Source organism: Mustela lutreola, chromosome 11, assembly GCF_030435805.1.
Source record: "Mustela lutreola isolate mMusLut2 chromosome 11, mMusLut2.pri, whole genome shotgun sequence".
Classification (NCBI taxonomy): domain Eukaryota; kingdom Metazoa; phylum Chordata; class Mammalia; order Carnivora; family Mustelidae; genus Mustela; species Mustela lutreola.
In genome coordinates, this window is record NC_081300.1 from 39,969,257 (window position 1) to 40,113,435 (window position 144,179).

At 37.8% G+C, this 144,179-nt stretch overlaps 1 protein-coding gene and 1 pseudogene across 2 annotated transcripts; both read left to right on the plus strand.

The window, feature by feature from the left end:
- Window positions 1–13,220: 13,220 nt before the first annotated feature.
- Window positions 13,221–88,390, plus strand: TRAPPC8 (trafficking protein particle complex subunit 8). 2 transcript variants are annotated; one of them, XM_059140804.1, is made up of 29 exons: window positions 13,221–13,750; window positions 21,276–21,470; window positions 26,910–26,999; window positions 27,832–28,006; window positions 30,302–30,455; window positions 32,519–32,612; window positions 33,235–33,494; window positions 33,850–33,965; window positions 34,674–34,824; window positions 38,827–38,927; window positions 40,179–40,284; window positions 49,388–49,519; window positions 53,343–53,567; window positions 54,539–54,647; window positions 56,468–56,662; window positions 57,242–57,372; window positions 59,556–59,630; window positions 60,113–60,239; window positions 60,647–60,801; window positions 63,313–63,755; window positions 67,277–67,424; window positions 69,126–69,222; window positions 70,507–70,575; window positions 70,664–70,722; window positions 72,765–72,938; window positions 76,212–76,313; window positions 79,655–79,800; window positions 86,322–86,411; window positions 87,343–88,390. In XM_059140804.1, the coding sequence occupies exons 1-29, from the start codon at window positions 13,594–13,596 to the stop codon at window positions 87,575–87,577; spliced, it is 4,311 nt and encodes a 1,436-aa protein (XP_058996787.1). In that variant the 5' UTR covers window positions 13,221–13,593; the 3' UTR covers window positions 87,578–88,390. The 2 variants fall into 2 exon arrangements, with proteins under 2 accessions (XP_058996787.1, XP_058996788.1); XM_059140805.1 differs by having other exon boundaries at window positions 33,238–33,494.
- Window positions 44,904–45,055, plus strand: LOC131812013 (U2 spliceosomal RNA; annotated as a pseudogene).
- Window positions 88,391–144,179: the final 55,789 nt, after the last annotated feature.

Genomic DNA, 144,179 nt, shown 5'->3' on the forward strand with positions numbered 1-144,179 from the left:
CATTTTATTAGTTATTAAGTTTCCTTGCTATTGAGTTGTGAGACATGTTAGATATATGGTTCGCAAATATGCTCACCCATCTCATATGTTGTCTTTTTATTCTATTGGTTCCCTTGCAGTGATTCCTTTACAGTGGAATTTTGCAGCTGAAACTATTTGAAAATCTCAAAATAAATCTCCTTCTTCTAATCTATCTCTAAGTGATTATGCCTTTGTAACAACCTCTCTTCATCTGTATTTTACATTTCTTTCTTATTACCTCTCTTTCCTACTCTGCTTCACATCTGGGGAAAGATTACACAGGAGTGAACACAAGTGAACTTGTGTCTAGATGGTGAAGTAGAGTTCAGAACCACGGAGAGCAGCCTATATGGTTCAAACTTGAGTAGTCATGCTATGATTACAGAAGGACTCTTGGCCTTATTCTAAATCAATCTGTGCAGGACTATGAACACTTTTTCCATAGTTCTTGATACATGCCACTAAATTGCTTTTCAAAAGTGGGATTTACAGATTTCAAAAGTTAATTTACAGAGCTGCCAAGTAAAACTTCCATGATTTCTCTCTTTATATCCGTCTCTTGTTTATCTTACATGGGTGATGAAATGAGTGCCTACTATGTACTTGCTCTCAAAAAACTAAAAATTTAGATGGGGGAACAAATAAGAAAACAAATGATTATATTATAATGAGATAGATTCTATACTAAAGTATGCTATGAAACTTGTAGAAGTACGCGTTACTGCTAAACTTTAAAGTCAGAATTTTATCTCATGAGAAGGTAAATTTGAGCAGAATGTATTTGGGGGGCAAGAGACTGGTAGGAGGACAAAGGTGAGGTGAATATATATCCTAATGTGTCATGGGGAGCCACTGAAAATTCAGACAATGGACATTTAGTTTATTTCCATATCTTGGCTAATATGAATAGAGCTATGTGGGACATTAGTGGATTATGGGGAGCCACTGAAAATTTTTATGGAAGTGAATCACATGTTTAGATACACATTTTAGAGAGTGCACTCTAGAGAATGTAACTGAAGCTGGGTAAGACTGGAGGCTGAAAGTGAAATTAAGGGCTTTTGAAAAATTGAGGTCATATATACTATGGAGTACTATGCCTCCATCAGAAAGGATGAATACCCAACTTTTGTATCAACATGGACAGGACTGGAAGAGATTATGCTAAGTGAAATAAGTCAAGCAGAGAGAGTCAATTCTCATATGGTTTCGCTTATTTGTGGAGCATAAGGAATAGCATGGAGGACATGGGAGATGGAGAGGAGAAGGGAGATGGGGGAACTTGGAAGGGGAGATGAACCATGAAAGACTTCGGACTCTGAGGAACTAACTGAGGGTTTTGGAGGGGAGCAGGGTGGGAGGTTGGATGAACCTGGTGGTGGGTATTGTGGAGGGCATGTATTGCACAGAGCACTGGGTGTGGTGCATAAACAATGAATTCTGGAACACTGAAAAGAAATTTAAAAAATAAAAAATTTAAAAAATAAATAAAAAAGTTATGGATAGGAAAAAAAAAAAGAACAATTGAGGTGAGGTATAATAAAACAGGAAAGTGAGGCAATAACTGAGAATGGAAAGAAGTGAGACTGATTTGAGAGATGCATAAGAACAAAAAGATAGGGGCACCTGGGTGGCTCAGCGGGTTAAAGCCTCTGCCTTTGGCTCAGGTCATGATCCTGGGGTCCTGGGATCGAGCCCCGCATCGGGCTCTCTGCTCGGCGGGGAGCCTGCTTCCCTCTCTTTCTCTGCCTGCTTCTCTGCCTGCTTGTGATCTGTCAAGTAAATAAATAAAATCTTAAAAAAAAAAGAACAAAAAGATAGGAGGGAAGATTTATCATTAATATAACAAAAAGCATATATGTTTCTCATAGAAAGGTTTTATTGAAACTCCATATGAGAAACATGATTTTTTTTTTTAAGATTTATTTATTTATTTTAGAGAAAGGTGGGGGCAGAGGGAGAAGGGGAGAGAGAAGCCCAAGCTAACTCTGCACTCAGTGTGGAGCCTGACATGGGGCTCAATTCCACAACTAATGCAATCATGACCTAAGCCAAAAGTCTGACGTTGAACAGGCACCCCGAAACATATTTGCTTTACATATATGTGTGTGTGTATATATATTTTAAAATTCTAATTAGGTTATTCTTATTCATTTCTATGATTTTATGAACTTAGGAGTTGAATACTTTTATTCTCAAGGGTTTTTTTTTTCTTTCAGTAAAATTGTCTGGGTTTTCTGAGTATATAACAACCTGATTTTCTTTCCCAATATTTATACTACTTATTTTTATTTCATTTGCCAAAATTTTCAGAACAATACTAAATATTAGTAGTAATTAACAGTGCTTTGTTCCTGATTTACACCAGAATGCCTCTGATGTTTATCAGCTGTGATCTTAAAAGTTAAGAACCATTGTTTAGAATCATGAGTTATTAGCATTCATACAATCCTTAATCTACAGGAGATGATTCTTGAGATCATAAAGGTTAAGTGACTAGTATTCCAAGATCTTAGAACTAAACAGTGGAAGAACCATGACTAGAATTTCTTTCCATTTATGGTTTTATTGTTACCAAACTTTACAACACAACTTGTAATGGTTTTCCTCATCTCTAATCTTTTAACTGCAAATTATTGCAATTGCACTTTAAGTAACAAGTATATTGAGATCTAATTCATATAACATACAATTCATTCACTTAAATCATACAATACAGTGGATTTTTAGCACATTCACAGAGTTATGCATCCTACTGACAACTATTTTAGAATATTTTTATCACCCCCCAAAAGAAGCCTGGCAGTCCATAGCCATAACCTTCCAACTCTTCAACTCCTCCCCACCACTTCTGCCCCCCAGCCCTAACCTATTTTCTATCTTTATAGATGTACCTATTCTGGATATTTCATATAAGTGGAATCATATGTGGTCCTTTATGACTGGCTTCTTCCATGTAGCATGTTTTTAAGGTTCATTCATGTTGTAGCCTGTATCAGTAATATTAATAATAATATTCTGTTGCATGTTATATACTTACTCATCAGTTGGTGAACATTGGGACTGTTTCTATTTTTTGGCTATTGCAAATAATACCATTATGAATGTTTATATATAAGTTTTTATGTGGGCATAAATTTTCATTTCTCCTAGATGGAAAAGTACTGCATCATATGGTAGCTCTATGTTTAGTAGCTGAGAAACTCGATGTTTGAGGAGCTGTTTTCCAGACCACGGCACCACTTCAACCTTCCCACTGGCAGTATAGGAAGTCTCAAATTTCTCCACACCCTTGTCTCACTTGTTATTCTTTGTTCTTTGATATAGCCATCCTAGTGGGTGTGAGGTGGCATTTTAGTATGGCTTTGATTTTCATTTTGCTGATGATTAATGATGTTGGACATCCTTTCATGTGCTTATTGACTATTATCTTTCTTTGGAGAACTCTATTCATATCCTTTGCCCCCCCCCCACCTTTTTTTAGAGATTTTGTTTATTTATTTACTTGAAAGAGAGAGAATGAAAGAGATAGAGGGAGAGCGTTAGAGCATGAGATGGTGGAAGGGCAGAGGGAGAAGCTGACTCTCCCCTGAGCAGGGAGACCAATGCCAGACTCGATTCTGGAACTCCAGGACCATGACCTGAGCTGAAAGCAGTTGCTTAACCAGCTGAGCCACCCACGTGCCCCTTTGCCCATTTTTTTTTTAACCTTGAGAATATTTAAATATTTATTGACAGTTCAAGTTTTCTCTTTTGTGAAATGACTTTCTGTCACTTGTCTATTTTTCCATTGTATGGTTTCCTTTTTTTTCTTATTAATCATAGTTCTTTAGTGTAGATATGTATCTTTCACATTTGTAGCTTGTATTTTTGCTATCTTTGTGGTCTTTTGATGAAAAAAAGGTCTTAAATTCAATTATTAATCTTTTCTGTTAGGATAAGCACTTTTGGAATCTTGTTTAAGAAATCTGTCCCTCTTAGGGGCATCTGGGTGACTCAGTCAGTTAAGCATCCAATTCTTTTTTTTTTTTTTTTAAGATTTTATTTATTTGACACAAAGAAACACAACGAGAGAGGGAACCTAAGAGAGGGGGAGGGGGAGAGGGAGAAGCAGGCTTCCCATTGAGCAGGGAGATTGATGTAGGGCTCTGGATCTGAGCTTTTGGCAGACACTTAATGACTTGAGCCACCCATGTGCCCCAAGCATCCAACTCTTGATTTTGGCTCAGGTTATGATCTTGGGTCTTGAGACAGAGTCCTGCATGGGGCTCCATGCTTGGCGCAGAGTTTGCTTGCAATTCTCTCTCTCCCTTTCCTATTGCCTTTCCCTCAATTCTCTTCTAATTAAAGAAATAAAATCTAAAAAAAAAAAAAGATGTGTGAAAGGAAGGCAGTATAGTGTATCAGTGTATACCATATTAAAACAGATTGAAGAGGCAGGTTACCTAAGTTCAAACCACAGCTCTTCTACTTAGGGCTCTGAGACAATTTAACTAACCTCTTTTCCTTCAATTTCCTCATTTATGAAATGAGATGATATTAACAGTACCTACTACATAGGGCTCTTAGGAGGAATAAGAGCTGGTATATGTAAAATGTTTAAAACTATAGCAGGTATGTAAGAGGCATTGGGTAAGTGTTTGCTATTATTATTTGCATCTTTATTCTACCTGATCTGATTTTTTAAAATGAATTAGGTTTTTGTTTCAAAGAGATAACCAATTATTAAAGCACCATTTATTGAATAATTCATCCTTCCTGCATTGTCTTGTTCATGTTTCAGGTTGGTCTATCCTGCATCTCTCTATTATATTTCATTGATCTACTCATCCACATCTGTCTTTTAATAACTGTGTTATAACCTTAGTGTGTCTGGCTTCCTGGTAGAATAAATCCCTCGACATTTGCCTTCAAAATTATCTAACTATTCTTCGAACTTTGGTTTTAAATATGGATTTTAGGATTAGTTTGTCAAATTCCATAAAATCTCTATGGGTATTTTGATTGAAATTGCATTGAACCTATGGTTTAATTCTGGTAGAATTGACTTCTTTATGGTACCTCTACCACTACCAATGAGAGCATAAATTAAAGTTCTCCAAAAACACGTTTTCTCATACGACACACTTTCGGATAGGATTCTTATGAGCTATGTCTAGCTGACCAAAACCAAGTCAAATGATGATGCCTTAAGTCTAAGACCTAAAAATATGAGTTGGGCTTTCTACTTCTGGGAGACAAATGAAGAAATGAATAGCCACATATATATGATGAAGGTGCCTGTATATTTAGTTCACTGCGCCATTCCCAAGTGAGTATATTTTTTTGAAGAGACATTATTTATTTATTTACGAGGGGGTGGAGCACAAGCAGAGGGAAGGGCAGTGGGAGAGGGAGAAGCAGACTTCCTACCGAGCAGGGAGCCGAAGCAGGGCTTGATCCCAGGACTCTGGGATCATGACCTGAGCCAAACTGAGACTCTAAACCATTTAAGCCATTCAAGCACCCCTAAAATGAGTACAATTTTGTTTCTTCCTTTTCTTTTTTTGCTTTGTTATGTTTTAAGGTTTATTTATTTATTTTAGAGAGAGAGAGCTAGCACAGGGAAGGGCAGAGGGAGAGGGAGAGAGAAAATTTAGCTACACCTCACTGAACCTGGATCCTGACATGGGGCTCGATATTATAACCCTGAGATCATGAACTGAGACAAAACCAAGAGTCGGAAGCTTTACTGATTGCACTACCCAGGTGCCCCTTGTTTCTTCCTTTTGAAATCCTATAAGTTTTGCTTATTTTTTTCTTCCTTAGCTGCTCTTATAGAAAGCTAGAAAAGTACTGAATAGAAACAGTGATAATGGATATCTTTGTTTTATCCTGATTTTAAAGTAAATGATTCTTATATTTCACCATTGAGTATAATATGGACTATTGCTACATTTTTACCCAGTTATGGGAAGTAAAAATATGTAATTTAAAAGCAAATAGTAAAAAAAGCAAGCATTAATATTATCTCTTATTTTAGAAGTGTAAGGGAGAAAAATAATTATAAAAGATTTTTACCTACAGATTTAATTAAAGAAGATGTATATGGAGCTTAAATACTTATAATAAGTATAAAATAGAATTATGGGCATCTGATTCAGCAAAGAAGTCAAACTCTCACTCTTTGAAGATGATGATACTTTATGTGGAAAACCCAAAAGACTCCACCCCAAAACTGCTAGAACTAATAAAGGAATTCAGTAAAGTGGCAGGATATAAAACCAATGCACAGAAGTCAGTTGCATTTCTATACATCAACAAGACAGAAGAAAGAGAAATAAAGGAGTCAATTCCATTTACAATTGCACCCCAAACCACAAGATACCTAGGAATAAATCTAACCAAAGAGACAAAGAATCTGTACTCAGTAAACTGGAGAATACTCATGAAAGAAACTGAGGAAGACACAAAGAAATGGAAAAACATTCCATGCTCAGGGATTGGAAGAACAAATATTGTGAAAATGTCCATGCTACCCAGAGTGATCTATACATTTAATACAATCCCTATCAAAATACCATCAACAGAAATGGAATAAATAATCCTAAAATTTATATGTTATCAGAAAAGACCTTGAAAAGCCAGAGGAATGTTGAAAAGAGAAGCAAAGCTGGTGGCATCAAAATTCCAAACTTCAAGCTCTATTACAAAGGTGTAATCATCAAGACAGTATGGTACTGGCACAAAGACAGACATATAGATCAATGGAACAGAATAGAGAGCCCAGAAGTGGACCCTCAACTCCATAATCAACTAATCTTTGACAGTGGAAAAAAATACAGTCTCTTCAACAAATGGTGTTGGGGAAATTGGACAGCCACATGCAGAAGAATGAAACTGGACCGTTTCCTTATACCACACACAAAAATAGACTCAAAGTGGAAGAAAGACCTGAATGTGACACAGGAACCCATCAATATCTTTGAGGAGAACACAGGCAGCAACCTCTTCAATCCGCAGCAACTTCTTCCTAGAAACATCCTCAAAGGCAAGGGGAACAAGGGCAAAATTGAGCTATTGGGACTTCATCAAGATAAAAAGCTTTTGCACAGAAAAGGAAACAATCAACAAAACCAAAAGACAATGGACAGAATGGAAGGTATTTGCACATGACATATCAGATAAAGGGCTAGTACTCAAAATCTATAAAGAATTTATCAAACTCAACACCCAAAGAACAAATAATCCAAAAAAGAAATGGTCAGAAGACATGAACAGACTTTTCTGTAAAGACGACATCCAAATGGCCAACAGACACATGAAAAAGTGCTCAACATCACTCGGCATCAAGGAAATACAAATCAAAACCTCAATGAGATACCACCTCATACCAGTCAGAATGGATAATAATTGACAAGTCAGCAATTGACAGATGTTGATGAGGATGTGGAGAAAGGGGAGCTCTCTTACACTGTTGGTGGGAATGCAAGCCAGTGCCGTCACTCTGGAGAACAGTCTGGAGGTTCCTCAAAAAGGTGAAAGGAGAGCTACCGTACTACCCAGCAATTGCATTACTGGGTATTTACCCCAAAGATACAAATGTCATGATCTGAAGGGGCATGTGTGCCCCAATGTTTAATAGCAGCAATGTCCACAATAGCCAAACTGTGGAAGGAGCCTAGATGTCCATTGACAGATGAATGGATAAATGGTGTATATATATAATGGAATACTATGCAACCATCAAAATTGAAATCTTGCCATTTGCAATGAGGTGGATGGAACTAGAGAGTATTATGCTAAGCGAAATAAGTCAACCAGAGAAAGACAATTATCATATGATCTCGCTGATATGTGGAATTTGAGAAAGCAGGCAGAGAGAAAGCAGGAAGAGAGGAAAAAATCAAATGGGATGAAACCAGAGAGGGAGACAAACCATAAGAGACTCTTAATCTCAGGAAACAAACCGAGGGTTGCTGGAGAGGAGGTGGGTGGGAGAATTGGGTTGGGGGGTGCTGATGGATATTGGGGAGGACATGTGCGATGGTGAGTGCTGTGAATTGTGTAAGACTGATGAATCACAGACCTGTGTCCCTGAAACAAATAATATATGTTAATAAAAATAAATAAATGAAAAAAATAGAATTATGGGCTTTGGAGTGCAAAACTGTAGCTATGATTCACCCTTAAAATAATAAGGAAATGGATGTCATGTTAATTTTAGAACATTAATAAAAAATTTTAAAACATTCCAGTGCAGTAAATACAATTAAAAAGGGGGGCCAATATATGGATTATATATTTAAGTCATTTTTTCCTCCTAGAGTTTTTTAAAAATTTTTGTTAAAAAAATTTATTTATTTATTGGACAGAGATCACAAGTAGGCAGAGAGGCAGGCAGAGAGAGAGGAGGAAGCCGGCTCCCTGCTGAGATTCTGGGATCATGACCTGAGCTGAAGGCAGAGGCTTTAACCCCCTGAGCCACCCAGGCACCCCCTTCCTCGAGTTTTCTTTAATTTATTTTATTTGACAGACAGAGATCACAAGTAGGCAGAGGCAGGCACAGAGAGAGGAAGGGAAGCAGGTGAGCCAAAGGCAGAGGCTTTAAGCCACTGAGCCACCCAGGCACCCCCATAATGTAAAAGCTTTGAGCTTAAAAAACTTTTAATGTATAAATATGCTGGGTATCTCCTGACCTCCCACGCTCTGATATACAGGTAGCTATTACCTATGTGATATTATTATTACCTATGTGATAACTATGCAACTATTGTAATCAGGTTTTAAAGCCACAGTCTCTTCAATAAATGGTGCTGGGAAAACTGGACAGCTATATGTAGAAGAATGAAACTCGACCATTCTCTTACACCGTACACAAAGATAAACTCAAAATGGATAAAAGACCTCAATGTGAGACAGGAATCCATCAGAATCCTAGAGGAGAACATAGGCAGTAATCTCTTCGATATCAGCCACAGCAACTTCTTTTAAGATATGTCTCCAAAGGCAAAGGAAACAAAAGCGAAAATAAACTTTTGGGACTTCATCAAAATCAAAAGCTTCTGCACAGCAAAGGAAACAGTCAAAAAAAACAAAGAGGCAACTCATGGAATGGGAGAAGATAGTTGCAAGTGACAGTACAGACAAAAGGTTGATATCCAGGATCTATAATGAACTCCTCAAACTCAACACACACGAAACAGGCAAACATATCAAAAAATGGGCAGAAGATATGAACAGACACTTCTCCAATCAAGACATACAAATGGCTATCAGACACATGAAAAAATGTTCATCATCATTAGCCCTCAGGGAGATTCAAATTAGAACCACATTGAGATATCACCTTACACCAGTTAGAACGGCCAAAATTAACAAAACAGGAAACAACATGTGTTGGAGAGGATGTGGAGAAGGGGGAACCCTCTTACACTGTTGGTGGGAATGCAAGTTGGTGCAGCCTCTTTGAAGAACAGTGTGGAGATTCCTCAAGAAATTAAAAATAGAGCTTCCCTATGACCCTGCAATTGCACTCCTGGGTATTTACCCCAAGGACACAGATGTCGTGAAAAGAAGGGCCATCTGTACCCCAATGTTTATAGCAGCAATAGCCACAGTCGCCAAACTATGGAAGGAACCAAGATGCCCTTCAACAGACTAATGGATAAGGAAGATGTGGTCCATATACACTATGGAGTATTATGCCTCCATCAGAAAGGATGAATACCCAACTTTTGTAGCAACATGGGCGGGACTGGAAGAGATAATGCTGAGTGAAATAAGTCAAGCAGAGAAAGTCAATTATCATATGGTTTCACTTATTTGTGGAGCATAACAAATATCATGGAGGACAAGGGGTGTTAGAAAGGAGAAGGGAGTTGGGGTAAATTGGAAGGGGAGGTGAATCACGAGACTATGGACTCTGAAAAACAATCTGAGGGGTTTGAAGTGGTGGGGGGGGTGGGAGGTTGGGGTACCAGGTGGTGGGTATTATAGAGGGCACGGATTGCATGGAGCACTGGGTGTGGTGAAAAAATAAGGAATACTGTTTTTCTGAAAATAAATACATTGAAAAAAAAAAAAAGAAAGAAAGAAAGCCTATACTCAATAGCGCCATCTACCATTGACACAATGAAATTTAATAATAATGGAAAGAATAACAGATTTTCAGATCTTCACATTGAAATGAATACAAGAAATCTTCTAGCCCCAACTTTCTAAACTTACAGGTAAAGAATGTGAGGCTCAGAAAAGATAAGGGATTTGTCAAATCCCCAGATTTCTTGCTACATTTCTGGAGGTGCTTTCAAAGGAAGAAAACATGGATAAACAATTTATCCTAGTGATCACATCTCTAGGGTTAAACTGTGCTGGTTCTCTTCCTGGCTCCAGGGCTGATTATCTTTGGAGAAATTAATTAACTGTTCTGTGCTTCAGTTTTTACATCTGAGAATTGGCAGTGCTTGTACTTCTCAGGGTTTATGTGAGAAGCAGAAGCAGCAGAGAATATAAAAAATTATGCTTGGTAGATAGTGACCAATAATGGTGATACTATTTCTATCCACAAGTGGTAGCACTATTTTTGGACCCCTCTCTGACTTCAGTGTCTGTGTTCTTTAAACTTGACTTCACCAGCCATCAGAAGAGACCAGCAATACCATACACACAAAATAAAACAATTGATGAATGTTTGATAACACAATATAGATATAAATATAAGCCCATTGACTTAACATAAATTTTATGGCATTCTTTTATATTGGGGAGAGAAGGAAGCTGGTTCTCATATTTAATATCGAAAAAGGGGTCCTTAGTTGTTTGTGTTATTGTTAACTCTTTTGTCCAACAAGTTGCCTCTCTTTTAGTGATAGACCCTATCCTCTTGACTTTGAGGTGGGGCAAATGGCCAAAGCCTGGACAACCATAGCATCTCACTTTTCCTGGACACAGTGAATAGTCCAGACGACATGTGATGAAAATGGGACAGTGTCCAGAGGAATTAGAGAAATGAGAGATGTGTGGTATCCTGGACCCCATACAAATACATTCTGCAGGATACCTCATTCCTAATAAAGTGTGGTGGACACCTTTGAATTTTTAAATAATATTCCCTCTCCTCTTCGTTTAATAAGAGAAGCCTATGTTTTGGAGTCTCTGTTGGAGATATGTGTGATCATGAGATTCACTGAGGCCAGTGGGATGTGCGTGAAATTATTGAATGCCATTAATACAATTTGATCCTAAACCATTAACCATGTGATTTTCCATTCTCTTTTTTCCATTCTTGCAGCCTGGAAAGCAGATGTGGCAGTGACTCAGCATTAACCTTTAGTCGAGGACATTTTAGAAGATGAACACCTTAGAAGACCAGGAGAGATTAGGGAAGAAATAGATTTTTACAGTGTGTTACTCACTGGAAACACTATGTGTGAATGTGGTGTTAGACTGTAAAGTCAATGCATAAGACAAAAATCCATTTAGGGTCAGCCACAAAAAGGAATGAAATAGTGATACCTGCTGAAACATGGATGAACCTTCAAAACATTATGCTAAATGAAGGAAGCCAGACACAAGTCACATATTGTATGATTCCATTTATATGTAAGTTCAGTATAAGTAAATCTATAAAGACAGAAAGTAGATTAGTGAGTTCCAGGGGTGGAAGGGTGAGGGGTATACAGTCACTGCTAATGTGTACCAAGCTTCTTTTTAGGGTGATGACAATGTCCTGGAATTAGATAGAAGCAATGGTTGTTCCACTTCAAAAATACTAGAAGCCACTGAAATGTCCACTTTAAAGGGATGAATTTTATTGAATGTGACTATCTCAAAAAAATTCATTTGGGCTAAATTACTCTTGAAAGTCCTTCTCAGAGAGGCTAATACAACGAGTTTTATCTTTAGTGGGAAAAGTATGTTGCCTTTGTAACTCTTACTTTGAGCTGAGTGCTGTATGCGTGCACTGAGGAGCCCTCTTAACCAGAAAAATATGTAACTTGAGTCATACTCACTTGTACGGATTCTCACGTAAGGAATGGAGATCTGAGGTATTCAAAAGGTATCCTCCTGAGGATACAAGAAGAATTTCCAAGAGGCGCTCAGACACACATAGTTTTAAAACGAATTTCCAAATCCTCAACTTGCCCGTTATCTTTTCTACACTGGTTTGTGGCTAAACTGACAAGTCACTACGTCCTTTTGTCCTTTCCTACCTCCCATCTCCATTTACAGGAGGAAGGATACCTCTTGCCTGTCGTTAAGTTCTTACTACGGTAAAAACCTCAAGGCGCCAAACGACCCGACGATTTGAGATACTCGCGTTGGGGAAGCCTCCTTTAAATCAAGGTACCATAAAACTGCGATAGAGCGTTGTGTTTTTCCGTGCTTGATGTTTTTGGCAAACAACTCAGAAGGAATTCGAGCCAATTCCGTGACACGATGGTAGAATCCCTTTCACTCACTTCTATTTATGTAAAGGAACCAGCTCTGAAAGGGAACGCTAAGCACCGAAGCCAGTTTGGTAAGGAATTCCTGGCTTCCCACACCTCCATTGGCTCCGAAGAAAACCTGCCAGCATCGTGAAATAAAGGAGACGCGGCTGCGGACGAAAGACGCGGACGTTTGCAAGTCCGCAGCCGCGCGAGCTTCCCTTCACACTCGCGTTAACTGCAGCACCCACAAGAGCACACAGCTCTGCTCACTGGTGGCGTCCACGTTCGTCCGTGGCAGGCCGTTTCTCGAAGCACGGCTGCGTTCAAGCGATAGCCGCTCTGTTCAGGCCGGCGCCACGGGAACCACTCTTCCGTGAGCCGGTGCCCCTTGCTCTTCTACCCGGAGCTCGGAAGCAGAGCGAACAGCCACATTATTTGCCTCTTGTTTTTAGGGAGAGCCTTTTGGGGCTCCAAACTGACCCGGCTCGCGCGTAAAGCGAGCGAGAGCCCCCACCACTGTGACAGCACGGATCTCGAACGCTGACCTGTACGCTCGCCCCTGGCACCTCCCTTGGCTTTGCCAAGAGCCAGTGTGAGAACCAGGCCTAGAGTGGCTCGTCTCCTCTGTGGCTCCGCCCATCGCGCTGGTAGCCCCACCCCTCCCCGTAGAGGCCCACCCAGCGCACCATTTCCGGCGCCAGCCAGCCTTCCTACCGGCCTCGGTCGCTCTTCACTTCCCTCTCCTCGGCTCTTCCCCACGCCCCCATCGCCTCCTTTAATACCGTCACGTGAGGGCCGAGCGCAGGGCCTGCCGGGACGGGTACTGCCGGTGGGTCAGGGTTCGGCCTCAATATGGCGGTTCCGGTCGGGCAGTGACCAAGGTTTTGCCGTCGGGAGGATTAACTGGCGACTGTCGGCGTCTCCACCTATCCGGGTGTAATGCGAGGACGCCGGGGCGAGCCTTGAGCAGCGGCGGTGCCGGGGAGGGGTCGGTGCTGTGTGGCCGGGAGCCGAGGGAGCGGCGTCTGTTCCTTCTGTGGGTCTCAAGGCTTCAGTGTGGGGCCCCGCCCGGCCGGGTTAGGCCGGCGGGCGGCGGCAGTAGCTGCTGCAGCCGCAGGATCAGCCTCTGAGAGTGGGCCGGAGGGCGGGCGCCGCCGCGATGGCCCAGTGTGTGCAATCGGTGCAGGAGCTAATCCCGGACTCCTTCGTCCCCTGTGTCGCCGCTCTGTGCAGCGACGAAGCCGAGCGGCTCACTCGTCTCAATCACCTTAGCTTCGCGGAGTTGCTTAAGCCCTTCTCTCGCCTCACTTCGGAGGGTATGTGGTCTCCTCCCTTTTTCACTGTGCTCCCTCAAACAGGGCCGGGAGAAGGAAGTTGGGAGCGGGCAGGGAAAAAAAGGGCGATGTTTACATCTGGGAGCCGGTAGAGTGGCGTCTGGGGCTGGGGCCCCGCGGTGTCTCCGGCGGCGGCTGGGGGAGGGGCCATGAGCGAGGTTGTCAAGACTGCGCGGTCCTAACCTCCGGTTACTCTGGGCACTTTCCTTCTTCCCGGGACAAGCCGGGCTGCTCGGTAATTAGTCTAAAGAAAAACATGAGCCCCGGAGAAGGGCGTTGATACGGTTTCCAACAGCCACAGGGAGGGAATTAGGAAGTTGCAAGGCGAGTGGGAAGATGCTGCCTCTTAGACCGATGAGGTCTTAGTAAAGAAGACGAATCCTCTTCCTCCGGTGCTAAACTGGACTTTCAAAGTTGTCTTGAATATCACATTCTTCGGGTAATGGGGCCTTACTCTTTCTAAGCTTCTCATCAGTTATTTTATGTATTTTCTTTGAAAATATAAACATTTTAGTAGGTATGTAATACTTAACCTCTTCCGAAAAAAAAATTACGAAAATAACTTGTAATAGCCTTGATGGACTATTGGAGACTTGATGGACTTGATGGAGAAAGTAAGGACAAGTTGTGATTAATCTAGGTAGTTGGTGTTGAATAGGTTTATAGGAATGGAAAAGTCCTAAAATTTAGTTTTTCAGATAAAAGTTTAGTCAACAAGAGAAACGTGTCTTTTATTTAAGAGTTACCTGTTTCCTCCACCTTTAGTTTCTTTATTAGGGAGAAATAAGCATAATAAAACTCCTGAGTATTTAACCAATAATATATCTTTCTTTGTGAACAGAGCATAAAGTATAGGTGAAGTTCTTTGTTAAGGTCTGTATAAAATGAAGTGTTCTGTAACAAGGCTCTGTTAGTGGAACGATTATGATTATTATTTGGTTATGATGATTTTTCCACAAAATATGCTGTGCCATAAATTTATGTATTTACATGCCACAGGTGTGTATTCTTTGGGAGAATAGCTCCGTAAGTTCACTTTATTATTTAAAGGAGAGCAGGAGCTGTCCAAAAAAAGTTTGGGAACCCATGGATTTCTTCAGCTTGTACCTTAGCCATCAGTCTCAGCTTCTCCAGTGTTGCTAAATCAACAAGAACAACAAAGTGCCCTACATTCTTAAAGTCTTTAAAAAAATGTGAGAATCTGTTTGACTTTGATGTGTATGCCCTTTCCTGCTTTGTTAATAAAGAATAATAATGCTAATACTTGATACCTGCTGTATTTAGCTTTTCTCTTTTAGTTCTCATTGAATCCTGTAAGGTAGCTAACTTATCACCATATTAAATTTGGGAACACTGAAGCATAAAGATGTTAACTTGTCCACAGTATTCAACGTAGGAAAGATTTAAAAACAGGCAGTGTGACTCAAGGGGTTCTTAAGTCATCTTATCTCCTGGCAATAGGATCGTTTATTCACACTAGAGAACAGTGCTGTCCAGTAGAAATACAATGGTATTCACATACACAATTTTAAATTATTTAGTAGTCACACTGTGAAAAAAGTAGAAAATCAGGTGAAATTAGTTTTAATATTTCCAAAATTCTAGCAATTCAACTTGTAATCAGTTTAAAACATCTTTGTATTTTACATTTTTTCTGTTGCCAAGTCTGAACTTTGGTATGCATGTAAACATTTTTATTATTTATATTTTAGTTTGGACTAGACATTTCAGTTGCCCAATGGCCACATCTGGCTTCTGCCTTCTGCAGTGAATAAGGGCTCACTTCAGTATTCTGATTTCCTTCTGAAAACTGCAAAAGATTTAGGGAAGAAATACAATGAATTGGACTTTCATGGTTAAGTAGAAAGTTGATGGAAAGGAAAAGTGCCAGCATTCCCTGTTGAGGAGGGGAATGAAGTTAGAACAGCATGGGCAAAAGGTATAAATTATGATTGAGTGGTTGGGGAGCAGTGAGGAAATTGTCCCTATCAGAGTGTAAGGATAGTAAGGGAAGATGCCTAGATAAGGGAGGGTCTTGAATTCTAGGAAAGAGATTTTGGATTTTATATTTAATTGTTAAGTGTATGACAGTCATAGATTCTTGAGCAAGGGTAGCAAATTGGGGAGATTGGAATTGTTATGTATTTAAGGGTAAGTAGGAGTTGATAGCCATTTCAAAGTTTAAAATGATTAGACATAGACTTTGTTGGTGGTGTTAGCAATCCAGTGAAAAGGACTTAATTTTTCTGTGGTTTAATTTTTTGCTGGTGAATAAATTTAGGGGTTCTTTGCCATCCAGAAAAGGCTACTTTTTTTTTTTTTTTTTTTTGGTCTCAAGTGTGGGGACTCCTCTAAGCTTATCTTTAGGCAATGAGGCAATGAGAATATAACTTCAGCACATAATTTAAGAATACAACTAACCACAACAGCTAAAATTTCCTTAGAGGGAGAAAGGAATGTTAAAAAAAATTGGACTCCATTTCTGGCCTGCAGGTATTTGAGGTCAAAACTTGCTTTGACTGCACAAGAATACAACTAACCACAACAGCTAAAATTTCCTTAGAGGGAGAAAGGAATGTTAAAAAAAATTGGACTCCATTTCTGGCCTGCAGGTATTTGAGGTCAAAACTTGCTTTGACTACTGAGGTAGCCATGTACACTGTTGAGTATTTCCAGGGGACTTTTTTTGGTCTTTTTTCTTTTTTAAGATGTCAGTAGAAAAACATGGTGTAAAGCTGTAATGGGAGGGTTGAGAAAACAAATTTGAATGCTGTGCATGTGTAGCACCTCAAATACACCTTGAGGTATTAGGCGGTGGAGAACCATTTTAGATTCCTTGGATAAATATTTTTAAACCCAGCAAGTGTTTTCTTTATATTAAATAATAGTGTTATAATTTTACGATCATTATGATAGATCTCATTTAAGTCTCATTATATTTGAGACTTAAAGAGTTTGTGTCATTTCAACACAAAGTTTGTAACCTTAATGCTGCTTGAGAAATTTCCACTGGCCATCCATTTCAACGAATAATGGTGATAGTATTACTTAACCAAACCTCGCTGTTTTTGCTGTCATAGTGATAGTTCTTCAATAATTCTGAGCGGTTTTCAGCACATCATTCAGACATTTATAAGGAAATTTCACTTAAACACCAGCTTTTGAAAGTATTTGGTTTTTGCTTTCAAAAGGTATATATTATTATTTTAAATTGACTAAATTTATTTAAGGGTTTAAAAATAATAGAATGTAGTTTTTATGTAAATCTTGAATATTTTTTGAAGGACCTTTGAAGGATACTCACTGTCTCTAGTTTTCTTAAGTTTCTTTTAAAAGGTTATTAATTCATCAAAAAAAATTTCATCAGTCTTAACTATTTCAAGTGCCAAATGATAAATTCAAGCCAAGTTTTCATATTTTGATACATATATATATATATATATTGTTTGTGTCCTTTTTTGTACAAGTTAGGATTTTTTTTCCCCCAGCAATTGAGATAAAACAGGTGAAGTTTCTTGTGCTAGGTAAAAACATAAAAGATATCATTATTTCATTTTTAAAATATATTCCATAGAACACCCGATGTGTTACAGATTCTCTGGAAATGAATTTTGTGATCAAATAAGTTTCCTTGTAATAGATGTGTTTGGGAGAATTATAGTGTCATTTAACATATTAAAAGCTCTGGGAAGACCTGGTATAAAGAGACATTTTAAAAACTTAATTCTATACTTCTCAAATTTATATGGAATTGATTTTTCTAAAACAGCTCTTAACAAGCTTGAGGAAAGAGTATTCCATGGAACTGCACATACTGGGAAATGTTACTTTATAATAACAGTATTCAAGAAATTATATGGTAACATAAAAATAAGACAGTAATAGAGCTGAATTTTATTTTGAAATTGAGGTGTTATGTGATCTATAAAGTCCGCTTTTGTGATCCTGTACTGTTAATGAAGCCAAGCTTTTGAATTTTTTTGTATGTGATTTTTTAAGAGCTTTTCTCTTAATCATTCTTAGCTCTTATCTTCCTTTTTATTAGGTTAGTTTTGTGATATTCCCATGTTCTACTTATCTATTGTTGTATAACAAATCACTCCAAAATTTAGCACCTTGGTGGGGAAAAAAGCATTTATTATCTCCCAGTTTCTCAGGCATCTTGAAGTGGCTTAGCTGGGTGGCTCTGGCTCAGGGTCTTTCTTAAGGTTGTAGTGGAACTATTGGCCGAGACGATAGTCATCAGGGGCTGGAGGATCTGCTTCCAAGCTCACTCACGTGATTGTTGGCAAGTCTCATTTCCTCACTAGATGTTGTCCTGAGACCTCTGTTCTGTGCCCTGTGGGACTCTCCACAGGCTCCCTGAGTGTCCTCATGGTGAGGCAGCTAGATTCTCTCAAAGGGAGTGATGAGAGAACCCGTGATAGGAGCGTACTCTTGTAACCGTATTTCAGAAGTAATATGCCCTTGTTTTTGCTGTGTTCTTTGGTCACATATGTCAACCATGGGATGTGGGAAGGGACTACACAAGAGTATGTGTAACACAAAGTATGGATTCATTGGGGACCATTTCAGAAGCTGGCTGCCACATCTGTTAACTCATTTCTGGATTTATTAGTAGGATACCTAATAAATTACCTCTGAACAAAGGGCAAAACTAGAATGCTTTTTTTTTTTTGTAATCTTTACCTTCACTGTGCAGCTCTAACTCACAACCCCCCCCCCCCCCCCCACGGACCAAAAGTCAGGTGCTCAATGGACTGAGCCAGGCAGGTACCACTAGAATGTCTTTTTTGGGGTTAACACTTAGGAATACTAAAAAATAATTAACCAATTTAAAATTTTGAGAGATATTTAATACACACATAGCTACTTATATTATTTGACAATTATAGACCAACTTTGGGGAGAATACTTACACAATAGCTTCTTAAAATATCAGAAATACAACATGGTATTTTCGTATTTTTCATTTTTTTCTATTTCATAGTTGGACTGTCTTTGAAGTTTAATTAGGGAGAGAGTCTTGCATGTGTTTAAACTAGAAAACAAACAATGAAGAATTGAGAGAAGTGAATTTTCTACTACCCAGATCCCTACTATGCAGAACCAACTAATATTAATCTTCATGTCATATTTACATTGTAATTTTTCCTTTCCTTTAACAAGAAATCAAACATACAATTGAAGTTTCTTTCATCGTGGGCAATCATTATAATGGAATTTGCATGTATACTTTCCATATATGTATTCTTACAAGTGCACATATTTATACCTATATATTTTTATTTTTTTTTTTTTTGAAGATTTTATTTTATTTATTTGACAGAGAGAGATCACAAGTAGACAGAGAGGCAGGCAGAGAGAGAGAGAGAGGGAAGCCGGCTCCCTGCTGAGCAGAGAGCCCAATGTGGGACTCCATCCCCTGACCCTGAGATCATGACCTGAGCCAAAGGCAGCGGCTCAACCCACTGAGCCACCCAGGTGCCCCACTATTTTTATTTTTAATTTATTTTTAAGAGATTTTATTCATTTGACAGCCAGCAAGAGAGGGAACACAAGCAGGGGGAGTAAAAGAGGGAGAAGCAGGCTTCCTGCTGAGCAGGGAGCCCAATGCTGGGCTCAATCTCAGGACTCTGGGATCATGACGTGAAGTGAACACAGATGCTTAACCACTGAGCCACTGAGATGTACCCATATATACTATTTTAAAGATTATGTTTGTTAATTTAAAAATTAGATGTCAACAGAGAAGACATCTAGGAAATTGAGGAAGACATTTGATGTAACTTTATTTAAAATATAGGCAGGCTTGAACTTAAAAGCTTGATATAAAGATTCTCCCCTGAGGAAAAAGTGTTGGTTTTTTATGGGTAGGTACCCAGAGCCAGTTTTCCAAGTCACCTTTTATTTGTATAGAATGATCCATGCCATACTTGAAATAGTATTTGTTGATACTTGCTGCTTTCATCAGTTCTTGAGTGCCTATCTGTAGAGTTATGTATGTGGCGTGTGTGGTACTCATTGCTTTATACTTACCGTCTCATCTAAAAATAGCTCATCTAAATTCTTAAAAAATAAACGTGTGAAGGAAGCATGAATTTACATGTGAGAGATGAGGAAATTGAAGCATGGACAAGTTAAAAAGTTGTTTAGGATAACCCAGTTAACATGTGGTGGGTTAGGATTAAAGAAAGTCTGACTCTGAAAGTTGAGTCCTTAATATGATGGACTGCTTTTAATATTATTGTGGAAACTAATCTTCTTGTCTGATTATATTTATGTGAAAAAATATGCTCGCATTTTCTACTGTGCACTGTGGACACTGTCTTCTTGCTACAGTCTCCTGCAGATCCGTTCTCTCAAAAGTTTTGAACCACTGGTTATAAATCCTATAGGCTAAGGCAAGGCCTATAGCAGTTGGAGGAATCAGGAGGTATTGGGGTGGGAGAAGGGATCTGCATGTTGTGGTTTGTTTTGTTTTGTTTTGAGCAGTTTTAGGTTCATAGTGAAATTGAGCAGAGAATACAGAGTTTCCGTATACCTCATGTTCTAGCACATGCACAACCTCCCCACTATCAACATCCTGGACCAGGGTGGTCACTGACTTTCTGATTGTGGAATAGGGCTGGGAATGCAGGCAATATGCTAGGAGAAGCAGAGGAAGCCCACAGGCAGCACTTAATTTCCCTTTCTTCTCCTTTACTGCTTTTAGCATTGGTATCATAGATCTCACAGGTCACACTGCCCTGCACTGGCCTGAGGGTGAGGTGAGAATTAGGGGTTTGGTATTGATGGGGATTGGTCCCTGGTGATTCCAAACATAGGAGGAAGGGAAGAACCCACAAATCAGAAAGTTGTGAGCAGTAAGCATTGTGGGAGGTTAGACTGTCTTGCTAGTCCTTTTGGTATATAAGGAAGTGTTCTAAGTCAGTTGTATTTGTGGAAGACTGTTCAGCTGTTCCATTTGGAATTTCTTGTTTCTTTTTTTTTTTTAAACGATTTTATTTATTTGACAGAGAGCACAAGCAGGGGGAGCATCAGGCAGAGGGGGAGGGAGAAGCAGGTTTCCCGCTGAGCAGAGAGCCTGACATGGGACTGAATTCCAGGACCTTGGGATCTTGACCTGAGCTGAAGGCAGATGATCAGCCAACTGAGCTATCCAAGTGCTGCCTGCCTTTTTAAAGAATTTTTTTTTTTTTTTTTTAATTTGACAGAGAGAGAGAGAGAGAGAGAGAGAGAAGAACCATGGGGCGGGGGGGAGGCTGAGGGAGAAGGAACTCCCCACTAAGCAGGGAGCCAGATGCAGGACTTGATCCCAGGACCCTGGGATCATGACCTGAACCAAAGGCAAATGCTTAACTGACTGAACCACTCAGGTGTCCCCTCTGGTTTCTGATTTGAGCCTTCTTTTTGTGAAGTATTAACTCAATTGTTGATTGTTGTTATACTTGGGTTGTTATGCACTGCATAGAATTAATTTCAAGTTTTTTCCTTTTTTTTTAAGTTCATATGAGAGATCCTAATAATCAGCTCCATGTAATAAAAAATCTGAAGATAGCAGTAAGCAACATTATCACCCAGCCACCTCAGCCTGGAGCCATTCGGAAGCTTTTGAATGATGTTGTTTCTGGCAGTCAACCTGCGGAAGGATTAGTAGCTAATGTGATTACAGCAGGAGATTATGACCTCAACATCAGTGGTATGTAATAAGTTTTTTTATTATTATTTAAGTGAAGTTTTCTTTTGTTAGAAAAGCAGTTCTGTATCTTAGAAATCATTCAACAAACACTTATATGCCTACTGGGTGCTAGAGGCTGGGAATACAGTTGTGGAAAAAAATAGTACTTGCTTTTACGGAGGTTATAGTCAAGTAGGCAGCCAACTGTGAATTACATGATTTCATTTTTTTTTTTTTTTTATAATGAGAAGGTTTTTATAGTTCTCCTTGAAAAGTTAATAGAAGGCTCCATGAGGGCGGGGACTTTGGCTCTTTATTTTCTTTCTGGGGCTTAAAATAATGTCTAAAACATATGCATAATAAATATCTCTTGAATGAAAGAACTAGCAGTAGACAAAAAAGTTTTTTTTTATGATGTAAGCAATACTAAAGCATTAAGTTTATTTTATTCTTTATCCAGCTGTTGAAGAAATTTTTATAATATATGAATAAATACTTAATCGTTTAAAAGTGTTTATTAATCTGATTTAAATGGTGTTTTCTTAGTAAGATTGGTAGGTGAAATATATTAATATGTAAAATGAGTTGGCAGTGTTTGGTGTGACTCTTCTCGAATGTAAAAGACTAGAAACATGGAATAGATCTTTAGCGGGAAAAGATTAAAAGTACATCATCTAATCAGGATATTTCAGCAACTTAATAAAATAACCTTTTTAGGTTGGTATAATTTATAATCTAATATTTTAACACCTAATTGCATATTTAAAGATTTCCTTAAACATTCAAAGAGAATTTAAGTGATATCTTTTAGGTCACAAAGTTAATTGGTCTCACTTATATAGTTAGACATGTTTGTAGAATTATTTTGTTTAGATGTCTTTCTATGTTATTAGCTTTAATTCCAGCAAATGTTAATTCGAGTATTTCAAGTTTACAATACTATGGTTATCTTTTACGCATTAAAAGAATCTGAATTTTAACTTAACCTATTTTGAGCAGTTCCTGGCATAATATATTTTAACACAAGACAAATTTTGGATACTTCTGGGAGTATGTGTTGGAATTTGACCTGTTGTTTCCCTGTTACCATGGGAAATTCATGTTGAAATGTGAAGGACAATAAATGCCAGAATGTTCAAGTTTTTATACTACTGTAGTCATTAGTTAATTGGATAATTTGGATAAGTCACTTATTAAGACTTGGTTTCAAATTCAAGAGAATTTGTTTACATTCTTTCTTAAGGGCTTTCCTAGAAATTTAATCCTGTGATTCTGTTTCCCAGGGTCTTTAGCACTTATGTGATTCATACAACAAATACTGATTTCCTTTTATGTACCTTGCATCACAATAATAAAAATGAGTAAGACATTATGTGAGTTCATAATCTGGTGGGGAGATAAACATCTAAATCAGTAGTCATAATACATTCTAATTTATAATACCTTGTAATCATAATGCATTATGACAGAGATGTGGCATTATCTGATATGCTGGAATGCTAAGGGGTACAGAGTGGATTTAGCTATCATATTTAAAAAACAAAAAATGTCTCTTTTTATACTGCAAATGTCTCTTTTTTATACTGCAAATATCTTCCTAATCTCCGAAATCCATAGTACCTTTTACTTTTAAAAAAATTATCAAAATGATATGTGTGCACATAGATCAAATGCTGAAAAGACCAGAAAAAACTGTGATGTGCTCTCTGAGTCTATGCCCCACCAGTTCCTTTTTTTCTTTTAAGATTTTATTTATTTGTTAGAGCACAAGCTGGAGGAGCTGGCTCTCCACTGAGAGAGAGCCAGACTTGGAGCTCAGTTTCAGGACCCTGGGATCATGACCTGAGCCAAAGGCAGATGCTTAACTGACTGGGCCACCCACGTGCCCCTCCCCCACCAGTTCCTGTGGTTTTGTTTTTAAGATTTATTTATTTATTTTAGAGAGAGGGTGAAAGAGCAAGAGAGTGCGAGCATGGGGAGGGAGAGAGAGAATCTCAAGCAGGTTCCACACCCAGTGCAGAGCCCAGTGTGGTCCTTAGTGCAGGGCTTGATCTTATAACCCCGAGAGCATGACTTGAGCCGAAATCAAGAGTTGGATGCTTAACTGACTGAACCACCTAAGTGTCCCTTGATTTAGTGTTTTTTGGGTTTTATTTTAGATTTTTAAAAAATTTTATTTACTTATTTATTAGAGAGAGAGAGCAAGTTGAGCAAGAGAGCACAAGCGGGGGGAGCGGCAGGCAGAGAGAGAAGCAGACTTCCTGCTGAACAGGGAGCCTGATGCGGTGGGTACTGGATCCCAATACCCTGGGATCGTGACCAGAGCCGAATGCAGATGCTTAATCGACTGAGCCACCCAGGTGTCCCTGATTTAGTGTTTTTAGGTAATATCTGTATGTGGCTATCTATGGCTTAATCAGTTTTAAATTTTATTGATTGATTTCTCAATATAGATGATTTTTTTTGAAGTTTCTTTTTTTTTTTTTTTCAAAGATTTTATTTATTTGATTGAGAGAGAGAAGGAGAGAGGATTAAGGGAGAAGCAGACTCCCTGCTGAGTAGGAAGCTCCAGGTGCCCTGTAATTGATGAAGAGTTAGCTTAATTATTCCCTCTTCTTCTTTCCCCATCTTCCTAGTGTAGTTTTCAAAATTTTTGGTTAATAGTCACTCTTTACAGTATTAAGGTTAAATATTATTCACTTCTTCATTTCAAAGCCAAATATTGGGCTTAGTTTGTTTTTATCATTTTGTTTTTTTAGGACTTAGTAATTGTCTTTTTTTTTGTTTGTTTGTTTTTTAAAGTAAGCTCTAGGCCCAGTGTGGGGCTTGAACTTAGACACTGAGATCAAGAGTCACATGCTCTACAGACTGAGTCAGCCAGGTACCTGTAATTATTATTTATTAGAGAGAGAGAGAGCGAGCACGTGCATAAGCAGGGATAGCAGCAGATAGAGGGAGAGGAAGAAACAGGCTCCTGCTGAGCAGGGAGTCCGATGCAGGGCTCAATCCCAGGATCCTAGGATCATGACCTGAGCCGAAGGCAGACGCTTAACTGACTGAGCATCCAGGTGCCTCGTTTATTCATTTAAGATTTTCTCCTAAGTTTTTACTTAAAAGCAAAAAGCATAAAGAGCACTCTAAAATAGTGGCAATTATTTAAAAAATGACTAGTAGAAAATAGGAACTTAGTGTTCTAGTTTCTCCAATATTTTGAACTCCTTTACTGTTTTTCATCGTCCTAGGAATTATTTATCAATTACGCCAAGCTACAAGAAAGTAGAATAGTGAAATTGTATAGAAAGATGTTGCATTGGTGAAATAGTCACTGTTATTTTATCATCCTTTAGTAATTTCACATTGACCAAAATACTGTATTTTCCTTTAAGAAGATATAAAAGAAGTCTGGAACATACCATCTTTGTAATCTGTCTTTGTCTTCATTTATTTTTCTTTCATTGAGTATAGTTGAGAATTTTTCATTTTTAGTCCACATTGGCAACAGAAAGAAAATAGACAATGGAAAACACCTTTTTTCATTTATAGATAAATCAGAAGGTGAATACAGTGAAACAGCAGTATTCTAGACTAATGCTGCCCAGTAGAAATATATGAGCCACTTAAGTCATTTTCAGTGTTTTGTAAATACAATAAAATATGTAAAAAGAAGGATACCTGGCTGGCTCAGTGGAAGAGCACTGGACTTTTGGTCCCGGGGTTGTGGGTTTAAGCTCCATGTTGGAAATAGAGGTTACTAAGAAAATTAAATAAACCAGAAAAAAAATGCAAAAAGAAACAGGTGAAATTAATTTGAATGTATTTTATTTGACCCAGTATGTACAAAATATTACTTCAACATGTAATCCTTGTAAAATTCTTCTTTTGATACTATCTGAAATCATATGTGTATTTTATATCTGCAACACATCTTAGTTCAGAAAAGCCACATTTCAGGTGTCATATGTGGCTAATGACTGCTGACTTTAGTGTTAAACTCTAGTGACAATGATGGAATTAATCAGGATTTTGAAAATATACTGAAATCCTAATCAGTGAGTCTTCAGATGACAGTATCCAATACAGATTTTTCTCAAGCTCAAGAATAAGTGAGCCATGTATGTGTAAGAACAAAAAAGAAATACAGCATTTTCATCCTAACTAGTCAGTAATTTAACTGGTCAGTAATTCACACAGTATTTTGAGACAAGAACTTAGACCATTCTCTTTTGTTAAAGGACATGTGACAGGTATTTTTTCATGCTGTATGGTGTTTGTATAACAAAATTAATACAGTTCATACGTGGACAAATGCTGAAGCAGATAGGCAGGTAGGTGCGTGTATGAAGGGGATTGGAAGGGATTAGATGACGTAGAAATGAAAAATTCACTGGGTTTATTGATCTTCTGTTTGTTATTTAGAGGTCTAAAAATGAAGATGTTTTGTAGTGATGGAGCAAATAAAATGAACTTTTTCTCTTCAGCAAATTATTAGCCATCAAAGTTTTCAAGATGCGAGTGCAAGAAGGAACAGAAGTAATGATAAACTAGAACTTAGAGAAGTATTTGAATCTGGAATCAGTGTTTACAAGATGGATGTGTTCCAAGTTAAAGAATGACCGTTGAACAGTTAGTTGTATTCAAGGGACATTGCGTAATTGAGGCATGTATGTCTTTTAAATCAGGGAAAACAAATTTGAGTTTGCTATGTTTAAACTCTTACTAAAATTTCTAATAATGTTTTTTTTTTACTGTGCCTTTATTCCTAATTCTATAAATAAAAGTAAATTAAAAATACAATAAAACATCGAGGATCAGTTAGATTCAATGATAAATGACAATGACTTTTTTCTTGATACACTAAGGGTTAAAAGGAGTATAGTTTAAAAGAGGACAGTTTACTTAAAAAAAAACTTCCATTCTGGTGTTAGAGAAGTTTAAAATTTAAAAATTTAAAAACATTTCTTTAGAATATTTTGATTTTTGCTGATTTTTCTGAAGAGACTTAAATGGAAATAGTCTCCTCAAAATAGTTCTCAAGGGAGTTGTTGAGATAGAAGAAGATAATACTTTTTAATTTTTATATTAAAATTTTTTAATGATTTGAAAAATGATATTTATGAAGAAAGCCATTTGTGACAACGTGACTAGTGGCAGAAGCACAAAACTTTAGTTCCGAAATCTTTTTACTCATATAGGTAATATTTAAAGGATTAATAGGTAAGTAGGTTCTGGGATCATTGTATAAGTTTAGGAGTAGTTGGTTTTATTTTTGCAAATACAGATATATGTAAATCTTAAAGAAGAGGTGAAAAATGTTTTGTATCTTTAAATACAAGTGAAAGTGCTTATTTACCACTGGGAGTTATCTTTCACACCTTCTAGGAGTATGGATTTAAAATACTGTCTGTTGTAAATTGATTTCAATTGAGCAATTTTAACTATTTTATATAATGTTCATTTTAGCTACTACTCCATGGTTTGAATCTTATAGAGAGACCTTTCTTCAGTCGATGCCAGCATCAGATCATGAATTTCTGAACCACTATTTAGCATGTATCCTTTGACCTTTGTGTTTTCTTAAAATGAAATGTTTTCGAAGTTATCAGTCTCAGAAATAGTTCTGTGAAGGCAAAATTATTGAGTGGACATGGAGAATGGAGAAGTTTTTTATTGATGATGCTTCAAGTTTTTGTTAATTTTTTTAAAAATGGCATCCTAGATACAAGACTGGTTAGAATAAATTAATTTTTTAGTACAAAGTAAGAATACTGAAGGCTTGCTTATTGTTTTTCTTTTTTCTCCAGCTCAAATATTCCACATTTAATGAGTTTCTAAGCATTTTACAAAGAGGAAAGGTAAACTGTCAGTGTTAACTGCTTTTGCTGATTGCCTCAAAATTAATTACTTATACAAAAGCTCATATTTAAAGATAGTTTTCCATTTTTCTAGTAACCTGTTTTACAGCTTTTAACCTCTTCTGACCATTATGGCTTTTTAGTTTTCTTAATGAAGTTGCAGAGAGAAGTTGAGAGGTAGTTAGAGTATGAAATTGCAATGAGATGATTCATTGGAGAGGAACAGGATTCAGCAGAGCTGTTGAGGATATTGATGTATAGTTTGATATTGTTTATTTTTATGTTCATGGATTCCCTTATGTATATATGTATGTATGTATGTATGTAAATGACCTAAAAAACTGTTAGCAAAATCTAAGATTTAAAACCTTGAGTTACTTGGTAATGTTGGAGGAATTATTTTGTGTTTGCAGTGAAAATCTAAGATATCAGATTTTTTTAGCTTGAAAAATCTCCTTTAAGTTTTATTTTAATAGGATAGTATTTATCATTTAGTGATAAGTGGTAATTACCTTAATGTGGTTTATAAGGTATGTTGGTAGCATCATCTAGTGAAGCTGAACCTGTGGAACAGTTTTCAAAGTTATCACAAGAACAGCATCGGATTCAGCACAACAGTGACTATTCCTACCCCAAGTGGTTTATACCAAATACACTTAAATATTATGTACTTTTACATGATGTAAGTGCAGGAGATGAACAGAGGTAAGCTTTTTTTTTTTTAATTTAAAATTTTCCCTGTTAAATGATTAAACATTGGTTTGGACTGGCTTGTTTAGATTGTAGATGTATTTTTTATCTAAGAAAGTAAAAGCTTATTAATTAAATATTTAACTCTATCTTTTACTCCAGAGTTATATTTGACAACTAAGTCATTTTATTATAGATTTCATATGGATATCCAGATTTCCCTTTCAATATATATTTCTCTGTTAACTACAATCTTTGTACAAAAGTATCTGCCATTTTATAGGTCTTAGCTGTTATTTCTTACTTTAAATTTCCTATTTTTTTCTTTTCTCCTTCCTAGTTTTATTCTTACTTTTCACTTCTTGACTGTTTTTTAAAGGCACTTCTTTTTTCACTCTTCACCCTCTTGTCACTTTATATTTTTAGCCTTGATATTTTCACAGTCTCAGAAACATCCAGGCATTTCTTTCTTACTTGCCCTTTAATAATAATTATTAGTGAGTTGCCATAGTCCTTTTATCTTTGGAACAAATGATAAACTTGCCTTTAAACATGAGTCTTGAAAAAGGTGCAGTTTTATTTTGGAGTTTATTTTGACTTTTTGATTCAAGATGTAGATCAATTAATCTTGTTTCAAGCTGTTATTGTGATTTCTCAATGCCATTTAGGAAATGCAGTCAAATAATTGTTTCTTGCCCTTGTTCTGAGCACATACAATTTATCTGTTAAATAAATATTACTTTATTTTTATTTTTTATTTTTATTCATTAAAAAAAATATTTTATTTTTATGTAATCTCTATACCCAGTGTGGGGCTTAAACTTACAACTCTGAGATCAAGAGTCCATGCTCTGGGGATCCTGGGTGGCTTGGTCAGTTAAGCTTCTGCCTTACACTCAGGTCATGATCCCAGGGTCCTGGGATCAAGCCCCACATCAGGCTCCCTGCTCAGTGGGGAGCCTACTTCTCCCTCCTCCCTCTGCCAGCTGCTCCCCCTCCTTGTGCTCTCTGTCTCTCTCAAATAAATAAATAAAATCTTAAAAAAAAAAAAAAAGTTGTATGCTGTACTGACTGAACCAGCTGGGTACCCTTAAATTTTCCTTTATAGCCAAAAATTTTTTCTGAGGAATAATTATTATTTAGGATTTTAAAAAAAGTTTCCTGTGTAAATAGAAATAGTTTGAACTATTAAAATTAGCTTCTATCAGTTGAATATGGTATATATCTTTCATATTGAATAGTTGTAACTAGGATATTTAAGTAATTCAGGTGTTAGATAAGTTGTTCAAATGTTTAGCAGTATCATTGGTAAAGTGAACAGTTTATTGTACTTAAGTATATATACATATATACACATATACTTGTATTTGTTTATACAAATTTATAACTTATTCAGTCTTAATTTTATAGTATATGAATATGATTTAATAAGTTTGTCAGGCCTGCTGTTTGTGTAGTACTATCTTCTACATTTGAATATGATATAAGATTTCTGGGTTTGGGTTTTTTTGTTTGTTTGTTTTTTGCACTAGATGGCTAATTGACTAAAAAGATACCATTTGAATTAGATAAGCTGTGTGCACTAAAATTCAGTAGTTTAGGTAAAATATGGGAATAAAAATGCTTTTTGTTGCATCTGAGATGTAACTCATGGAACTGGCTGTTAAAAATTTTGCAAGAAGAAAAGGTGGATTTTATGGAATAAAACCTATGGAATAAAAAAAATCTTCAGCTTTTTCTCCTTTATTCCTTCAAACTGTGTCCCTTTGAGGACAAGTAGGGGAAGGGTAAACTATGGCAGTGAAAGATGTTTTTGAAGTTTTGGGGTGCTATACTCTTCTGTTTAGCACTTAGTTTTTTCGATAAATGTTTGTTATCTAAGATGCAATTTCCAAAAGTTTACTTCCCAAAGCCTGGTTCTCAAAGTTGAAAGAGTTCCTGATCTAGAAATTTGAAGCCATTTTTGGAAAATTCACAGCGCATGTTTTTTGCGAACAGGAGGCTTGGACGTGGTCTCCTGGCTTTGTTTACTGTGGTTCTCTAACTAGTTTGACTACCAGAACCCTCTCTTTGAATAATGTAGGAGTATCTTGCAAAATTTTATTCCATGAAGCACAATTTGGTAACTGTTTTAAGGTTATCCAAGCTAGCTAAATTTCAGTTAGGATCATGATCTTTGTTTTAATATTTTTACTATTTTATCTCTATTTTCTGTTCTGCCTTTTTTGGGGATGATTTTTACATTACTTTATTATTGCCTAAGGTATGCTCTCCATTTACTACAAACCTTTTTTCCATTGTTTACTTTAGAGCTGAATCAATTTATGAAGAAATGAAACAGAAATATGGAACTCAGGGTTGCTATTTACTTAAAATTAATTCTCGAACATCTAATCGAGCATCAGATGAACAGATACCAGATCCTTGGAGTCAGTATCTCCAGAAAAATAGTATTCAAAACCAGGTATATGTAAAAAACAACAATGAAGCAAACCACAAAAGCTGTATTCCAGTTTTATGGCATATTGATATCACTATAGAATTTTTTTATGTCTTCCTTTAACTAGAATTGTTAATATTTATTTTGTGGAATGTGGCTAGTTCTGATCCATCAGCATGTGAGCTCTTAATTCAGTGGTTTAATACTGTTTTAACTAACACATAATCCCTCATGTGTACTCTTTTCAGGTATATAATATCAGTGTTGATAGATCTTTTATTAAAAGGTGAAAAGTGAATTACATAAGAATTGAATTAGATTGGCTAGACTACTGTAGAGAATAGAATTTTTTACTTGCACGTTTAATTCCTCATGAATGCTTACAGTCAATTCTTTATTATCCACATGCTCTGGGGTTGCCTTCCTTCATTTTCAACTTGCTGTTCTTATGGCCACCTTTTGGAGCTCATACTTTTTAGGTGGGTGGGCTTTTTTCCCTAACTTTCCTTTGATTTCCTTTCCTTCTGAATTTTCAGGAAGTGTTATTTCTTCCTAATTTGCTCCTTTCTTAATCTAGAATTCTAGACTAATGTTCATCATCTGTTGGTTGAAGTGGGTAGGTATAAGGTTTCATGATTTGTCAAACTTTTAGATAGAATTGTATGCCACCTGGTAGTAGTCAGAGGCCGATTTCCTATGCTTAGTTCAAGATAATCAAGAGTTCACTGTTTTCTGTGTGGAAGGGGGATTTTGTAAAGAAATGGAAAATTTATATGTATTTTGTACATTTAAACTACGTGTGTATTCTTTGACATTTTTAAAATATCAATTATAGATTAATTTTTGATATCCTAATATAAATATTGTTTAATCTATTTATTTCCCTTATTTTTCTATCCTACATATGAAATTTTTGATCCAGATATAGTGCTATACTGATAGTTACTTTAAGGTAATGATGGGGAAAGTGAGGAAAAAAAGAACAAATTGAATATGGAGGAGTTTTATTTTAAAATATGGCCTTTCCGGGCACACACAGAATGGGAACAATAAATAAAATGGGAATTTAGAGTCCAATCATCCTAAGGAAGGGAAGCACAAGTCAAATTGTCCAATTTGAGAACTTTTAACAGAAAGCAGAGGTATCAGAAATTCTGTAGCGAAGCCCGGGATTGGAGGATAGTTTTAAAGCTCATCAAATCTAATCCCCTAATTTAATCCTTACCTGTGAACAACCTCATCCAGTACTCACTCTTTTCTCAAGTGACCTGTTCCATGTCTTATCAGCTGGAGGATCAACCAAATATCGTCTCCCTTTGCTTTATTCATTGGTCCTTTGGGACCAGTTTTTCATTTAGTCAGCTTTTCAAAATAGGATAGATATAGTTCTCATGTTCCCTTGTATCTTTTTTTCCAGGCTAACTATACCTAATTTTTTTTAAACTTTCTTGAATGCTCGTCCCGATTACTTTTATCTTGTTAAGTTTCAGCTTACATATTTCCCTGAAAGTAAGACATGGAACAATGCCTCAGATTTACTACTCTGATAGAGTAGTCTTTTTTTTTTTTTTCATCTGGGTATTTTTATTTTAAGTTTTTTTGTTGACTGAGAAACCAGCGCCTTTGTACAAATAAACGTCGTATTGGTATTTTTACCCTATGGTGGATTCAGAATTTACTCCAGCCTGTTAATACCATATCCATGACCCAGGAGATTCCACACCATCCCTCTTATTTATCCCTTCCTGACTAGTAGTCCATCTCTCTTTGCATTTATTTCTTATTTCAGACCCTTCTACAGGTACTCATTGAGGCATGTGCTTACCATATATAAACAGGAAAACAGATCATTTAGATTCAGAAGAATTTGGGTAGTAGATTGAATGTGATAGGGAAGTTAGGAATACAGGAGGTGTGGACTGGAATGATAAGATATATGGAAGAAGTTAAGAATTTGGAGGACTGAAAACAAGGTGTCTTGCTAAAACTCATAAGGCTGATAGCAGAAATTGTTGGTGGATTTGGTAGTATCTTAAACATGATTAATAAATTATAACTGCTAATGCTTTTTTATTTTATTTTGATAGGAATCATATGAAGATGGCCCTTGTACTATAACTTCAAATAAGAATTCTGATAGTAACTTGCTTTCATTGGATGGATTAGATAACGAAGTCAAAGGTCTTGCTACTTTCTCTAAGTTTCTCTTTTGATTGAAAATATGCACTGTTCTCAAAGCATGCTAATCCTTACAGATAAAAGATGGGGGAAATTTTCATAATTAAAAAAAGAAAATGGGAGATTAGTTTTTCTTTGAAGAATTTTTTGAATCATTTGAGTTTGACTTTTTTTTGACATTTAAAAATTTATAAGAGTAATGTATTTCTTTTAAACAGTTTGTAGAAAGCAAGGGAGAAGATACAGTGTGCAGCATTAATTATTCCCAAAGTTGACATGATCTTGAGAGCTTTATTTTTGTATTTTAAATTACAGTTTTGATAGAGATATCTTTGAAATTTCTTTTATTAAAAATTTTTATTAGTTGTGTTATTTAAAGTGTTTTATTTTAACACTATTACTATTTTTCTTTAATTTACATGAATCTTTAAATTTCTACTATCTGTAACAAGTGTTAATTCAACTCCTGTAATTTTAGGAGTGAAAATGTTAATGTTACTGTATTTTAGACTTATATACAGAAAGATAAAGGCTTCCAACATTGTTCTTTTTTTCTTTAGCAGTATGGTAGTGATATCACAATTTTCTGTTGCTTCTGAGAGTAAAAGAAAGATCTGTTTTTCAGTAGATGGCTTACCAAATAACTTTAGAGCTCACCCACTTCAGTTGGACTCATCCAGTGACCCTTCTAACAGCATGGATGGCCCAGATCATGTAAAATTTGCTTCATCATTACATGAAACAAAGAAAGCAAATACTGGAATTATTCATGGTGCATGTTTAACTCTTACTGATCATGATAGAATTCGACAGTTTATACAAGAGTTCACATTTCGGGGCCTTTTGCCACATATAGAAAAAACAATTCGGCAATTAAATGATCAGGTAAGCTTTAATTGTTTGGGTTAGTTTTTTTTTTTTTTTAAATTTCAGAGAAGAGTAAACTTGGGAACATAGTAGTATAAGTTATTCAAAAATACTTAATTTTTTTTTTAAATTAAAGGTAGACCAGTATTAGGATTTATTGGTGTCACTATTAGTGATGAAATACTGTTAAATTCTGGAAGATACTTACTCATTTACACTAGGGATTTTGCTAGCTTATTGAACAATTTTCTTTAAATCAGTGTTACTAAAAGGAATATTTGCTCACTTTTAAAGATTTGTAATTATTTAGAATTCTTTTGTATATAAAAGTAAAATACTAATTTTTCACATTTGTAACAATCTTTTTTGGTAGCTAATATCAAGAAAAGGTTTAAGTCGATCTCTATTTTCTGCAACTAAAAAATGGTTTAGTGGCAGTAAAGTTCCAGAAAAAAGCATTAACGAACTGAAAAATACATCTGGACTGCTGTGAGTAAAATACTGTTTTTGGTTTTCCTGCATTTAACTGACTGGTGTTTGACTCTGTGATGTCTGGCAAAAAAGGATTATCTTTTTAGTTTTCTAATTTCATATTGGTTAAAACTTAGGTAGATAAGACCAGTGACTATAAGTTAATTGCATTAAAAATTTCTTTTTAAACCATTAGGTAATTAGATATCTAAAAATAAAAAAGAACTGGGAAAGTCCCTTGCTTGGGGTTTCTTTCCCTATTTGTAAAAAGATGGAGTTAGATTAGGTATTCATTTAATAACTCATCTAAATTAAAATATTATGGTCTAGCGATTCTGAGTCATGGCATACATTTAGACAGTTTTCATTAATATAAAATCTTGTTTAAGGAGAAAATGGAATTCATCTTGGGTTTTTATGTTTTTCATGGTTATATATAAAGTTAGTCACTTAGACTTAACCATTTACTTCATAATTTGACCATGGAGAAAATGCTTACCTGCTGTTGAGAAGTTCTCAGTTATAAGGCTGTAAATTATATAAATATAATTGCTTCCAAATATCTCAGAAATAACAGTCTCTTGTTGGAGATAGAGTTCTTGTAAGACCAGATTAGTTTTCGTAATGTTTTAGAGAGTTGAACAGCTTGTTAGACATTTTATAATATTTAATAGTTTAGGGGTCATAAATTATAAAATACTTTTTTAACTTATTTTATATTTACAGGTATCCACCAGAAGCACCAGAGCTTCAGATCCGAAAAATGGCTGACTTATGCTTTTTGGTGCAGCATTATGATTTGGCTTATAGTTGCTATCATACTGCAAAGAAAGATTTTCTTAATGATCAAGCAATGCTTTATGCAGCTGGTGCCTTGGTTGGTATTCTATAATAGTATAATTTCTTACTTCTGTTATCATAAATGATTTAGAAGTTTCTATTTATGAAATGGCAAGCAAAATACCTAGAGATGAAGTTGTACTCAAAGAGGATGTAATGCATTATAGATTTTGAATTAGTTTATGCTGAATTGATGGATTTTCCTCAAACTAGTATATTTAAATATGCCATATATGAGAATTGATGTCTTAGCTTTCACAAGTTAGTACCTTCTAATTTTGTGTATGCAAAATTTAATTTGAATTTCAGTTATTATGTTGAGTGTAGCTTATTTTTAGCAGATGGTTTTAGGCCTATTGAAAAATACTTCAAAATTGCTTAATTTTTTTTCATATATATGACTATATATTAGTTCTTTATATATTTTAATATATATGACTATATATCAGTTCTTTATATATTTTAATATATATGACTATATATCAGTTAAGAATATGTACTTTGGTGTGAGACAGACTATCATCTGAGGTAAATATTGAACATCTCTAAGCCTCAGGTTTTTTGCTTGTTAAATGTGAATCCTGATGGCATAGGGTTAGATATGGTATAAGGCTTGCGCTGTTCTTAGCACACTGCTTTGTATATAAAGGGCTTTAAGCAACAACTATGTTAGTTTTTATAGTTGATATGTAAACCTTTGTGTGTCAGAAAGGCTTTTTTTTTTTTTGGAGGAGCCAAAATGAGTGGGGGGAGGGATAGAGAGAGGAGTGGAAGAGAATCTTAAGCAGGTTCCATGCCCAGAGGGAGCCCCAGGTGGGGCACCATCTCATGATCCTGAGATCATGACCTGAGCCGATATTGAGAGTTGGATGCTTAACCGACTGAGCTACCCGGGTGCCCCCCAGAAAGAATATTCTTTACTTGTATGCCTTACAACATTTTAAGTTCTTTAAAAGTCATACGTGTATCCATAATCTGCTTTCTCTGTGTAGAAAAGAGTAAAATTAACACTGTTCCTTTTTACATAATCACTTTAAAAATACATGTTTGTAAACAAAAGTGTGAAGAACAAAAATGTAGAAGAGTAAATATTTCACTGGATATTAGACATTTGTTTAATAATTGCCATTTATTTTGCATTTGTTTTAATATATACTAAAATAACAATGTAAAACTAAAATAGCAAAATTATTTTTTTATTTCTGTACTATTTTTAATGAAAAACGTCTGCTAACTTTTGAAAACCTTGTTTAGGAGCTGAAATCTTTATGAGTTGAAGTACTTGAAAACTTACATGAATTGTCCTTGGCTAGACATTCTGTAATCTTTCATTATAGTCTAAATAATATAGTCTAAATATGATAGTGTAAAATAATGACTATATGGATATAAAATCATAAATAGTTAATGTTATTTCATAAATACTTTACAACACAGGTATGAATTTTTAACTTGTACATTATGTACCTGCTAATTGAATGTGTGGAGGTAGAATCTTATAAAGGTATGGCAAAAGATTTTTGTGGTTTTATGGTATATAAGCTTTTTCATTTTTATATGCAATCTGGTAAATACCATATTTAAATCATTTAGGTAGAGGTATTAGTAGCAACTATATGAGAGAAGATAGTTTTGTATTGGAAAATAAAGTCATATCTCCTATAACACAATATATGAATACCTGAAAATTCTTGTAGTCTATAAACACTGCCCTAAAAACAAAAGACTTTGGAGAAAATTAGGGTTGGGACAGTTCTTAAGACATGTATGTATCTTTGAAACCAGACTACAAACAAAAGCATAAAGTGTGTTTGTACCTTGTGAGATCCAAGTAATGTAGTGAGGCTACTCCAGCATGGCTAGAAGTTACCATGTAAATACTGGCTGGAAGTAGAGGTGGAGGATAGTAGCTCCTAACCCGTGGACATGCCGTAAAGTAGACATGGACAGAAGTGCAGCTGCTTTGAGCCAAGAACTGTGCAAGTACACTGGGTGTACTCTGGAGAAGGGGTCTGAATACGCCAAAGTGTAGGCAGTTGTTTTCTGTTTTGTTTTTTTAACATACAGATGGAAAAAGCTCGTGCCTGTGCAACAGCTGGGCTCAGGGCTTGTTCTTTCACCGTACTGCCTGCCTCTTTAGCTAAAAATTGAAGATATTTAGTTACGATGATTTTAAGTTAAAATATATATCAGCAAAACCAGTAATAGGTTTTTTTTTTTTAAGAGGAAGAGCATGCATACATATGCAAGTTGGGGGGGAAGAGAGAGGGAGAGAGAGCATCTTAAACAGGCTTCATGCCAGTGCAGAGCTTGATCTTACAACCCTGAGATCATGACCTGAGCCAAAATCAAGAGTCAGACCTAACCAACTGAGCCACCCAGGTTCCCCAGTAATAGGAGTTCTCTCTCTCTTTTTTTAACCCCAATAATAAGAGTTCTTAAAAATATATATATTTTTGTATTTAGTCTTTCATAACTACTTTACCTAACTGAAGGGTAAGTAGATCACTCCTTGATGAAAATCTTTGTAAAAAGTATTATTCCATATCAAAGACTGTAAGACATGATTTAATGGTTCAATGGATTATTGAATATCATAGGGTAACTTGGGGTGATCATTTTGAATGTTTTCACCAGATCTTTAGAAATTATGTCAGTTTTGTTTGAATGTATATTGATTTAATATTTCTTACAGTAATAAATTAGAAAATAATGTAGAATTTGGGGATATATTTTTCTTACAGGATTTTCTTCTTAGTATCTTTTTATTAATGTATTGCTTTATGATATATATAATTAGTATATAGCAAATATGTGTTTCTGTACAATATAGTATTTTACCATATATTCTCAGTACCCTTTTATTCATGTATTAATATGTAATATATATAGTTTTTATATAGTAAATATGTGTTTCTGTACAATATATTATTTTGCCAAATATTCAATATGTATTTGCTTTTTTGTATAATATAGAAGCATTTGTATATTCATTATGTATGTTAAAATATAAAGTAGTAAAACATGCTAAGGGCTGTAGTATATTTTGTCACATGGATATACTATATTTTCATTCAGCTAATTCATTAAATTTTGGAGCAAATACTGTTGGATACCAAGGATAGAAATGCATTCTGGAACAGATGCAGTTTATATTATCATGGAACCTATAGCTTGTCAGGTTAAAGGTTTTAATCATTCTCCCAATTTTTAGATAATTATCTGATTTTTTTCTGTTTTAAAAAATGTTGCAGACAAATACATTTATTCATTCTAAAAGTGGATCAGCATTAAGTCCACCCCTCCCAATTTATGAAAGGTTCTTTTTTTCTAGTTAAAATTTTTTTGAAGCTTGGTCTATAAGAGGACATAGTAGTATATTTTACCAAGAAGGCCAAAACCCTGTATTTGAGTCTTTACTTCTAAATTTGTTAGCACCATTGTATATTATTTGCATTATTAACTAAAAGCATAGACATCGACAATAGAATGGCTTTTAGAAGCCAAGTAAAAAGACCTAGAAAATTAACAGTAATATAGTTCTAAGAAATAGGTTTTTGTGCCTTTTGTATGGTATAGGATGTAAAATAGTGTGTAAGTAGCTAGAATACATAAAGTGCAAGATGTGAACTCTGCTGTCATGTTCTGATGCTAGTGATTAAGAAAAGATGTACTTTGCCTTGTCTCTATCAGTCTGTTTACTCATTGAGGGATAGAGAAGAACAGGGAGACGGTGGTGGCAGAATCTTAAACTAGGTGGATTGCTAGTTGTATATACCATAACTCAAAATGTTTATCAGGTCTTCTTGAAAAATCTTATTGAAATACTGAATGACAGACTTTGGTATTTGACTAAATAATTTAAAAACTAAAAGTATATAAATACATTTTTCAAGGTTGCATTAATCCATGAAATTTATATGTATGCATATATAAAAAGCATCAGCAAACTTCAATCCACAATTTGTAGGCTTCCAAATGCTTAACTATAAGAATATTTCTCTTTTTGAAGTAGTATAAATAATGTCTTTTTCTTTAGGAAATGGCAGCAGTGTCAGCTTTTCTTCAGCCAGGAGCACCTAGGCCATATCCTGCGCATTACATGGACACAGCAATCCAGACATATAGAGATATCTGCAAGTAGGTGACTAGAATGTTTATGTTCTATCCATTTAGTGGTAAACTTAACACTCATATTGTTCCTAGGTATAAATGGATTTTTTTTCATGCTTTAAATTTAAACAAGCTCCTGAATCAAGTTAATACAGTTAGAGATAAAATGAGGTGATTTTTAAAACTAGTGTTTTATTACGTCCTTTCTCTTTCTATTTTGTTTGGGTTTGTGGTTAGGAATTTGTTATGTATAATTCTGAGATTATACGGTATAGTGAGAGTGATCTTTTTGTGTGGACAGTTCTAACCTAAATTACTGTTAAGCCAAGGGTTAGCCATTTTGAACTTTTTTTGTTAAATATGTAGAACACAAAGAGTTGAATAATAGTCCAGGGAAGAAAATGAAAAGTGTTTTATACAAATAATGAGCTCTGTCGGAACTCCATAGGAGTTAGAACTCACCACCTCTGAGGAGACTGATCCAGAAAGTGGTCAGAGGAGGTTTCATAGGATTTTTGAGGAATGGATCTGAAAGAAAGGTGGTTGGGATTTGACAGTCATGAAGACATTTCAGGAATTGTGATTGGCAGAAATAATGTTTTGGATGCATCATCACTGGTAAAAGGGAATGGAGCCCTGGCTAGGGTACAGGGTGCATGTGAAATAGTGTTTTGGGAGGTATCGGTATGTGGAACCCTCATTCTCATTTATTACTGTTATTGCTAAGCTGTAGTTATTTATGTAGAAGCAAATGGAGAATTCTTAAGTATTGTGTAGATCCTTTGACATAATAAAAGTTATTTTTCAGAAAGATTTTTCTGACTGTTCTATGTAGAATGGGTGGGTTGGAAGACAGAGGTAATTCTGTCTCTTATAATATTAAGGAATAGGGATAATAGTAATAGCAGTGTGTTTACAACACAGTACTAATAATCATTAACATTTTTTGAGTGCCCATCACTTGCTGCTAGGCCAAAATAATTTACACACTTACTGAATTTTCATAACAAATCTGTGAAATGGTGGGTACTATTACCGTTTTCATTTACAGATTAGGAGAATGAAACTTAAAAAAGAGTTTAACTTGCCTTAGGGCTGCAGGTAATAAGTGGTGGAGCCAGTTTTGGATCCCACTTCTTAAACCTTGCAGTCTATTCTAGAATGTATTTGGAGATTCTGGCGGCAGATATAGCCCTCTGTGAGAACACATGGTTACTGTGATGTATTAAGGTTTTACTGTAATGCTAATTATATTTTTCTTGTCTTTTTTGCCTTTAGGAATATGGTATTGGCTGAGAGATGTGTATTGCTTAGTGCTGAAATCTTAAAAAGCCAAAGCAAATATTCAGAGGCTGCAGCTCTCCTAATACGGTTGACTAGTGAGGTACTGAAAATGTGTAGTATTTACTTTAGTAATGTTTCATTAATTTCAAAAACTATTTTTTTTAAAGCATATGCAAAACATGAAAGTAGAAGGCAGTTTCTTTTTAGGAATTTACAATATGGCTACTTATTTGTTGAATTAATTTTAAATGTATTTTAGAAATATTTTATGAATTTATTTCTCTATTTTAAGTCTACATTATTATTAACTACAAACATGTACATCTTTTATGAATTAGATTTTGACTTATGTATAGCAATATTGATCTACTTAAGTTCTTTTTTGGTTTTTAATTTTTTACTTTGAATGTAGCTGACATACAGTGTTAAATTAGTTTAAGGTGTGCAACATAGTGATTCAACTTCTGTATATATTAGGTTCTACTCCCCACAGGTATAGTTAACCATCTTTCACATACAACACTATTATAGGATCATTGAGTATATTCCTTATGCTCCCTTTTATCCCTGTGACTTATTCATTCTGTAACTGGGGACCTCTATCTCCCACTCTCCTTCACTCCTTTTGCCCATTTCCCTATTCCCTTCCCTCTGGCAACTTAAGTTTGTTCTCTATATTTATAGGTCTTATTCTGCTTTTTATTATTCATTTGTTTTTAAGTTTCCACATATGAATGAAGTCATATGGTATTTGTCTTTCTTGGTCTGACTTGTTTCACTTAGTATAATACCACTTAGGACCATCTGTATGTTGTTGCAAATCGCAAGAGTTCATTCTTTTTTATGGCTGTGAATCTTCTATTGTATATAGATATATAAACCACATCTTCTTTATCCATTTGTCTATCAGTGGACACTTTGGCTATTATAAATAATGCTGCAATAAACATAAGGGTTCATATAATTTTTTAAATCAGTGGTTTAATTTTCTTTGGGTAAATACCCACTAGTAAGTTATTGGATCATATGGTACTTACAGTTTAGTTTTTTAGAGGAACTTCCATACTATTTTCAACAGAGGCCATAACAATTTGAATTCCCAGCAGGGCATGAGGATTCCTTTTTCTTCACATACTTGCCAATGTTTGTTATTTCTTTTTTATTTTAGCCGTTCTGACAAGTCTAAGTTGCTAATCTCATTGTAGTTTTGATTTGCATTTCCCTGATGATGGGTGATGTTGAGCATCTTTTCATGAGTTTGTTGGCGGTCTTTGTGTCTTCTCTGGAAAATGTCTATACAGGTCCTTTACCTACTTTTTAATGGGATTATTTATGTTTTGGTGTTAAGTTCTTTATGTACTTTGGTTATTAATCCTTTTTTGGGTGTATCATTTGCAAATAATCTTCTCCCAGTCAGTAGGCTGCCTTTTTTGTTTTGATGGTTTCTTTCAACGTGCAAAAGCTTTTTATTTTTATTTAGTCCTAGTAGTTTATTCTTGCTTTTGTTTCCCTTTCCTAAAGAGACATCTAGAAAAATGTTGTTAACAGTCAATGTCAGAGAAATTATTGTATTATCTTTTAGGATTTTTATGATGTCAGGTCTTTATATTTAGGTCTTTATTTTGAGCTTATTTTTGTGTATGATATAAGAAAGTGGTCCAGTTTCATTTTTCTGCATGTAGTTTTCCAGTTTTCCCAGCACCATTTATTGAAGAGGCTTTTTTCCCTGTTGTATATTCTTCTTTTGTCATAGATGGATTGATCATATAAGGATGAATTTCTTTTTGGACTATCTACTCTGTTCCATTGGTCAGAGTGACTCCTTTCTTGCCAGTCCCACGCTGTTTTGATTTTTACAACTTTGTAGTGTGTTTTATAATCTGAAATTGTGATATCTCTAACTTTGTTCTTTTTTCTCAAGATTGCATTGGGGACTTTCGTGGTTCCATATAAGTTTTAGTATTTTTTGCCCTATTTCTGTGAAAAATGCAGTTGGTATTTTGGTAGGGATTGTGTTGAATCTGTAGATTGCTTTGGAATTATGGTAGGTTTAATAATAGTAATTCTTCCAGTACGTGATCATGGACTATCTTTCCACTTATTTGTGTCATCTTCAATATCTTTTATGAGCACTTTATAGTTTTCAGCGTACAGCTCTGCCACCTCCTTGGTTAAGTTTATTCCTAGTGCAGTTGTAAATGAAATTATTTTCTTACATACAATAATATTTAAAGCAACATGTATGTGCATCATTGTAATATTAAATTGATACTTAAAGTGAGTAATTACTAAGGAATTTTTTTTTTTTTAAGATTTTATTTATTTATTTGTCAGAGAGAGAGCGAGCAAGAGCGAGCACAGGCAGACAGAGTGGAAGGCAGAGTCAGAGGGAGAAGCAGGCTCCCTGCGGAGCAAGGAGCCCGATGTGGGACTTGATCCCAGGACGCTGGGATCATGACCTGAGCCGAAGGCAGCTGCTTAACCAACTGAGCCACCCAGGCATCCCACTAAGGAATTTTTTAATCTTAGTTTCATTAGTATGAACTTGTAAATCATCATCTTAAGCATTTAAAATAACCTTTGTTATGAATATTTTAGAAGAGGAAAAAGCAATCCATTTATAGTTACTATTGAAAATTTACAGCAGATATTATTTTTATTATTTTGCATCACTAATAGGTGTGTAATGTATTACTTTTCTACCCCATCTCCAAACTGGCCAACAGTATTTGCACATTTGCTTTAATCTCAAAGAATAAACATCTGATGTCAGCATGCCAGGTGGTTTAGGGTCAGATGTTTCTGACCTTGTTAGCTCAAAGGTCTAGTTAAGGGGAGGGATTGTTGGCTAGGGCTCAATTTCAAAGCTACTTCTATAGTATCTAACTTACTCTCTTTCTACTTTGAATCTGATTGGTAGTAAAAGCATCTAATAGATAAAATTTCGTAGGTAATACACCAATATTAAACAAGGGCAAAAGTGTGTTTTCAAGATTTTTTTAAAGATTTATTTATTTTAGAGAGAGCAAGGGGGGAGGGGCAGAGAGAGAGAGAACGAGAGAATCTCAGGCAGACTCTCCACTGAGTGTGGAGCCTAACATGGGGCCTGATCTCACAACTCCATCTCACAACCCTAAGATCATGACATGAGCTAAAATCAAAAGTCAGACTCTTAACTGACTCAGCCATTCGAGTGCCCCAAAGACTGCGTGTAGATGGAAAGTTCCAGAAGAGACATCACCTCCTCCTTCTCCTCCTCCTTCTTCTTCATCACTTACAACATGCAGTGCTCATCCCAGCAAGTGCCCTTCTTAATGTCCATCACTCATTAAGTCCATCTCCCTACCAGCAACCCTCAGTTTGTTCTCAATAGTTAAAAGAGTCTCTTCTGGTTTGCCTCCTTCTCTGTTTTTATCTTATTTTTCATTCCCTTCCTCTGTGTTCATATGTTTTGTTTCTTAAGTTCCACATATGGGTGAGATCATAACCGATATTTGTCTTCTTCTGACTGACTGACTTTGTTTAGCATAATACACTCTAGTTTTCATTCTTGTTTGTGCAAATGACAAGATTTCATTCTTTTTGATGGTGAGTAATATTCCATTGTATATGTACACCATAGCAGATATTACTAAATTGTGTCAACTCCAGGCCTATAAAGAATGGTAATGATTTTTTTAATAAGTGTGGCTAAAGACAGATTTTTTAGATGAATACCTGAGGAAAAAAACAAAAACAAAATCAAATACTTCCTTTCTTTGCCTTTTAAATATTAATACACTCTATGGTTTTAATCCTTGGATCACTGTACTTTTTACTCTATACATTTTTGGGGTGATCATTTCTTAGGAATGATTTTCACTCTTAAATCTATCTCCAAAACTGACTTCTCTTTGAACTTTAGATTTGTAATGCCAGCTGCCTTTTAGACTTAACTTATTTGGGTGCTTCCAAAGCAACTTCACAACATACCTATACTAAAGTCATAAACTTGCTTATCTTGTTGATCATATCTTAAAATTATAACCAGCTAGTTTCTCATTGGCCAAGGCAGAAACCGAGATGTGCCTACAGTCTTCTGTCAGTAATCCAGGTTTTTCTTTTAATTTCTTAAAACATGTTTTCTTTCTGTATCTCCAAATAATTTACTTCCCTTTCCCCCCCTTTGCCTCTTTAAATCCTTCTTCTGCTGTCTTGGTTCATGTCTGTAATGTCCTTCTGGACTGGGGACTTTTCCTCTTTGTTCCCTTGTCTACTAGTCCTTGTATCAGTCATGTCCTTCTGATAGTCATCTGCAATACCCCAGATTATCCTAAGTATCTATCTTCCTCTCTCTTATAATGCTGTAAGATCTGACTTGTCACATACTGGAAATTATATTTAAGTTCTTGAGGGTAGGAAATTGTGTTGTCTTCTGCATATTTATTCTCAGTGCCTAACACTGGCCTTGGCACATGGTGTATAATTTACATGTTTGTTGAACTGAACCATTAGTTATTCTAAAAGCTTTCTGTAAGATAGCTAATTAGATTAAGGGATGATATTAACAGTGTCAGGTAATTGATACTGCATGGACATTGACCAAAATGAACAGTTGCTAGACATAAATTATTTAGTAGAGCTGAATATAGATTCTTGAGTGTGTTTATGTTTTGTATTGTAATAAATAATCTTAACTTCAGTTTGAATATATTGCTGTTTTTGAATCGAGGGACTGTCATTGCTTCTTGGCCTTTTGGCTAAGATCAAGTGCAATCTAAGGACTATCAGTGAATGTAAAGGCAATTTATGGTTTTAGGAGTTTGAATAAAAATTATTTGAAGCAAATTCTTCTTTCTGCATTGCAAACTTGTATTTTCTGTCATTATTCTTTTTTCCTTTCCAAGTTTGTTTTCACCTTTTCAAACCTGGATGATTTGTTTTGTCATCAAATTTGAAGAAACTTACTATAACTGTTATTTTAGGGGTGAGAGGTCGGATGAGTGCTGGTATATTTCCCTAGAAATTGTCATTCCTGTGTTTTTTTTGTGCTATACCTTTCAGATATTTCTTTCAGATAATTTGAAAGTAAAGACTACTGGGTATAGTGTATATAAAATTATGTTAAATTTTAACTACTAATTGTATTTTTTATATGCATTCTGTCAATGAAAAAGGCTTATAATATGTGAAAAGTACACTTGCTTTGTGGATAGGGAACAGAGTTACATACTCCTGACAATAGTGAATTAGATTTCCTAGGTTTTTGGTAGCACTGTTTTGGAAAAGACAGCTATGAGGTCTGGGTGGACAGAGTTGTACTTTGGCTTTATTTTTTGGACTGTAAATTTATGGGCAAGTGGATTTTATTCATGTTATGTGCTGGGATTCTCAGGATGACAGAGCAAACCCAGGTAATGATAAAACACTCCACAGTTACCACCTTATAGGACAGTATGTTTGAATTTGGTACTTAAGATGTGATGCTTTTTCCCTAATGTGTCTGTGTTTCTGTGCTGAACATTTATTCTGGTCTTAATAGCCCCTCTGTCTGTTACTGCATTAAAACACAGTAAATGAGTTTTTTTTACTATTGGAGGTAGTAATAGCAGTTTTTACAAGTTTCTCCACCTTGGGAGGAACTGTTCCTGTGGTGAACTGATCAGCTTGTAGCATCTTTCCTACTAACTTCAGTTACACAAGGAAAAAATTTGAAAGCCATCCTTGAGATTTGATTTATTTAAGTCTGTGCAACCAGTGCCCACATCCATTGTGTTTTTATGGAAGTGTTTATTGAATCCTCTAACTCAGTTAATTCCCCCTCCCTGATATTTATCCTCATGTTTTAAGTTAATGTAGCAGTTTTTAAAATTATCTTTTTGGTTACAGGCAAAGTTCATAGGCTGGAATTCCTCTTGAAATAGTATCACAGATTTTTTTTTCTTAGTTCTTTGTAGAGCATATGTAATAGACTTGTCATATCGTAGATATGAATTAACACTAAAATAAAACTTTATTCTTCAACTCATTAAAAGCCTCTGCTTTCTAGATAATACTGTCACTTTGTGAAATTCTTTCATTTTTCTTCCATCAACACTGAGGGCAGTTGTCATTTTTTTTTTTTCAGGGCTATTTTTTGGTTTAAAGCAATATATTTTCTACTGTAGGTGTCACTGTAAGAAACAGGGACTGCAGAAGAACAAAGTTGCAGGAGTCATGGGAGTAGGGCATTCAGCTCAGCAGATCAGTTCTTTCTCAGAAAACTGCCATATGGATGCAAGAGTGAAATTTTACTTCAACTGAAATGATATATGCTATGGACCTCCTGGTCTCCTAAATTGGTCAGCCCTTGAGTACTAAATTTGACAGTGCTGAGGGTTTACTGTGCTGTTCTCAATTAGATTGTACATTAGAATCGTTTACATGCCATCGAAGATGTCTAAGGCATCTTCCTTATCTTAATTAGAATGCCCAGGATTGCTGCCCTTCCAAGTTTTCTAGTTTAATGAAGCCTCATAAGCAATTAAAAAAATATGTATGTATTTATGTTCTATAACTGTATGTGACTGCGTGTGTTTGTGTGTACATACTAGGAATAAATTTATAGCACTTTAAGAAAAAGACTGTGAAATGCTATTGAAAAGCCTAAATAAAATTTGGAAACAGAAGAAGTATTTAGAGGAAATTACCTGTTCCAGATATTAAGATTTATTATAAAGCTATAGAAATTAAAACTGTTTACAGTGATAAGACAGAGTAATGGAGTAGAATGAGATTTTAAATATAACATATAATTAGGTGTCATTTAAAATTAGTGGAGAACTTTAGATTATTCACTAAATGGTATTGTGATGTCTAGCTATTTGGAGTTGGATCCCTAACTGACTTGCTACATGGTAATATAATTATAGCTTGATTAAGTTATATGAAAAAATGAAACAAACATATATACACCAGAATATACAAGAAAGCATTTTTTAAAAAGTCTAGGAATAACATTCCTTCATAGTTTGACGCAGTATCTTGAAGCTGTAGAGGCTAAAGTTAGTATGCTTGACTACTAAAGAAAAAACTCATTCATGTCAAAACTGGGAAATACTATTTGCAAATGTATGACAAAGGTCTAATACTGATTAAGTATACAAAGGGCTCTTACAAACCACATAATCACAAAAACCCATTCACAAAAGAATATAAATAAGCAATTCACAGAAAAAATAACAAAAGAGCCTTAAACGTATGAAGTACCACCCTTACTATTAAATGTATGTTGAGGAGCAAAGTATCATCTTTTTTTAATGAAAGAGGTAAAAATTTTTTAAAGTAATTTTTGGCTGAGTAAAGTGGAAAACATACACTCTCATTCTCTTGATGAGATTATATATTGTTACTACTTTTTTTGTAACAGTTTGGCTCTGTCGATTAGATTTTGAACTATATATATAGCTTTCAGTAACTGAGTGAGTTCTGCTTCCAAGAATGTGTCTAATAAAAATATATAATTACTCAAAAATGGTTTTGTAAAGATGTTTATCAAAGTACTTTTTTATAGTAACAAAAGTAGTAAAAGTATGATATTAAATTAGTCAATATTAATTAATAGCAATACTAAATTAGTCAATTGAGACTATATTAACAAATTGTGGAATATTTATATAAACAGAATACAGTGTAGCTTTAAAAGAAATAAGAAGTATAGATGTCTTAGAAGGATGTCCATGATACTATATTAAGTCCAAAAAGTGAGATAAAGAATATTCTGTATGAAAAATTACATTTATTTTTAGAAAACAATATATATTTAACACAAAAGCACAAATATAGAGAGGGAGAAATGACACCACCTGGCAAGTTAGATGAGGCATGGAATAGGGCAGAAAGATGTTTACCTTTTTTTTTTTCTTCAAACATTTATTCTTTAAGGAAAAAAATTATTTTTTAAAGAAGAAAACATTTTCCTAAAAATGAAGAATGCACTCCCTCGCTCCCTTAACTCTTGGATAAGAATGGCTTGTCAATTGTACATTCCTGATTTTTCCACTTAATTAGGTTTTGGATCTTAACTTGGACAGAAACATTTTATCATTAAGTTTTTGTCATAGGGAAGTTGAACTAGGTAATAATATCTATCATTTACTGAATGCTTTTTAGATTGTTTCCTCAGATCTGCTTCTACTCTAATTTTGTGATTGCTGTAGAGATTAGTTATAATAATCTATGATCTATGAGCACTTTTTGGATGTAACTATAATTTGTTGACATTATTGCATTTAAAGTAAATGTTTTCTGTTTTCAACTCTCCCTGGGGAAAATAATGGCAGCAGAACACATGGAAGGGCATGGTAAGTTCAGCTTGAGAATAGCTGAAAACCTAGAGAAAGTTTTGGTGAAAATGTTGTTGATACTTGATCAGCATCCTTCACTACTTTCTCTGTTATTTGTAAAGTGGTGATGGTTCTTTCATTTGAAAGGTTGTCCTTATGGATGAGGATGTAAATTTAGTATGTGGTTTTTGTAGACACTAATGTAAGAGTCCATTGAAGTGGAAACTTAATTTGAGTTGTACCGTTTACTAATAATGCTAATAGCCGGGATAATCTTTGAAGGGGAAACCTTATAAACTTCTTAATGAAAAGCAGTCACTTTGGTATTCTTGAATTAAGCAAAAATTGAGAATTGCTTTTACATACAGTAAATTTAGTAGAGGATAAAGCAGAGAGTAGATTATTTCATATTCTACATACATTCTCTTATTTTTCCTTTTTTTCTTGGGTAAATAGAAATATGCTATTAGATATCTCAGATCAATTTCCTGAAGAAATTGTGCAAATCTGTTGTTTTCTGTGCTTTCCTTTCCGGTTTGTCTTTAATCAGTATATCTGTATTCTCAGTTTATGTACTTTTTTTTTGCCATTTGAAAAGGGATTGCATTTCTTCAGAGATTTATTATACACTGCATATTATAACCAGACATTTGGCTTTATGAAAAACAAAAGAAAATATTTAATAGTAGGGAATTTTTTGAAGGATTTCAAGAAAAATTTGTGCTTATTGGAAGAAAGAATCATCAAGATTGGATTGCCCTTTGATTTCTGCCCTCAGATTCTCTTACGCTAAATAGTGAATATACTATATATTATTTTTAGAAATTAAATGGTTTTTACCAGTTATCTTTTTGCTTTTAATTTTATGAAACCTTTTTTTTTTTTTTAAACATTCAATAGGATTCTGATCTTCGAAGTGCACTTCTTTTGGAGCAGGCGGCACATTGCTTTATAAACATGAAGAGTCCCATGGTTAGAAAATATGCATTTCATATGATATTGGCAGGCCATCGGTTTAGTAAAGCTGGGCAGGTGAGTGTATTTTCTTAAAAAAAAAAAAAAAAGTAATAGTTTATTTTAATTTTTGTTATTAGCTATTTATTTTATAAATGTATGCCATTCATCAATTTTTTATGATTTTAAAATTAATCTTAAAAATGGAAGCAAATTTTGTTCTGAGGTAATGTGTTATATTGGTAAGGGCATGAGATTTGGATTTAGATAAATGTGGGTGTGAATCTTGATCTGCTCACAACTTGACTTGGGTTTAAGTTACTTCTCTGAGCCTCAGTTTTTGTATTTATTTTGGGATTTTGGAGTCTTGCCCAAATTTTTGTGAGGTAAAACAAATCATACATATGAAGGGCTGGATATACTGAATGCATTTAAACAATTTTAATTATCCTTCACAGTGGCTGGACTCTCTGCTTCAGCTCTGGTCTTCTGTTATTTCTCAAAGTGCCTTATAATGATATTTACTAAATATTTAATGAGTAGAAATCCTGTCTCTCTTTTCCCTGGAAGCAGTTGGGTTGGAGAGATACTTATTATTTTAGAGCGATTTCTCCAGCCCCAGTTGCCCTTTAATTATTAGTTGGAGGGAGAATTGTTAAAGGCAGAGTGGTAGCAGCAGTAAGTCATGGTTTACTGTAAATATAGATAAGTAAGTATGGATTGAAGAATCATCTCTGAATTCCTGGAACTATACAAGGAGCTTAGTATGTACTGTAAAACCATAGTCTTATCTTTTAAGGAGTTTTTTATATCATAGGGAAATATGAGGACTTAAAAAAATTTGGTTAATAATGAATTTTTATGAACATCTATTTTTCAAAGTCTGTGCTAAACAAACATGTCAGTATTTTAAATTATATGTTATTAAAACGGTGCAAAGAAACAAAAACATTCAAAAATTACTCTCAATTTCATGTGAAAATGCCATGATTTTAAAAAACAAGTATTTCAATATTGGGTTCCTCCTTCTATTTTTGGAAACTGGCAAGTTAGAAAATAGGTGAATTTGCTTTATATTAGATACAAAACTGTAAAAATATTTCTGAGGGGCGCCTGGGTGGCTCAGTGGGTTAAGCCTCTGCCTTCAGCTCAGGTCATGATCTCAGGGTCTTGGGATCGAGCCCCACATCAGACTCCCTGCTCAGCAGGGACCCTGCTTCCCCCCCCCCCGTCTGCTTCTCTGTCTGCTTCTCTGCCTACTTGTGATCTCTCTCTCTCTCTGTATCAAATAAATAAATTTTTTAAAAATTTCTAAAATTAAATATCTTTTTAATATATCAACTTATAATAATTGATACACTCCATCAACTAGAATTTCTCAGGTTCTAGAGGGGAACAAAATTTTAAAGAATCATTGCTCAAAGCTCTTCTTCCATACTAAATGCAAATGCATCTGGACCATGTTATCCCATTGTTTATTGTCATTTAAAAATGTTTTATTCAAAATGTAATAAGCGTGTGGTTCCCTTTGCTTGGGAGGAAAATTAAATACCCCATTAGGAATGATCCATTGTCTCTTATTAAAAATAAGTCATCCTTTTCCACATCTTTGTCCACTTTTATGAATGGTTTCATTTATGAACATGATGATGTCATTGGAATTGGAAACAACCACTCATGTTTCATCTTCTGAGATTATAGGATATGTTACTTCTAGGAAATACATGCAAATTAAAAATGCTACCTTTGGGGGTGCCTGGGTGGCTTAAGATTTTATTTATTTATTTGACAGACAGAGATCTGTCAGAGAGGCAGGGTTAGAGAGAGAGAGGAGGAAGCAGACTCCATGCTGAGCAAAGAGCCCTATGTGGGGCTCGATCCCAGGACCCTGGGATCATGACCCAAGCTGAAGGCAGATGCCTAACCATCTGAGCCACCTGGGCACCCTCTTAGTAATCATCTTTAACTCTAGTTATCTCGTGGAGTTAGTGATTCCAGGGTACCCAGTTCTGTATTTTGTGACCACTCTGTATATAACCCTGCATCCAGAAAATCTCTTTCTCAGACAGTATATAGAAACTAAATGTATAACTAGAAATGCTCTTCTGTTGGAAAAATAAACAATGTCCTATTGTAGTTGGTCAAGAACAGTATCTTCCTTGGAAGGTGGGACATAGAACAAAAATGGTTGTCAGTGAGGCCAAGTTGTTCCTCAGAAGCAGCACTTTTTATGACATTTCCATTAAAATGTGTTGTTGGCTGAGATTAGAGGATGTTAGAGAAGATTATGTGTATATAGAAAGGCCATTTCTCAGTCCTCTCTGTCTGAGAGTTTGTGCCAAATTGCTTTTCTTGTCCCCAGCATTTTTTAATAGTTCCTTTTTTTACCGTTAGTTTTCCAGTAAGGAATTTTAAAAAAGGAATTGACATTTCTGAAGATTAAAATTGGTAAAAAATTTAAGAAAGTGCTAGAGAGGGTGTGTGTGTTTGTGTCCCATATACCCCTAGACACAGTATACCCCTGTTTCAATTTTTACTTTAAAAGGCAGACTTTAAATCCTTGTTACCTTTTAAATCTCTTTAGATGCTTTTCCAAGAAATCGTAAAAATGCACTTGAACTCAACATTTTGACATATTGTTTCTTGTATCTCAGTTTTTAAGACTCAATGTTTGTGTTCCTTTTTACTAAAGGAAGTATGGAGATCAAGAAATAGCACTTAAAATTATTTTGAAACAGTCTCAAACTTATAAAAAAGTTGTAAGTACAGTTCAGAAACTTTACCTGAGCGATTTGATAGTTATCAAATAGTTACCAGTTACCTGGTGCCTCATTACTCCCAAATATTTCAGGACGTATTTTCCATTTTCTAGAAACAAGACTTTTTCTCCTATATAATCACAATACAGCAATCAAATCAAGAACTTAATACTGATACAGTACCACTAGCTAATCATCTAACCAGTGTCCCATAAATATCCTTTATAGCATAAGGATCCTGTTCAGAAGGATCCTTTGACATTATGACCTTGATACTTTTGAAGATTACAGGCCAATTATTTTTATAGAGTGTGTCTCTCAGTTTGTTTGGTGTTTGATGTTTCCTCCCAGTGAGATTTGGATTGGGTATCTTTGTAGGAATATCACAGAAGAGAGACTGAGTTCTTAAATTGCATGCTATTAAGTGGCAGATGATTTTGATTTGCTTTAATTTTTTAACCAGGAAAACATTTTCTTAAAAAAAAAAAAAACAAGCAGTTCTGGCTGTACAGGGTACAAAGTTGTAATCTACCCTGGAGAGGGGAGTTAGGTACAAGAGTATACTCTGAAGCAGGTTTAGTGGAGTGAAGCCTCTTCCTTGGTTCCAAATCCCAGTTTTAAGATAGAGGTTGTCTGAGTTCAGGGGGTTTCAGTAATAGGCAATTAATGCCAAATATCTGCTCACAAGTGTGGCAGAATATAGCAGTGGGCAAAAGAAAAGAATATACCATACTCTTACTACCTAACGAAATCATAGTTTAGTTAGCATTCAGCCCAGTGCCGTGGCATAGAGATGACCGTAACGCAATCAGTAAGATAGTTCTCAGTTATAAAATAACAACCTAATTTATGACTCTGGATGCTACTCTCTGAAAACTCCCAGATGGTTTTCCATAAAGTCATGATCATTTTTGACTTTTTAGTCTTCCTGCTCTTGGACAAAGCAGTCACTTGCCTGCTTCAGGACCTCTTATTTTTTAGTAATAATTGCAAAGGGGTCTTCATAAATGTTATTTTCATTGTTAAATCATTCTAGTCTTTGTTTGAAGCACCAGTTACCAGGTTCGTGATTATGTGTGTGTTTACTTTTTCTAGTCCAAGAGAAGTTTGGATTATAATACCTTTTGTTTATTTTCTTTCAGAAAAAGCATGCTTTGCGCTGTTATTGTCAAGCCATGCAAGTTTACAAGGGAAAAGGCTGGTCTCTTGCAGAGGATCATATTAACTTCACTATTGGCCGCCAGTCGTATACCCTTAGGCAACTGGACAATGCTGTGTCTGCTTTTAGGCATATTTTAATCAATGAAAGCAGACAGTCTGCTGCTCAACAAGGGGCCTTCCTCAGAGAGTATCTTTATGTTTACAAGGTGAATACTTGTTTTTAGTAGTAGATATTAAAATTTAAGTCATTATTTTTAGTTAAAAAAAAAAAAAAACTCCTTTAGTAGGAGTTCAATAAAATGGTTTTCTTATAATTTATATAATTATCTGTCATAATAAAATGTGGCATTATGCCCTTCGGCCATAGATCTGAGTTCCATTGCCCTTCTACAGATCTTTAAAAGGGAATTTTAATATTCCATAAACATTTGATCTGTGCGTATTCTTGGAACTTAAAAAGAAAAAAAAGAGATGCCGTGACTTTCTAGGCTCCTTCTTCATTATTATTTTTTTTGAATCATAACAAATTTTATAACATATTGGGTTCTCATACCGTCCTTTGGAAAAAGTATATTCCTTTCTTTTTTCTATGAAAGATGAAAAGGTATGTGTCTATGGGAAGTGGCCATATTATGGTCTAACCCAGAAAAATTAATAGGAAGGAAAAATACTTCACTGAGACAGGGGGTTAGAAAATACAAAACATTATTTTAGGGAAAAACTTACCTTTCACATTTTTTAAGTTTAAAATTTTTTCAAATTTAAAAATTTTTTCTTCAAGACTTGTGAATAATGAATATTTTATCTGTCCTGCAGAAAATATGCTTTCATTCTTTATTAATTTGAGATCAAATGGGTTAGAATTTTAACATAGGATGCTGTAAAGAGTCACAGGAAGTAAAGTGCATACAATAGTATTTGGAAGTTTTCACATCCAAAGAGAGCCAATTAGCTGAGGAACTTGAGGAAGATTCTCTTGGCTAGAATAAATGTTATTTATTATAACTGATAATAAATAAGTTATTATGATGGCTGATATATTAAGTAAAACTAGTAATTCTTTATTTTAATATTCTTGCTTAACATATTTTTAATTCCTTACATATTAAAAAATGAGAAGGCAAATGTAAAGAAAGTGGAGTTTTCTCAAAAAATTCTTCTTCTCTATTTCTTCTAGAATGTAAGTCAGCTATCACCAGATGGTCCTTTACCACAGCTACCTTTACCATATATTAACAGTTCAGCAACACGGGTTTTCTTTGGCCATGACAGACGACCAGCAGATGGTTTGTAAATTTTATTTGGCCTTGTTGCATAGTGACTATTTTTTTAAGTGTTTTTTTTTCTTTATTTAAGAAATGATGTTGTAATTGCTAGAGCATATTTGAAAATAAATAACTCTGTACTGTATTACTTAACATCCTGCCAACTGAAGATAACCAGTACTTCAGGGTTTTCCTTCCAGCTCTAAAAGCTAAAAATAAAAACAAAATAGCTACAATTATAAAGGGTTTTCTCACATAGTCTTATTGAACATTTTTAATGGCTGTAAGATACTTTATTCAGTACATATAAATGAAGTACTTTAATATTTGCTAATAGTTGGACTGTTTCCTTCTTTTCCTTATATAAAATTATGTTTGATGGACATTTTTGTGGAAAAACTCTTTTTTTTAAGAAGATTTTTATTTTATTTATTTGACAGAGAGAAAGAGAGAGAGCACAAGCAGGGGGAGAGGCAGGTGGAGGGAGAGGGAGAGGCAGGCTCCTTGCAGAGCAGGGGAAGCCCGATACGGGACTCGATCCGAGGACTCTGGGATCATGACCCGAGCTGAAGGCAGTGGCTTAACCCATTGAGCCACACAGACGCCCCTAAAACTTGTTTTCTTAACTTTTTGTTATAGAAATTTCAAATATACGTAGTAGCAGAGAACAGTTGCCAATATTCTGTTCTTCTTGTAAGTCTTTTAAAAATACAGGCTTATTTTCTAAGGATTGAACCTTAGAATGGCAGTACTGGGCCAAAAGTATAAATATGTTAAAGTAAACTTTGTAATTCTAAGCATTCTTATATTTGAACTTATTAATATGTTTCTCTTTGAGATTTAGTATAAAATTTAAAAATATTCATCACTGGGTGCCAGGGTGGTGCAGTCGGTTAAGTGTCCAACTCTTGGTTTTGGGTTGGGTTGTGGTCTAAGTGTCCTGGGATCATGCTGTGTGTTGGGCTCCGTGTTCAATGCAGAGTCTGCTTGAGACTCTCTCTGTCCTTACTTGTTCCTCTCTCTCTCTAAAATAAATAAATATATTATTATATATATATATATGCACATATATATGTATATATATATTATGAAAATGTTTATGGCAGGATTGATTTTAATAGTGAAAAATACTAGAATGATAGAGGAGCTGAATTGATAAATTTTGGTATATTTATGTAATGGATTCATGCTATAGGACATGAATGAAATTGTTCCATATGTTTCAGTATGGATAATACACCATAATGTTGAGCGAAAAATGTTACAGAATGATCAATCAAATGTAATTCCATTTATATAAATTTCTAGTGTCAAACCAATTCATCCAATGCATACATTGTTTATGTATACACTAATATGTGGCAAAGGAAAAAATATGGATGAAAACACAGTATTTCAGTTCTGGCAAGAAGTGCTAGTAGAGATGAAGGAGAAAAATAGGATTGGGGAGGGTTACACAGAGGACTTTAATTATTTGTAACATAAAGAATATTTGGGATTTTATGACAAACATTGACATTTGTTAAATTTCAGTGTATAAATATTTGTTATTCTCCGTGTGTTTCTGTATGTTTGAAGTATTTTATTTGAAATTGTGAAATATTAAGAAAAACGTATTCTTTCAGAGTTAAGAAGAAAAGAACAAGAATATTATAAGTCAAGTTCCATTTAGGCTAGGGTTATTAAGAGAATATTTTTCTCTCAGGTAATTAAACAGGCATGAGTGAGTGTGTATGTATATGTATTTATTTGGCTACCTTGGATTTTTATTTAAAATATGTCTCATTTGAGGGCAGATGGGTGTTAGTATACATGTACTGAATTGTGACTTTTTGTTTTAGGTGAAAAGCAAGCAGCCACTCATGTAAGTCTTGATCAGGAGTATGATTCTGAGTCCTCTCAGCAGTGGCGAGAACTTGAAGAACAGGTTGTAGCTGTGGTCAACAGAGGAGTAATTCCAACCAATTTCTACCCCACACAATACTGTTTGAATAGTTACTCGGATAACTCAAGATTTCCACTGGCAGTTGTAGAAGGTGATATACTTGAATTTTTATTCATGGTTTTTTGTTTGATTTATAAAATCAAATTTAGTCTGTCTTACAGCAGATAGACTGGAAGGCATGAAATAATAAATTTGGAAACATAACTTAGTGAGCTGCATGTATAAAACTAGGCATTGTGGGCTCTGATACTGGTACATATAGTGTGCTATTGGAATATAGAAGAGAGAATGACATTTTTTAGTACATAGAAATTGGGGGGAAATCTTCTAGAGGAAGTCTTTTTTTTTTCCTTAAGATTTTATTTATTAGAGAGAGCATAGAGGGAGAGGGAGAGGGAGAAGTAGATTTCCTGCTGACCAGAGAGCCCGATGCGGGGCTCGATTCCAGGACCCTGAGATCATGATCTGAGCTTTGGCAGCCGCTTAACGGACTAAGCCACCTAGGCTCCCCTAGAGGAAGTCATTTTAAAACTGAATCCATGGACATGTACCAGGTGGTAAGGGATAGTCTAGGCAAAAATACAGAGTTGTGAAAGTAAGGTGTGTTTAGAGAATTGAAGCATAGGGTAATAGGTGGGGTTTGTTATTAATTTAGGCCTTTCTTTTGTAGAACCAATAACAGTGGAAGTGGCTTTTAGAAATCCTTTGAAGGTTCCACTTTTGTTGACTGATTTGTCATTGCTGTGGAAGTTTCAACCCAAAGATAGTAGTGGAAAGGATAATGAAGAAGTTAAAGAACTAGTAAGTTATTAAAAGGTATTTGTAATAAGCATGTTTCAGTAATAGTTGCTAACATTTCATTTTTTTCTATTCAATGAGCTATACTTATTCTTTTTTATGCTTATTTTCCATAGTTATAAAAAGTATGACGTATATTTATTGTTGAAAATTGAGTATACAAAGAATATAAAGAAAAGTAAAACTGTCTTCTCAGTATTTAGAAATAACCACTTTAACACTTTTCTGTATCTTCCCAGTCATTTCCATTTTTTTGTTTTCTTTCATATATGGGATTCTTTCATATTGCATATGTTTTTTTTTATTGTGTTGATTCATATACATATTTTGATAGTAAAATGTCTCAGTATTTCATTTCTGTATAATATTCCACTGTGGATGACCTGTAAGCTCCTCTAGTATCTCTCCACTAATAGTTGTTTTAGAAGTTTCTGTTTGTTTACTGTCATCATCATACAGTGGTAAAAATTTGGGTGTATAGTATTTTATCCTGATAATTTCTATAGTAAAGATTCCTGGGCATGAAGTTAAAACATTTTAGGGAATAAGTATTTTAGTACTCTATTAGTTTCCCAAAAGGTCATACCAATAGGCTTTTCACTAACAGCACATGGGATTGCATATCTCTTCTTTGCTGCATTAAGTGTTCTTATTAAAAAGAAAAAAAAAGCTTACTGATTCGATAGGTAAGAAAAATGTTTTTTTATTATTTTCCATTTCATTCATTTCTGGTGAAGGTGAAGTTCTTGTATTTCCTTTTTTGTTGATTGTCTTTATATATACATTATCTGTTTCTTTTCTTAGTCATATCTGTTAATAAGCTATTTATTTGAGATAAGTTATTTTTGAAACAGCAATGACTTGAATAAATATTTTCTGTTACCATACTGATTGTAACAAATAACTGGGATGGTACATTTTTCACCCATTTATTAGGTTATTCACCAATATTTACTGTATAACTTTTACTTTTTTATACTACCTTGCTATATACCTTAGAAATGTGATAAATATTATTTTGGAACTGGGAAATATCCCAGCATTTTGGCACTGATTTATGGAGGGAGAACTTGAAAGAAGATGTATGTCATACTAACTGTAGTATAAATTATTTCTCTTGAAGTATTTTGATATTTAAGGATTGCCTTATATAAAGTCTTGTCAGTTAAGTCCATTAAAGGTGTTTTGTGATTATTTATACTCATTGTGAATAGTTTGAAAGATTGAGATTTTGTAGGTTCATATTCTGACTGGAATTTTAGCAACCTCTTGAATTTTTCTAATATTTTTTAGATGCCTAGAATATAAATTAGAAGTCTATAAACTGTTTACTCTTGGGGAAAGTTTTTTTAAAAAGATTCATTAGCTTTTTAAGTGTATTAGTCTGTGTGCTGCTAGATTTTAACGAAGGTTTATTAAAGTTGAGTGAAAATTTTCATTTTGTATAATTAAGTTACACTTTTTCCTGTAAGTTTTAAACTCTGGATTTCTTCATAAACTTCTGCTGATGGATTAAGATGCTGACCTGGAATTTAGGGAAATGTAATTTTTATTTATTGTGGGAAGTAACTAACTTCATGGTAAAAGTAAAACAGTGTTTATGAGGACCAGCTTTAGCCCAAGTGTAAATTAGTTAACTCTGCTTTGTTACATGACCAGAGATTATATTCTCTTACAGAAGTCCTTGAATTGGAGGACACAGGCTTTTTTTGCTCTCTCTTACTGCCCTTATTGGCCACCAGTCTTTTATGCGTCTTGTTTAGGTGTCATTACTTCTTTTTATAATTGGCTAATTTGGAAAATGAGGCTAATCAGAGTAAAAGATGGAGAAATTTGTTCTTATTGCAAAATTAAGTGTCCATTTCAGCCATTGTTGATGATTAGTAACTGAACTTTTATTTGTTGAAGTTTTGTCCTCTTGGTGGCTGCAACTTTGAGTAGCTCACTTACCCTCCTCACTTGAATTGGACTGAATGAAATGAAAAAATGTATATAACACGCATTCTGCTACTGCGTGGCTTTACTCCAGGTGTGAAAGTTTGCTTATTGCTTAGCACATAGTAAGAACCTAATAAATGCTAACTATAATTATTGTTATTGTTCTTAAGTATTGATGTATAGGAATGTTAATATTCTGGTACTTTCTTTATTAGAGTGTATGTTTTACAAAATAATTTATTTTTCAGGTAACAGGTGAACCTGTAATGATTGGAACTGAAGTTATTTCAGAATTTTTAATTAATAGTGAAGAATCTAAAGTGGTAACTATTTTATTGTTTTTTTGTCTTAAGCCTTTGAAAAAGTAAGATGCAAACAAATTTAAAAAATCAATTCAGTTTATTTTATAGCCTAGTTTTCTTAAAAGCTAAAATTTGGAAGGTTAGGAAACAGGAATTGCATAAGAGGAAATTGGTGGAAAGAGTAGATTTGCAGAGGTCTTTGGTTTGTTAATTTCCAAAGAAGCCTGTTGAAAACTTTTTGCTTTTTTGGAGGTGGTCAATGTGGTAATTTCATGTAACATTTGCTTGACCAGAATATTTTGTTTTTTTGTTGATTTGAAGTGTTAATGAAGATCCAAGCCTGTATCTTCTTTTGAAGAAGATGCTTTTCAAAATAAGAAATTAATTGATTATTCAAAAGTTTAGGTCATGAGTTTATATTTTTACAGTATTGCAAAATTTAGATACTGTGCTATTTAAGATATTATGAAAACATAATAAGAGTGGCTTAAATATCTCCACAGGCAAGACTAAAGCTCTTTCCCCATCACATAGGGGAGCTGCATATTCTGGGAGTTGTTTATAATCTTGGCACCATTCAGGGCTGCATGACAGTAGATGGCATTGGTGCTCTTCCTGGATGTCACACAGGTAAAACTATAGCATTACTAAACAGATACAAAACTAATAATTAAGTCTCCATAAATAAATGAATGAAAATGAGGTGTTTTAAAAACAGGTTTAATATACCTTAACAAAGGCACTTAGGTTATTTGGGTTATTTTAAACTCTGCCATTGCTGCAAAAATAAACGAATTTATTCCCTTCTAATGTATTTTGTATATGTAAAACAAGTAAATCCTAATGAGAAATTAATCCACATATAGGGGTGTGGTTAAACATAAAAATAAAATACACTTAATTCTTTGATTAACCGTGCGAGTCAATAATTGTTTAGGATTTTTCTGGAAATAATCTGAAAGTTATAGTATTTAAGCTAAATTGGTATCATTTAACACACCAAATTATTTTAGGGCATTGATTGTTTTTTGTTTCAGGAAAACATTCGTTGAGTATGTCAGTCCGAGGGAGACAGGATTTAGAAATTCAAGGTCCTCGACTTAACAATACGAAAGAAGAGAAAACATCTATTAAATATGGTCCTGATCGACGTTTAGATCCCATTATCACAGAGGAAATGCCGCTATTGGAGGTATTTCACTTTTTAAAATTTCATGGATTAATAAATTATCTATAAGGTCATAATATTTTCAGTCTATTAATTTTAAACTTTGAAGTTACTGATACTACATTGAACCATACTTTTTAATTATTATTAAGCTAGGTTAAATAGATCTAATTCACAAAGAAAAATCACAGCCAGGTTATAATATATAAATCTCAGATTATTAATGGAAATTGTGAAAATACATTTAAGAAACACTATTAAAATCAGTGACTTTGTTTATTAAGATCAATGGCTTTTTTGGATAAGAGAGCCTGCTTCTCCCTCTCCCACTTCCCCTGCTTGTGTGTGAGCTCTCTCTCTCTGTGTCAAATAAATAAGTAAAATCTTATAAAAGGAAAAGTAGAAGAGCAGTCCTCTTTGAGTCCCCCACTGTGTAAGCATTATGTTGTATGTATGTTGTGTATATAGGCATTATGTTGTATATATTATTCAATGAGATTTGTGTGGTAGACATTTGATTTGTGTCTGGTCATTCACTGTTAACCAATAAAACCACAGTAAATAACCTTATGCATATCATTTTCTACTCACACACTCACAGCTTCAGGATAAATTAGTGGAAATGAGAGTCCGGAGTCTTAATCTTATTTGCCATTTAAATTTGAAGCTGTCACCAAAAGGACTTTTAGCATCTATGTGTTTGAAGTAAAGGCTAGATATACTGATTATTCTTAAAGAGCCAATATTCAGTAAAATTTTTATTCTGAAGGTACATTACAGAGTATCTACACATGGTGTATCACTGTTCTGCTAATTCCAGCCCCCTTCCCATTTTACTAATGCCTTAGCCTTGACAGTATTCATGTGTCTGTGTATTTTACTGTGTCTTTGCGTACTCTTTCAACTGTTTTTGACATATTATCTCAAAATTTACCTTCCTTCCCAAATTTTAACTTATTTGACTAAATTTATTTGACATTGGCTAAATCAGTACATAGTCAGTGTCTTTAATACAACCTTATGCCTTTTTTTTTCCTTCTTAACCTGTGTTTTAGATTTCTGCATTAATTGCTTATTTTCTCATACCTGTTTTTAAAGCTTCTTATGTCTGCAGAATTTATCTGCTTCTTAAAACTGTGGCCATAGTGAATTTCCATTCAAATTTAGATTAAGAAACATAGATATTTCTGGGGATGGCTCAGTTGGTTAGGTGTCTGCCTTCTTCTCAGGTTGTGGTCCCAGGGTCCTGGGATTGAGCCCTGTGTTGGGGGCTGCTTCTCCCCCTGCCCCCCATGCTCTCTTGCTATCTCTCTCAAATAAATAAAATTAAAAAAAAAAAAAAAAAAGAAAGAAACATAAGTATTTCCACTAGATTTTAATAACTCCTGTGGGGCTGTCAGCCATAACTTTATTAGAACATTTTTTTAAAAAGATTTTATTTATTTATTTAACAGAGAGAGAGAGAGATCATAAGTAGGCAGAGAGGCAGGCAGAGAGAGAGGAGGAAGCAGGCTCCCCGCTGAGCAGAGAGGCTGATGCGGGACTCGAGCCCAGGACTCTGGGATCGTGACCTGAGCCCAAGGCAGGGGCTTTAACCCACTGAGCCACCCAGGTGCCCCATAGAACATTTTTTTCCTATACTTGTACCTTCATAATCCTTTTTTCTTAGATATTGTCAGTATCTGACATTTACTCTTAAGTATCTTTTAAGTGCAAATAACTTACTAGGTGATTTTGTTAGCCCATATTTCTCCTTCTCCAGTACAGCTTCACATTCACTTATCTGAAATCCTGAGGCCAGATGTGTGTTGGAAATCATTTTTTATCCTTAATTTTTAGAAATTGTGTGTGTGTGTGTGTGTGTGTGTGTGTGTGTGTTTTTATATCCAAAGTGTTATGTAAGCCCTACTGGATTTGTGGTAGCATCTAGAAATCAAGCATATTAATAGTGTGTGAATGAACCACATGAATGTCATACTGAATGGGAAAGGGTAAATCAGATCAGGTTTAACTCCCATGTGAGTTACTAAAAGTTTGAGGTTGTTCAGAGCTCTTTAGGTTTTAAAATTATGGATATGGAATCATGGATCTGTACATTGTTTCCTTTTAAAAGATCTCTCTGGTGTATTTTTGCATCTTAATGATGTGTAAAAAATAGTTGAATTATTTTTCAAGTTGACCTTGAATAAGGACTTTTCAACTGATAGTTAATTCACATAGCCATGTTAAATTACTTGTAACTAACTTGCCCATAGTCTCTATACAGTTGGCCAAGTTTTGTTCATAGATCACTTGTAACTGATATTTTATTTTTAATTCATAACTCTGCAATCTGTTACTGAATAGCATTGATCTCTGTCTCATCTTTTGTAAAATGGAGTGTTAATTGCCATATATATTCAGGGAGCCATCAAAGAGAATTAATAAAATAATTGTAAACCTTTAGTAAAGAAACGTAGCATCTTAAATTGTTACTCACTGTAGGTTTGGATTTTTTAACAGACAATATAATGATATTTTTTCCCTCCAATGCAGGTATTCTTTATACATTTTCCTACAGGGCTCCTCTGTGGAGAAATCCGAAAAGCCTATGTAGAATTTGTCAATGTCAGCAAATGCCCTCTTACTGGATTGAAGGTTGTTTCTAAACGTCCAGAGTTCTTTACTTTTGGTGGTAACACAGCTGCTCTAACACCACTAAGTCCCTCAGCTTCTGAGAACTGTAGTGCTTACAAGACTGTTGTGACAGATTCTACCTCTGTGTGTACAGCACTCGTATCATCAGCTTCCTGTGTAGACTTTGGCATTGGCATAGGGAGTCAGCCAGAGGTGATTCCTGTTCCCCTTCCTGACGCTGTTCTTCTACCTGGAGCTTCAGTTCAGCTACCCATGTGGTTACGTGGGCCAGATGAAGAAGGTGTCCATGAAATTAACTTTTTGTTTTACTATGAAAGTGTTCAAAAGCAGCCTAAAATACGGTGAGTATTATAAAACTTTCTAGATTTAACCTGTGTTTAATGTATATGTACAAATTCAAATAAACATTTTGATATTTGTTAACATATCATTGTTTCTTAAGAAATTATCCCCTTCCAAATTATGCATGATGTTTATATTTGAGCCTGTCCCTAATATAAGTTCTAAGTAGCCAAAAGTACAAAAAATGTGGTTACCTAATCTTTTTAGTGGCTTTTATTTACAAACTTCATGATTCTTTAATAAAATCAAGTACTCTGGCCAAAGTTATCACGTAATAATGAAATTCACTGGTACCATTTGTATATGAAGACAGCCTGCTATAGTCATCCTGTTTTAAGAAAATTATTGTGTTTCACCCTTTCTTAACCCTGTGCTCTCTCCTAACTCCTGAGAATGTGTGGGGGAAAAAGTATGTATTTGTAGAACAGATGATTAGGGTGGGGTTGTAATGAGGCTCACCGAAGAAATCAAACCTTGGTGCTCACAAGGGTTGGTGGCCTATATATTATTAAACAGCAATTATTTTATTTGTGATAATGCCATTATCATTTTTATAAAATTAACTAGGAATGATTTTGTTACTCCATTTTAAAAAAGATTTTATTTATTTGATAGAGATCATAAGTAGGCAGAGAGAGAGAGAGAGAGAGAGAGAGAGAGAGAAGCAGGCTCCCTGCTGAGCAGAGAGCTGCATGTGGGGCCGGATCCCAGGGCCCTGGGATCATGACCCGAGCTGAAGGCAAAGGCTTTAAACCACTGAGCCACCCAGGTGCCCCTTGTTACTCCATTTATTAATGGAATATTTTAAATATCTTATAAGACTTACTGTGAGGGCAAAATAACAGTATTTATAAGAATGGGGACATTTTAGATACTCAGTAAATATTAATTCTCCTTCAGAAGACAATAGAGCATACTCTGGCCAAGGCAGTCAGGGAAGGCTTTGTGGAATACAGTAATGATGAAATGAGCTTCCAAAAAAAGTAAGGACTTCAGAATTTGGATATCAAGGGGGATGGGCAAGAAAGTAGTGGGTATTCCAGGGAGTGACTGTATGTAAATGAAGATTTATAAATTAGGAATTATAAACTGAGTATAATTAGTTTAGTTACAGTGTAAAAAATGTATAAAACAAGTAAAGGGGAAACTGTTAGAACTAATAAATGAATTCAGTAAAGTCGTAGGATACAAAATTAGCATACAGAGATTAATTGCATTTCTATACTATAATAATGAAGTATCAGATAAATTAAGAAAAGTCTTATTTATAGTTGCATAAAAAAGAATACCTAGGAATAAATTTAACCAAGGAGGTAAAAGACCTGTACTCTGAAAACTATAAGACACCGATGAAAGAAATTGCAATGACACAAACAAATGGAAAGATATACTGTGTTCCTGAATCGGAAGAATTGATACTGTTAAAATGTTCAGACTACGCAAAGCACTCTACAGATTCAGTGTAATCCTTATCAGAATACCAATGTCATGTTTTATAGAACTAGAACAAAGAATCCTAAAATTTGTATGGAACCACAAAAGACCCCAAACAGTCAAAGTAATCTTGAGGAAGAAGAATAAAGCTGGAGCTGTCATGCCCTGATTTCAGACTGTGCAACAAAGCTATAGTAATCACTGCAGTACGAGACTGACACAAAAATACACACAGGTCAATGGGACAGAATAGAGAGCCCAGAAATAAATGTATGTGTATGTGGTCAATTAATCTATGACAGAAGAAGCAAGTATATATAATGGAGAAGATCGTTTCTTCAATAAATGATATTGGGAAAACTGGACCATTATCTTATACCATACACAAAAATAAATTCAAAATGGATTAAAGATGTGAATGTAAGACTTGAAAGCATAAAACTTCTAGGAAAAACATAGGCAGTGAGCTCTTTGATGTTCATTGATCTTAGCAATGTTTTTTTGGGGTCTCTTCAGACAAGGGCAACAAAAGCTAAAACAAATGGGATCACACTAAACTAGAAAGCCTTTGTCCAGTGAAGGAGACCATCAGCAAGCAAAAAGGCATTCTACTGAATGGGAGAAGGTATTTGCAAATCATGCATTGAATAAGGGGTTATAATCCAAAATATACAAAGAACTTAACCCAATTTAATATAAAAAATTTAAAAATGGACAGCGGATCTAAGACATTTTTCAAAAGATGACCTACAGGTGGCCAACAGACATATGAAAGGATGCTCAGCATCACTAATCAGGGAAATGAAAAATCAAAATCACAATGATATGTTACTTCGTACTTGTCAGATTAGCTGTTATTAAAAAGACAAAATAGTAGTGTTGGTGAGGTTGTAGAGAAAAAGAAACCCACATACATTTGGTGGAAATCTGAATTGGTACAGCTTCTTATGGAAAACAGCAACAGAACTACATAAAACAGCAAAAAAAGAAACTACAATAGAACTACCATACGATCCCTAGTTCTAATTCTGGGTATTTATCTGAAGAAAACAAAACCACCAATCCAAAGAGAGATATATACCCCTTTGTTCATTGCAGTATTGTTTACAATAGCCAAGACACTGAGTTAATCTAGGTGTCCTGTCTGTAAGGATGAAGAAGATGGGGCATGTGTGCGCACGCAGGCACACAAATGTTACTCAGCCATAAGATAGAATGAAATCTTGCCACTTGTGATAACACAGGTGGACCTAGAAGGTATATGCTAAGAAAAATAAGACAGAGGAAGACCAGATTTTTTCACCTATATGTGGAATCCCAAAAAACAAAACAGAAACAGACTCATAAACACAAGGAAGAAGCTGCTGGTTATCAAAGTAGGAAGGGGATTGGGGGGGTACAGGTGAAACAAGTGAAGGGGATTAAGAGGTACAAACTTCCATTTCTAAAATAAGTCATGGGGATGTAATCTGCAGTATTGGGACTATAGTCAGTAATATTACAATAGCTTTGTATGATGACATTGTAACTAGATTTACCAAAGGAATCATTTCATAGTGTATACAAATACTGAATCAATTTGATTTATCCCTGAAACTCCTAGGACATTGTATTTCAGTTGTACTTAAAAAAAAAAAGAAAAGAAATTTAGGAGATAATATTAGAAAAAAGAAGTAGTAAAGGGGAATTAATATTGAAATGTAAAAAGCTCTGTTGTGGAGGACCTTCAAGGCCAGGTGAAAGTTTGAGGTTTACTTGAAGGGATCAGTTGCTTTGGAACCACTATCAGAGAAGCAGCATATTCAGGACATTGTTACATGAAAATTATTTCATGTGCTATACTGATGAGTTTAGTGAGCAGACATGCCTGGAGTCTGGGAGACTATTAGTTTCCTTCCAAATTGAGAAGAAAGAATTGAAGTTATGCTAACTAGATAAGTTTACTGTATTACACTCTGTTTTTATCTTTGTTTTAAGTATAAATGGCCCTGGGAGCAATTAGGTTTTAAAAGCTTTGTTTGGAATTAGAGAATCATAAGAAATGGGGAGCTTCTTCCATTAAATTTGCAATTTTGTATTTCTTCAGGCACAGAATATTAAGACACACTGCAGTTATTTGTACCAGCCGATCTTTGAATGTACGAGCCACTGTCTGCAGAAGTAATTCTCTTGAAGATGAGGAGGGCCGAGGGGGCAATATGCTAGTCTTTGTGGATGTGGAAAATACCAACACTGTAAGTTGGTTTAAAATGAAATTTTATTTTTAATTATATTTGAAGGGTTTACTTTGTTTTTAGTAAAGGATTTTTTCCCCCACAAGATAGCATAAGCTAGGAATTTAGGAATGTTCATATACAACAGTGTGAAAACATCTTAATTTTCCATTAGCTTTGTAATTTTAGGTCTAAAAAGGACCTGGTGGTATTTATATATTCATATGATACATAGCTCTATATGTGAATAATTCAGTACCACAGAGATAAAGTGCTTTCTAGTTTCAACCATTGAGAATCTATTGATATAACTAAATTTACAGTTGTATTAGGATTTCACATTCCATATTAAATTGATAACATTCATTTATACATTTCTGAGAGTATCATTTTCTTCATATAATAAGCATTTCAGACCTTTCACCATTCCTGTTTAAATACTCTAAATATAAAAGTGAATATTAAGGGAATGAGATCTCATGATTAAAATAGCATCTTAGTTTCAGGTTGATTTAGTTCAAATACTTATTTGAAGTGTTACTGTGTAATGTCCTTTACTTTTGGCTTCATAAACTTGTAAGGTTGCTTCTTTTTAAGATATTTGCTAATACTTTGATGATCTTCAAAGAAAGTAACATTTGTAAAAATAAAATTTTAAGATTTTATTTATTATTATTTTTAAAGATTTTATTTATTTGTCACAGAGCATAAGCAGGGGGAGTGGTAAGTAGAGGGAGAAGCAGGCTCCCCTCTTGAGTAAGGAGCCCGATGTGGGACTCTATCCCAGAACTCTGGGATTATGACCTGAGGCTTAACTGCCAGAGCCTCCCAGGTATTCCTAAAATTTTAAGATTTTAATAATTTCAAATTAGTTCTCATTCAGGAGAATAAAAAGTTATGTACAGTTTAACTTCATTGCATTGGCTATATTTTGGGATTCTGATTTGTTTTTGTTGTTTTTTACCTTAATGAGAATGAGATACCTCAGAAAGATGAGAAGAAATTAAAAGAAAATGTTACAGTTTTGATTCAAAATTGATAACAAGGGGTTCCTGGGTGGTGCAGTTGGTTAAGCCTCTGATTCTTAGTTTAGGCCCAGGCTCTGCCATCAGACTCCATGCTCAGGGCAGAGTCTGCTTAAGTTTCTCTTCTCTCTCTCTCCCTCTGCCCCCCCCCCCACGTTTGCGCGCACACACACACTCTGTCTCTTCTCTCTAAAATAGGTAAGTAAATCTTAAAAAAAAAAAAATTGATAACATATAATGTTTGATCTATTAAATACTCCCAGTAACTAATTATGATAGGTTTTAATAATTGAATGCTGTTCAGTATTTTAAAATTTGCTATGGGGTGTACATTATAGTTAAATATAGTTTTTGGGTAAAATGATGACCTCTCTGTTTTCAGAATGTTTAAGGAGGGGACACCTGGGTGGCAAAGTCAGTTAAACATCCAGCTCTTGATTTCAGCTCAGGTCTTGAGCTCAGGGTGGTGAGTTCAAGATTGCATTGGGCTCCATGCTGGGTATGGAGCATACTTAAAAGAAAAAAAGAATGTCTAAGGAAGAATTTAAATAACGTAAGCTTCCTAAAATTTATATTGTTTATTTCAAAATAAAAATTTCGTCTTATGTTACTTTGGTAGCAGTGTCAGAATATTGTTTTCATTATACTCTAAGTTTGTCCTCCTAAGTCCTGAATGACTCTTATTTCTTTTTGATAGAGTGAAGCAGGTGTTAAGGAATTCCATATAGTACAAGTATCAAGTAGTAGCAAACACTGGAAGTTACAGAAATCTGTAAATCTCTCTGAAAACAAAGGTAGGTTTGTGACTTTTTCCCTCTTCATAGTAAATTTTCATATCTTCATTGCTTCAGAGTATCAGAGTAGTACTATAATATCATATAAGATTGTTGGTACCTTTTCAAAAAATAATTTAATAATTAACTTTTTTAAGCATTCAGTTGTGTTTTCAGTAGTTTATTTGACTGTGAATCAAATTACCTTTCTTAATCCATTCTTCTCCATCTTTTTATTTCCTTCCACATCTTTCTGTTTGCATTTTCTTTATTCTGTTGGAAAATCAGTGCCTGAGTACATGATCATTTTCAAAATTTCAAACAATACAGAAACATGTAGACTAGAATATGGTGGTTTCTTTTGGTTTCCTTTGCCATTGGTAGGCTGTTTTTCTGTGTATAATGATGATACCTCTATAGTGACTGACTTTTCCATGTATTTCCATACCTATATAACATTTAAACAGAAGAATATACATACTTGTGATAAATATATTGACAAATTGTTTTCCGGAATATTTCTTTAGGTTTATTATCCTGGCAGTAATATGAGAATGCTAAGTGCTTGTTAAGAGTGAAGTGAAGGTGGCAGAATGATATTTGCTCTTTCTGGAGAATTATACAGTATATTTCAAAAAAATATGAAAATGTTTAAACTCTTATTTAGTCTGTTGGTAATCCTTACTTTTGGAACTTATACAAAGAAATCAATTCAAAATACATGAAAATCCATACATTGAAAACAGAGCAGTGTGTTGCAAGGTTATGTTTAATGCAGAGAAATTCAGTGTAGATTTAATGAGAATTAAATTATAACTCAGACTATTTTTTAGTTATTAAAAATACATTAACATTTTCATAGTGTTTGCAATAGTGGAGAAAATACATTGTAGGACAGTATGTGCATATACTAATATTGATATAAACCATATATATGAAGAAATCCTGAAAGGAAATGAAGAAATGGTAGAGTGGTGGGAATGTGGGCTCCCTGGTTCCCAGGTTCTGATCTTTTAAACTTTTCTGTTTATCTGTATTGTCATACACACACACACACACACACACACACACACGCATGCGCACATGCATGCACAAACGTGAATTTCAAGAAAATTGAATTTCTTCCTTTTTAAGAACTGAATGAAATTTGCTTTATGGAGATGAAAGGAGATGTTTTTCATTAAACTTATTTGTAACTATGAATTATTTTTCAGTTTAACTAAGGAAGTTTGAATAATGAATTATGTTTTACCCTGTCATAAGCAGCTGAAATTAGAAATTAGAAATTTTTTCTTTTCTTTCTAGATGCCAAACTTGCTAGTAGAGAGAAGGGAAAATTTTGCTTCAAGGCAGTACGATGTAGGGAAAAAGAAGGTAAATTCAGTTTATTTTTACACTTTCCTAAGGGTCATTTTATATTTCATGACAATGATATTGATTAGTTTGTTTTCCTGTTTTTTAGTTGCCACACAGTTCTCAGAAAAATATATCTTTGCAGATATCATCTTTGGAAATGAACAGGTATGCAAGTAAGCACAATAGCATTTGATTTTAAAAGTCACAGTTTTAGAATCTCTCACTATTTTGGCAAAACTATTGCTTTTGTAATCCACAGAATCTTTTGTGGATGAACATGTCAGCTTTGTTCAGATTTACAATTTACCTTTGTGTTCTAAAACAGAGCGGAGATGCTATATGGATTATACCATTTTAATTATTTAAAACTAACTTCCTTTTGAGAATATCACAGGTAAAAAATATAATCCTTGGGATTAAAAATGAAACCGGATTATACAAGGGAACCTATTTATGAGGGAAAGTGGTCAGAGTGGAATATAAAGATGATAATCATGTAGATTTTGGTGTTTCAAATGGTTCTGACATCCAAATAAAAAATTCTGAGGGATTTTAAATATGTCGTCTAGGACAGTGATAGTCCCACTTAATTATTTGTAAGAATCACCTAGAGCAGTGGTTTTCAAACTTTTAGAGACTGTGCGTATGAGTCATTTGGGGTTCTTGTTAAAATGCAGATTCTAATTCAGTTGGCCTGGGGTGGGATCTGAGGGTCTGAATTGTAGATGGTGGGGCACCTGGCTCATGCAGTCAGTGAAGCATGTGATTCTTGATCTTGGGGTCATGAATTTCAGCCCACATTGGGCACAGAGTTTACTTAAAAAATACGTATAATAAATTGTTATAAGTTCCTAGGTAATGTTGAAGTTATCAGCTTGTAGACCCTATTTTTGATCTAGGAAATTTTGTAAAAATGAGGGCTTTGCCTCCCCAACTCTAAAACTGTGGTTCATTACATCTTGGGTGGTTTGGGAATGTGCATTTTCAGCCAGCTCTGGAGATAATCGGAAGAGGTGATCTGGTGATCTGTTTTGAGAAACATTGGACCAAGGGTATAAAATTCCATGTAGTTGTGCCCTGTTACTGTTATTATTGCTACTGACTCAGTTACTGTTTCTTCTTTGTATTTTTTTCTTTGATAATCCTAGACATTCTTACACTTTTGTATTTCTCTTAACATTTGCCTTCATCTCACACATTCTTTGTGGCTGTCTTTTGACTACTTGAAGAAATAGTTATTTAGAAATATCTCAGAGTACCAAAAGCCCAGTAATTTCCAAATGAAGCCACATTGTGCCTCTTGAATGATTGAATTTAGATTTCATGATTTCAGTTGTTTGTTCTGTTCATTTCTTTTTGAAACTTAAAATCGTTAGAGACAAATCAAGGCCCTTAAATTATATTAAGATTGTAATTTTTACTGTATTTGTTGTCAAGTAATTTTGTGTCGTATTGTTAAAGCAGAAACAAAGACATTTTCCCTATTGATAAATCTGGTTGAGTAAATAGAACTCACAAAGCATTATAGGTTAATGAGAAACCTATTGGAACAATTGTTTACCAGAAAATAGTTCACTCTTAAAGGCAAAAACTTGCATATTTTTATTTAATAATTAACTTGAAACTTAACATTTATACAACATAGCCTATAATGCGGGGAATCATAAGTATAGAGATTTTACTATGAAACAATATTCCGTTAAAGGAAATCTCTGTAGTTCCAATTCCATTTAAAATTTTTTAAAAATTCTTTTTTCATGTTCTCTCCCTTCAAGTATAAAAGCCATATTAAGATACAGCAATTACATTTGCATTCTGTTTTGTTAGATGTTGTCTAATATTCTAAGTATTTGAATGAGATATTTGTTATTTTAGTAGTACAAAGAATACTACTTTTCAGCAATTTATTTTTTATTCATTTTCTTAGAACTATTCATTACCTTCCCTCGATACTTGGACTAATGTCATGGCAGTATAGTTTAATTATTTTGAGATAGCAATTTTAAGATTTAGGGTAATTTGTACCAAATATTTTAGGTGTTTAACTGTCTCAGTGTGTTTTACAGCCTCCCGGTACTGACACATTGACAAGAAATGATTGAATAAGCCTTTTTTAGTTAATATAGAAATATAGAAAGAAGTTACATTTTGGCAGGGTATATTTAGTTGAAAACATTTATGTAGATAAGTGATTTTTCTCTTAACAGATAATAAGTTCAGCAAGTCCATGTGCAGACTTCTTTTATCGAAGTTTATCTTCTGAATTGAAGAAACCACAAGCCCAGCCATCTGTGCATGCAGAAAAACAGTCAGTAGAGGATGCTGTGAGATTAATTCAGAAGTGCAGTGAGGTGGATTTGAATATTGTCGTATTATGGAAGGTATGTGTTATAAAGTTATTTCAGAAGCCTTGCTTTGTAGATACTTGAGCCTTAAGCTAAAGAACAAATGTAAACCGTTATTTATATTTGCATAAAATTTTCAGTTTTAGTATTTATTTTATACCTTTTTTTTTTTTTTTTAGCAGTTCCATAATTACTTTTTTAAAAAATTTTTTATGGTGCTATGTTAGTCACCATACAGTAAGTACATCATTAGTTTTTGATGTAGTGTTCCAAGATTCATTGTTTACATATAACACTCAGTGTACTCCATGTAGTACATGCCCTCCTTAATACCCACCACCAGGCTCACCCATCCCCTCACCCCCATAATGACTTTTTAAATCTTTTTTTAAAGATTTTATTTATTTGAGAGAGAGAGAGAGAGTGCACATGCACACGCAGGAGGAAGGGCAGAGGGAGAGGGAGAAGCAGACTCCCCACTGATTGGGGAGCCTGATTTGGGGCTCGATCCCAGGACCTTAAGACCATGACCTGAGCCAAAGGCAGAAGCTTAACCTACTGAGCCACCCAGGTGCCACCCCCACCCTATAATGACTTTTTTACTTAGAAAAGAATTCATTCAAATTAGATAACTTCCTTTTTTGTTATTGTTACTTCTTAGTGGTACTGAAAATATTGTAGATATGATAAGCTCCATGACAACAGGTATCATTATTAAACTCCTTATTATGGGCATTTTCAAACACCAAAAAAAAGGAAAAATAGAGCTGTGAACATTCAGATACCCATTACTCGGGCTCCATGGTCACTAATATGTTGCTCTTCATTTTTCATCTATTCCATTAGCCCCTCTCCTTTGTTTTCTTTTATTTTTACCTTCATTTTTTGCTGTAGTATTTTTTTAAATAACATAATATTTTATCTGTAAGTGCTTCCATATTTACTTCTAGCAGATGAGGACTCTCTTATTTAACAATAACCCCAGAGTATTTTTATCTCACCCAACTAAATTAACAATAATTCTGAATTATTATCTATTTGTTGGGTTTGCTTTCAGTTTTTCCAGAGTATTTGAAAATATTTTAAGTTTTAAAAATCATATCCAGATAAGATCCACACATGGCAGACCAGATTGAGATGGTTTAGCCATTAGTCTTCCTTGAAGTTACTTACTATAATACAAAGGAGGCTTGTTTTTCACAGTGCACCCTTTTGTATTTTATGCATATATTATAAGAATTTGTAATTATATATAAATTACGTTACATGTAATGTGTAATTATGTATTACTTTTTAAAAGACAATTCTACAGTGAAATTAAGGGTCTTGTCCAAGGATAGTTACCTGAACAGTGTGGAAGGGTTTGATTTCCTGGTGTCTGAAACAAGGACTCACGTAGAGATACTCCCATAGTAGATGATCAATACACGTATTTTTAAATTGGTTCAGATATTCTGTTCTTTTTAATTATATCATACATTTTCTAATAAATATTTTTTTAAACCAAGCTGGTGTGAGTTTTTTTTCTTTTTCTTTTTGCATGAGTTTTGATAAAACTGCTTAAACAAATTGATACTTTCATTGATTTAGGTATTTATTAATTATTAAAAAGGTATTTATTATTAAAAAGGTATTTATTACTAAAAAAACATTTTTAGCTTGAAATTAAGTGTTCTTAAAGCTTAGAAATCAAGAAGCTTCTATTTTCAGGCTCAGCGATACTGCTCCTTAATGTAAACGAACCCCTCATTAAATGTATACTAGATCCTTGGGATATCTGGCTGCACTCCCCAGATTTCTGCCATGTAACAATTTGTAATATTTCCGAGGCAAGATTTTGAGTAATGTATCTGTACACCACAGTTACTTTGGCTGGGGGGAAAAACAGCCCTGAATAGCAGCCTACTACTACAATTATTGCTGATTACATGAAGAAGAATGCTAAGATTATGTTGCTCCTTGGCCAGAAAATGAAAGTTTGAATAGAATAAAGAATAGGATATTAAATTGGTAGTGAATAGTATCTAAGATAGGGTTATCAAATCTCATTTGAGAAAGTGGTAAATTTTCTTTAGTGAGGTCCCTAGATATTGCAAAAATGACACACTACATGAAAGGAAACTTAAAAAGTCATTTAAGTTGTGGAGTAGGAAACAGGAAGCATGGTTGTCTTTCAATAAAATAGGATGTAGAAGAAAAATGGAGAGGTCAGACAATATTTTTATGAAAAATAACTGGAAAAGGGGTACAGAACAATTCCCGACCAGTCTTAACAAAATATAAAGGTTTGTATTAAAATGTTAAGCAGAGAGGCGAAGGCATTAGAGAATTCGACAAGGCTTTGGGTGATTTTTGTTCAATTCCATGAGATCACTGGAAAAAACAGGATATGTCTCAGACCTTACCCTTTAGTATTCATCCTCTCCACTAAAGGCCTACCCCAGCAAGTGTTTAACTCTAGCATTGCTGTGCTGTGTGTTAATGTGCACTGAGCAGGTCCCAGGCTGTCCTGTGTCTTCATGCAGCACTATTCCAAGTGTGGTCTGCAGGTGGCAAAACTAGCCATGATTAAATAAGTACACAAATTGAAAATATGAAATGAAAACTTTTAAAACTTCTATAGCATTTTGCCTGAGAGATTTTGTCTGTTGAATCTGATAGTAAAAAAAATTGAGCTTGTCAAAAAGTTTTTAAGCCTTTGCATTTGCATAATGTGATGATAACAGTATATCAAAGCCATATACATATAACATTTTCTCTGGGACAGAAGCATTCAAGACAGTGATGAGTTATATGCTGGGCCCAGTGTTTTGATATAGATGAAATCAACCTTTTTTTTTTTTAAGTGTATGTACTTATGTTTAAGATATCCAAGGGTGTGACGTTTCCACTTAGAAGATTTATGACTGTACTCACTGATTTTGTTCTACTAGGTGATAAACCCTGAAGCATTTCAGAAGCAAGACTGAGAAAAAATGTTTTGCCTATATATATTGGCAGTCCAGTAACAAAAAGGCTTGTGTTCTAGCACTGTTTTTTGGACTAGTTTAAGAGCTCTATTAGAATAAATTTAAAAACATCTTAAGATGTATCCCTTACATATTGAGGCCAACTGTGTTACATTGAGGCAAAAACGGATTTTGATAGATTCTTTATTGATTGAATATACAAAAGTAGAAATTCTGACACAGCCATGGTGTTGATAATTGTTAAGTAGCTATAATATTTCTACCTTCTATCAAATACTGCATTCATTCCTTTTGAGGTTACTGCCGAGAAAGTTAACATTTTTGTGCTTTGTATGTTTAGGCTTATGTAGTGGAAGATAGTAAGCAGCTTATTTTGGAAGGTCAGCATCATGTTATTCTTCACACTATAGGAAAAGAAGCCTTTTCATGTCCTCAGAAACAGGTAATAAGAGTTTTCTTTGGGTCATCTTGTGAATTGTGGAGTTTTTTGTTTGATTGGTTTTTGGGTTTTTGAAGGGGTCTGGTTTGATCAGGCTTTTATATTGAGATTTGAGTGGTGGGGTTGGTGGCAGAACACTAAAAAGGAGAATTGGGCATAAATTAAAATTTATTAGCATCTCGTAAGGGTATTAAGATGCACTTGTGATCTTGAGGTTTCTAATAAATATTCTGTATTGAATCTAGAATTCATAGTTGCAAAAAGATAATTTGCTTGAGAAGAAGGGAAACATGCTGATACTACTGCAGAACTCCAGGGAGGGCAAAACATAAATGTAAAGGATGCCCCGAGGAGTGGTGCAGCAGCTGGTAATAGTGTTTAATACAGTGATTTCTGATTTCTCATGAGATACTATTTCATTTTACCAAAAAGTTCTCATAGTATATATGAACAAACTTTAAGCACATCCAGTAATTTGAACAGTGACCTCATATTGTATTTATGAGTTTTGGATCTCAATTTCAAGCTTTCTCATTATTTTGAAAACTTTTATTTTGAAATAATTTTCAAACTTGCAGAAAGGCTGCAAGAGTAGTATAAAGGACTCTTCTGCTTTTCACTACGGTTCATCAGTGGTTAGCATTTTACCTTCTTGGCTTTATCATTTTTTCTCTATTTATGTACACACTGATTTTTCTTTTTCTTAATCATCCCCAAGTAATTACTCCCAAGTAAATTGCAGACATCCTTCTTTACCCCTGTTTACTTCACTGAGTATTCTGAAAAATAAGGATAATTCTTACATAATCACAGACACTGTTATTAAATTCAGGAAGTTTGCACTCACATGTAGTCCATATTCAGATATCATATATATGCTTGACAATTTTTTTTTTCCTACCCATGATCCAGTCCAGGATCATGTATTAACCTTTACTTATCATATCTTTAGTCTCCTTTAATCTGGGACAGTTTCTGAGCCTTGATCTGTCATTTTGTCATTGACGTTTTTGAAGAGCATGGGCTATTTATTTTAATATTAGAATAATGACTTTTTGAGTTTTTCTTGTGTCTCCTCATGATTAGATTAAGATTATACATTTTTTGGCAGGAATACTACAGAATTGATGTTATGTCCTTGTCAGTGTATTATATCAAAAAGCGCCTACTATTAATTTGTTTCGTTATCAGTGATGGATCATTTGATTAAGGTGGTATCCCCATATTTTTCTGCAGTATAGTTACTGTTTTTCCTTTCCTTTTCTAATAGGTAATTTGTGGGGAGATAATTTGGACCTTTGTAAATGTCTGGTTTCCTATCAAACCTAGGTCCACTAGTTTTAGCATCCATTGGCAGTTCTCCAACTTGAATCAGTTTTTACTTCAGTGGTTACAAATGGTAATATTACATTAGTTTTAATGAAGATATCAAATTTAACCCCAAATCTATTTCTTAAATAAAAAATTATTTCTTCACCTTTGATTAATACAGAAGTCTCAAGTTTTAGTCATATATGTATGTTACATAACTTCTGATAATTTGGAACATCTTAAACATTGGCAGAGTTAGCATTTAGAAAATGAAAAAGTGATTTCTATAAAATTTATTCTTGTTATATTGTCATTTTATATACCATGAATGGCATGTCATTTCTCTGTATTTCACCTTTGAAATATTTTTTATTCTCTTTATATGATTAACTGAGCTTGGGAGATAAAGCAGTTTCATAATACTGTGAATAATAAATTTGGAGCCCAAAGACTTTCAGATTGATGACCAAATTACTTACATAACTTACTACTCACTTATAAGACAAAGATAATAGTTCTTTACTCCTTGCCTGTCTTGTGGTGGAACTGTCATAAGGTATGAATCAGATCCTTACTGTCAGATTACTGGACAAATATTTATCACTGGTTGTGAAAATACTTTTGCTACTTTTAAGCTGGGAGAGGGGGAAACTTTATTCTCTCAGTAAATTAGCTCAGGTCTTTGATATTCTTCTGTGGCCATTGTTCATGTGTTTTTCACTGCTAAGTGGTATATGGAAATTTATTTAGTATAGTTTAGAAGTCTCAAACAACAGCTTATTTTTTTATGTTTAGAGTATTTTAAACAAGAATGCATTTTTTAAACATTCTATTAAAGTGTAAGATAAATACAGAATAGTTGAATAGCTCTGAATTTCACAAATCAAAGAACACTCCAGTATAACCAGAACCAGATCAAGAAATAGAACATAACTTGTTCCCCAGAAGTTCTGCTTTTCTTCTTTTCTTTCTTCCAAAGTAAACGTTTAGTTACTTTTCTCTGACTTCTGAATCAAAAGCAAATTTAGTTCTTGCTTTTACAGCTGTATATATCAGACGAGATCGGGCGCGTTCAGAGTGGTATGGCCGTAGACACAGCTGTATACATCAAAAATCAGCAAACTTTTTCTGTCAGTAGCCAGATGATAATATTTTAGGCTATGCTGGCCAGAAGGTCTTTGTCTTAATTATTCATCTCTGTTGTTGGAGTTCAAAAGCAACCATAGACAGTATATAAACAAATGGATATAAAACTTTCTTTACGAAAACAGGAAGCAGGCTGGATTTGGCCCGTGGGCTATAGGTAGCCCAATCCCTAGTGCAGGTCAAAAATCCCAAGAAGGCTAGCTGGAAATTAAAAATCAAAATTTTCCTGGATGGTAAAGAAAAATGGAGAAAAAAAGCTTAAAAAAGATAATAATAGTAGAAAGGGGGCGATATTCTCTGTTTTCATTTAGGTGATAATGATACTGAAATGTTTATGGTGTGCCTGACACTGGCTATATTGAGACTTTTACATGCATGTTAACTTTCAGTTATTACAGATGAAGTACTATAATCTATAAAACACAGCAATCTATTTTCAAAATGAAGTTTTAAGGCAATTTTAGTTCTTCAACAATTAAAGCAAGTACTATACAATTCAGTGTCTGTGGCTTAAGTACTAAGTAATACGGAATTTTACCAAATGAGAACGACAACAGATTTTGAAATTATGAACCCCTTTTTACAAGTAAGGAACTTCAGTCTTAAAGTAGTAAATACCTTATCCAAGATCACAGAGCTAATACATAAAGTTGCCAGAACTCAGATCTAACTACACATGATAAATAGGGAATGAATAAATGACTCTGATCCTAGATTCTTTATTCCAAGTTCTATCACAGATGATTCTGTTAGTGTAAATAAGAGCAGAAAAAAGTATTGTTCGTGCTTTCCTTTATCTCAACTGGTTTTAACTTCTTTTGTTTGTATATGTTATATTTTAACAAGACAGTGTTTTTATTGTGAAATATATTTTTTTCTTTTCTCAGGAGCCACCAGAAATGGAACTATTAAAATTTTTCAGGCCAGAAAACACTACAGTTCCTTTAAGACCATCAGTAGAGCAGCTTTCTAATCTCATTAAAACAAGTCTTCACTATCCAGAATCATTTAATCATCCATTTCATCAAAAAAGGTCTGAGGTTTATTTTAAAATTTTTCTGCAGTGCCCGTGTGCACACACACGTTCACACTTATTTAACAAGGGCATTAACTCCAGTATTGAAGAAGAAATTCAAAATAATACTGAGTCTGTGGAAATTGCTCTTATATAATTTACCTTTTACTATGATTACTGTATGTTGCAGCTGTGGTTAAAGGTGGATATTGCCTTTGACACCTCAGTTGCTGAATGTTTACTCTAGGTGAGCAGGTTTATTAGTAAGTCAAAACCAAGAAAAAGTATTTTATCATTTTGGTTTTGTTTTAGATACAAATTAAATGTAAGAAATGACTAGAGTATAGACTTGTCAAACAGTTCAAATTTAGACAACATTACTAAGATTTATTAAGTGCTAAGTGCTAAACTTCTTGGAGAATCATGTTCAGTTGACCCTTGAACAATGTAGTTTAAACTTTGTAGGTCTACTTGTACATGATCTTTTTTGATAAATACAGTGTTGTAAATGTATTTTCTCTTAAGGATTTTCTTAACGTTTTCCCTTCTCCAGCTCACTTTATCATAAAAATATGTAATTCACATAACATAGCAAATATGTGTTAATCAACAGTTTATGTTATTGGTAAGGCTTTGAGTCAGGAGTAGGCTATTAAAAATTTCTGGGTAGTCAGAAGGTGTACACAGATTTTTGACTGTGTGGAGGTCGGCATCCCTAACCCCTGTGTTCTTCAAGGGGCATCTGTATTTGCAGTCTTGGTAAGTAGCTTGATTATGTAAACTTAAGGTTCTAAAAACAAGAAGTCCTAAGTCAGATGACACTTCAAAAAGCTGCTAGTTTGGAGGTATAAGAAAAGATGGAGAGATGTCTATTAGAACAAGACTTTTACGTGATAATTGAAGGTATGAATTTTGGATAAGGGTGGGGATGGTGTGAGATAGAACAAAAAGAGAACAGTGACCTGCAGAACAATGACATCTGAGAGAAAAGCTGAAGAAAAAGGAATCCACAAAGAAGACGAGTTAAGAAGTAATTAGGAAGAAAAGACCAATGAGGAGAAAGTTCTCACTCAAAAGCTGAGTGAGAACAGTTCAAGGAAAGAAAAATGGTTTAACTGTTTAAAATGCTGCAGAAATGTCAAGTAGTGAATGGATGAAAAGATTTATTGGATATGACAATGAAGAGGTTATTAGTGGTTTTTTAGAAGAATGTGACTATATAATGGGAATGGAATCAGGGTATAATAGATTGAGGAGAGATTAGGAGGTAAGTAAGTGTATTCTACTAGTGTGGACCACGCAGGAAGCAGGGCTATGAACAGGGGTCTGGGAATAGCCACTCAATATTGTTTTCTTAGTAGTAAGATATGGTTATGTTTATGGTCTTAAAGGAAATGATGGGATACAGGGAGAATAACAGAATCCTTAATAGATGGAAAGATATACCAAAGAATGATGGGATTAGCTCTGAACTGCAGAAGGGACTTCCATACTTTTGAAACAAGGAGAGAAGAAATTAGGGAGAAAATTTTAACAGTTCACACATGATGGAGTGCTTCCATTTTAGGGAGTATTTCTAGGAGCAAGGTTAGCTACTCAAAGTAATGTAGGTGATAAGAGAATAAAGGAAAGAACATTTTTGAGAAGTGAAATTTATGTAGGGTAACTTCTGAGAAGAGTGAGAAGAAGCTGGCTAAGGACACACAGATAGCTGGGCAAAATTAAGACCTTGACAGCATTAACATCGGGCATATTTAAAAAGTAACTTAAATGGTGTTAACCACTTTTAAACCCTTTCTTTGTTAAGGTTAACACACAGATAAGTGTTCAAAAACAACATGTATGGCCCTGGTGATTTTTTTTTTTCCCCACAAAGTTAACACCAAAATAACCGCTTCTGTTGAGGAAATAGAATATTGCTAGCATCATAGAAGCCCCCTGTGTATTCCCTCCCAGTTTCTATCCCATGTGCCCCCAATATTGGTAATCACTTTGTTTCTCTTTATAATTTTTCCAACCAAATATAAAACTATATTTTGATTTGCTTAGGGCATTTGTTGAACTTCTTATATAAATGGAATTATGGAGCATTTTCTTTTTATGTCTGGCTTCTTTCATTTAATAATATGTTAGAATTGTCAACTATTGCATGAAGCAATAAAATTTTCATTGCCTTATGAATGTTTGAACATGCTGGAACAATTTATCTATTTATCTACTCTACTATTGATGGACTTTTGGATTATTTCCCTATTTGAGCTATTTTGGATTCGGCTGTGAATAATCTTGTGTATAATATCCTGGTATACATGTGCTTGCCTTTTTTGAGGGGGGGGTCATACTTATCTAGGAATTCTTCCAAAATAGTTTAACCAACTTGCACATCTCACTAGCAGTATATGGGAATTCCCTTTGCTCCATACCTTTACCAACACTGTTGCCGGATTTTTAAAAATTTTAACCATTTTAAGTTATGTATAAAATCCTTTTTGTTCAGGTCTTAATGTTGCTCTAAAGTGCAGCCATAGTTGAGAAAAAAAATTTTATTTTTTATCTCTGTTGAATTTGTCTTGACTTCATGAACTTTCATGAGCAGTTTTGATTCCCTGATGTTTCATTTTAACCCATTGTTCTACTTTGTCTCTTGTTCATTGGACCCATCCTGCTTCACGTACTTCCTAAATATCTTAGATTCCACAGTGCTTCTTTTTAACCTTAGCGGTTAATACCCTGGCTGCGCTTTAGCGGCAAGGGCATTTAGTAGTTTTCCACATGATTCTATTGGGGTTAAAAAGAATCATAGAAGCTAGACAGTGCAGGGAAGTATGTGGAGAAGGACAGATTTGATCATCACTTCACCTCCCATTCATCTTACATGCCTGTGAGGAAGGGGCATACCACCTAGATGATCAAGCTAAAGTAGAGTAATGGATTAAAAATAAAACATCAGAGTTAAATAATAACTGTATGGAAGTATGTGAAAACAAGACAGGTTAGAAAAGGATAAAAAGTGCAGTTTTTTCCAACCCGGGCTGCACATTAGAATTACCAGGGGAATTTTTAGAAAATCCCAGTGCTCAATGCCAGCTCAGTCAGAATCTCTGGCAGTGGAACCCAGGCATCTTATTTTCTTAAAGTCCTCAGATGATAGCACTGTGCATCTCCATATCAGTCATTGTTGCCACAGTAATTCTTCATAACAAACCTTTCCAGAATTGGATAGCCTGCAAGGCATTCTTACACTCATGGATCTGCAGGTCAGCTACTATTTGGCTTGAAGCTCATCTTTAAGCTGTGGGTTGGTTGGGTTCATGTCTGTACTATATATATTTTGGGTTTAGTCCAATTGGGAAGCAGCTCCCTGGATATGTTCTTCTCCTGGCATTTCTTGAGTACAAATGTGACCATATTGTGAGAGCACATTTAAGGCTTCTGTTTGCATCAAAGACATTAATATTCCATTGGCCAGTTAGCTTCACCTTCACAATCAACAAGGAGGATCCACAGTCCCCCAGTGGGAAGGGTGAGGGGGTGAATACCTGCTAAACAGTGGTTACGCCACAGTAACTGAAGTTGAGAAACACTGAAATAGAGTGCCAAAGTCATTGGTCATCACTTTGACACTAAGAATAGAAGTCTAATTGAGTGAGAGAGCTGGAGAGATGGGAGATAGTTGTTAGAGAGTGGAGTGACAGAGTATTATTTCAGAGGTGGCTATTTTAGGTGGCTAAAAAAAAAATCACAGCATGGCCTTGGAAGGTAGATGGCTGAGTTTTGAATATACTAACTTGGAGAAGATGTTGAATGAGTGGTCTACTTAGACGATAAAGTTGTCCACATGATGACAAGACTTGGGATTAAAAAGAGGAAAGCAAATTCATGCCAAAGCTTTTAATAATTGAAGCCAAGAGCTGATACAGAAGAGAAGCCTAGAGCAGTGTTTCTCATCTAGGTGGTATGCTCCTGCTTCACAGACGCATGACATGAACGTGAAGTGAAGCAGTGTTTCCCTCAAATACTTCAAAATATTCATCCTTTCCCCTTCCCCCAAAGAATCTGCTGTGCTGAGTTACTGTTGCTGGTTTTAGTATGTCAGTATGAGGACATAAAAAATGAAAAACTATGGAGAAGTTTATGACCAAAAAATGGGTGTTTTGGCAGAAGAGATAGGAGGAAGAAATCATCAGGAAGTGGCACTGAGAACTACGTTAATGATATGTTCTGACCAGAGATGTGGGGATGGTGGAAGAACAGCATCTGTTGTCAAGAGGGCTATAGAGGAAGCTGTGGACTCAGCCAAATTTCAGTTAAAGTAAGATACAGAAGCATAAAAAGAAGAGATTGAGGACCTGGAGGAGTATGCTTCATGTAATACAGACCTGTGGGATGGAATGGGACAGTAGGAGGTTTGATGACAGCAGTAGTATACAGACTGGACAGGAATAAGAGTATGAGGAAGACAGTGTGACCAGAGATGATAAAGATGTGAACCATACTGGGTTTAGCTGCCATAGCTTTCAGAGTAAGAAGTCGTGTTAGATGTTGTTTGTGGAGTTTTTGAACACGTGGTAGGCATTATTCTCAGCACTTAGCATGTTTGATCTTACCTAATCACCATAATGAGCCCAAGAAGTAGGTGCAGTTATTGTTCCTAGTTTACACTTGAAAAAACCGAGGTACAGAATTGTTGAGCTAATATTTAAACTGTAGTCTAACTGTAGAACCCATGGCTTTAGTAATGCTAAATCTGGTGGGGCGGGGATAGTTGTCAGCAATTTGGTTTCTAGGTACTGTGTGTGGCTCATCAGATTAGCGCTTTTGAAAGTCTGTCGAATAAAGTGATTTTTAAAAATGTGGTTTCAGACCAGCAGCCTCAGCATTATCTGGGAACTTGTTAAAATGCCAAGTCCTTGGGCCACACCCCAGACCTGCCGAACCAAAACTGGGAATGGGGCCCTTAGTCTTTTTTTTTTCTTTTCTTTTTTTAACACGCCCACCAGCTGATTCTGGTCCATGTTCAGGTGGGAAGCACAGGTCAGATATGAGACACAGTCCATGTGAAGAATGGCTTACATCAGGGTGCTAATTCAGAGGCTGTTGTAGTAAACAACAGCCTTGAACTTGTAAGGACAAGAAAATCAGGTGAAGTAACTAGCTTTCAGAGTTGTATGGGAGAAAGAACTGATGGGAATTTGTGAAGAATAAAAGAAAATTGGAAGTGGGGATAGTGAGGCAGTAGCTCCCATTCCCAGTTAAGAAGTATGTATTATGATCCCTAAGGTTTGCTGGGATAGATTGGGGGTGCTATCCACTGAAACAGTGAGTGGAGGAAGAGAAGGAATTAAGATAATGACTTTGGTTTGGGGCTAAGAAATATCTAGATGTTTACATTCCTAGAGACATTTAGATAAGGCATAGAGAATTTGACATTTGAGGATCAAATGGGAACAGAATGCCAGAAGTTCCTAAGGTTTTGCTTTGTGTTATAAATTAAGCAATTGGATTTAACTTAAGGAGGTACTTCAGACTGGAAGCCTACTCAGCAGTCTTTATTGCCTTCCTTTCCTTGTGAGAAGTTTGTCGGGGAGGTAAGGGCACAGCACCAGCACAACTGAAGAATATGCTTTTTTTGAAATTATCTGAGCTTTTTGATTGAGGGAAGTCTGTTATTTGCAGTATTGTTTGGAAAATATTTCTCAAAAGAGGTTATAAAATTTCTGAAAGCATTAAATACACTCAGAATTTTAAAGTTATTTTGCATGAACTTGTAAGGTTGCTATATTTCATTTTTTTACTATATTCTTTATAAAGTATTAATAATAGTGTGTAACCAGGCCTCATTTATGCCTAGGTTATATGTTCATTTATTATGCTCTTGATTTTAAATTTATACCAGTCTGTTTATATGTCCTCTTCTGTCACTGTCTCTTCTATGCTTAATAAGGCTTTAGTAGTTTATTAATTATAAAGCAATGTCAGAAACTGGATTACCTGTAAATGTGTCCACTTAAAAAGGATTTCCTCATAATTGGTTGTATAGAAATAATTTTCACATTCTGCAAAACATGGTGGCTTTTATTCAGATTTGGTAGAAAAGCAAATGTCAGTCAAGGCCAAGTTCTCAAGATAAAATAATTTTCAAGAAACCTAAAACAGGATTAGTTGTTGGTATTTTCATGATTTATTTTTTTCTTCATTGCTCTTTCCTAGTTGGGATTATTTATAAACTTTTGTCTTTCATTTTGAGAAGTAACCACTGAGAAACACTTTGGTTATTTTTTAAGAGTTGCACTAATAAATGGAAACAAAATGGTTTTGTGGATTTATATATTCTGATACTTAGCATTCAGGTATTTTAGGAATACGTTTTCCTTCTTATTTACACAAATAATGTGTCTTGATTGATTTTGGAACTCAGTTTTTTGCCTTACTTGAATCTTAATGTTTTTAAGGAGTTTTTTAGGTATTTGTGTTATTTCCAATAAAGTTTATTTAAAAAAGAAAATGCACAGCTTAATGTATCTATTTTCCTTCCACAGCCTTTGTTTAGTACCAGTCACCCTTTTACTGTCCAACTGTTCTAAGGCTGATGTTGATGTAATAGTTGATCTTCGGCATAAAACAACAAGGTAATGATTAGTACATTTAGTACAATTTAGTACATCATTATGCACATAATGATCTAACACGGATAGAAAAAGTTTACTCAGGTGTGCCCTGGATTTGTGTTTGCCATAACATAAATGTTACAGAGGAGTTACAAAGGATTGTCTCAGCATTACAATAGTGACAGGAATGCAGGCAATTTCCAAAAGAAGCAAATTGTTTTATCAGAGACAAAAATTTTTATGAAAGCTGTTGGTGATAAAGAACTCTAAAATTGAAAATCAGCAAGTTTGCAATGGAAGTTTTTAAAAGAAATTTATTTTTGGAATTATGAACTAATACTTAACAAAAAAAATACGGGGTCCATATTCCCATATATGATATCTCAAGGCCTAGACGTTTTTTGGACTTCAAAAATTTTTGGATTTTTAGAAAAATAATGTGAAATGTATACAAACTATTACTGTATAAAACCCCAAATAGGATCTGGGGCAGCTCTCCGGAATCCAGACGTGTTCTGTGTATGATTGATTATGTGTGTCAAAAATTAACTAATGCCTTATTGGTAGATACTGGGTTGCTTTCCATTTTTCAGCATTATAAACAGTTTCAGTATTATTAGCATTCCCATATACAAACTATTTTTAGTTATGAATAACCAATTGGTTAAAAGATGAGGTTTGAAATCAGATTCCATCATTTACTAGCCGCTGTTGTGAGCATTAACTGAGATAACATTTGTGCCTGGAACATAGTAAGGGTTAACAAATGTTGGTTATTATAGCAACAGTAATACTACCTATTGCCATTATTGTCATTATTAGTAAAGAGTTGGCTTTATGAAATAGTTTCTAGAAGTAGAGTCTCTAGATGAAAGGGTTGTGTTACTGGGACTTTGGGAAAAATTTTATAAAAAAACCCCTCCAACTTACCATTTTTTTTTCCCCCACATAGTCCAGAAGCATTGGAAATCCATGGATCATTTACATGGCTTGGACAAACACAATACAAACTTCAGCTTAAAAGCCAGGAGATTCACAGTTTGCAGCTGAAAGCATGCTTTGTGCATACAGGTGTTTATAACCTTGGAACGCCTAGGGTATTTGCCAAGTTATCGGACCAAGTTACAGCGTTTGAAACAAGTCAGCAAAACTCCATGCCTGCCCTGATCATCATTAATAATGTGTGACAACGTGCACATTTGTACTGAAATCCACAAGAATCAGTTTGATCTTACTGAATGGGTTTTAACAGCAGTATTTGAAATACCTAACTTGTTATGGAGGTTGGTTTCGGATCGCTGCAAAATACTTTCGGCTTGTCAATGTGTTGATGATGCAAAGCACGCTGGACTGAGAATCTTACATTCTTTTTTTGTATTTCTTTGAACCCTGGTAATAATTTACATGCTCATAATACAGAGTTTCAACATTTCCACGCACCTTATTAAGCCCTGTCTTAAAAATCAGTGTCTAAGTCTGCTGTTACAACTTACTGATGGTATATGAATATTACCAGATGATTCCGAGGAAGGAAAGGCCTTCTTGGCAATACTCCTGTTAAGCCATTAGTCTGTAAATTCCAGCTTTACTGTGAAGTTCTGTAGAGTGTTAAATACAAGTTTTCCTGTCTTGCTTCACACAATTCTCTAAAATCAGTTTTGACCTTTGGTTATAGAGTCTTCATACTTCAGTATCTGGTGGTTCCTATGGCTTATACATAACTTTGTAAAAAGAAAAAAAATTTTTTCTGATGCTTTGAATATAGTTTTGAAAGGAGTTTGACTTTTTTTCCCTTCATTCATCTCAGCATAGGGTGCACTATTTCACAATATGAAAATTTTTTGTCATTTAAATTATCATATTCTTTATTATGTAACTTTAACAATTGAGTTGATCTGTTTAAAATATAAATCTACTCAAGTTAATTAAAAATAAGCTTTTCAGAAATGTATTATATTTATAACAAATGTAAATAGAATAAAGACATGCTATTCACTGTATAGATTTATTAGAATTATTTAATTCAAAGGACTTAACATAATCTTTATTTAAAATGAATGCCAACCATATTAATTTATAGCAGGCCAAGCCAATTTCCTGAGAAAACTTTGTTTCCAAACATGAAGTACAGTTTTTGTTCCTACAGTCCTCAGTGGCTATGTTTTACACAAGCAAATGAATTTTGTCTTTAGATGTGTCATGTCTGATGCCCCGTTACAAATTTGGATAATTGTTTTATATCCTGGGAAAAAGGAAGATCATGCTTACTGAACTGTTGAAAATAACCACATGGCAGATGGTGCTGCTGCGTATGGTAGACCAGGTGATTTAGCTTCCAGCCGAAGAAAAGTAAAGAGTCTAAATAAGAGAGAAGAAAACAGCTTACTAAAAACAAAATGTTAACAATATAGTCTGTTATTAGTGGACCAGAATCTAGGAGAAGGAAGATTAGAGAGAAGAGACCACCATTTGGGGCTACTTTGCCTTGGGAGTGTTTAATCTACTTAGGAAGAAGCAGCTGAGAGGCAGACCCTTACATTTGATGCGCTCTGAAACAAGAAATACGGGTCAGGAGAAATCAGGTACGCTGAAGCAAGAGGACAAAAGTTTGGAAAAATAGTCACAAGAAGATAAAGGACCTTCTGGTTTCAGTGAAAAAGTTTTATGTTTATTTGGAGTCCCAGAAAGAGGAGAGAGAGGGTAGGGGCAGAGGTGGTATTTGAAGGGGATCTCTGAGGATTTTCCAAGACGACATCAAGTTACAGATTCGCATAGTAAATCCCAACAACATAAATATAAAGAAACTGTATTGGAGGCCACATAGTGAAACTCTTGGTTGCATCCCAGCAACCCTATAGGGGGAACTGCACGAAATTGAGGAGAGCTCAAAAGACCTCATTCAAAAACACTGAAGATTCAAAACGGCGCAAAACAGCTCTTGTTAATAGCAGGGTTGCGTACTTCTCTGACACTGCTGCTTGCACTGTTGGGTCTTTTTTTTTTTTTTTTAATATTTTATTTATCTATTTGACAGAGATCACAAGTAGGTAGAGAGAGAGAGAGAGGGAAGCAGGCTCCCCACTGAGCAGAGAGCCCAATGCGGGACTCGATCCCAGGACCCCGAGATCGTGACCTGAGCCAAAGGCAGCAGCTTAACCCACTGAGCCACCCAGGCACCCGCACTGTTGGGTCTTGTGCTACTGTCTCCAACTCTGCATTCAGTGACGTCTTGTATTGGCAATTGGAACTGCCCATAGTGGAATATTTACCCCAGGGGCATCAAATACTACATATTAGGGCTTGATGTATTGATTTTTGCTGTTTACTCTAGATCTTGAAAGCAGTGGAGAAAATGTTAATAATGCAGATTAAGTTCAAAAGTGTTACATGAAGGTAGCTGTTAAATTACAAATAGCACAAATACTTGAAGAATTATTCCTCCAGGATCTGAGAACTATTTGGCGAGATCAGCAAAGAAGTTGCTCAAGTTATTGATGTACAACATCAGGTGAGGATTAACATATCTTCTCACGTTTTTCTTCCCCCTTCACATAAACAAAAATCTCAATCAACGGTCATACTGGATTATTTTCATTTGTTAATTGCAAGATAGGTTGGTTGTCAAGAGCTTGGCAAAACTCAACAAGGGCCCTATGTAAGGATCACTAGGCTATATGAAATTTGCAATATAGAATATTGCCCTTTTTATTATTTGTCAGTTGTGTGCTATGAAGACTTTATATCTGCTTTAAAAGTCCCCCCCCACCCCCACTCTAATTTGATAGACATTTACCAGCATATCTTTGGGTATGGACATAGACCATAAAAAGTTTAGTATTCTGACATCCACATTGCAGTTAACCAGGAGCTGAAGCATCTTCTGGAATATTCCAGGCTTTAGGACTCAATAGGGCAGTGATTTGCAAAGTGTGTGGTCCTAATTGTTTACTACTAGAAATGTAACTCCAGAGGATACTTCCCCAGAGATTGGTGGTCTACCTGCTTAGATCAATTTTGTTGGTCTGGTTTGAATATGGAATCTTGTTCTTGTTGTTGATGTTTATTTGTTTGTTGTTTTTAAATCTTGTGGTTTTAACAAGCCCTGATGCTGAAGAGGGGACCTGTACACTACACTTTTGGAAACATGGCCTTTGGGACCCTGAGAAGCACTGTGTCTGGATGCAGATTTTTATTAAGTTTGTTTTTATATAGTTTTTGGTCACATCATAGAAATTATTATTCTTCAAAAGTTCTAAGTGACTAGGCCAGCATTTTAAACATATACCCCTAACATATGACAAATTGTTTAAAGATTAATTTTCTACTTAAGGATATTGAAAGAAAAATTGAGTTTACAATAGCTGTTTGCTCAATTAAAGTGAACAGTGGGACTGCGGGTAACATTCAATCCCAGCTTGCCTGTCACTTTATTATTTCTTGGCTATTGATCATAAGTACCAGATCTTACTAGTTTGGGGTGTTTCCAGTTTTGCTTTTCACAGTAACTGGATTCTTTTGGGCAGGTATTTGTAGTCTCTGCTAGAGATTATAGGTAGGATGACCACGTAAGTCTTTACCCAAAATGAGATAATTTGAGATTGAAAGGAGGCGCTATTAATAATCACAGTGGGACAGGGGCGCCTGAGTGGCTGAGTGGGTTAAAGCCTCTGCCTTCGGCTCAGGTCATGGTCTCAGGGTCCTGGGTTCGAGCCCTGCATCGGGCTCACTGCTCAGTGGGGAGCCTGCTTCATCCTCTCTCTCTCTCTGCCTGCCTCTCTGCCTACTTGTGATGTCTGTCAAATAAATAAATCTTAAAAAAAAAATCACAGTGGGACAAACAGACATAAACTGAGTCCATTCCAGGCACACTAATATGTGTTCATATTAGCTTAGGGTTTCCTTCCTCTCAGGCTATTTGTTGACTGATGCATTACAATGAATTCTGCTACGTGTACAAATACTGCACATTCATAAGGCTGCTATAAGCTTCATTCTTAGATGCTTGGAGAAGTTCTAGTTCCCTGCTTTTTTGGCAGAAATGTTCACTCAGTTCAGATGTGATGATGAGTGGCAAGATTCAGCTAATCTTCAGATTGGAGTCAGTGACAGAATTCCTTGATCCTTAAGTGGCCTGAACCAGGACTGAATTTTTGTCCTAAGTGGAGATTGTCACTCCCGGGGGTATGGATTACTGGCCTATTAAGATTCTTATACCCTTTCCATGTAATTGTGGAAGAACTTGTACATACTTAGTATTTCTAGCCATTACACATATCTTGAACCACTTACATCACCTTTATGTTGGTAATACTCTCCCATGCTAAGTGAGGCTGCTGATATTTGAAAGGTTTGGATAGCCATTTTTGGATTATGGGCTGACAAGATATTCAATGGCTAAATAACTACCCCTGGGTTAGGTACCTCAGATGTTTTTTAACTACTCCTAGGTGGTTAAAATGAATTAATTTATTTATCACCCTTTGGTGAGCTATTTTCTTTCTTTTTAAGATTATTTAGAGACAACAGTGAGAAGGGGAGAAGGAGAGAGAGAATCTCAAGCAGACTCTCTGTTGAATGCAGAGCTGTCACAGGGGTCCATCCCATGACCCCAAGATCATGACCTGAGTGGAAGTCAAGAGTTGGGTGCTTATGGGACGCCTGGGTGGCTCTGTTGGCTAAGCGTCTGCCTTTGGCTCAAGTCATGATCGTAGGTCCTGAGATCAAGCTCCGCATTGGGTTTCCTCCTCAGTGAGGAGTCTGCTTCCCCCTCCCCTCTGCTTGCAGCTCCCCGTGCTTGTACGTTCTCTTTTTTGATATCTCTCAAGATAAATAAATCTTTAAAAAAAAAAAAAAAAGAAAAGCTGGACCCTTAACCAACTGAGCCACCCACACACCCGTGGTGAACTGTTTTAAAGCAAATTATACTCAATAAAATGTTTGGTGGTAATTTAAGTACATGACTCTAGATGTACCAGGATGGAATATTTCTTCTTAGATTGATAAGAACTGTATAATGGGATGCCTGAGTGGCTCATTTGGCTAAGAATCTGCCTTTGGCTCAGGTCGTGATCCCAGCGTCCTGAGATCAAGTCCCACATCAGGCTCCTTGCTCAGTGGGGAGCCTGCTTCTCCTTCTGCTTGTGCTCTTTCTCTCTCTGTCAAATAAATAAAATCTTTAAAAAAAAGCCCAAAACTATAGTAAGACTTAAGTCTTCAAGCACAGTATTCTAAGACGGTATTTCCCAGAATGTTTCCCACTGAGTAGGATGTTAATAGATATTAGATGAAAAGAAAGAAGAGTTCCCTGACTATAAAAATTAGAGGTTTCTTTACTGCTCATGTGCATCATGGGAGTTTCCCAAACATATTCAACTAGGAATCATCCCTTCCTTGTCAAGCATTTCTCAGAACTAGTGATATGCTCATAAAGTAAAGATGGATAAGCTTTTTCTGAAAGTATCAGACAGCCATTCAGGCCTGGGGGGGTACATACAATCTCTGGCTGCCAAACACAGTTTGTACATGAATGGGCGTGGTTGTTTTTGTAACTAAACACTTGTTTCTGTAAGTAAGAACAGTAAGTGTTAATTCGTTTTAAAACTAAGTGACATCATTAGTACATCTTGGGAACCTGGACAGGACCAGAGAATAAAGGAGGAAAAAGGAGAGAGGACTGAGCATAAGGAGAAGGAATGTCTCCTTCCTCTGTGGCAGGTTTCACGAAGACTTGGCAAGTGATACTCAAAACCATCTACATCCACTAGAGGGCACCAGGAATGCAATTTTCCTTGGGTGCCGTTCTCAACTTTTGCTTTTAAAATGTTGAAATTAGCATTTGATGACGTAGCATTTAGTGGAGTTTGGTTTAGCATTTTTCTTCTGCTACAGAGAATTAGAATCAGGCAAGTTAATGATAATTTACCAACCTAACATATCAACGATATTAACCCAGGAGATATTTCATAATTAAAAGGATTATGGACTTTTTAGTAGTCTTTACATTATCTGGAGAATCAAGATGGATGGATTCTCTAGAAATACTTAATATCTTGTTTTTTTTATTGGGTAGGAAGGGGCAAAGGGAGAGGGAGAGAAAGATTCTTAAGCAGGCTCGACATGGGCTTGATCTTAGGACCCTGAGATCATGACCTAAGTCAAAATCAAGAGTCTGATGTTTATCCAGGGTGGCTGGGCCACCCAGGCACCCAAGATTTTACTTATCTATCTATCTATTTGTTTATTTATTTATATTCATTCATTCATTCAATTTTATTAAAAGATTTTATTTTTTTATTTGCGAGAGAGAAAGAGTACAAGCAGGGGAAGGGCAGAAGGAGAAGCAGACTCTCTGCTATCAGGGAGTCCAACATGGGGCTTGATCTCAGGACCCCTGGATCATGACCTGAGTCAAGGGCAGACACTTAACCAACTGGGCCACCCAGATGCCCAAAGCTTTTAATATCTTAAGACACGGTAAAGTTTTACTGATCAGAGAGTCATTTAAATTTGTCATAGTAGAGGGGCGCCTGGGTGTGGCTCAGTCTGTCAAGTGGCTGTCTTTGGCTCAGGTCATAATCCCAGGGTTCTGGGATCGAGCCCCACATTGGACTACCTGCTCAGCGGAGAGCCTGCTTCTCTCTCTCCCTCTGCCTGCTGCTCTATCTACTTGTGCTCACTATCTGTCAAATAAATAAAATATTTTAAAAAAATTTGTCATATTGCCATCTAAAATGGAGGCTAAAATTGGAAATTGTTAAGTCAACCAAGCCTCTGATAAACGATGAGGGTAAGAATTCCTCAATTTGGGGTTACCTGCCTGGGTCAGATTATGAGACTCTTGATTTCCATGCTGTGAGTGCCAGCCCACATTGGATGTAGAGATTACTTACTTAAAAATAAAACCTTAAAAAAAAAAAAGAATTCTTCCATCCCCACTTGTTGACTATGGACAAATCTTTTAACTTCTTTACTTCCGTGTGTGTGTGTGTGTGTGTGTGTATCAGTGACTGACAGGTAATAATTAATACGTGTTTTCAAATATGATTTACTTAAATTCCCTTTGAGAATGCCCTTCATAAGGTCTTCTAACAGATGCAGTTTGAAATGGCTGCGTAAACCGTAAACCCATAATCTATTCTATCTATAGCAGCCATTGCACTATTTTAAGTTTCCAGTTTTGTTCAAGATTATAGGCTTTATTTTGATTGCAGGCTTGGGCTCATGCACATTAACCATGAGGTTTGCTTCCTTCATATCATCCCCTAATACCTATAGCCATGCTGGATGCACCATAGAAATACTTTTGAAGAATTGATTAAATTACCTTTTGTCCATTACAACCTGAATGAATTTCATGATTAGCAGTGCCAATATACAATAGCTCTTCAATGGCTTTAATACAACATGTATGGAATGCTTTATAAATAATAATATTCATAATCCTGGCACTTAGTTTGCTAAAAATGAGCTTTCAAAACTGAATTCACTTAATTGTGTGCACAGGAATTCATTTTCTTGTTTAAAGAATGGGAAAAATGGTAAAAACTGAACCTTTTACCCATGACAAAAAGTTTAAGGAATTTGGAGAGTGGAAACACTAGATTTGATTCTGTATTGTGTTTTCCTGCCAACATTGTCATTAAAAGTGATTGTATAGAAGTTTTAATGTGTCCTTTATCCAACAAATATTAATAGACTCTTTATCTGGCACTATTTTTTGGGCTAGAAACACTATCCTGGGCACTGGCTGCAGGGATATCTAATGTTAATTTAAGAGATTAATTTTTCTAAGATTTTATTTATTTATTTGACAGACAGAGATCACAAGTAGGCAGAGAGGTAGGCAGAGAGAGAGAGAGGGGAAAGCAGGTTCCCTGGTCAGCGGAGAGCCCGATGCGGGGCTTGATCCCAGGAGCCTGGGATCATGACCGGAGCTGAAGGCAGAGGCTTTAACCCACTGAGCCACCCAGTCGCCCCAAGAGATTAGTTTTTAGCTTAACAGAGATAGCAGTCTTTAGACAACAACTGTATGAGTACTGCATTTGTGAAGAATCAGAATTTAATTTTGAAAGATGCAGGAAAATGTTTTGCTATGTACATTTACTAGACCAAGCAGTGAAATATTTTGTTCACATTTTTCTGGTTATTACATTTAAATTCTTTAAAGACTAAATTCTTTACTTACGTACTGTAAAATTAATTGCTTTTTGACAAACATATGTAGTCCTGTGACTGCCATCAATCCACCTCCTCAAATTCCCTCCTGCTGCCCCTTTACTTCAGTTTTCTGCAGCTGTCATAACAAGGTACCGCAAACTGGCTGGATCACACAACAGAAATTTACTGTCACAGTTCTGGAGGTTGGACGTTCAAGGTGTTGGCAGTGTTGGTTCCCTTTCTGAGCGAGAATCTGAGAATCTGTTCCATGCTTCTCCTCTGGCTTCTGGTGATTTGTTGGCAGTCTTTGGCTGTTCCTTGGCATGTGGAAGCATCCCTCTGTCCTCACCTTCGTCTTCATGTGGTGTGTCCATGTCTTTGTCCCAGCTTCCCCTTTTTATAAGGACACCAGTTGTTTGGGACTGGGGGCCCACCCTACTCCAGTGTGACTTCATCTTAGCTAATGACACCAGCAATGACCCTTCTTATAAATAAGGTCACATTCTGAGGTACTGAGGGGTCAGGATTTAAACATATGAATTTTGGGGGACGCAATTCAACCCGTAATGATAGTCAACCACTCCCCTAACCTTTAGTTTCTGGCTACCATGGACCTGTTCTGTTTTTTAAGTGTTCCTTTTCCAAAATGTCATATAAATAGAATTATACAGTATACGTACCCTTGTCTCTGGCTTCTTTCATTTAGCATACTACATTTGAGAAACACATTGTGTTTCTTGTTTGTTTGTTTTTAAAAAGATGTTATTTATTTATTTGATATAGAGAGAGCGGCAGGCAGAGGCAGAAGCAGCTTCCCTGCTGACGTGGGGCTTGACCCCAGGATCCTGGGATCATGACCTGAGCTGAAAGCAGACACTTAAGGAGTGAGCCACCCAGGCGCCCCCATAGACACTGTTTTATGTATGTGTTAGTAGTTTATTTTTATTGTTGAGGATTATTCCAGGATGTGCTAAGTTTGTTTATCCACTCACTAGTTGAAGGACAGTTGAGTTATTACCAGTTTTTGGAGATCATAAATAAACTTGTTATAAACATTCACATTCATGTTTTTATGTGAAATAGTTTTGACTTTTTTTTGGTAAATTCCTAGGAGTGGGGTTACTGTGTCATGAATGTGCAGGTAGTGTATGTTTACTTTAATAAGAAACTCAAATTATTTTCTAAGGTGGCTGTACCGTTTTCATGCTCACCAGCAGTGAATGAGAGTTCTTACTGCTCTTCTTGTAGCAACTAGGATTGTCAGCTTTTAAATTAATGTTTAAAAACTCCATTTTTTAAAAATTAATGTTTAAATATTCCAGTAGAGTTCACATACTGTATCTTATGAGTTTTGGGTGTACAATACAGTGATTCGGCCCTTCCGTACATCAGCCGCTGCTCATCTAAGTGCACTCCTTAGTCCCCATTCCCTGTTTAACGCATCCCCCCACCCACCGCCCCTTCTGGTAACCAGCAGTTTGTTCTCTATAATTAAGAGTCTGGTTTTTTGGTTTGCCTCTCTCTTTTTCCCCCCACTTTTCTCATTTGTTTTGTTTCTTAGATTCCACATTTGAGTGAAATAGTATGGCACTTGTCTTTCTCTGACTTATTTCACTCAGCAGAATACTCTTCAGTTCCATCCGTGTTGTTGCAAACGGCAAGATTTCATTCGTTGTTATGGCTAATATTCCATTGTGTATGTGCACCACATCTTTTCTTTGTCCACTCATCAGTTGATGGACATGTGGGCGGTTACAAATGTACTCTTAATCTCCTTCATTTATCTCAGCCATCCTCCGACCTACCTCCCCTCTGGTAACCATCAGCTTGTTCTTTATAGTTAAGGGTCTGTTTCTTGGTTTGGGTCTCTGTCCTTTTTTTTTTTTTTTTCCCTTTGTTCATTTGGTTCTTAAATTCCACATATAAGTGAAATTATATGGTATTTGTTTTTCTCTGACTGGCTTATTTTACTTAACATTTTTACTCTCCAGTTCCATCCATGTTATTGCAAATGGCAAGACTATAGACTTTGGTTACTAGCGTTTTATCTGTTAAGACATTTTCAAATATCTTCTCCCACGCTGTCTATTATCTTTTGGTTTTGTTGACTGTTTCCTTTGCTGTGCAAAAGATTTTATCTTGATGAAACCCCAATAGTTCATTTTTGCCTTTGTTTCCTTTGCTTTTAGAGTCATGTCTAGCAAGAAGTTCTTGTGTTCTCCTCTAGGATTTTGATGGATTCCTGTCTCACATTTAGGTCTTTCATACATTTTGAGTCTATTTTTGTGTATGTTGTAATAAAATGGTTCAGTTTCATTCTTCTGCATGCATGGTGTTTTGGGTTTTCCACATAAAGTATCATGTCATCTGTGAAGAGAGAGTTTGACTTCTTTGCCAGTTTGAATTGTTTTTATTTCTTTTTGTTGTCTGATTGCTGAGGCTAGAACTTTTAGTACTATGTTGAATAGCAGTAGTGATAGTAGACATCCATGCTATGTTCCTGACCTTAGGGAAAAGCTCTCAGTTTTTCCCCATTGAGAATGATATTCACTGTGGGCTTTTCATAGATGGCTTTTATGATATTGAGGTATGCTCTCTCTATCCCTACACTGTGGAGAGTCTTAAGAAAGGATGCTGTATTTTGTCAAATGCTTTTTCTGCATCTATTGAGAGGATCATATGGCTCTTGTCCTTTCTTTTAGTAATGTAGTGTATCGCATTGATTGATTTGTGGATGTTGAACACCGTTGCAGCCCAGGAATAAATCCCACTCAGTCGAAATGAATAATCCTTTTAATGTAGTGTTGGATCCTATTGGTTAGTATCTTGGTGAGGATTTTTGCATCCATGTTCACCAGGGATATTGGTCTGTAATTCTCCTTTTTGGCAGGATCTTTGTCTGGTTTGGGGATCGAAGTAATGCTGGCCTCATAGAAAGTCTTTGGAAGTTTTTCTTCCATTTCTATTTTTTGAAACAGCTTCAGAAAAATAGGTATTAATTCTTCTTTAAAAGTACAGTAGAATTCTCCTGGGAAGCCATCCAGCCCTGGACTCTTGTTTGTTGAGAGATTTTTGATTACTGTTTTAATTTCCTTACTGGTTATGTGTCTGTTCAGGTTTTCTATTTCTTCCTGTTTTAGTAGTTTATACATAGTTTATACCAGTAGTTTGGTAGTTTATACATCTCTAGTAATGCATCCATTTCTTCCAGATGCTTAATTTGTTAGCATATAGTTTCTCATAATATGTTCTTATAATTGTTTTGGTTGTAATATCTCTTTCACTCATGATTGTATTTCTCTTTTGTTTTTGATAAGTCTGGCTAGAGTTTTATCAATCTTAGTAATTCTTTCAATGAACCAGCTCCTAGTTTTTTTTTTTTTTTTTTAATCTGTTCTACTGTTCTTTTGGTTTCTATTTCATTGGTTTCTGTCTCAATCTTTATTAATTTTCTTCTCTGGCTGGGTTTAGGCTTTGTTTGCTGTTCTTTTTCCAGCTCCTTTAGGTATAGGGTTAGGTTGTGTATTTGAGAACTTTCCCTTTCTTGTTTCTTGAGAAAGGCTTGTATTGCTATATACTTCCCTCTTAGGACCTCCTTTCCTTCATCCCAAATGTTTTGAACAGTTGTGCTTTCATTTCCATTTGTTTCTATGAAATTTTTTTCCATGAATTTTTAACATTCTTTAATTTCCTGGGTGACCCATTCATTCTTTAGTAGGCTGCTCTTTAGCCTCCATGTATCTGAGTTCTTTCCAAATTTCCTTTTGTGTTTGAGTTCTAGTTTCAAACCATTGTGGTCTTAAAATATGCAGGGAATGTTCCCAGTCTTTTGGTACTGGTTGAGACTTGATTTGTGATCCAGGATGTGATCTATTCTGGAGAATATTCGATGTGCACTAGAGAAGAATATGTATTCTGTTGTTTTGGGATGTAATGTTCTGAATATATCTGTGATGTCCCTCTGGTCCAGTGTATCATTTAAAGCCTTTATTTCCCTATCGATCTTTTGCTTAGATGATCTTTCCAATTCAGTAAGGGGGGGGTGTTAAAGTCCTCTACTATTATTGTTAATGTTTTTCTTTGATTTTGTTATTAATTGGTTATGTAATTGGCTGCCCCCATGTTAGGGGCATAGATATTTTATTTTATTTTTTTTTTTTTTTTTTTAAGATTTTTATTTATTTATTTGACAGAGAGAGATCACAAGTAGGCAGAGAGGCAGGCAGAGAGAGAGAGAGAGAGGAGGAAGCAGGCTCCCTGCTGAGCAGAGAGCCCGATGTGGGACTCGATCCCAGGACCCTGAGATCACGACCTGAGCCGAAGGCAGCGGCTTAACCCACTGAGCCACCCAGGCGCCCCTTATTATTTTTTTTATTGTGTTATGTTAGTCACCATAAAATACATCATTAGTTTTTGATGCAGTGTTCCAAGATTCATTGTTTAGGTACAACACCCACTGCTCCATGCAATATGTGCCCTCCTTAGTAGTCATCACCAGGCTCACCCATCCACCAACCTCCCTCCCCTCTAAAACCTTTGTATTGTTTCTCAGAGTCCATAATAAGGGCACAGTTATTTAAAATTGCTATATCTTCTTGTTGGACAGACCCTTTAAGTATGATATAGTGTCCTTCCTCAACTTATTCTAGGCTTTAGCTTAAAATCTAATTTGTCCTTATAATTGTCTTTGGATTGCCACCCCAGCTTTCTTTTGATGTCCACTCCCTTACTTTAAATCTGGAGGTGTCTTTGGGTCTAAAATGAGTCTTACAGACAACATATTGATGGATCTTGTTTTTTGTTTTTGTTTTTGTTTTAATCCATTCTGATACCCTGTGTCTTTAATTGGGGCATTTAGTCCACTTACACTCAGGGTAACTATTGAAAGATAAGAATTTAGTGCCATTGTATTGCCTGAAGGTGACTGTTACTTATATTGTCTCTGTTCTTTTCTGATGTATGTTACATTTAGGTTCTCTCTTTGCTTAGAAGACCCCTTTCAATATTCCCTGTAGGGCTGGTTTGCTATATGAAAACTCTTTTAGTTTTTGTTTGTCCTGGAAACTTTTTATTTCTCCTGTTTGCAGTGACAGCCTAGCTGAATATAGTATTCTTGGCTGAATATTTTTCTCACTTAGTTCTCTGAATATATCATGCCAGACCTCTCTGGCCTGCCAGGTCTGTGTGGATAGGTCTGCTGCCAATCTAATATTTCTACCTTTGTAGGTTATAGACCTCTGTCCAGAGCTGCTGTCAGAATTTTCTCTTTATCTCTGAGACTTGTAAGTTTTATTATTAGGTGATGGGCTGTTGACCTATTTTTATTGGTTTTGAGGAGGGTTCTCTGTGCCTCCTGGGTTTTGATGCTTGTTTCCTTCCCCAAATTAGGGAAGTTTTCTTCTATAATTTGCTCCAATATACCTTATTCCACCCCCCACTTTCTTCTTCTTCTGGGATCCCAATTATTCTAATATTGTTTAATCTTATGATATCACTTATCTCTCAAATTCTCACCTCGTGATCCTGTAGTTGTTTATCTCTCTTTTTCTAAACTTCTTTATTCTCCATCATTTGGTCTTCTTTTTTTTTTATTTTTTATTTTTTATTTTTTTTTTTTTTAAAGATTTTATTTATTTATTTATTTGACAGAGAGAAATCACAAGTAGTCGGAGAGGCAGGCAGAGAGAGAGAGAGAGGGTAGCAGGCTCCCTGCTGGGCAGAGAGCCCGATGCGGGACTCGATCCCAGGACCCTGAAATCATGACCTGAGCCGAAGGCAGCGGCTTAACCCACTGAGCCACCCAGGCGTCCCTAGTCTTCTATATCACTAATTCTCTCTTCTGCCTCACTTATCCTAGCAGTAAGTCTCCATTTTTTATTGCACCTCATTAATAGCTTTTAAAAATTTCAACTTAGTTGGATTTTAGTTCTTTTATTTCTCCAGAAAGGGATTCCCTAGTATTTTCTATGCTTTTTTCAAGCCCAGCTAGTATATTTATAATCATCATTCTGAACTCTAGGTTTGACATCTTACTAATGGCTGTAGTCTGTATTGATTAGGTCTTTAGCAGTTGGTACTCCCTCTTTTTTATTTTTTTCCTGAGGTGAGGTTTTCCACCTTGTCTTTTTCTGCAGATGAATGAGAGAACAAAATGCTGAAAGGGTAACAATGACCCCAGAAAAATATACACTAAACTCAGAAGAGATATGAAACCAGAGGGAAAAGAGGGGAAAAAAATATGATCAGGCTGGTAAATAGAGCCACACACTTGATTTTGGGTGTATTTTGTTCTGTTAGGAGGAACTGCCTCCCAAAATTTTAAAGAAAGAAAAACTTACATATATACAAAAATAAGAGTAAATCTGATGAAGGGATGGAGGATGACTGTAAAGATGAACATTTAAAAAGATTTTAAAAAAGGAATTGATAAGAAGTTTGTTGAAAAAAGAAAGAAAAAATTTAAAAAAAAGGAGAGAATGTGATCAGGTGGGAGACTAGAATATAGACTTATGCTAGATTTAGGGTATATTTTGGTCTGTTAGAAGAAACTGTTTCCCAAAATTTTAATGAAAGAAAAACTTATATGTGTACAAAAAAGTTAAATACAATGAAGGGAAAAATATGAATATTAAAATGAAAATTAAAGATTTTTAAAAAGTTACTGATAAGATGTTGGTTAAATAGGAAAGAGGAAAAATTTTAAAAAATGGAAAAAGAAAAAAAATAAAGAAATTTAAAAGAATGTAACTTTATAAGACTAAAGAATCACAGGAAAAAGGCCCTGAATTCTATGTGCTGTATTCCTCTAGCTCTGGAGTTTTGCTGTTCTCATTGATTGGTAAAACTTGGTCTTGCCTAGATGTTCTTGCTGATCTTCTGGGGGAGATCCTCTTGCAGTGATTCTCAAATGTCTTTGCCTGAGGTGGAATTGTACCACTCTTGCCAGGGGCCAGTCTAAGTAATCTTCTTGGGTTTGCTCTTGGCAGCTTTTTTTCCCTGAAAACTTTCTGTAAAGCTTTGGAAGACAAGAATGGAAATGGTGGTCTCTCAATCTCCAGCGTGGAGGAACTGAGAGCTTGGTGTCCTCTCTTCAGTGAGCCCTCAGAGAAAAGCCATCAATCACTTCTGTCTCCCTGGTCTCTGGCCATGCTCCATGCTCACCTAGGCCTGTGACTGAGCATTTCTACCTCTGCCAACCACCTGTTTGGAGTCTTCAAACCCAGCAGATTCCTGCAGCACAATCCCACACTGCTCCTTGCAGGGAAAGAAGTGGAGTATGCCCAGATCTGCCATTTAATGGGGTTCCTCCTCAAAGAGCAGTGGTCCAACTGTGCCAGGGATCATAGTTTATGGCAACACTGAGTTGAGAACCCTCTTCTTGGCTCTGTCTTTGCAGCTGGTTTCCCTGCTCTAATACCTGGGAACCCTGCCACACTCAGGCACCCCCAGTCTTTCTGTGACCCTGAGGGACCTGAAACCACACTGTCCCAGAGAAGGCTCCACCCCCCACTTAGCCACTAGAATGATGTTCCTCAGTGCAGCAAACTTCTAAAAGTTCTGATTTCATGCTCTACTGCTGTCACTTGCCCGGAGCCAGCTACTGGAGCCTCCCTCCCACCACGGTCTATCTTCCAGTATATTGCCTTGGATTCACTTCACACATCCTACCTTCCAGAAAGTGGTCACTTTTGTATTCATAGAATTGCTGCTATTCCTTTCTTTGATCTCCTGTTGAGTTTGTTAGGTGTTCAGAATGGTTTGATAACTACATAGCTGAATTCTTGGCACCAGATGAAATTTAGGTCTCCTACTCCTCCACCTCCTGAGACTCATTTTGAACACGGAGATACATCCAGACTGAAAGTGAAGGAATGGAGAACCATCTTTCATACTAATGTACCTCAAAAGAAAGTGGGATAGCCATTTTTATATCAGACAAATTAGATTTTAAGTTAAAGACTGTAGTCAAAGATAGAGAAGGACACTATATCAATCTTTTTAAAAAAAATATTTATTTATTTGACAGAGACCACAAGTAGACAGAGATGCAGGCAGAGAGAGAGAGGAGGAAGCAGTCTTCCTGCTGAGCCGAGCGCCCCATGTGGGACTTGATCCCAGGATCCTGAGATCATGACCTAAGCTTAAGGCAGAGGCTTAACCCACTGAGCCACCCAGGTGCCCAGACACTATATCAGTCTCAAAGGGTCTATAAAACAAAAAGATCTAAAAACTGTAAATATCTATGCCCCCAACATGGAAGTAGCCAACTACATAAAGCAACTGTTAATTAAACAAAGAGACATATTGATAAGAATATGTTAATTGTAAGGGATCATAACACTCCACTTTCAGCAACAGACAGATCATCTAAGCAGGAAATCAACAAAGAAATAAGAGCTTTGAATGACACACTGGTCCAAATGAACCTCATAGATATATACAGAACATTCCACCCTAAAACAACAGAATACTCATTCTTCTTGAGCACACATGTAACTTTCTACAGAATAGACCACATACTGGGTCACAAATATGGTATCAACCAATACCAGAAGATTGAGATTATTCCCTATAGATTCTCATACCACTTTGAAACTGGAACTCAGTCACAACAAAAAGTTTAGAAGAAATTCAAACACTTTGAAGCTAAAGACCATCCTGATCAAGAATGTTGGGTTCAACCAGGAAATCAAATAAGAACCTAAACAATTCATGAAAACCAATGAATTAAAAAACCTATCAGTCCAAAACTTAGTGGATATAGCAAAGGCAGTCTTAAGGAGGAAATACATAGCCATCCAAGCCTCATTCAAAAAAATACAAAAATCCAGAATACACAAAACCTATTTCCACCTTGAAGAACTGGAGAATCAATAACAAATTAAGCCTACCCCCATGCATGAGGAGGGAAATGATTAATATTAGAGCAGAGATCAATGAATTAGAAACCAGAGATACAGAAGAACACATTAATGAAACTAGAAGCTGGTTCTTTGAAAGAGTTAATAAGACTGAAAAACCACTGGCCAAACTATTCCAAAAGAAAAGAGAAAGGACCCAAATTAATACAATTATGAATGAAAGGGGAGAGATAGTGACTAACACCAAGGAAATAGAAACAATCATCAGACTTTATTATCAACAACTATACGCCAATAAGTTAAGCAAACTAGAAGAAATGGATGCATTCCTGGAAACCTATAAACTTCCAAGACTGAAACAGGAAGAAATTGACAACCTGAATAGACCAATATCTAGTAATGAGATTGAAGCAGTGATCAAAAACCTCCCAAAAAACAAGGCCCAGGACTCGATAGATTCCCTGAGGAATTCTACCAAACATCCAAGGAAGAAATAATACCTATTCTCCTGAAACTGTTTAAAAAAATAGAAACCAAAGGAAAACTTACAAACTCTTTCTATGAAGCCAGCATTACCTTGGTCCCCAAACCAGGAAAAGACCCCATCAAAAAGGAGAATTTCAGACCAATATCCCCGATAAATATTGGTGCCAAGATTCTCAACAAGATCCTAGCTAATAGGATCCAATGGTACATTAAAAAGATTATCCACCATGACCAGGTGGGATTTATCTCTGGGATGCAAGGGTGATTCAACATTCACAAACCAATCAATGTGATAGAACAAATCAATAAGAGAAGGGAGAAGAACCACATGGTCCTCTCAATTGAGGCAGAAAAAGCATTTGACAACATACAGCCTCCATTCCTGATTAAAACTCTTCAGAGTATAGGGATAGAGGGAACATTTCTCAACTTCATAAAATCCATCTATGAAAAACCCACAGGAAATATCATTCTTAATGTGGAAAAGCTGAGAGTCCTCTTAAGATCAGGAACATGACAAGGATGCCTACTCTCACCACTATTGTTCAACGTGGTACTAGAAGTCCTAGAAACAGCAATCAGACAACAAAAAGAAATAAAATGTATTCAAATGTCAAAGAAGAATTCAAACTCTCTCTTTACAGATTGCATGATAATTTATGTGGAAAACTCAAAAGACTACACACCCAAATTACTTCAACTCACACTGCAATTCAGTAATGTGGCAGAATACAAAATCAATGCACAGAAATCAGTTGTATTCTTATAAACTAACAATGAAACTGTAGAAAGGGAAATTAGAGAATTGATTTGATTTACAATAGCACCCAAAACCATAAAATACTTTGGAATAAACCTCACCAAAGAGGTAAAGGATCTGTAATCTAGGAACTACAGAACACTCATGAGAAGAAGACACAAAAAGATGGAAAAATATTCAGTGCTCATGGATCTGAAAAATAAACATAGTTAAAATGTCTGTGCTGCCCAGAGCAATCTATACTTTCAATGCCATCCCAATCAAAATACCATCAGTATTTTTCAAGATGCTGGAACAAACAATCCTAAAATTTGTATGGAACCCGAAAAGACCCCAAATTGCCAAGGAAATGTTGAAATTTTTTTTTTTTAAAAGCTGGGGGGCATCACATTGCCTGATTTCAAGCTGTATTACAAATCTGTGATCAAGAAAGCATCGTACTGGTACAAAAGCAGACACATAGACCAACGGAACAGAGTAGAGAGCCCAGGTATGGACCCTCAACTCCATGGTCAAATAATCTTCAACAAAGCAGGAAAAAATATCCAGTGGAAAAAAGATAGTCTCTTCAATAAATGGTTCTGGGAACACTGCACAGCCACATGCAGAAGACTGAAACTGGACCATTCTCTGACACCATACATGAAGAGAAACTCAAAATGGACGAAAAACCTCAATGTGAGACAGGAATCCATCAAAATCTTAGAGGAGAACATAGAGCCAGTAACGTCTTTGACATCGGCCACAATGACTTCTTTTAAGACATGTCTGTAAAGGCAAGGGAAACACAAACAAAAATGAACTTTTGCAACTTCATCAAGATAAAAAGCTTCTGCACAGGAAAGGAAACAGTCAACAAAACAGAAAGCTAACCCACAGAATGGGCGAAAACATTTGCAAATGACACTACAAAGGGCTGATATTCAAGATGTAGAAAGAACCTGTTTAAATTATATATATATATATATATCTCACACACACACATAAATTTTGGGCCTAGCTTCAGGATTGCAAAATGTGACACTAATAGAGATTTTGTCATCTATTCCAGTTTTATACTGGAAGAGAAATGCATGACCTTTAAAATATGCAAAAAATTTTTTTTCATGTGTATATGCATGTGTAGGTTACTATAAACAGAACCATTAATCCATATAAGAGATTATATAAGAAAGCCATATAAAAAGTACTCCCCCATTACTCAGCAATTGCTCATCTCCACTGGTCTTGGAATGTGTACTGGTCACCTGCATGGCTCAGTTGGTTAGGCATCTGCCTTTGGCTCAGGTCATGGTCTCGGGGTCCTGGAATCTGGTCCCACATTGGCTCCCTGCTCAGCGGGGAGCCTACTTCTCCCTCTCCCTCTGTTTGTGGCTCCCCTTGCTTGTGATCTTTCTGTCAAATGAATAAATTTTAAAAAGAAAATTGAGGGAATCAGTCCAATTTTGTCCTCTTATTACTTATGGGTCCTTTCTGAAGGACTACCCCAGAAGGAGTAAAGCCTTTGGACCCACAAGACCTGTGACTAATATGCTCATAGGTTTGAGCAGTTCCTGTCCACTCATTCTTGATCTGTTTCATGGGCCTAAGAGGGCCCCTGCCTAGCTCTGTAAAAACCATTTTGTCAAGCTCTTCTATGTATCAGAAGATAAAATGCATTAATACAAACATCTATAATGCATAATACAAACATCTATAGTAATGGAAAAACAGATGCCTGATGGCTATCTCAGAGAATTATAGTAATACATACTTATGTTTACAGATGATACAAATTACACACACACACCAGGAGGCAAAACATTTGCAACAAGTAGAGGCAAACAGAAGATTTCAGTCATCCTAATATTAGTTTTAATTACAGCTTCACTACTTTTTATTTGAGAAGTCTCAAGAAAAAAATCTTTCCTAAATTTAATGTCCTAATCGATTGAATGGGGGAAAATGTAGTAAAACTAGAAGAGTTATCTAATGGAGTTAAAAGAAAAATGTGTATAATGCACCCAACATTTATTAGAGACTGAGTAAATTATAGGAAAATATAAAAATGCTTTATAGGAAGGGAAATTAATGTGAATATTTAATATAGGTAAGAAAGTTGGAGGCCCACTGGAAAGCACACATGTGTACCAGAAATGTGCTTTCATAAACACTGGGGCCTACCGTGCCCGCAGGCCTTAAAGCTAACCCTAGGTTGGGCTTTAAGGCTTCCATCCCCAGATGACTGGCCCTCCAGATTGGGGAACCCTGAGCCAAGCCCAGGAGTCCGCCTGACACCCAGGAGGAAACTGTGTGGTTTGGAGCAGAACCCTCTGAGCAGGAGAAACTGACACGCACCCCTGAGGGTAGCCCTAGCATTGCCATCACCCCTGGACACAAACCCAAGGGCTGACAAACTATTAGATGCCTACCCTCAACCCAGCCTCCCAGTGAGCCTGCCTCAGCGCTGGCAGAACAGGCTTGCCATGCCCCTAGGTCCTAACCCTAACGCTAAGTTCATTTTCAGGCATCCATTCCCCAGGCCTGGCCCCCAAGCCCTCCAGAGAGTGGACCCCTGAACATCACTGCTCTACTCCGCCTGCCACCCAGGAGGACACTGTGCCACTTTGAGCTGTGCAAAACCCTCTGAGTGGGAGATACCTGCATGCCTCTCCTGAAGCCACCCCAACCTTCAGCGCCCCACTGGGCTGACGCTCAAGCTGGACGCCCTCCCTCAAATCTGCCCCCAGAAAGCTCCACTGCAGGAGGGCCCACAGGAGAGCCATGTGTGCCAGTCTGTGTTCCTGGGTTGCTGTGACACACACCTGGCAAGAAAGCACTCTAGACCGTGGGCACCAGCATGGCCGAATCGCCGTCCAACATGGGCCAATTCTCACAATCTTTCTGCCTAAATGGATATCGATTTGGGCAGAAAGCTTGTGAGAATTGGCCGGAAAATCCCCAGCGAACTCACTTCTGGCAGCGCGGGCACAAAGGGCAGCCGTCTGGGCCTTGCTTCAGGTCCCAAGTGGCCGGGACCCGAATCCTGTGAGAAAGCCCTCTAGGAGCCAGGCACACGTAAGGCCATGCATCCCGCTACTCAGCCCCCTGGGGTGCCCTCCCTGGCACTGGCAGATTGGACCTGCCATGCCCCTAGGCCCTCACCCTAACCATAGGTTGGGTTTTTATGCTCCCATCCTCAGAGACCTACCCCAAGCCCTCTAGACTGGGTACCCCTGAGCCACACCCCAGGTCTCTACCTGCCACCCAGGAAGAAACCCTGCTGCCTTGAACCGGGACATGCACCTTGAGAGAAAGTGGTCTAGACAGCGGCCACCAGTGCAGCCTGAATTGCCACCCGACATCGGCCAATTCTCAGGAGCTTTCTGCCCAAATCAGTATTGAGCAGAAAGTTCCTGAGAATTGGCCAGCATTGGGCTACGATTCGGGCTGTGCTGGCTCCCACGGTCTAGAACGCTTTCTCTCTAGGCGAGTGTCATGGCCATTTGGGGACACGAGCTGAGCTCCTGTGGCTCCTGCGAGGACCCCCTTGCAGAGCAGCTTTCCAGAGGCAGAGCTGAGGGAGGGGGTACGGCTGAGCATTTCTCAAGTGGTAATTAACTTCTTTCAAAAGCTGACCAATACCCTTGTCCTTTTTGACGAAGTAAATATACTTTTCCAAACACTCACCTCCTCGGTTCCAAGTGAAAAAGGAGTTGGGTTTGGATCCCAGCCACCACCACCCCACCCCGCCCGCCCCGGCTCCAGACCCCCACCAGGAGGACTTTCCTGAACCATCCTGACAGCACATTACCAGCAAACTGGGCAAATGGGGCACAAAGCTGAGTGGAGGCCCAGCTCCAGCGGTTGTTACCATCACTCTTGAGCCTGGAGAAACAGAGAATCTTCAGCTCACCACTCCCTCCTGTAAAACCAAGCTGCAGTACCTCACTTTTCAGGGTCTCTCACCCAGCACCTCACCACTGCACTCAGAGCTAACAGGCTGCACTGACTCCTTGGCTGGCGGGTTTCCCACTGCAGCTCGCCACTGCCTCCAGTGGTGGCAAGCAGCATTACCGTGCCTTCCAGGGACTCTCACACCGCACCTCACCACTCCCTCCAGTGGCGTGAACCGGCACTGCCGGGCCTTCCAGGGTCTCCTAATGCAGCTCACAACCCCTCCACGGGTCTAAAGCCACACTTTCACTGTCCCTCTAGATTGGGGACATATGAGCAAAACTGAGGATTCCGCCAGCCACCCAGGAGGAAACCATGCCATTGGGAGCTGCGCAGAACCCTGAGAATGGAAGAAACCCGCATGCCTCCCTGAGGCCACCCCTACCTTTGACAGTCCCCCTGGTCACAAACTCACAGCCTGACATGCTTCCTGACCCCCATCCTCAACAAAGTCCCCCAGGGATCCCACCTCAGTGAGAGGCAGGTGGGGCCTGCCATGCCCCTAGGTCCTCTCCCTAACCATTGGTTAGGTTTCCAGGCTTCCATCCCCAGACACCTGACCCCAAAGCCCTCCATATTGGGTATCGCTGACACACACACCAGATCTCTGCAAGCCACCCAGAAGGAAGCCCTGCAATTTGGAGCTGCACAGAACCCTCTGATGGGAGAAACCAGCATGTCCCCCTGAGGCCAGCCCCAGGGTTGGCGTCCCCCTGGACACAAACCCAGAGCCTGACGCCCTCAGGAGCCAGATGCGCCCTGCCCTCAACTCAGTCCCCTGGGGAGCCCGCCTCAGTGCTGGCAAATCAGGCCTGCTATCCCCTAGGCCCTAACCCTAACCCTAGGTTATGTTTTCAGGTGTCTGTCCCTAGAGGCTTGGGCCCCAAGCCCCCCAGACTGCGGACCCCTGAGCCCCACCCTACAGCTCTGCCTGCCACCTGGGAGGAATCCATGCTGTTTGGAGCTGCACAAAACCCACTGAGCAAAAGAAACCTGCATACCACCCCCTGGACCACCCCCATCTTTGGACCCCCCAGCCCTCAGACTGGGCACCTCATGCTCAGCTTGGACCCCTCCCTCAACTCTGCCCCTGGAGAGCTCCCCTCAGCAGGGGCCCTCAGGGGAGCTGCATGGGCCTGGCCCGTTGTCCCAGATGGTCGCAACACATGCCTAGCGAGGAAATCGCTCCACACACCAGCCGTGTGCACCTGGCCCGAATTGCTGCACAGTGCTGGACAATTCTTATGAGCTTTCTACCCAAATCAATATTGATATGTGGAGGAAGCTCATGTGAGTTGGCTGGAAAATTGGCCAGAAACCCCAGCGAACTTGCTTCCTGCATTAGGGGCCTTAAGGGGAGCCACCTGGGCCTGGCTGGTTGTTCCATAGGGTCCACACCCCAGGTCTCCATCTTCCACGCAGGAGGAAACCATGCCATTTGGAACTCCAGAAAGGATTCAGATGAACTAAAATGTGCATTCCCACCTCTGGGCACCCCCATATTCAATTTGCACCTGGATACAAACCAGGAACTTGGCACTCACCCTGATCCAATTCCTCAACTCTGCTCCCCAGAAAGGTGGTAGAGCGCTGGCAGATCTGGCCATTTGGAACTTTGGGAATGGTGAACAGTGGAAGGAATCTGCATGCCCACCTGAGGTCATTCCCACAGTGAGTGGACACCTGTCCAAAAAGACCCAGAGCCAGTCACTCACCCTGACCCACACCCTCAACTCAGAAGCCCAGGAAGCTCTCCACAGAGCCTTCAGATTGGTCCTGCCATGCCCTTAAACCCCAACCCTAAGCCTTGGTTGGGTTCTTATAGGTCCATCCTCAAGGACCTGTCCTCAAAGTTCAAGGGATAGGGGACAACTGAGCAATACCAGCAGACTCAGCCTGCCACCCAGAAGGAAACAGTACCATTTGGAACTACAGAAAGGATTGAGAGGAACAGAAATATGCATGCCCATCTGAGGCTATCCACATATTCAGTGGCTCTGTGGACAGAAGCTTGGAGTCTTATGCTCTCCCTGACCCATGCCCTGATCTCAGCCCCCAAGTCTCCTCCCCGTAAAGTTTGAAACAGCACCGACAGATCAGCCCTACCATGTCCTTAGGCCCTAATCCTAACCATAGTTTCAGTTCTGAGGTTTCTGTCCACAGACATCTGGCACAGAAGTCCTATAGTTTGGGGACACATGAGCAATAGCAGAGGACTCTGCCTGCCACCCGGAAGGAAACCACGCCATTCGGGACTCCAGAAATCATGAATAGCAGTAGAAATCTGCAGGCCCACCTGAGGCCACATCCACACTGAGTGGACCCCTGGACACAATGCCAGAGCCAGAAACTCAGCCTCACCCATGCCCTCAACTAGCCCCCCAGACAGGTCTCCATGGGGTCTTCAGATGAGGACCTGCCATGCCCCTGGTCCCTAATGCTTCTGAGAGGAATTTCACCAAGGGCTTTGCTTCTAATCCCCAGGGATTGGGGACACTGGAGCAACACAAGACAACACAGCCTGCTAGCCAGAAGGACACCATGCCATTTGGATCTTCAGAATGGTTTCAGAACCAGAGAAAGGTACATGCCCACTTCAGGCCACACCCATATTTAGTGGACCTCTGGATACAAACCCAGCGACAGCATTCACCCTGACCCATGCTCTCAACTCAGCCCTGGGAACACTCCCCCAAAAACCTTCAGATCAGTCTTTCCATGGCTCTGGGTCCTAACCCTAACTCTTGGTTGGGTTCTGAGGGGCCCATCCCCAGGCCATGCTCCAAAGGGCAGGAGTTCAGGACACTTGGGCAGTAGCAGAGGACTTACCCCCAGACTCACTGGAGGAAATTTTGCCCTTTGGGACTCTGGAAAACATTCCAGTGCTGGAGAAAAATATGCATGCCCATCTGAGGCCTCCCCCACATTCAGTGGCCCCCTGGACACAAAGCTGGAGCCTGACACTCACCCTGACATTCTCTGTCAGCTCATCCCCCCAGTAGAGATTGAAACACCTGGGCAGTTTGTGCCTGACATGCCCCTAGTCCCTAACCTTAACCCTAGGCTGGGTTTTTGAGGTTCTGTCCCCAGAGTCCTGGCATGCATGCCCTACATGTTGGGGATACCTGAGCAATACCAGAGGACTCTGCCTGACACCCAGAAGGAACCTGTGCCAATTGGTAATCTGATAAGAATTCAGAGTAGGAGAAATGCATGTCCACCTGAGGTGACACCCACCTTTAGTGGACCCCTGGACACAAATCCGGATCCTGATGCTCAACCTGAGCCACATCCTCATCTCAGCCCCCCGCCCACCCGGGAAGCTCACCAGTGTACCTTCACTTTGGTGCCGCCATGCTCTAGGACCTAACACTTACACTAGGTTGTGTTCTGAGAGGTCTGTCCCCAAGGGTGTGCTTCTAATGCCCCAGGGAGTGCACTGAGCAATACCTGAGGACTAAGCACACAACACGGAAGAACACTGCCATTTGGAACACCAGGAAGGTTTCAGGGCAGGAGAAATCTGAAGGCTAAGCTGGGCACATCCCAGAAATCCCCCACTTTCATTAACCCCCTGAACACAAACTCTGAGCCTGACCCTCATCTTATCCCTAAACTAACCCTAATCCCAAATCCTCAACTGTAACCTTATCTCCTAACCTCTAATGCCTAACCCTCACCCTAAGCAGAAGAAGAAATCTGGAGAATGGTAGAAGACATTTCAGACGGTTGGGCAGGTGGACACAGTTGAAGTGGGCCTCTGGCCTTTTTTAGAAGATGGAACTTGTAATGATCTCATTTGGGGTTATGTGGTGGTTCTGTAGGACACTGTCCCTGTTGGGGTCAAACGCATTGAAGCATCCTGTCTGAAGTGGCTAACGGGGTAAAGAAATGACAGCTGGGGAGTCTGAGTGTAGAGATAAAGCACATTTGTGCTACTGTAACAAGTTGACTGCACGTTGAAATCCCCGTAGAGGAAATGACTCTTCCAAACATCCACATTAGCACCACGTCACAGAAGGAGAGAGGACATCAGACTTTGGGATGGAGGTCAAGCCCTGCCAGATCCAGTTCGCCTAACATGGAGAGGCCACTCTTAGCAAGGAGGAGGCCACATCTTAGCAAGAGACACGTGGGAGGATTAAATCAGGGGCCCCGTGTCTTGGGTGCAGTAGAAGTGGAGGGATTTGGGATTCCAATTCTCTATAACACTCTACCACAACCTGGCTAGAACTGTGAAAAAGCACGAAGGAAGCCTCAGCAAAGTGGACTGGGGACTCCAGAAGGGGAGGCTGGAAGGGAGAGCCTGCCGCTCAGTGTCCATGTGGCACCGAACATGACCCTGGTCTGGTGCAGACCCACACTCTGACCTCAACTAAGTCTTGAGCCTGGCCCTGACCCCAATCCAAGACCAGAAGCCTAGCCCCCAATCCAAACAGTGTTCACAAGAATCAAAAGGTAGAAACTGCAAATATTTATCAATTGTGAATGCATAAACAAAGTGTGGAGAAGGATTTGAATTTGGGTTCAGGTTCAGGTTTCAGTCAGAGTTCTAGATCAGGCTTTGGGTTTAGGGTCAAGGTGAGGATTTTCAGTGAGGGGCAAGAAAACAGAGTTAGATTTTAGGGCTTTGGGTTTATGATTTAGGGTTTAAGGCTCAGGGCTTATGGGATAAAGTTCAAGGTCAAATTTAGGGTTTGGGTTCATGTTGGGATTTGGGTTCAAGGTTCATGATTCCGAGTTCTTGTTTAGGGTTTAGGTTCATGGTTCAAGGCTTGGATCCAGGGCTTAGGTTCAGAGTCCAGGCTTTGGGTTTGATTTCAGATTTGGGATTCAGGGTTCCAGTTTGGGCTTTAAGGTCAGGTTAGGTTTCAGTGTTAAAGTTAGGGGTTAAGGTTAGCTTTAGGGATGACAGATTTTCTTCAGTTGTCAACATGGATACAAAATTTCTATTGGAAGTTTCTAAATCTTAAATGTATTTCGTCTGGGTGTCAGGAGCTGGTTTGGAACTTAGGATCCCAATAACTTCCTACCGACAGCATTCTGGTACTAGAGTCTCCCAGTCGCACAGAAGCGTTTTTGTCTTGGCTCAAACATACCTATAAAGTGACAGTGTGTTTAAAAAAAAAAAAATACCCTTGGCAGAGAAGGGCAAGCTGCTGCCAAAGTTGGGCTGATTTCACAATGGTAGAGGCGTGAAACCAAATATCAGGGAAATGTTCATGGAAAATGAGACAGGAGACAAATAACTGGTCGACTCCTGATTCTTCCACAATAACAAAGACCAAGTTTCCAACAGAACTTGATAATGTTCCCTAGGAAGGCCTGGGGTGCTCATTACCAGTCTTGAAAGAGGGCCCCCTCCCCTGCTTTAAACTAAGAATCACAGGAGGATATTTCCTAATTTGTGTCAAAATAAAATTTTATTATTTGGCTGTTCCCGTGTACAATTTGTGGGAGCACTGACAACACTTTCCTTTCTCAAAACCTCATCAACACATGGGTCAAGGGCAGGCAATGTTGTAATGCACTGCTCAAGGAGGGCTATTAGAAACAATCAAAAGATATCGAATATGAAACCTAGAAAAACCACCCTTTATGGGCACTTAATGAGGATCCCTAACCATAGGATCTAACATCTCATCCTATGGAATTTGCCCCTAAAAATCATCAATAACAATAGCCTGTTGACCACTGTAACCACCTCACCATCGACCTCAGGGTTTGTAATACACACTCCAACCATTAGAGACACACTTCTCAGCAGCAGAACAGGATTTGCCCACTCCCGGTGGACCAACTCTTACAGTGAAGCCGAAAAACCCACTCCTTGGAAATCCCAGCCATTAGGACAAAGTCAAAGAAACCACACCCAGAACTCAATAAAGGACAGACATCTCGGGCGCCTGGATGGCTCAGTGGGTTAAGCCACTGCCTTCTGCTCAGGTCATGATCTCAGGGTCCTGGGATCGAGTCCCGCATCGGGCTCTCTGCTCAGCAGGGAGCCTGCTTCCTTCTCTCTCTGCCTGCCTCTCTGCCTACTTGTGATCTCTCTGTCTGTCAAATAAATAAATAAATAAAATCTTAAAAAAAAAAAAAAAAGGATAGACATCTCATGAAGTGGATGCTGCAAATCACCACCACTCCCATGAAGTAACTCTACAGTGGACTCCAGGTCTGTTCCCTGCCCGGGATTACACGGGGCACCGCGTTCTTCCAATACTCCATCCTGAGAACAAAACCGTGAACTGTCCTCATCAGTCCTGTGTGCCGGCTCACAGTGAGCCCTGCGAAAGCCAGACATCTTCCTGATAGCACTTAGCCTCTCATACCTATTCTAGCAGATGGAGAGTGCTGCTCACCCCAACTTCCATACCAGCGAGACAATACTTGGAACAAGTCTTGTCATACTCCATGCAAAAGGCATATTCTCCACCTGCAAAAGGATGGACAGTGAAACGCCATGGATTCCCCACACCTTCTTGAACCTAGGTAAGTAGGAGATACAGCTTGGCCAGAGCTATTTTCCCCAACCCCCTACACACACATACACACACACACACCCTTCCCTTGTGCACTCCAGACCAGTTTCCATCCACTTTGCTCACTCCCAGCCATTGTTTCTGCAGGGTATTACAGTAGTACTGAGGTGTTGGGACTGAGGTGCCAGGTGCTAAGCCAGCATCTTGGAGCCAATTACTATTAGAAATTAATATTCATTTTATTAACAGATGCATCCCAGAATATCTTGCCACCATGGTCGTTAGAAAAGTCATTACAACAGAGGTCCTAACAACCTGTGCCACTCTCCATGGATCCACTTCCTGGCTCCAGGGATTGGCTCATCTATGGACATGTGACCTGGTTCCAGCCAATGAGCTGGGAGGAACCTCAGATTTCAGCCTGCAGAGCCAAGCATGGGGTGGACCACCCAGGTCAGGGACTTTTCCATTCCAACTGCAGAAGTGGCCTAGGCCAGGCCTGTGTTAGTGCTACAGAGGGCCAAGGAAGCCAGGTGATCCATAATATTGCTGCGGGCTGAATCAGACTCGTCCTAAAACCCACATGTGCTAGATCCTCTACTAATTTAGGAGAACCCTAAATATGCTCTAAGTCTTGTCCTGAACAAGATGACCATCTGCATGGTATAGAACCCACAAGATATACCCTCCAGGCAATGAGGACATACTCAGCCAAACAATATCTACCTGGAATTCAACCACAGACAAATGTGTTGTGGGAATCTCGAGGCCTACAGAGAAATTTGGGGGAATTCTTGAGACCTTAATTGATGTTCAATCTCACTATCATCTTTTTCTCCTTTCAAATGGAGGGGCCAGGGTCAAGTAAGATAGATCCTAGTGTATTCCCACGCCACCACTAGAAAAGAAGAGCCCTCTCCCCCATCATCCATCATGTTGCAGATCTGGGCTGTGGGAAACTACTACCCATGGGCCAAATGGGATCTCCCCCCATATTCTATCAATCAAGTGTGGCTGGAACTTTAGTTATGGATGGTCTGTGGCTGCTTTCAAACCACAAGGTTAAGAGTGGAGTCGTTGTCAGAGACACCACATGGGCTGCAACACCTAACAGAAAATCTTTACAGAAGACTTTACAGAAAAGTCTATGCCAATCCCCGGTCTCAAAGATCCTAGGATCATTTCACTTCTTTGAGTAGAACATAGATCCTTCTGGGTATAATCTAATTTCTTCGCCCCCAGAGGCAAAGACTTCATCCTTTTAGCCAGAACTCCATCTCCATCCTCCTCTATTTATATCTCGAATGGCATGTCTACATGTCCGCAGCCCAATGGAAATTCACTGTAGTTTACATGGTAGTGATGCTCAGAAACAGAGGTGTGTGAACCCGTGAGTGTGTATTTCCTCTTAGTTAGCCACAGTGTGCAAGGATAATACAATACAGTAACATGTTTTCTGTCTCACAAGAATGGCCACGCAATGTGGTTCCATAATGATCTCAGAAGAAAGCCACCTTCATAGAACAAATATCACCCAGAAGGACTCCCAAATCCCTTGTCCAGACACTATGATCCACCAATGCTGGGGGCACACAGAGGGACAAAGACTCTCCCTGCCCATCAGGGTTTTAAAGGATGCCTGCTGCTCCAGGACAAAAGATCCCGAAACCATTCATCCACCTGTCATCCAGTCAGGCATCTGTGAGAGAGATCAACTCCAAGAAGAAAGAGTAGACCAAGAGATAACAAATGACAGCCTTGTGTGACAAATGCCATGACAGGGGACACTCAGGAGGACTGGGGTGTGCAGGGCTGGCCAGACTGAGATGCTCCAGGAGGATGATCGCAACTGTGTCACTAAGAGGGATGGTCGGGAGGACTGGGGGTGTGCAGAGTTGGCCAGAACAGGAGTCAGGGTGACCGGGAATGCTCCAGGAGGATGCCCTAGCTGTGCTTTTGTGTGGCTACATGTGTTAGTGTGACTGGGCATTGGCCAGACAGGAAATGACAGGGCAGGTGAGGGGAGGTGTCCCTAAATTGTCTTCTGCAAGGCAAAAGTTCGGTAACAAGATTTCTTTCAGTACAATTTCATTTCACATGCATCTATGAGTCCCTAAAGCTGATTGTGCAGAACACGAGGTACGTAGTTAGCCATTGGTTTCAAGGCTGAAATGCTGTGGGCAGAGCACACTTGATATTTCCTTTTGCTGCTTTCAGAGTAGGATGACTTTTCCTGCCTTCATCTCCCACCCAAGAACAGGGAACAAAGGCAACAAAAACCCGCACTTCAAAACATCAACAGAAATCTGCAAACCCAAGTTCTCCCAGGAGCTAAAGGTTCAGGACCAAGGTGACAGAAAGGGGAGGCAGATAGCAAGGAACCAAAAGAATATGTCATGTGTATGTGAGCTGGTCCACTTCTCTACCTGTTGGAAGCAAACCATGCCTGATTGGAGGGAGTCACACCTGCACCTGGTCCATCTGTTTGCTGCCTTTGAGCAGAGCAGAGGATGTGCTGAGTTGGGTGTAGGTGTCGGGGGGAGCTAGCCAGCTGGCCTCATATGCTACCTGCCAAGTACCTGTAGGACCAGCATATGGTCCTCAGCTAAGATGAAACAATAATCATGTTTAGTTACCTATTTCCCGGGGCAGGTAATGTGCTCAATGCTTTGGTGATTAAGTCCTCTCCCATTTTATTTTTTAAAAACACTTTCGGCAGATAAGACTGACATACAAAAAAGCTGTCCATAGCTAATGTATGCAACTTGACCCTGGCCCTAGCCCTAATCTACTTAAGTTATACTCAATTTAGAATATCACTCATAAATTGGAGGATGATTTTAGGAGCTAAGGAATTCAGGGACCAACCTTCTGTCTTATTCTCCCTTGAATCTGGTTAAGTCAGAACACATTCTGCCACATGATTATCTGGAGAGTGGCCACACGGGGGCAACAGTGAGTGAAATATTGGCACAAACCTCACTCCAAAGCCAATTCTTCCCTCATCCTGTCAAATCTTGTTCGTTCAATGTTTACAGATCATTGTTTAGATTATGAACAGTGAGACTTTGTTGAATTTTTTAAAAAACAAAACTAATTCTTTCAAGCTGTTAAGAATAGAAGATGTTTTTTAAAATCTCAGAGTTGACGAGCAGATGAAGGCCCAGGGGCCTGGGAAAAGGCTATAACTATCGGATCTATTCAGGTCTACATAGGAAACAAGGATGACTTGAAAAGTTTTGGTACACAATGTTCATATGTCCTGCTTGGGAGTATTTCCTCAACAATATTTATTCTTTCTATGCCTGGAATTTCACTGAATTCTCATATTTTACCTGTTAATCTTACCCACAGGAGCCATGGTCCCTTTCCATCTAGGATCAGCACCTATGCATTCAAGAGAGTATAAGTAGAGATAGATGCCATGTCATCATCCAGAAAGCTATTACTGTTTATGTCTTAGTATGAGATGTTCACAGAGGGTGGGGCACATTTCAGAGCAGGTTTGTTCTCTATCCTGGATCACTAATTCACTGGTCATTACTTGGAATCATTTGGCTAAAAGATTCCTTGTGGACAAGCTTGCTTCCAAGCACATCCATGGAAGGTGCAAAGGTGAGTGGGCTCAGTGTAGGACAGGAAGAGGATCAAGTACAGACAAGGGTACAGTTCCTTCCCTTGATCCAAGAACTGCCTTGGGTATCGGTATGGGAGACAGAGGCAATGGGAAAACACCAAGCTCACCAGCTGAATGCAGGAAGTACAGGTCAAAGGATCTTGTGATGTGGGGCATGGTGACTTCTCTGAGCTACCTCTGAGAGGGAGGGGGGGAAGGAATGAGAAAGAGAAACTGCCTACACCTGGCACATGCCACTTGCCCACCGCTCTTGGAACACCTCCATTACAGTGGGCTCAGGATACCTAAAAGGCATGGGAGGTTTCCACCTTCCCCCCCAAGTCTCACACAACCTTTCTCTGTCCCTATGAAGTCATGGTCTGCCCTCACAAAATACCCCAGGAAACTAACCTTTAAACTGAATGCTCCCTTCACACTCTGGTTCAAATCTTGTCCAACCACAATAGTATGAAAGTAGAAATTAGTCACAAGAAGAATATGGGACAGTCACAAATATTTGGAAATTTAACAACCTGCAAGTAAACAACAAATAGTCAAATAATAAATTAAAAGAAAATTTAAAAGTACCTTGAGACAAATGAAAAAAGAGAACCTATGAAAAGTTATGGGATGTAGCAAAAGTAGCTCTAAGGGGGAAGTTCATAGAAATTTGGGTCCTCATCAATCTATCTGAAAACTCTCCAATAACCAACCTAATATACCCAGGAAAGAAGTGGGGGAAAAAAAACAAGCAAAGCCCCAAATCAGTAGATAGAAGGAAATAACAAAAAGGAAAGTGGACATAAATCCAATGGAGACTAAAAAGACAAAAGAGCAAGGAAAATATAAGTTGCCTTTTTTTTGGAAAGATAAACAAAACTGACAAACTTTTAGCTAGACTCACAAGAAAGAGAGAGGGCTCAAACATAACCAGGAAAGAGAGAGAACTGATTCCTGTCTCACATCAAAATCCTAGAGGAGAACACAGATAACAACCTCTTCAACCTTGGACACTGCAACTTCTTGCAAGACATGTCTCTAAGGACCAGGGAAACAAAAGCAAAAATGAACTATTGGTACTTCATCAAGATAAAAAGCTTCTACGGTTAAGCCGCGGCCTTCGGCTCAGGTCATGATCTTGGGGTCATGGGATTGAGCCCCATGTCGGGCTCTCTGCTCAGTGGGGAGCCTGCTTCCCTCTCTCTCTCTGCCTGCCTCTCTGCCTACTTGTGATCTCTACCTGTCAAATAAATAAATAAATAAACAAAATCTTAAAAAAAAAAAAAAAAAGCTTCTACACAGCAAAGGAAACAATTAACAAAACTAAAAGGCAACCTACAGAATGGAAGAAGATATTTGCAAATGGCATGACAGATAAAGGTCTGGTATCCAAGATTTACAAAGAATTGTTCCAACTCAATACTCAAGAAACATTGAAACCACTCAAGAAATGGGCAGAAAACAGGAAGAGACACTTTTCCAAAGAAGACACACAAATAGCCAACAGACCATGAAAAAGTGCTCCACATCCTTTGTCATCAGGGAATTCAAAACCACAATATGATGCCACCTTAAAGCAGTTAGAGAGGCTAAAATGAACAGGACAGGAAAAAATAACTATTGGCAAGGATGTGGAGAAAGGGGAACTCTCTTACACTGTTGGTGGGAATGCAAGCTGGTGCAGTCCCTCTGGAAAACAGCATGGAGTTTCCTCAAAAAGTAAAAAATAGAGTTGGCCTACATCCCAGCAATTGCACTCCTGGGTATTTACCTCAAGGATACAGATGCAGTGAAAAGAAAGGGCTCATGCTCCTCAATGTTCATAGCAGCAATATTCGCAAGAGCCAAACTGTGGAAGGAGCTGAGATGTCCTTTAACAGAGGAATGTATAAAGAAGATGTGGTACATACATACCATAGAATGGTATTGAGCCATCAGAAGGGATGAATGTCCACCATTTGCATTGACATTAATGGAACTGGAGGGGGTTATGCTAAATAAATTCAGTCAAGCAGAGAATAACAATAATCATATGGTATCACTCATATGCAGAACACAAGGCACAGTGTGGAGGACCACAGGGGAAGGGAGGGAAAACTTAATGGGAAGAAATCAGAGAGGGAGACAAACCATGAGAGACTCTTAGTTATAGGAGACATACTGGAGGAGAGGTAGGTTGGGGGGCAGGGTAACTGGGTGATGGGTATTAAGGAGTAACCATGTGGTGATGAGCCCTGGGTGCTACATGCAACTAATGAACCATTGACCATTATATCAAAGACTATACCTTGGCTAACTGAATTTAAATTAAAAATGTAAAAAACTTAAAAAAAGAAAAGAGTTATTACAAAGAATATCACAAAAATGCAAAGGATCTTTAGAGAGTACTATGAGCAAGTAGAGGCTGATACCTTGGACAACCTAGAAGAAATGGATAAGTTCCTAAAAACAACCTGGAATGAACCATGAAGGGGTTCTGAACAGACTGATCACTAGTGAGCACAGAGTGTGGACAGAGGCCAGGGAGATATGAAAGACTGACTGCTTTTCTATGAGGATACACTGAGGAGTGGGGCCCCGAGCTCTCAGCTCCAGGGCTAGAGATAGGGAGACCATGATGTTCATTCTCATCCCAAAACATTGGGATTATTCTCTGAATATTTTCAGACCATAAAGCTTTGAAAATGAAAGTTAATCACAAGAGGAAAGGTGAGAAGAACTCAAATACATGGAGGCTAGAGAGCATCCTACTAAAGAATGTATGGGTCAACCAGTCAATTCAAGATGAATTTTAAAAATTCATGGAAACTCAAGAAAATGAAAACACAACTGTTCAACATCTTTGGGATATAGCAAAGGTGGTCCTAAGATGGAAGTATATAGCACTACAAGCCTTTCTCAAGAACCAAGAAAGGTCTCAAATACACAACCTAACCCTACACCTAAAGGAGCTGGAGAAAGAACAACAAAGAATGCCTAAACCCAGCAGGAGAAGAGAAATAATAAATATCAGAGCAGAAATCAATGAAATAGAAATAAAAAAAAAAACCCCAATAGAACAAATCAACAAAACTAGGAGCTGGTTCTTTGAAAGAATTAATAAGATTGATAAACCCTGGCCAGACTTATCAAAAAGAAAGGAGAAAGGATCCAAATAAATAAAATCATGAATGAAAGAGGAGAGATCACAACCAACACCAAAGAAATACAAATAATTTTAAGAACATATTATGAGCAACTATACACCAGCACATTTGACAACCTGGAAGAAATGGATGCATTCCTAGAGACATATAAACTACCAAAACTGAACCAGGAAGAAATAGAAAACCTGAACAGACCCATAAGCAGTAAGGAGATTGAAGCAGTCGTCAAAAATCTTCCAAAAAACAAGAGCCCAGGGCCAGATGGCTTCCCAGGGGAATCCTACCAAACATTTAAAGAATAATTAATTCCTGTTCTCCTGAGACTGTTCCAAAAAAAATAGAAGTGGAAGGAAAACTTCCAAACTCATATTATGAGGCAAGCATCACCTTGATCCCAAAACCAGACAAAGATACCATCAAAAAAGAGAATTACAGACAGATATCCTTGATGAACACAGATGTGAAATTTCTCACCAACACTAGCCAGTAGGATCCAACAGTATATTAAAAGGATTATTCACCACGACCAAGTGGGATTTATTCCAGTGCTGCAAGGTTGGTTCAACATCTGCAAATCAATCAGTGTGATACAATACATTAATAAAAGAAAGAACAAGAACCATATGATACTCTCAATAGATGCTGAAAAAGTGTTTGACAAAATACAGCATCCTCTCTTGATCAAAACTCTTCAAAGTGTAGGGATAGAGGGTACATACCTCAGTATCATCAAAGCCATCTGTGAAAAACCCACAGCGACTATCATTCTCAATGGAGAAAAACTGAGAGCTTTTCCACTAAGGTCAGGGACACGGCAGGAATGTCCATTATCACCACTGCTATTCAACATAGTACTAGAAGTCCTAGCCTCGGCAATCAGACAACAAAAATAAATTAAAGGCATCCAAATTGGCAAAGAAGAAGTCAAACTCTCACTCTGCAGATGACATGATACTTTACGTGGAAAACCCAAAGACTCCATTCCAAATCTGCTAGAACTTGTACAGGAATTCAGTAAAGTGTCAGGATATAAAATCAATGCACAGAAGTCAGTTGCCTTCCTATACACCAACAACAAGACAGAAGAAAGAGAAATTAAGGAGTCAATCCCATTTACAACTGCACTCAAAACTATAAGATACCTAGGCATAAACCTAACCAAAGAGGCAAAGAATCTGTACTCAGAAAACTATATAGTACTCATGAAAGAGACTGAGGAAGACACAAAGAAATGAAAATTATTCCATGCTCATGGATTGGAAGAACAAATATTGTGAAAATGTGTATGTTACCTAAAGCAATCTACATGTTTAATGTAATCCCTATGAAAATCCCATCCATTTTTTTCAAAGAAATGGAACAAATAATCCTAAAATTTATATGGAACCAGAAAAGATCTCGAATAGCCAGAGGAATATTGAAAAAGAAAGCCAAAGTTGGTGGCATCACAATTCTAGACTTCAAGCTCTATTATAAAGCTGTCATTATCAAGACAGTATGGTACTGGCACAAAAACAGACACATAGATCAATGGAACAGAATAAAGAGCCCAGAAATAGAACCTCAACTCTATGGTCAACTAATCTTTGACAAAGCAGGAAATAATGTCCAATGGAAAAAAGACAGTCTCTTCAACAAATGGTGTTGGGAAAATTGGACAGCCACATGCAGAAAAATGAAACTGGACCATTTCCTCATACCACATATGAAAATAAACTCAAAATGGATGAAGAACCTCAATGTGAGAAAGGAATCCATCAAAATCCTTGAGGAGAAAACAGACAGCAATCCCTTTGACCTCAGCTGCAGCAAATTCTTCCTAGGACCGTCACCAAAGGCAAGGGAAGCAAGAGCAAAAATGAACTATTGGGACTTTATCAAGATAAAAAACTTTTGTACAGCAAAGGAAACATTTAGCAAAACCAAAAGAAAACTGACAGAATGGTAGAAGATATTTGCAACTGACACTTCAGATAAAGGGCTAGTCTCTAAAATCTATAAAGAACAAATAATCCAATCAAGAAATGGGCAGAGGACATGAACAGACATTTCTTCAAAGAAGACATCCAGATGGCCAATAGACATATGAAAAAGTATTCCACATCACTCATCATCAGGCAAATACAAATCAAAACCACAATGAGATGCCACCACACACCAGTCAGAATGGCTAAAATTAACAAGCTAGGGAATGACAGATGCTAGTGAGGATGTGCAGAAAGGGGGACCCTCCTACACTATTGGTGGCAATGCAAGCTAGTGCAACCACTCTGGAAAACAGCATGGAGGTTCCTCAAAAAGTTGAAAATAGAGCTACCCTACAACCCAGCAATTGCACTACTAGGTATTTACCCTGAAGATACAAATGTAGTGATCTGAAGGGGCACATGCACCTGAATGTTTATAGCAGCAATGTCCACAATAGCGAAACTATGGAAAGAACCTAGATGTCCATCATCAGATGAACAGATAAAGAAGAAGTGGTATATATATATACAATGGAATACTATGCAGCCATCAAAAGAAATGAAATCTTGCCATTTGCGACAACGTGGATGGAACTAGAGGGTATTATGCTAAGCGAAATAAGTCAATCAGAGAAAGACATTTATATGATCTCCCTGATATGAGGAAGTTGAGAGGCAACATAGGGGGTTTGGAGGGTAGGAAGGGAATAAAGTGAAACAAGATGGGATTGGGAGGGAGACAAACCGTAAGAGACTCTTAATCTCACAAAACAAACTGAGGGTTGCCGGGGGAGGGGGTGGGTAGGGAGAGGGTGATTGGGTTATGGACATTGGGGAAGGTATGTGCTATGGTGAGTGCTGAGAAATGTGTAAACCTGGTGATTCACAGACCTGTACCCCTGGGGCTAATGATACATTATATGTTAATAAAAAAATAAAATAATTTTAAATAATTTTCTAAAAGAAAAGAATAGAATAGAATAAAATAGTAAGTGTGTACAGCACACTTTTATCCAAGTAGAATTCCTTGTTCTTTCTCATATGAACAGACCTGCATTGCCCATACTAATGACAGGCACAACAAGTTCAGTCCTCATTTATATAGTTGACCTTGTGTTTTTCCTTTTGGTATTTGTATCTCAAAGTCAATGTCTCAATTAGTTTCTTAAAATAAGAAGAATAATAATGACATGGTCATGTAAAGGTCTGGATCTCCATGACCAGATAACATGGTTTTGGTTCAGGTAAGGATGAAGACACAACCTCTTCCCAAGAAGTAAAGCCCACACCCTGAGGGATACTGACACGCTTCACAGGTGATGAATTCCTTTGCTCCATGGAGTTGTCTGAGTGCAAAGATTACAGGCACCCTCCAGGGTTCATTCTGTTTTCTTCATAAATTCCCCAGTTCATGTCACAAGTGATCCATCAGGTCAGATTTCAGAACCCAGGATGGGCCATCAGGTGAGCAGCCACACACACACACACACACACACACACACACACACACCACTTCCCCTGTCCCCTACCCTCACCAGGGAAGGATAACAGGGGCTTGTGTTCCATTGGGAGCACAATGAGTCACTCCCCGGGCTCCTAAACACCCTACATTCCTCCTCAATTTCTCCCCCTCACAAAGGACACTGTACCCTGTTACAGCTCTAGGCTATGCTTTACTTTTAAAAATAATTTCTTTTTAAAAGATTTTATTTATTTATTTGACAGAGAGAGACACATCAAGGGAGAGAACACAAGCAGGGGGAGTTGGAGGAGAATCAGGCTTCCCACCAAGCAGGGAGCCCAAGGTGTGACTCAATCCAAGGACCGTGGGATAATGACATGACCAAAGGCAGTTGCTGAATGATGGAGCCACCCAGGCACCCCTCAAAAATAATTTTGAATACTAGAAAGTGGTTCACAGAAGAGAAAAACACAAACCCCCACAGAAGATTCTTTGATTATTTCAGAAGACTATTTTCCCATTGTTTAATGAAAACAGGGGAGAAAAACACATAGACTTTCCCTTCCACTAGAAGATCTGATTCACTTCAGTGATTGAAAGAAGAGCAGGAAAAGAGAGGAACAGATGTTCTGATGACCCGTCATTCCAACCATCAAACTTTTGAAACTTCACCCACATGCAAAGAAAGAAGCACAAACCAAAATCTGGGCCTGGCAACCTGGAAAAGTCAGAATTGGAATGACAGGGACAGACGATGTGGTCGTGTGTGTTTGGTGAGGCTGGTGGCATGGAAGAAGGTTCTCTGCCAGCTCTCCACCTGTGCCTCACCTGTCCTTAGCCAGAAACATGCTCACAGCCCTGACTTGTCACAACAGTCACATGGGAGACACATAGCCACCCCTGTAGCCAGCCCTGCCCACAGCCTCTTGCAGAATGCACTCAGCTCTCCCCCTGAACCCCTATCAGCTCTAGGCAGACCTGGAACTCCCCTGTCTGCCACAAAGTTCTAGGACCCCCTCTTCTTCCAAAATTACACTGGCCCAAGACTTTCATGAGAAAGGAAGAAGGCTACCTTCTAAATAGTTAACACCTCCTTTCCTCTTCTGTCATATTTGTCTCCACTTACCTTTCTTTCTTTCTTTTTTTTTTTTTTTTTTAGATTTTTATTTATTTATTTGACAGAGATCCCAAGTAGGCAGAGAGGCAGGCAGAGAGAGAGAGAGGAGATAGCAGGCTCCCTGCCAAGCATAGAGCCCAATGTGGGGCTCAATCCCAGGACCCTGGGATCATGACCCGAGCTGAAGGCAGAGGCCTTAACCCACTGAGCCACCCAAGCGCCCCACTCCACCTACCTTTCTACCTTGGCAAACATAGGTCACATAGCAATGGAACATGAACAGGCTCTGAGATCTGAATTTTTCATTGCAGCTTTCCAAGGACTACTTATGCAATGAGAAACTAGTTTATCCTTCCACAGTGTGTTTGAAAACTATCATCTACAGGAGAGTGAAAATCACTCCATTTTTACCTCACTCTTTGTGAAGTAGAACATGGTTTTCTTCATTGACTTCAATTCCAATTCATTTCCTTGCAGTGGTAGTTCCTTTGCTTCAGGGGTAGGATTTAGTAATTCCTCACCTGCATACAACAACCAGAGTTCATCACAACAAGTGCCCCCCATAATAGCCATTGCCTATTTAACTCCCCACCCCCAACACCTGCCCTCCAGCAACCCTCAGTTTATGCTCTAAGGTTGAGTCTGTTACCTCATTGGCCTATCTTTCTCCCCTCACTATGTTCATCTGTTTTCTTTCTGAAATTCCATAGGAGTGAAGTCATAGTGTATTGGTCTTTCATTATGATTTTGCGTAGCTTAATCCACTCTAGATCCATCCACATCCTTGCACATGGTAAGATTTCATTCTTTTTGAAGCTGGGTCCTATTCCATTGTGTGTGTGTGTGTGTGTGTGTGTGTACACATATACACACACCTATCTCCCACATCTTCTTCCTCCAGTCCCCAGTGAATGGACATTAGGGCTACCTCCATAGTTTTGTTATTGTTGGTAATGCTGCCATAAACATCATGGTGCCTGTACCTCACTGAATGTGCATTTTTTTATCCTTTGGGTAAATACCTAGGAGTACAATGGCTGGATCCTAGGGTTTTCAGTTTTTAGCTTTTGGAAGAACCACCAGACTCTTTTCCAGAGTGGCTGCAACAGCCCGCATGCCTACCGACAGCGCAGGATGGTTCTGCTTTAAGCAGAACATTAACTGCCAGCAATTTCCTAAGGAGGAAATGGAAAACCTATGAGATAATCTGACTCGCCCAGTGTCAGGCAAGCAGTTATAGGAATTCACCCCAGAGTTCCTGACGCCAAGTCCCTGGAAGCCACCAGAATGTATCTGTACAGGAAAATTCCCAAAGACTCTCCTTCCGACTTCACCACCAATGAAACTAGAGAAAACATGGCATGTCGATCTATCTAGATGATACATTTAGTGAAACTACAAAGTCAAGCTTCAAATTTTAAGTTGTGAAAATCTCTTTAGAATCATTTTGAATTTTCCCTCTGCCCTCATTGGAACTCTTTGGATGAAAAGACTAATCCATTAGGATACATCACCTTTGGCAAAGGACAAGACATCATCTAAGTCTCTATCTGACCACAAACAGCCACCTAACTCTAGATGCTGGCCATTCCACCACAGCCTAGGCCCAGTGGATTAAACACTGTTAGATGAAGGAACACATTCTAGATTCGAAACACACACCGAGCTCATCTTCCCTTTGTAATCAAAGTGATTGCCTAGGAAAGAGATGTTCCAAATACCTTTGTATGCCAGAAGTGAACAGAGAAAATGGAGTCCCCTGCCATGTTCTACCTGCAGGGAAACTCAGGAACCCTTGCACCCACTCTAGATTGGTGACAGCTGCTTCAGTTTGACTTTGTCACTCTGCTAGAGACAAGAGAAAAGCCCAGGCAGTTTGGGGTTAAAGAGAAGTTTTACCTCCCATCCTGAAATTGATGTGACATTGAGCCCAATTACCTGCTGCTTTCTTTGAATGCTGACGTCCTGTGACAAGCTGCATGACTGACTCAGATGTTGATTTCAAAACTTCAGGTCTCGTGGAGCCAGAGTGGAAAAGGATTTTCAGGTGGGGACAAGCAGGCACCTCCGACCTAAAGCCTGCACACCTGCTCCAATTCCTGGGAGAATGGGAGATACATGTTTGTTTCTTAAGTGGTAATTAGCTTCATTCTAAAGTTGACCAATGCTGTTGTCCTTTTTGGAAAAACAAAGTTACTCTTCCAAAAAAATACCAACTCATTGGTTTTAAATGCAACATGAGTTGGGTCTGGTTTATCCCTGGTTCCAGACACCCACCAGGAGGACCCTCCTGCACCATCCTGATGGCCCATTACCACCAAACTTGGAGACATGGGGCACAATTATGAGTGGGTGGGCAGCTCCAGGGGTTGTTACCACCGCTCTTGAGCCTGGGGAAACAGAGACTATACAGCTCATCACTCCCTCCTGTAGAAACAAGCTTCAGTGCCTCACCTTTCAAGGTCTCTCACCCAGCACCTCGCCACTGCCCTCAGTGCTGATTGGCTGCAATGTCTCCTCTTCCAGTGTCTTTCACATTGCAGTTCTCCACTGCATCCAGTGGTGGCAAGCAGCATTGCCATGCCTTCCAGTGACTCTCACACTACAGCTCACCACAGCCTCCAGGGTGTGAACCTTCACTGCTGGGCCTTCCAGCATCTCACAATGCACCTCACAACTGCCTCCACTGGTCTCAAGCTGCACTGGCACGTCTTCCACCGTCCCTAAGACTGCAACTCAGCATTGCCTCCAGTGGAAGAAAGCCACACCGAGTGGCCTTCCTATGCCTTGCACTACGTCTGTCCACTGCATCCATTGTCTGGAAGCTCCAGCAGCACATCTTCCAGTGTCTCACCAGTAGCAACTGACCACTGCTTCCGTTGGTGGAAAGCTGAATTGATTCATCTTTCAGCATTTATTGCACTGGAGCTCAGCATTGCCTCCAGTGGTGGAAGGTTGAATGATGAGAGCTGCTTGATGGCATGGAAGTGCAGAAGTCTGTCACTGGAGGCAGTCCTTAGCTGCATTGGGAGAGCTGCTGGGAGACTGCAGCTTGCAGGCACTGGAGGCAGTGTTGAACTGCATTACAAGACCCTGGAAGAATTGGAAATGTCAGTTCCCGCTGCAGTTTAGCTGCAGCGCGAGGGATGCCAGAAGGATTTGCAGTACTTCCGACGGCCATGAGAAGTAGTGTTGAGATGCAGTGCAAGACCATGGATGGTGTGGCTGTGTAGCTTGTCGCCATTGGAGGCTGTGCTGAGCTGCCATGAGGGACACTGGAAGGAGTGACAGTGTGACAGTGAAGTATCCCGCCACTGGAGGCACTGGTGAGCTTCAGTTTAGGATGATGCAAGGAGTGGCAGTGCAGTTTCTTTTTTTTTTTTTTTTTTAAAGATTTTATTTATTTATTTGAAAGAGATCACAAGTAGGCAGAGAGGCAGGCAGAGAGAGAGAGGTGGAGGCAGGCTCCCTGCTGAGCAGAGAGCCTGATGCGGGGCTCGATCCTAGGACCCTAAGATCATGACCTGAGCTGAAGGCAGAGGCTTAACCCACTGAGCCACCCAGGTGCCCCGGCAGTGCAGTTTCCTACCACTGGACGCACTAGTGAGCTGGAGGGAGAGTCAATATCTGTTTCTACCACTGGAGGCAGTGGTCAGCTGCAGTGGAAAGGATACCAGAATGCTTTGCAATGCTGATTACCGCCACTGGAGGCAGTGGTGAGCCATACCTTGAAAGGAACAAGGAGGCATGACACTGCAGCTTGCCTCCGCTGGAGGCAATGTTGAGTTCCAGTGTGAGATGCTGCATAATGCTGCAATGCCCTTTCATGCCACTGGATGCAGTGGTGAGCTACAGTGTGAGATGCTGGAAGGTGGGGAAATGTCAGTTCCTATCACTGGCAGCACAGGTCAGCTGTAGTGAGACTTCTGAGAGACTCCAGAAGGTTTAGCAGTGCTTCTTACGGCCACCAGAGACAGGGTTGAGATGCAGTGTAGGACCAGTGATTGTGAGGTTGTGCAGCCTGTCACCACTGAAGACAGTGGTGAGTTGCAGTGCTTGACTCTGGATGGAGTGGCAGTGTCGGTTCCCACCACAGGAAGTATGAGATCTCAGTCCAAATCTCATGAGAACTCAAGCAGTACTCATGACATTTTTACCCAAATATCATGAGAACTCATTCCAAATATGAGATGAGAACTTATTCCAAAGCTCAAGAGATCTCACTTGAAGTCATCTGAGAACTCAGGCAATTCTAATGAGAATTCTATCCGAATCTATTGATGTGGGTAGAATTCAAATGTTGGAAAAGAAAAAACAAAACTGGGGCATCATGTTGCCTGATTTTAAGCTTTACTACAATGCTGTATTCACCAAGACAGCATGGTACTGGCACAAAAACAGACACATAGACCGGTGGAACAGAGTAGAGAGTCCAGATATGGACCTTCAATTTTATGGTCAAATAATCTTTGACCAAGCAGGAAAAAATGCACAATGGAAAAAAGACAGTCTCTTCAATAAATGGTGCTGGGTAAATTGGAACAGCTATGTGTAGAAGAATGAATTGGATAGAAATCTCATAAAAACCATTTTAAATATTGTGAGAACTCACAGACATCATGCGGTATCTGTCCAAATCCTGTGAGATTGCAGTCCAAATCCCATGAGAATTTACTTCAAAGCTTGAGAGATCTCAGTCCAAATCTCCTGAGAACTCAGGCAATTCTCATGACAATTTTACCCAAATATATTGATTTGGGTAGAATTCTCAAAAAAAAATTGGGTAGAAACCTTGTGAGAAGTCATTTCAAGTATCGTGAGAATACAGAGACATCGCATGACCTCAGTCCAAATCCTGTGAGGTCCAGTCCAAATCGCATGAGAACTTATTTCAAAACTTGACAGATCTCATTCCAAACCGATTTGGGCAGGAAGCTGATGAGAATAGACGATTCAGCCTGCACAGCTGCCCAGTGTTTGGAGTGCTTTCTCACCAGGATCATATTGTGACCATCTGGGATTATGGGCTGGGACCATGGGGATCCCCTGAGGACCCCTGCTGAGGCAAGCTCTCCAGGGCTAGAGTTGAGGCTGGTGGTCAGGCTGAGAATCAGGCTCTGGGTTTGTGGCCCAAGGTTGGGGAAGGCACCAATGGTGGGGGTGGCCTCACGGGGTCATGCAGGTTTATTCTGCTCTGAGGGTTTTGCAGAGTTCCAAACAGCACAGTTACTTCCTGGGTGGCAGGCAGAGTCCTGGGGTGTGGCTAAACAGTCCCCAGTCTGGAGGGCTTGGGGGCCAGAAACCCAACCTAGGGTGAGAATTAGGGCCTAGGGACATGGCAGGCCCGATCTGACAGCGCTGAGGAAGGCTCCCCAGGGGGCTGAGTAGAGGGAGAGGGTGGCCAGCATTCTGAAGTGATTTGGGCCAACCACGTGCCTGGCATTTAGAACACTTTCTCACACAGTTCGGGCTGTGACCCCTCGGGACCATGGGCCAGGCCCAGGTGACTCCCCTAAAGGCCCCCACCACCAGAAACAAGTTTACCGGGGGTTTCTGGACAATTCTCATTAACTTTCTGCCCAAATGATATGGACTTGGGCAGAAAGCCCATGAGATTCAGCTGGCACTGTTTGGCGACTCAGCCATACCTGCCTGGTATTTGGAATGCTTTCTTGCTAGGTTTGTCTTGGGACCATCTGGAATCATGGGCTGCGTCCAGGCAGCTCCCCTGAGGGCTCCTGCTGAAAGGAGCAACTTGTGGCAGACTTGAGAGCAGGGGTCAGGTTGAGCATCAGGCTCCGAGTTTGTGGTCCAGTTGTGGGGGGCGGGAACTGACAGTGGGGGTGGCCTTAGGGAGACATGCAGGTTTCTCCTGCTCTGAGGGTTTTGCACATCTCAAATGGCATGGTTTCCTCCTAGGTGGCAAGCAGAGTCCTGGGGTGTGGCTCAGTGGTCCCCAACCTGGAGGGCTTGGGGGCAAGACGTCTGGGGACAGAAGCCTGAAAACCCAACCTAGGGTTAGGGTTAAGGTCTAAGGGCATGGAAGGCCCGATCTGCCAGCACTGAGGCAGGCTCCCCAGGGGACTGAATACAGGGCAGGGATTGCAGGCGTTCTGAAGCCATTTGGGCCACGTGTGCACCTGGTGTTTAGAGTGTTTTCTCTCGAGATTCAGGACTGCAACAGCTCAGGAACAGGGGCCATGCCCAGGTGCCTCCCTCAAGACCCCTGTCACCAGCAGGGAGTTTGCTGGTGGTTTCTAGCCAATTCTCAGGAGCTTTCTGCCTGAGATATTGATTTGGGCAGAAAGCTCCTGAGAATTGGCCTGTGTTATGCAGAGATTTGGGCTGTGTTTGGAGCACTTTCTTGCTAGGTTTGTGTTGTTATGATCTGGGACCCTGGGCCGGGCCCATGTGGCTCCGCTGAAGGCCTCCACTGAGGCAAGCTCGCCAGGGGAAGAGTTGAGGCGGGGGTCAGGCTGATTGATTGGTAACCTTGCTCTTAGCCAGATGTTGTTTCCTATCTTCTGGGGTAGGGGCCTGTTGCACTGATTATCAGGAGTATTTGTACTACCCTTGCCACAGGGCCAGGCTAACTAATATGCTCAGGTTTGCTCTCTGTGCCTTTTGTTCCCTGAAGACTTTCCATATAGCTTTAGAGGATGGGAATGAAAATGGCTGCCTCCCAATCTCTGGCCTGGAGGAGCTGAGAGCTCAGGACCCCACTCCTCTGTGAGCCCTCAGAGAAAAGCAGTCAAGCACTCCTGTCTCCCTTTTCTCCATCCGCACTCCATGCTCACCCAGCCTGTGACCCAGCATTCCTATCTCAGGCACACGACCCCTTTGGGGTCTCCAAACCCTGTGGCCTCCTGTGGGGCACACTGGCTCAAGGCTCCCTCCCCTGCGGTTTATCTTTCTATATAGCACCTCAGATTCACTTCTCTGCTTGTTCCACCTTGCAGAAAGTGTTTGCTTTTCTATTTGTAGAATTGAAGCAATTATTTTCTTAGTTCACCAGGTGAGTTTGCAAGTGTTCAGAATGATTTCATAGCTATCTAGCTGTCTTCCTGGGACCTGACGAAACTAAGGTCTCCTTTGCCATCTTGGACTCCTCCAAAAAAAAAAAAAAAAAGTTTTTTGTTAATGTGGTAGGTGCCCACCCTTTCTAGTGTAATTGTTATTATGTGTGTGAATCTAGTTATCTCTTGATATTTGAGGGCTCTATGTTTTGCATAATGGAAAATAATTTTGTTTTCATTAGAAGCTTAAGACTTGTAATACATATCAAGGAGCACATGACATAATTCTGCCCACAGGCCTTTACTTATAGCCTTAGTTTAGTAAAACTCAGTTTGAGCTTTATTATTTCTTGGTTTCCTGCACTGAAATGTAGTGTTTTATCTTAAAACAATCTAACAACCTCATTTTGTTTAAAAAAAGAAAAAATTCCCTAAAGCATTACAAATGTTAAATTAGGTTTGCTTTCTAAAATTTGAATGGATTATAACCTCCAAGCCAATATGAGTCAATTGTAGCAGCTATTTAAATACATATTTGGGAAAACGAATGCTTTTTAGGTTATATTTCTGGAAGGTTAGAGGAGAACCTTGTAATAGTTGCCTCTGGACTAGAAAGGGGAGGGAATACATGTGGGACAGGAGGAGGGGGTGAGGGGAGTCTTCCTTTTACTCTATATTCTTTGTCATCCTTTATATATCAATCCATGCAAATATCTTTATTTTTAAATTTTCAAGAATTAAAAACAAATAAAAGCTAATTTCCAACCTCATGCCAGATATTTTAATTAAGAGCATTTGAGTAGGGAATCATGAATTTACATGAATTTACATTATTGTTGTAGAATGTAATGTTCAATTATATTAATGTTGTAATGCAATGTTCATTTCTTTGGTTTCCTCAGGAATGTGACATTTTTATGAATGCGATGATAACATTTAGAATTATCTCCAGAATGAATGCATGGTATCAATATTTACCATTTGTCACTGGCAGTTATCATAGTCTTCACATCAACTAGATCAACAATCTAGTTTTTGCCTCTAAATGACATTTTTTGAATCCATTCCCCTTGATAACAAAGAACTCAAGTATTTTCACAGAGGTTCTCCGGAATTAAGTAAGTGAAATGTAATTGACATGTGTACAACATATGGTTTCGATATTTTGTATACACTGGGGAATGGCAAGTACAGGCTTCCAGTTAAGGAAGGAATAAGTCACAGTGATGATAGGTACAGCAAAAGGAATATAGTAAATGATATTGGAATCATTAGAATTGGAAGAGTCCCATTTCATTCATTATACAGAACATTTTGGTTTCTTCGTGTCAGTTTTATTGTATATTGGCCATTTTCTAAAGGTAATACAACCAAAATGACCCAGCAGAATTTTTGAGCCTGTTGTACTCTTCATAAAGAATTTTACTCTGCTCATTTCCATTTCATTTCTCTTGATGTTTTTCAATTTTGTTCTCAATATCCATGCATTTTCGGCAATATCTCACTTTTGTGTTGCTTCCAATATAGACCTCACTTGTATATTTTTATTGCCCGTTTTTTTTCATGTCATTCTCATCTCATTCTTATGATCTTATGTCTCTTATCCTCACTCTCTTGTTCTGTAGAGGGGATTGCTTCATTAAGTGTTTTCTAATTTGATGGATCTATGTTTGGTCACATACTCTGTCTGCTCTAATGTCTGCAACATTATTCAGGTACTTTTTTTTGTTTTTCCTTTTTCCTTCTAGTATATCTATCTATCTATATAGGTAGATATATATAGATACTATATATATCTTTATATATATCTATGTGTGTGTGTATATATATATATATATATACACACACATATATATTCTAGTCTGGTTTCTAAAGTCATCCTCAAAAGAAATGAGTTCCTGGACCAACTAGGTTGCGAGAGGCTCATGGACAGAAGGTCGTGTATATTTGTTAATGCTGAGAGGCAATCATTTTGTGTGCATATGTGTGTGCCAATAATTTTCCTTATAATCAAGGGTTATATATATGAATAATTTTAACCTTTGCTGTTTTGTAGCCAAGATTAATAACTGGGGAAGTTCCTTGTGAATATTTGCCTCTACTCTACCTCGTTGTAAGATTTTTTTCTTTCAGAAAAGGCTTGTTGGTGTAATTTCTTGTGCAGCCCTACCTTCTCTGTTTTTCTTAGATTCAAACTCAAGAGAGACTCTCATCTTGACTTTCTGGTTATCCTTCAATATGTCTGCTGTTCATTATGAGACTCTTTTTAAAGCTTATTTTTCTTTATTCAACCATCAACAGTTGGGTCTAATCCTTTGTTAAAGAGTGGACGAGCTTTGGCACAAAATGAGGTTTCAATTAAAAGGAAAGGCTTGATTCCACTCCTATTTTTAATTCCCATGCTTGCATGGCATCTTGGGTTAGTGTTCATACACAATCACAGGGAAACTGACTTTTCTGCTGAATTTTTAAGATGCATAATTAAGTACTTAAAAATTAACAGTACTAGGGCGCCTGGGTGGCTCAGTGGGTTAAGCCGCTGCATTCGGCTCAGGTCATGATCTCAGGGTCCTGGGATCGAGTCCTGCATCGGGCTCTCTGCTCAGCAGGGAGCCTGCTTCCTCCTCTCTCTCTCTCTGCCTGCCTCTCTGCCTACTTGTGATCTCTGTCTGTCAAAAAAAAAAAAAATTAACAGTACTTAAGAATGAACAATTCAGGACTAAATGAATTAATAAAAAGATAACACAGAAATAGCTTTATAATAAAATTTCAGAGTAACAAGATAAAATAAATTTTAAAAATATTCTTATATAATAAATGAGAGGTAAGCATGATTTCTTTAGAAAACTATTCCTTTATTTTGAAAAATAGAATTGTCAACTCAAGGAAGGTTAATTAAAATCTAGGAAATGTCTGTCAGCCAAAAATGAATTGTACTTCAGGGATATTCAAAACTCCTTATTAAGATTTAATATTTTAAAAATTGGGACTGTCTGCATAGTAAATTTTTTATGCAGGCATATTTCACATTAATGTATTGAATCAATCAGAAAATGGATAATTGCAAGTCAGGTATCACACGTAAAATAAATTATTATTGCTAATGTAATAATATAAGTAACGTAATATAATAATTCTTATGTTTCTATGTATCTACACAAATACTCATCTATCTATTATAATTATTTTAAAGTATAAATTTAGGGGGCGCCTGGGTGGCTCAGTTGATTGGGCAACTGCCTTCGGCTCAGGTCATGATTCTGGAGCCCCAGGATAGAGTCCTGGATGAGGCTCCCTGCTCAGCGAGAAGCCTGCTTCCCTCTCTGACCCTCTCCCCTCTCATGCTCTCTTTCTCTCACTCTCTCTCTCTCAAATAAATAAAAATAAAAAATATTAAATGTAAATTTAGTTCTGTTGTGTAGGAATTTGAAATTGGATACTTTTCACAAACTCACATTTGTCAGTTATAATTATTTTTATTTCATTTATTTTTATAAGGTTTATTTATTTATTTGAGAGAGAGAGAAAGAGAGAGAGAGAGAGAGAGAGAGAACACAAGCACCAGCAGGGGGAAGGGCAGAGGGAGAAGGGGAGAGAGAGAGAAAAAAATTCTCCAGCAGATTACCCATTTGAGCGCAGAGACCAATGAGGGGCTTGATCCTACAACCCTGAGACCATGATCTGAGCCAAATTCAAGAGTTGGATGCTTAACCAACACAGTTACCCAAGTGCCCCAGTTATAATTATTTTTATAGGTGAACTTCGAGCCATCATTTTGAACATGATGATCAATTATAAATTTATATCTCCAATCAAAATTTCTCTCTGAGCTTTAGCCCTAGATATTCAAACTCGGCCTGTTTTGAGCTATCCCACCCCTCCCCCAGCTTGAGCTCCTCCCTTACCTCACTAGGCACTATGCTTCAGAAGCCACACACCAAAGCCAAGACGCAGAGACTTGTCCCAAACTTCTTCCTCTCCCTCCTTCTCCACAGCCAACAAACTGTCATGTTTTGTTAATGCTATCTCCGATCACATGAATTTGTCTACTCCCAAGCTCCAGGCTTCTGTGATGACTATACTGTTTTGCTACAAAAGTTACCTAATGGGTCTAATGCTCACATCACCCCACCTCCAATCCAGTTTTTCAATGATGGCCAGAGTTCTGCTAAAGTGCAGATCTGATCAAGTAATTGAAAGTATTCTGTGCAACGTCTGGGAAGCGTCCTTCTTCGGATGGGATGTGCCTACTTCCTTCTCTCCCATTACTCTTGCTAAAGGCCAGGAAGCAGACTAGGCTGGCTGGGGCTAGAGCAGCCATCTTCAGCCACAAGGTGGAAGCCATGTATTGAGAATGGGTCGACTAGTTAGGAGAAGCCAAGAGTCCTAATATAGTCCTAATGACTGCAGCATCTACACAGTAGCCTGGAATTCTTGGACTTTTGCGAAAAAGAAATGAACTTAATTTTTATTTTAAGACATTGATATTTTTACTATCACCCTAATAAATCTGTATAGGCATTACCAATAAGTCTGGTTTGATGTGTCATAGTATATTGTTTATGCCCAATTTCTAATACAGCAGTTAATTCGGTTGGGTTTAGCATTGCTCTTGTAGGCCAATTATCCCCCCCAAATTCTCCATCTTCCGTACTCAATTGTTTGAAGTCTTATTTTTGAGCAGGTCCCCTCCACTATCTCTAAGGATGCTTTTCTACTATAAGGCCATCTTGGTTGTGCTTGTCTGGAGAGCCACTGCTCTCACTTCTGCAAACACGTCTGCCATTGGGTAAGTAACACACTTCTCTGTGGCTGCAGCTTCTCCCACACCACTTGATCTCAGTGTGAGCCAACCCACGTTCTTCCTTAAGGCCCCAAAGCACAGCTGATCCTAAGCTATAGCACTGGAACAAGAATTAACAGAAGGCTTGCAGTTAATAAGAACACAAACTAAAATCTGTTTTCTAAACAGATAAAAATTGCCCAAATGCCCAATTTTCCTAATTAAAACAAAAGCGTGAAGTTCGGTTTATGCCAATCCTTTTGTCTCATTGGGTTTTTACTGGTTGACAGTGGGGCAACATCGATTCAAACTGCTGTTTATAAAATATTTACATCTTTTCCAATGGGCTGTAAGCACACCTGCCTAACCTTCCCTGCACACAGGGACATTTGCTTTGTTCTCCTGGACACTAGCTTCCAAGGCTGCTCACTCTCCAACTATTCTAGAAGAAGGAGGTCTGACACAAAAGGCCAGGTAATGTTCACAGGACATGCAGATATGCAAGACCCATGGAGAACTGTCTCCCAACAGAAGGCCATTATGTCCCTTGCAGGGTACCCCAAACATTTAAGATACTTCCTTGAGTAATATTAAGAGCAGCAAAACACTTTTAGAATGTACTCCTCCTGGAAAATTATCCATGGCATGTAGTCTTACAGAGAAAAAGAAGTGTTATATCAAGAAATTGTTAGGATTGCTAGCCAAGAACCTGAGAATATGAATAGCCTTAGAAACCCTATTTATAACCTCTTGTGTTACATCATAATAATCTGTGCTAGACATTTATTTCTTGGCATCACAACACGATTGATGATAATCAGAAGTTCTTTGCAGATGAAAACGATTGCTCTTGTAGTCTGTATGGGCTTAAATGACAGATAATGCAATTCCAGGCTTCCCAAATTTCACACGACCCTTTCCATTTGGGGAGACTTACACCTGGTCTGCAGCTTGTTATTTCCTTTTACTTATTTCCTATTTTGACTTTGTATGCATCCAAAATGTTCTATATATTTTTAAAGATTTTATGTATTTATTTGACATAGAGAGAGCACAAGTAAGCAGAGCATCAGGCAGAGGGAGAGGGAGAAGCAGGCTCTCTGTTGAGCAGGGAGCCTGATCCAGGGCTCAATCCTAGAACTTGGGATCATGACCTGAGCTGAAGGTAGCTGCTTAATCGGCTGAGCCACCCAAGAGCCCCCAAAATGTTCCACATTTAGTGTGACATGTGAAATGGTATGATATTATAAAGAATTTTTAATTCTTGCCAGCTGAAGTAACTTTACCTTTAGTCCCTTACTTATGGTGGAAATACCACAACTCTCATAATTTACAGCATGTTTTGTTCTTTCATTTTTCTTTTCTGGGATGGTATAATATGGTGAGAAAGCTATGATTTTTAAAAGAAAGAAAGAGACAAGTCACCCTAATTGAATCTGAATTCTGAATTTTATGTCAACTTTTAAGTGACTGTGACTTTGGGAATTAAAATTCTATGTCCTTCAATTTGTCAATTAAAAAAACATGTGGGTATGATACACACCTCCTAGTTTGTAACATTTATGTATACATTTATTTAGTGGTTCATAGAAATAGCTACTTTGAAAACTAAAATATTTGCAATGTTGGTCAAAACAATATCCCTACATGGCTGGAACAGATGCTGAGGTTTTGAGGTTTTATGCAAAGGAAGCTCTAATTTGTTTTAAGTTCATTTCAAATTTTCACTTGTTAAATTCTCTTAAAACGCATGGTCTTATACTGTCGCCATTTTGAATGTCAAGCTAGGAGACCAGGTGCTGCACAGGCTGTCTGCTGCCGGGCCGGCACTGGCTGCTTTTCCCAAACTTCTTTATGTAGTGGTATTTGCCTTGACCAGTTCACTGCTTTGAAGGGACTGTTCCAAAGCCTGGTATTCTCAGAAAGTGGGCTTTGACAGAAAGCTAGGAGATGATTATGTGTGTAGACGGAGGGATGTTTGTGGTCACACGTGCACACACACACACATAGACAGAGGTGAGTGTATAATGTATGCCCATTACTAATTAATGAAATGCAATAGGACTGACATGTGGATCTGAAGCTCCCACTGTCAGAGCTGTCCTGTGCCTTCTTGCAGGTAAGCTACCACGGAAGCCAAATAATAATTCAAATGTTGTTTGAAGAGTATAGAGTCAGAGCCCAAAGAGTTATTTATTTTTTTAATTTTTATTTATTTTTTTAAAGATTTTTTATTTATTTGACAAAGAGAGATCACAAGTAGGCAGAGAGGCAAGCAGAGAGAGAGTGAGAGAGGAGGAAGCAGGCTCCCTGCCGAGCAGAGAACCCGATGTGGGACTCGATCCCAGAACCCTGAGATCATGACCTGAACTGAAGGCAGAGGCTTAACCCACTGAGCCACCCAGGCGCCCCTTTTCTTTTTTTTATTTAAATCTTCACTGGCACTGACCTTTCTCATGAAGAAGTCATACCTTGTTTAGAAAATTTGGGAGTGAACTTTAAGTACAGTCTATGTTTGTGAAAAGTTTACAAATATGCAGTCCTCCAATCTAGATTACTCTGGAACAAAGGACAAGAACGTGATCATAATTTAATCAGAGGAAAAACAAATTATATGGAGCCCTATTTGGAGAAAGGCTGCTTGAACACAATGGGATCAGTCAAAGTCAACAAGTCAAAGCTTGTTCCTAAAGAACCAGAGTCTGGCAACACCCATGCAAGAAAAATTGTGCCTTCAGTTCTGCCTTAATCCCCACCAGCTGGTGACCTAAATGTGATATTCAGATCCTTCTGATATTTCCTCATTAGAAAATGAAAAATTCTCACACCAGTGCTGTGATCTGAATGTTTGCATTTCCCTTTATTATGAGGAAGCTTGAAAGGAGTTCAGGCTCCTGTGGTATTAGGAGAATGTGTCAGCTGAAATCATCTTCAGAAGCTTCTGTGCTGGCCCTTGAAAGGACATGTTTCTCAGAAAATACTTTTTTCTTTCTAAAGAAATAACACAAGTTTATTATATGCAACTAATGAATCATTGAATGCTACATCAGAAACTAATGATGTACTTACATTGGCTAACGGAACTTAAAAAAAAAAAAAAAAAGAAAGAACACCAGTGAGTGAATTAGGTCTTTTCAGTGTGTGTCAGGTGACCGAGAATTTTTTGGTAGGAGACTTAGAAAAGTGAAAAAGCAGAAGAAACCATCCTAATTACAAAGTATCCAGCCCTCAGGAGACCAAACATCAGGGCTTTCTGAGTGTGACCACAGCCAGTGGGTCGCCCCTCAGGAGCCTCGCCCCTTGCTTCTGCTCTGATGATGCTTCCATTTTCTGCTCAGTTTCTGTGTCCCGGACAGGCTCTCATTGCTTCTACCCTTGCTTGAACCTCTCTCTACCCTACTCTTCTCTACTTCCAAGTTTACAACCATTTCTTAGAGAGTCTATCTGGTTTTGCTGCTGAGAACTCCCTTTCTATCCATGTGTCGCCATCAAAAGCCCCTTGGGGTTGGGTCTGGATTTTTTTTTTAATTTTTTATTTTTTATAAACATATATTTTTATCCCCAGGGGTACAGGTCTGTGAATCACCAGGTTTACACACTTCACAGCACTCACCAAAGCACACACCCTCTGGATTTTTTTTTTAAAGATATTTATTTATTTATTTGAGTGAGAGACAAAGATGGCACCTATGTGTGGGAGCAGGGGGCAGGGCAGGAGTAGAGGGAGAGAGGGAGAGAATCCCAAGCCAACTCTGAGCTAACTGAGCACCAAGCCCCATGCAAGCTGATCAAACAACCCTGAGATCACGACCTGAGCCAAACCAAGAGTCAGATGCCCAACTGACTGAGCCACCCAGGGCCCCTCTACTCTGTTTCTTAGAGCCCTTGTGGGAAGCAGCCTTGAAGCGCCAGAGAGCGAAGTTCTTGTCCCCCAGAGTTGAAGAATGAATCTCGGGGACAACAGAGAGTGATTAAATTATTGGAAGTTTACTAAGTGAAGATACAGAAAAAGCTTTGAAGAGTGAGAGGGGTCCCGACAGGGTTGTCACTGAGGGTCTTTAGAGTTGGTCTTTTATAGAAAGCTAACCAGGGAATTTAAATCCTTTTAAGATTTCTACTGATATCACTGTTGAGCAAGTAGCAGTGATAACACCTTCAATGGCTTACTTCCTTTTTGTTGGTCACAGGTGATTATCATAAAAAAAAGACACCCATCCCACATATCTAGGACAGGGTGGTCCAGTTGGTTCCCTTATCTCTGGTTTCCCCAAACCTCCACATTTTTAGGATTTCTGTGAACCTGGTCCTCTATCTATCTCTCCTTACCTAGCCCCGCCTCTCCCTTACTCAGCCTGAGTCCAGGCCACCTCATAGGTTCCTTATTATGGGTAGTGGTTCCCAAATGTGGTTAATCATGGCAATCACTCGGTGATGTATTTAAAATGCATAATCCATCCCTTTTCAGGGAATTTTTGTCAGTGCGTCTAGCTAGTTTCTCACAAGATTTCTTTGTGAGAAATTTTCTAGATGATTCTGAAGGACTACTTTAGATGGCTATCTCTATGTTAGGCATACACTTCCGGTCTAATCTGTTGTGTTCATGATTGTCAGATCCACTTACACAGAGAATGAAAGAACTTCATTTAACTGCTGTTCCAAGAAGAGGGGACTATCACTGGCAGGCCCTTTGAAGCTTTAACCTGTTGAATGCCATGTTGGGAATGGTTGTACCTTAGCAGCATAGTGAAGACCTATTGGAGGAGTTGAATTCTGAGTGGACCTATGGAGCATGAGATTTTGCTTAATTGAGTTCTGATGCTTTGATTAATGAGCTCTGGAACACATCTCCTATTTTTGGGTTTTCTGTCTGGTAGCCTGGCTGTCTATAAATTATAAATCCAGAGCAAATTCCATTGGATGCTCACAGAAATAGAGTCTATAAGCAAGCTTTAGGAAATGCAGGCATGGGGTGCCTCGGTGGCTCAGTTGGTTAAGTGACTG

Excerpts from the sequence above, each read along its gene's own strand:
- TRAPPC8 (XM_059140804.1), top strand. The coding sequence starts at position 13,594 with ATGGCCCAGTGTGTGCAATCGGTGCAGGAGCTAATCCCGGACTCCTTC. Across the intron at positions 27,000-27,831 it reads TCTGAACCACTATTTAGCAT|GTATGTTGGTAGCATCATCT; the intron begins GTATCCTTTGAC and ends GTGGTTTATAAG. Across the intron at positions 56,663-57,241 it reads TCCACTGGCAGTTGTAGAAG|AACCAATAACAGTGGAAGTG; the intron begins GTGATATACTTG and ends TTTCTTTTGTAG.